Source organism: Rhamphochromis longiceps, linkage group LG17, assembly GCF_057381845.1.
Source record: "Rhamphochromis longiceps isolate RC_006_pf linkage group LG17, R_longiceps_female_GT1.1, whole genome shotgun sequence".
Lineage (NCBI taxonomy): Eukaryota > Metazoa > Chordata > Actinopteri > Cichliformes > Cichlidae > Rhamphochromis > Rhamphochromis longiceps.
The window spans coordinates 29,547,601-29,691,779 of NC_140573.1; the positions used below are offsets into that span (position 1 = coordinate 29,547,601).

At 39.2% G+C, this 144,179-nt stretch overlaps 6 protein-coding genes across 12 annotated transcripts; 2 read left to right on the forward strand and 4 right to left on the reverse strand.

The window, feature by feature from the left end:
* Nucleotides 1-12,063: 12,063 nt before the first annotated feature.
* Nucleotides 12,064-20,386, reverse strand: fam3c (FAM3 metabolism regulating signaling molecule C). 2 transcript variants are annotated; one of them, XM_085386942.1, is made up of 11 exons: nt 20,251-20,386; nt 19,793-19,848; nt 19,567-19,671; nt 18,163-18,189; nt 17,682-17,805; nt 17,423-17,481; nt 17,278-17,328; nt 17,093-17,177; nt 16,872-16,998; nt 12,802-12,899; nt 12,064-12,645 (listed from the first exon to the last, which is right to left on the reverse strand). In XM_085386942.1, the coding sequence occupies exons 2-10, from the start codon at nt 19,806-19,808 to the stop codon at nt 12,810-12,812; spliced, it is 684 nt and encodes a 227-aa protein (XP_085243068.1). In that variant the 5' UTR covers nt 19,809-19,848; nt 20,251-20,386; the 3' UTR covers nt 12,064-12,645; nt 12,802-12,809. The 2 variants fall into 2 exon arrangements, with proteins under 2 accessions (XP_085243068.1, XP_085243067.1); XM_085386941.1 differs by having other exon boundaries at nt 12,064-12,899; nt 20,251-20,378.
* Nucleotides 20,387-21,457: 1,071 nt separating this feature from the next.
* On the reverse strand, nt 21,458-37,029 carry LOC146649932 (sortilin). 2 transcript variants are annotated; one of them, XM_085386410.1, is made up of 21 exons: nt 36,698-37,029; nt 36,338-36,400; nt 35,715-35,791; nt 35,545-35,641; nt 34,962-35,129; nt 34,733-34,806; nt 34,438-34,484; nt 33,509-33,645; nt 33,337-33,420; nt 31,075-31,135; nt 29,966-30,118; nt 29,163-29,260; nt 28,983-29,082; nt 28,711-28,885; nt 28,423-28,616; nt 27,685-27,877; nt 24,341-24,457; nt 24,117-24,258; nt 23,917-24,023; nt 22,057-22,137; nt 21,458-21,835 (listed from the first exon to the last, which is right to left on the reverse strand). In XM_085386410.1, exons 1-21 carry the CDS (start codon nt 36,956-36,958, stop codon nt 21,766-21,768), a joined length of 2,499 nt encoding a protein of 832 aa, XP_085242536.1. In that variant the 5' UTR covers nt 36,959-37,029; the 3' UTR covers nt 21,458-21,765. The 2 variants fall into 2 exon arrangements, with proteins under 2 accessions (XP_085242536.1, XP_085242537.1); XM_085386411.1 differs by having other exon boundaries at nt 21,459-21,835; nt 22,057-22,174.
* Nucleotides 37,030-55,753: 18,724 nt separating this feature from the next.
* On the forward strand, nt 55,754-70,530 carry impdh1b (IMP (inosine 5'-monophosphate) dehydrogenase 1b). Of its 5 annotated transcripts, none has more exons than XM_085385765.1 (16): nt 55,754-56,008; nt 57,964-58,062; nt 58,243-58,320; nt 61,138-61,186; nt 62,373-62,474; nt 62,597-62,671; nt 64,164-64,370; nt 64,462-64,549; nt 64,639-64,838; nt 66,632-66,722; nt 66,862-66,957; nt 67,273-67,416; nt 67,538-67,682; nt 67,770-67,913; nt 67,997-68,080; nt 68,421-70,530. In XM_085385765.1, exons 1-16 carry the CDS (start codon nt 56,004-56,006, stop codon nt 68,440-68,442), a joined length of 1,629 nt encoding a protein of 542 aa, XP_085241891.1. In that variant the 5' UTR covers nt 55,754-56,003; the 3' UTR covers nt 68,443-70,530. The 5 variants fall into 5 exon arrangements, with proteins under 5 accessions (XP_085241891.1, XP_085241892.1, XP_085241893.1 ...); XM_085385766.1 differs by having other exon boundaries at nt 55,755-55,913; XM_085385767.1 differs by lacking the exon at nt 58,243-58,320 and having other exon boundaries at nt 55,755-56,008.
* A 249-nt stretch (nt 70,531-70,779) lies between these two features.
* On the reverse strand, nt 70,780-92,637 carry prrt4b (proline rich transmembrane protein 4b). Its single transcript, XM_085385764.1, has 4 exons — nt 92,536-92,637; nt 85,415-86,555; nt 79,726-79,848; nt 70,780-73,265 (listed from the first exon to the last, which is right to left on the reverse strand). The coding sequence occupies exons 2-4, from the start codon at nt 86,460-86,462 to the stop codon at nt 71,233-71,235; spliced, it is 3,204 nt and encodes a 1,067-aa protein (XP_085241890.1). The 5' UTR covers nt 86,463-86,555; nt 92,536-92,637; the 3' UTR covers nt 70,780-71,232.
* Nucleotides 92,638-103,835: 11,198 nt separating this feature from the next.
* LOC146649935 (transmembrane protein 53-like) lies at nt 103,836-111,659 on the forward strand. Its single transcript, XM_085386990.1, has 4 exons — nt 103,836-103,889; nt 104,020-104,310; nt 105,738-106,369; nt 107,182-111,659. Exons 2-4 carry the CDS (start codon nt 104,285-104,287, stop codon nt 107,541-107,543), a joined length of 1,020 nt encoding a protein of 339 aa, XP_085243116.1. The 5' UTR covers nt 103,836-103,889; nt 104,020-104,284; the 3' UTR covers nt 107,544-111,659.
* A 9-nt stretch (nt 111,660-111,668) lies between these two features.
* Nucleotides 111,669-114,433, reverse strand: lepb (leptin b). Its single transcript, XM_085386991.1, has 2 exons — nt 112,705-114,433; nt 111,669-112,558 (listed from the first exon to the last, which is right to left on the reverse strand). The coding sequence occupies exons 1-2, from the start codon at nt 113,140-113,142 to the stop codon at nt 112,247-112,249; spliced, it is 750 nt and encodes a 249-aa protein (XP_085243117.1). The 5' UTR covers nt 113,143-114,433; the 3' UTR covers nt 111,669-112,246.
* Nucleotides 114,434-144,179: the final 29,746 nt, after the last annotated feature.

The following is a 144,179-nucleotide window of genomic DNA, read 5'->3' on the forward strand; positions in this document are numbered from 1 at the left end:
ACAGAAAAGAGCCTAGAAAGGGTCTTTACAAGGGCCTCAGTTATATAAGCTGAGAGACTGGTTGGCAACCGCCTGCCCACCTCCAGTCGCTAGGCAAAAATGTGCAAAAAAAGAAGATCCCAAAAACCAAAACTAAAAACCTCCTTGTGATTGCTTTGGTTGCTATCAAATTGCTGTTGTCACGTCAGTCATACTTGGTGTGCAAGAAACTGACTTGTCTGCAAACACTTGCAAACTACTAGCAGAACAGCAGTGAAGCTGGAAAATGTGCAGCACATAGGGTTAAAGCAAGCTGTGCCTTTAAAAGCAGACGTTCTCCATTTCTATCTTGCTTCGCAGTCTTTCAAGTTTCACTACCACTTGGCAAATTGTTGGCAAGTATTTGCAGATAAATTAGCGTCTTCCACTCAAACTGAACAACTATAGCAGTGCGCTAGTAAACAAAGCAATCTCAAAGACGGTTTTCCCCTTGCAATCAGCAGTTGCCAAATGATCACCTTTAGGTCTTTATGGCTGAAGCCTAAGCAAGGCCCTTAACTCTAAATTGCTCATGGAACAATTAACTGATAGCAGCGCATAAAAGCTGAATAAGTGATCTAATGTCCATCTCAGACTATGACATATGAGGCCTAGGCTATTTCTTGGAATCCGTGCCATTGTAGACCAGTGGGTTGGTTCATATTTTTTCCTTCAAGTTTCCCTGAAGTCCTTTAAATTAATATGATAGAGCTTAACAATCTTACACCTTTTCGTAAACCATTTAATTTCACAACATCAATATCGTTCAATGTTTCCATAAAAAAATAGTTTCCAACCTGACTGGGACAACAGCGGAGGGAGGTCACAAATTTAGCGACAAATCAGGTCGTCCATAAATCTTAGCAGATCGTGTAGCATTCGAATACCAAAAAGATACTCAAAAAGTCACGTACAGGGCAAAAATGTTAAGTGGAATTTACAAAGTTCAGCTCATAGCCACAAAAGGCATTGAAAGGTGAAATTTAAGTGCTTTGGTAGTATGATGGGAGCTGACAAGATGCAATATTAGCAAAATATGATAGGAAACATAGACCGTAATAGATGCTTTAATGCATATTTTACCCCAAGTGGTGATTTCTACTTGTCGTCTGTTTTATTTGAATCTTGCAGAGACTAAATGGGTTTTCAAGAGGCCAAAGCTGCGATGTTCAGGTCACTGAGGGATGTTTGGTCAGCAGACTCACAGAACAGAGGTCAAGGGAAGGTACAGTACTGGACTGAAATGAGTGTATGAGCATGTGCATCTACAGAAAATACCAATGCAAGCATGTTAGAGTCTCATAACTAGGTCAGGAAGAGATGCGTGTTAATCACAAGGTTCATGTTAAATAGAAGACGGTTGTTTCGAAGCTTGTTTTGATGCAATGAGAAGCTCGGGGTGTTTCGGTCAAAAGGCTAAAGGGCGGAGGTCAGGGGTCACAATCTGAAAATTTAGTGCTTCTGAGGTTCTTTCAGAGGCAACCACCTTTGTGTGGTGGACAGATTTGTTTTAAAAACACACACACAAGAAGGGAATCTCAAACAGGGTTTTGTTCTACGCGCTAAAAAACAGTAATAGTCCTCTTGTGTTCATATAGTTTAGCACTCATGCTCGCACTAGACGTTTCTGTGTTCATATGTAACACGAACATGACGAAACATGACGCCCTGGAGAGGTTCGGCCCACGGGAGCACTGGCTAGCCTACCCTTCTGAAGGCATCATGCAGATACATCTTTAACTGCTTCAAGAAAAACGGTAACATACTACGTCCTAACATAGCAGGCAACAATGTCACGCACAAATTACTACATATGGAACAGTTGGTAAACAAATGTTGCCCTTTAAAAAACACACGTGCATATAAATTACAACGGGGATGTGGGATGTATGTGTGCTGCGCAGATGACATCAAAGAAAATACCCCACTGTGATTCTTCCACTACTGGGAGAGCTTTTATGTTGAGAGGAGATGAGGAGGTCACTTCAGTGGCAGAAGGTGTAAAACAAAAAAAGTGACTAATTAAAGAACTGTTGGCTTGCTGCCATGGTGCAGAGCATGCAGATAGTAAATATGCTTTGAGGAGGGAGACCGAAAGATTTTCCACTATAATGTGACGCTGACACGAAGAGAAAGCCCCAGGAGAGGTTAGGCAACTCAATTTTCACACCCTCAATAGACATGCAAGCAGGTACAGCATTTTCTATCACTTTTTCATGTATTAGGTTAATTATTCAAGAGGAAGAAATTGCATATTTAGTTGAAAGTAGGCCAAACTTCATCATTAATGGGATATTTACAGCAGTGCTGATGGAATCTGCTACACAGACGTGATTGTACGAGAAAGGCCTCGGATCTTTCATTGGAAGGAGCAAAGCCACTCACGGACACTTACCCTACCGTACAGCTGAAGCAAAACAACATGCAAAGATGGAAGTCACTACAAAACATATGGCCTGCCGCCTGAAAAAAAATAAGGCAATAGCGCTCCCTACAGGTCACTACAAAGAGTGTTTCTTTAACCAGTTGTTACATTTTTAAAGACTGAAAGGGCAATATGGTACAGGTGTGCTGATTTACTGTAAATATGACTCTAAACACAATGATCTAGTAATTACACCGCTATACTTTAACTCAACACAATGACAAGGAATGTCCCGTGAGCAAAATAAATCTCAATGCAGCTAAATCTTGCCAATCAAAACAGTTAAAAGTTTATAGATAATTTGTTTATATACTCACTGACCACTTTATTTAGTTCAGCTACTTATTAGCACAAATATCTCATCAGCCAATCATATGACAGCAACTCAATGTATTTAAGCATCTAGACATGGTTAAAATGGCCTGCTGAAGTCCAAACTGAGCATCAGAATGGGGAAGAAACGTGATTTAATTGACTTTGACTGTTGGTGCCAGACAGGCTGGTCTGAGTATCATTGAAACTGCTCATCTACAGGGATTTTCCCACATAGCCATCTCATCTCGGGTGCACAGGGAATAGTGTGCAAAAGGAAAAACATCCAGAGAGCAGCAGAAACACCTTGTTGATACCAGACATCAGAGCAGAATGACCAAACATCTTTGAGCTGATAAACCTTTGCAGCAGGTGGGCTACAGCAGCACGAAGACCACACAGCTAAGAACGGGTAACCGAGGCTAAAATTTGCAATGAAATTTGGACAATAGAAGACTGGAAGAACGTTGCCTGGTCTGATGAGTCTTGATTGCTGTTGGCACATTCTGATGGTAGGGTCAGAATATGGTGTAAGCAATGTGAAAACATGGATCCATCCTGCCTTGTATCAACGGTTAAGGCTTGTGGGGGATATTTTTCTTTTTGGCCCGCTTTCGATCGTAACTAAACATTGTAGAAACACAGCAGCTTAACTGATGAACCTAGCTTGTGTTAATGTGCCATAAAGCTCAAATCATGTCAAACTGCAGTACCTGTGTGATGCCATAATGTCAACATGGACTGTTAGGAGTGGCCAGTGAGTGTAAAGTCCCTTCACTGACTGCTTTCAAAACAAAAGGTTTAAAAAAAAAAAAAATACAATCTTATGACAGCATTAGAGACTTAAGAGTTAGAAGTTGTTTTGCACTTGGAGATAAGTTATGTCAAGTGAAAAGTGAAGTTGATCAGTTCTTTATTTTGTTACTTCAACAGAAAAAAGAAAGAAAAATGTGCAACTTTTAAACAGTGTTGCGCAAACGTTTTCGAAACGATCTTGTGTGTGGGAGGAAAGGAAACCGCACAGTGTGATCTGAAGTTGTTTAAAAGGTGAACGCAAATAGAAATGTAGTGCGTGAATACGTTGTAAAAACTATGATCGCATGGGCTAAGGATTCGTTCTGAGAGCCGGTGTTTCCTTATGTTAAAAAAGGCTTATTTTGTTGTTGTGTTTTTTTTGTTTTTGTTTTTTTTACAGCCTTAAAGAGTTTGGAAAAAACGTTCAACAACTCAGTGACTGTATTCTTCTACAGCACCTCTAACATAGCTGTACAACAATAGTGCAAAATGACTCCTTTTTTTGGTAGCTACTCTAAAAAGTTCCCCTTTTTATTCAAAAACAAGTGGAAATATTCATGAACTAGTTCAGTGTTATACTAAAGCCACCAACGATTTTTAAACCTTACCCCAAATAGAAGCTAAGCTGAAGAGAAGACAGAATGTCACACCTAGCCAGTGTGAAACAGCAAACGCTCTATTATCTTGTTTGAAAGTGATAAAATGGTGAGCAAACAGAAATCCAATCCATCTACACCTAATGTTTAAATAACAAGGTCTGTTTCAAGGGAACAAGAAAAACCACATAGCAGTGCAACTGCTGTGGACACACTGAAAAAGCTACGTGCTGCACTATGCTGCTAAAAAAAGAAAAAATTGATATTTGCAAAATTCTGCCTAAATATGTATTTTACCTGGTTAATGCGTGCGGCGGGGCGTGGTCTGCAGCGCCGCTGCAGGGGGGGCCGGACGCACCTGAGCAGCACCCGCAATCACGCCTCGCGGCCTTAACGTCTGTGCTATCTATGCTGTTGTTGGTATGTGTCGGGCTATGAGCTGAAAAGCTACAGCTGGCTGTATGCGTACAGCAACCGTGTGTAAAAAGTGGTCAATAAAGAGATACTAAAAAGCAGCGAGTCTGCCGTGGTATGTTTACAATGGGACTCTGCTCCCGAACCTCTGTGCACAGCGTCTGCAAATCGGGGCTGTACGAAGTCACTTTCATCTTTACGCAGGACTGTAAGCTGTCATCTGTGAGGCGTGAGTGGTGTTTGTTTTTAACATAGTTCACGGTGGAGAACAGCTGCTGACATAATGTGGATCCATAATTGGCCTACCTGGGGTTGAAAGTCTCGATAAATGCATGGCGTTTCGGCGGGTACACCGGCTTCCGCGAGTGTGACGCTTATTTTGATTGATGAAAAAAATAATAGAATATAATTTTATTTTTATATTTCAAGATCACAATAATCTTCCAATTTAGAACTACAAGGTAAAAAAGAACTAACATAAATAAAATACACTTCAGCTAAATACTTCTAATTTATTTTCCCAAACCACGCGGAGCAGCACTATACGGACTAAAGAGACGCATGTGGCTCCGGAGCCGCAGGTTGCCGACCCCTGGCATAGATGAGTCATTGTTCATCATCCATGGATAACACCGCGGCAACTCCTGCTCAGCAGGCAAAACTTGATTTTACTTCAGCAGCACAGAAAGCGTCTGAAGGTGAGCTTAAAAAAATGATTGCAGGCTACATTGTGGAAGAGATGCGACCGCTGCGTACTGAGTCGCCGTCTTTAAAAAAAATATATTTATTATTTAAAGAGTTTAATCTCTATTGTTTGCCCACTCAAGGTTTATAGGGATTGTAAGAAGTATTTAGTTAAATTACTTATTTAGTAATTAAGTTACTTTTCTGACACAGTAATTAGATGAGTATTTTAAATACAATATTGACTAAGTAATTAGTAATTAATTACTTTTTTAAAGTAACTTACGCAACACTGGTGGTGATACACTAGCAAACAAAGGAGCTGCTGAAAGTACCTTCTCATTTTGTTCTTTGTCTAATGTGCTGTAGCTTTGCTGGCAGTTTACATTTAAAGAGTATAAAGAGTAGGGCTGCAATAATTGATCTTTTATTAATCAGGAATTCTACTGATTATTCCATTGATTAGTTGAGTAGTAGGATAAGAAGTACTTTTGTCTTAATAATGAGCAATTCTAAATATTCAAAAGAGAAAAACAGATGTTTTAAAATAAACTGCTCACACAAACACAAATCCATTTCCTAATGAGGGCTTGGGTCAGCATTCATTCAGTTTAAACATCACTCTTGTGGCTAGCTTAGCGTTAGTATGCTATCTGTACAGGTGCGCACAAAGAGTTGAAGTGCTCACAGCATAATCCAGTTGTTTTTTTTGTCCTGGATGTAGTTTGCACTTCACCATTGTGCTCTCACCCTTTTTAAATAAAAGTAATACTTATATCCACGCTGTAGACTGCGTCACTATGTTCCCTCTCTGACTCACAAACGGAAATTAGCGGACGATTTTAGATATCTGGATCTCGATTTCCATTCCTACATACAATCTAAACTAAGGCATAAAACAAAATTGTTACTTCTTGTTGTGCTTTCTGACACTAGTGTGAGGGGAAAAAGGGTTCTGATGTTGGAGCTCCTGAATGAATGTGTTTTTGTGTGTCTGTATGCTTAAGTGTGCTAGTGAAGGAGTGGGTGTAAGCCTTTAAAGCCTTTATGGAGAAAAGCAAGTGTATCAGCATTCTTTGTGGTTTGCCTTGTGGTTTGATCTGAATGTTTGAAGAAAACACACATTAAGATGGTGTAGATGGTAATAAGGTCACTAATAATCTAGTTTCCAGCTTTTGTTAACTATGGGATTTTGTGCATCATCTTACCTGCTCAAATGGACTCTTGGTCTTGATGCCTTTCCCTCCCACAAAGATCCAGTTATCTCGAAAGCCCAGATTATTAATAGCTGAGCTGCCAAGATCAGCAATTAACTTCCTGGCTTCATCATTGAGTCTATATAACAAAGAAGACATATTATTTCATGACCATCCCCGCAACTAGAAACAGCAAACATATTTATTGATCATGCGAGCTGAAATGCTCTTGGACATATTCCCGTCTCTTCACTTTTCTGAAACAAGCAGACATGAATATTACAGTAATATGTAAGCTATGTCCTGGAGAGAAACAACTATCGGCTGCTGTTAATAGCACGAGTAATCTACTGAAGCACCAGACACGAGACCGTAGCCCAGGGGTCAGCAACCTTTAACACCTAAAGAGCCATTTGGACCTGGTTTCCACGCAAAAGAAAACACTGGGAGCCGCAAATACTTTTTGACATCAAAATGAGAATAACACTATTGTTTTTTTACCTTTATGCTTTGTTTGAACAACTAAAGTGTGTTGCTTATGAAATCCATGAAGTGCTACAGAGAAAATTACATTTTATTTATGTAATTAACACATTTTGAACTCTTTAAGAAATAGAACAAAAGGAAAGCTGAACTAAAAAGATCCATGTAGCAAACAAAAACTGTTATATCACCTTTGGGCTTTTGGAGCCTTGACCTGACTTTAAAAAAAAAAAAAAAAAAAAAAGCACTATGCTGCTAAAAAAAGAAAAAATAGATATTTGCAAAATTCTGCCTAAATATGTATTTTACCTGGTTAATGCGTGCGGCGGGGCGTGGTCTGCAGCGCCGCTGCAGGGGGGGCCGGACGCACCTGAGCAGCACCCGCAATCACGCCTCGCGGCCTTAACGTCTGTGCTATCTATGCTGTTGTTGGTATGTGTCGGGCTATGAGCTGAAAAGCTCAATTAGTTTCACGTGGTTTCAGGTCTTTTATAATTAAACAGAGTGTTCATTTTAGAAATGATGTTCCCATTTAGGACAAAATAGACAATAAAACAGAGGATGCTTTAGGGCATGACTGCCATTCAAGCAGACTATCAAACTACCAAAATGTCAAACTCGAGACTTCAAAACAGAAAAGGGCCTAGAAAGGGTCTTTACAAGGGCCTCAGTTATATAAGCTGAGAGACTGGTTGGCAACCGCCTGCCCACCTCCAGTCGCTAGGCAAAAATGTGCAAAAAAAGAAGATCCCAAAAACTAAAACTAAAAACCTCCTTGTGATTGCTTTGGTTGCTATCAAATTGCTGTTGTCACGTCAGTCATACTTGGTGTGGAAGAAACTGACTTGTCTGCAAACACTTGCAAACTACTAGCAGAACAGCAGTGAAGCTGGAAAATGTGCAGCACATAGGGTTAAAGCAAGCTGTGCCTTTAAAAGCAGACGTTCTCCATTTCTATCTTGCTTCGCAGTCTTTCAAGTTTCACTACCACTTGGCAAATTGTTGGCAAGTATTTGCAGATAAATTAGCGTCTTCCACTCAAACTGTGAACAACTATAGCAGTGCGCTAGCAAACAAAGCAATCTCAAAGACGGTTTTCCCCTTGCAATCAGCAGTTGCCAAATGATCACCTTTAGGTCTTTATGGCTGAAGCCTAAGCAAGGCCCTTAACTCTAAATTGCTCATGGAACAATTAACTGATAGCAGCGCATAAAAGCTGAATAAGTGATTTAATGTCCATCTCAGACTATGACATATGAGGCCTAGGCTATTTCTTGGAATCCGTGCCATTGTAGACCAGTGGGTTGGTTCATATTTTTTCCTTCAAGTTTCCCTGAAGTCCTTTAAATTAATATGATAGAGCTTAACAATCTTACACCTTTTCGGAAACTATTTAATTTCACAACATCAATATCGTTCAATGTTTCCATAAAAAAATAGTTTCCAACCTGACTGGGACAACAGCGGAGGGAGGTCACAAATTTAGCGACAAATAAGGTCGTCCATAAATCTTAGCAGATCATGTAGCATTCGAATACCAAAAAGATACTCAAAAAGTCACGTACAGGGCAAAAATGTTAAGTGGAATTTACAAAGTTCAGCTCATAGCCACAAAAAGCATTGAAAGGTGAAATTTAAGTGCTTTGGTAGTATGATGGGAGCTGACAAGATGCAATATTAGCAAAATATGATAGGAAACATAGACCGTAATAGATGCTTTAATGCATATTTTACCCCAAGTGGTGATTTCTACTTGTCGTCTGTTTTATTTGAATCTTGCAGAGACTAAATGGGTTTTCAAGAGGCCAAAGCTGCGATGTTCAGGTCACTGAGGGATGTTTGGTCAGCAGACTCACAGAACAGAGGTCAAGGGAAGGTACAGTACTGGACTGAAATGAGTGTATGAGCATGTGCATCTACAGAAAATACCAATGCAAGCATGTTAGAGTCTCATAACTAGGTCAGGAAGAGATGCGTGTTAATCACAAGGTTCATGTTAAATAGAAGACGGTTGTTTCGAAGCTTGTTTTGATGCAATGAGAAGCTCGGGGTGTTTCGGTCAAAAGGCTAAAGGGCGGAGGTCAGGGGTCACAATCTGAAAATTTAGTGCTTCTGAGGTTCTTTCAGAGGCAACCACCTTTGTGTGGTGGACAGATTTGTTTTAAAAACACACACACAAGAAGGGAATCTCAAACAGGGTTTTGTTCTACGCGCTAAAAAACAGTAATAGTCCTCTTGTGTTCATATAGTTTAGCACTCATGCTCGCACTAGACGTTTCTGTGTTCATATGTAACACGAACATGACGAAACATGACGCCCTGGAGAGGTTCGGCCCACGGGAGCACTGGCTAGCCTACCCTTCTGAAGGCATCATGCAGATACATCTTTAACTGCTTCAAGAAAAACGGTAACATACTACGTCCTAACATAGCAGGCAACAATGTCACGCACAAATTACTACATATGGAACAGTTGGTAAACAAATGTTGCCCTTTAAAAAACACACGTGCATATAAATTACAACGGGGATGTGGGATGTATGTGTGCTGCGCAGATGACATCAAAGAAAATACCCCACTGTGATTCTTCCACTACTGGGAGAGCTTTTATGTTGAGAGGAGATGAGGAGGTCACTTCAGTGGCAGAAGGTGTAAAACAAAAAAAGTGACTAATTAAAGAACTGTTGGCTTGCTGCCATGGTGCAGAGCATGCAGATAGTAAATATGCTTTGAGGAGGGAGACCGAAAGATTTTCCACTATAATGTGACGCTGACACGAAGAGAAAGCCCCAGGAGAGGTTAGGCAACTCAATTTTCACACCCTCAATAGACATGCAAGCAGGTACAGCATTTTCTATCACTTTTTCATGTATTAGGTTAATTATTCAAGAGGAAGAAATTGCATATTTAGTTGAAAGTAGGCCAAACTTCATCATTAATGGGATATTTACAGCAGTGCTGATGGAATCTGCTACACAGACGTGATTGTACGAGAAAGGCCTCGGATCTTTCATTGGAAGGAGCAAAGCCACTCACGGACACTTACCCTACCGTACAGCTGAAGTAAAACAACATGCAAAGATGGAAGTCACTACAAAACATATGGCCTGCCGCCTGAAAAAAAATAAGGCAATAGCGCTCCCTACAGGTCACTACAAAGAGTGTTTCTTTAACCAGTTGTTACATTTTTAAAGACTGAAAGGGCAATATGGTACAGGTGTGCTGATTTACTGTAAATATGACTCTAAACACAATGATCTAGTAATTACACCGCTATACTTTAACTCAACACAATGACAAGGAATGTCCCGTGAGCAAAATAAATCTCAATGCAGCTAAATCTTGCCAATCAAAACAGTTAAAAGTTTATAGATAATTTGTTTATATACTCACTGACCACTTTATTTAGTTCAGCTACTTATTAGCACAAATATCTCATCAGCCAATCATATGACAGCAACTCAATGTATTTAAGCATCTAGACATGGTTAAAATGGCCTGCTGAAGTCCAAACTGAGCATCAGAATGGGGAAGAAACGTGATTTAATTGACTTTGACTGTTGGTGCCAGACAGGCTGGTCTGAGTATCATTGAAACTGCTCATCTACAGGGATTTTCCCACATAGCCATCTCATCTCGGGTGCACAGGGAATAGTGTGCAAAAGGAAAAACATCCAGAGAGCAGCAGAAACACCTTGTTGATACCAGACATCAGAGCAGAATGACCAAACATCTTTGAGCTGATAAACCTTTGCAGCAGGTGGGCTACAGCAGCACGAAGACCACACAGCTAAGAACGGGTAACCGAGGCTAAAATTTGCAATGAAATTTGGACAATAGAAGACTGGAAGAACGTTGCCTGGTCTGATGAGTCTCGATTGCTGTTGGCACATTCTGATGGTAGGGTCAGAATATGGTGTAAGCAATGTGAAAACATGGATCCATCCTGCCTTGTATCAACGGTTAAGGCTTGTGGGGGATATTTTTCTTTTTGGCCCGCTTTCGATCGTAACTAAACATTGTAGAAACACAGCAGCTTAACTGATGAACCTAGCTTGTGTTAATGTGCCATAAAGCTCAAATCATGTCAAACTGCAGTACCTGTGTGATGCCATAATGTCAACATGGACTGTTAGGAATATTTCCAGCATCTTGTTGAATCTGTAGAGAACTAAGGCAGCTCTGAAGGCAAACATTGGTCCAAACTGGTACTAGCGAAGTGTATCTAAAAAAGTGGCCAGTGAGTGTAAAGTCCCTTCACTGACTGCTTTCAAAACAAAAGGTTTAATAAAAAAAAAAAAAAATACAATCTTATGACAGCATTAGAGACTTAAGAGTTAGAAGTTGTTTTGCACTTGGAGATAAGTTATGTCAAGTGAAAAGTGAAGTTGATCAGTTCTTTATTTTGTTACTTCAACAGAAAAAAGAAAGAAAAATGTGCAACTTTTAAACAGTGTTGCGCAAACGTTTTCGAAACGATCTTGTATGTGGGAGGAAAGGAAACCGCACAGTGTGATCTGAAGTTGTTTAAAAGGTGAACGCAAATAGAAATGTAGTGCGTGAATACGTTGTAAAAACTATGATCGCATGGGCTAAGGATTCGTTCTGAGAGCCGGTGTTTCCTTATGTTAAAAAAGGCTTATTTTGTTGTTGTGTTTTTTGTTTTTTTTACAGCCTTAAAGAGTTTGGAAAAAACGTTCAACAACTCAGTGACTGTATTCTTCTACAGCACCTCTAACATAGCTGTACAACAATAGTGCAAAATGACTCCTTTTTTTGGTAGCTACTCTAAAAAGTTCCCCTTTTTATTCAAAAACAAGTGGAAATATTCATGAACTAGTTCAGTGTTATACTAAAGCCACCAACGATTTTTAAACCTTACCCCAAATAGAAGCTAAGCTGAAGAGAAGACAGAATGTCACACCTAGCCAGTGTGAAACAGCAAACGCTCTATTATCTTGTTTGAAAGTGATAAAATGGTGAGCAAACAGAAATCCAATCCATCTACACCTAATGTTTAAATAACAAGGTCTGTTTCAAGGGAACAAGAAAAACCACATAGCAGTGCAACTGCTGTGGACACACTGAAAAAGCTACGTCTGCACTTCAAGAGGCTACAAAACACTTAATCAACCACAAACATTGTCAACAAGATCATTTATTTTAAGAAATTATATTAGTATTCAAATACTCATTAAATTAATCCCTTTCAAAACTGCTTCTGTCTCTAAACAAATATATACAAAACATCACAGTGAATTTGGTACATTTGGTTATAAAATCTTCAAATCTAATTAAAAAAATAATAATAATAATAATAATAATTCACATTTTTAACAACAAACATGGAACAAACAAACAAGCAGATCTAAAAATGGTTATTTAAGGCAGGGTACAGGTTATCAAAAAATTAGCCGCCCCTCCCCCAAAAATCTGATCTACTACGTCCTTTTTGGTCACCATTGCCATTATGCAACACTATCACAACCAAGTCCCAAGAGAATCTAAAGATAGAAAGTGTGATTGAGAGCAAATGATTAAAGCCTTTTGATCAGTGCAGTCTACTCGTAAACCAGCTTTAGCATCTATTTAATAGCATCCAAACAGAAGGAGAAGTGCAATAGGGACCAAGTTTCCTTTCCCACATTGCTTCCTGCTCTGATTGAAGCATCATCACAGCAGCTCCTTCTTCCTGCTAATGTCTTCTTTAGTGAGATTGTTGCTGTGGTGGACAGATAAAAGGCTTCTGGGTAAGAGGTGTACAATGGCCTTTCTGAGCACAAAAAGTGCAACAACTGTAAAGTCTCATCAAGATAGGAACATCAGCACAGGTGAGAACACATGGGTAGACAAGAGTGAACGCAAAGGTGGGCAGCACCTTAAAGGTCAGTCCTGCCTCTGCGGTATGCAGCCTTCCATCTCCAACACTTCAGGCCAGCCTTCAAATTTGTTTGTTTCTGCGCTGTTCTTTATATGCTGAGAAAACAAAAATAAGACACATGTTAAAGGTTAAAGTCATAAAAGTCTCTCTTGTTAACAGCTAATGACATAAAAATAGTAAAATGTTATGATAAGAACAGACAAGGACCAGCAACCAACAAAACTGGTTTGTGGTTAAAGATGACAAACAGGCTGTAGAGTGAATATCTGACTACAAAATATGAATCCCTGAATGACTGATTGTGTGCACTAGGCATTCTTAGTAATAAAAAGCCTACTGATGTTCTTTTAGCAGTGATTCCACAAGTAAAATTAACTTAGCTGCAAATTACGACCGAGCATAAAAACATATTAGTGTGACTCACACAGTTTGCACTGCTGTAACGTTACAGCAGGGTTTCATTTGGTTGTGTCAGCAAGGAACATTTCAGAAGGTTGTATACAACAGATTCCTCAAGTGGAAACTCAACTTCACGGAGCATACCATAAGTGATTTTAAATGAAGATTCTGAACAAAACATGCTGCAGAACTATGTTAACTGAACCAGGAAAAGAACCTCTGGGGATTTAAAGATTTACCATCTTACTTGTACTAAATGTTGATGTATACATAAAATAGGGCAACTACTCTTGTGCCACCATCCACACGAGTTTTAGACTTTGCAGAGCCCTCCAGTGGGCTTGAGTGAACCCTTAGGCAGATAAGTTCTAGTCTGCAGTTCACGTGTTTCACAAAGCTGTTCCCGACTCTACAGGTCTACTTAACAATGTAAGTTGACCTGTAGATCCGGTGCGCACGCACAAATGTCCACCAAGATCAAAGAAAACAACCACAGGATGTAATCTCCCAAGAGATTTTGACATTTCAGCAGAATCATTTTCTCAAGATTATTTCTATTAGGCTACTAAGACAAAGTGTCAAGCTGTTTCATCCTCATATTTTGCTCTATGGCTCTGTGGTGTATGGATTTTTCATCTGATGTGCGAATGATCCCTGGTTCAAGGCTGAGAGGGGACACGATCTAAGCCCCATGTGTCACAAGCCCCGAGTTCCCGTTCCAAGACTGGATAAACAGAGTTTGTTTCCAAAAGTGTCTTTGTCATAGACAGATAAAGTTTGTTGTTACTAAGTAACGCGTTACTGTAATTAAATTACTTTTCCACTGAAAGAGTAACTAATTACTAATAACTAATTACATTTTTAGGTATTTTAATTACAGTTACTTATAATGTACTTGTGTTAAATAATTAAACTCGCTGAATATCATTATTTAATTTCAATAATTTATCTTCTAAACGTAGAAGTAAACTCTGCCGGTTTAACATCGCTGTAGTGCAGCTGCACGTCATTTCGCGCCAGTTTGCTGCATAGTCGTATTCTAAAGCAGAAGATGTCGGACTCGGCTGAAGCCTGTGGCTGTTTTATGAAATGGACATATTCCCGTCTCTTCACTTTTCTGAAACAAGCAGACATGAATATTACAGTAATATGTAAGCTATGTCCTGGAGAGAAACAACTATCGGCTGCTGTTAATAGCACGAGTAATCTACTGAAGCACCAGACACGAGACCATAGCCCAGGGGTCAGCAACCTTTAACACCTAAAGAGCCATTTGGACCTGGTTTCCACTCAAAAGAAAACACTGGGAGCCGCAAATACTTTTTGACATCAAAATGAGAATAACACTATTGTTTTTTTACCTTTATGCTTTGTTTGAACAACTAAAGTGTGTTGCTTATGAAATCCATGAAGTGCTACAGAGAAAATTACATTTTATTTATGTAATTAACACATTTTGAACTCTTTAAGAAATAGAACAAAAGGAAAGCTGAACTAAAAAGATCCATGTAGCAAACAAAAACTGTTATATCACCTTTGGGCTTTTGGAGCCTTGACCTGACTTTTTAAAAAAAAAAAAAAAAAAAAAAAAAAAGCACTATGCTGCTAAAAAAAGAAAAAATTGATATTTGCAAAATTCTGCCTAAATATGTATTTTACCTGGTTAATGCGTGCGGCGGGGCGTGGTCTGCAGCGCCGCTGCAGGGGGGGCCGGACGCACCTGAGCAGCACCCGCAATCACGCCTCGCGGCCTTAACGTCTGTGCTATCTATGCTGTTGTTGGTATGTGTCGGGCTATGAGCTGAAAAGCTACAGCTGGCTGTATGCGTACAGCAACCGTGTGTAAAAAGTGGTCAATAAAGAGATACTAAAAAGCAGCGAGTCTGCCGTGGTATGTTTACAATGGGACTCTGCTCCCGAACCTCTGTGCACAGCGTCTGCAAATCGGGGCTGTACGAAGTCACTTTCATCTTTACGCAGGACTGTAAGCTGTCATCTGTGAGGCGTGAGTGGTGTTTGTTTTTAACATAGTTCACGGTGGAGAACAGCTGCTGACATAATGTGGATCCATAATTGGCCTACCTGGGGTTGAAAGTCTCGATAAATGCATGGCGTTTCGGCGGGTACACCGGCTTCCGCGAGTGTGACGCTTATTTTGATTGATGAAAAAAATAATAGAATATAATTTTATTTTTATATTTCAAGATCACAATAATCTTCCAATTTAGAACTACAAGGTAAAAAAGAACTAACATAAATAAAATACACTTCAGCTAAATACTTCTAATTTATTTTCCCAAACCACGCGGAGCAGCACTATACGGACTAAAGAGACGCATGTGGCTCCGGAGCCGCAGGTTGCCGACCCCTGGCATAGATGAGTCATTGTTCATCATCCATGGATAACACCGCGGCAACTCCTGCTCAGCAGGCAAAACTTGATTTTACTTCAGCAGCACAGAAAGCGTCTGAAGGTGAGCTTAAAAAAATGATTGCAGGCTACATTGTGGAAGAGATGCGACCGCTGCGTACTGAGTCGCCGTCTTTAAAAAAAATATATTTATTATTTAAAGAGTTTAATCTCTATTGTTTGCCCACTCAAGGTTTATAGGGATTGTAAGAAGTATTTAGTTAAATTACTTATTTAGTAATTAAGTTACTTTTCTGACACAGTAATTAGATGAGTATTTTAAATACAATATTGACTAAGTAATTAGTAATTAATTACTTTTTTAAAGTAACTTACGCAACACTGGTGGTGATACACTAGCAAACAAAGGAGCTGCTGAAAGTACCTTCTCATTTTGTTCTTTGTCTAATGTGCTGTAGCTTTGCTGGCAGTTTACATTTAAAGAGTATAAAGAGTAGGGCTGCAATAATTGATCTTTTATTAATCAGGAATTCTACTGATTATTCCATTGATTAGTTGAGTAGTAGGATAAGAAGTACTTTTGTCTTAATAATGAGCAATTCTAAATATTCAAAAGAGAAAAACAGATGTTTTAAAATAAACTGCTCACACAAACACAAATCCATTTCCTAATGAGGGCTTGGGTCAGCATTCATTCAGTTTAAACATCACTCTTGTGGCTAGCTTAGCGTTAGTATGCTATCTGTACAGGTGCGCACAAAGAGTTGAAGTGCTCACAGCATAATCCAGTTGTTTTTTTTGTCCTGGATGTAGTTTGCACTTCACCATTGTGCTCTCACCCTTTTTAAATAAAAGTAATACTTATATCCACGCTGTAGACTGCGTCACTATGTTCCCTCTCTGACTCACAAACGGAAATTAGCGGACAATTTTAGATATCTGGATCTCGATTTCCATTCCTACATACAATCTAAACTAAGGCATAAAACAAAATTGTTACTTCTTGTTGTGCTTTCTGACACTAGTGTGAGGGGAAAAAGGGTTCTGATGTTGGAGCTCCTGAATGAATGTGTTTTTGTGTGTCTGTATGCTTAAGTGTGCTAGTGAAGGAGTGGGTGTAAGCCTTTAAAGCCTTTATGGAGAAAAGCAAGTGTATCAGCATTCTTTGTGGTTTGCCTTGTGGTTTGATCTGAATGTTTGAAGAAAACACACATTAAGATGGTGTAGATGGTAATAAGGTCACTAATAATCTAGTTTCCAGCTTTTGTTAACTATGGGATTTTGTGCATCATCTTACCTGCTCAAATGGACTCTTGGTCTTGATGCCTTTCCCTCCCACAAAGATCCAGTTATCTCGAAAGCCCAGATTATTAATAGCTGAGCTGCCAAGATCAGCAATTAACTTCCTGGCTTCATCATTGAGTCTATATAACAAAGAAGACATATTATTTCATGACCATCCCCGCAACTAGAAACAGCAAACATATTTATTGATCATGCGAGCTGAAATGCTCTTACTTTGTTGCGGAATCATCAAATGAAGCCATCATCACAACGGTCCCATCTTCAATTTCATTCAGGAATTTAATCAAGGGAGCCACGTCTATGCAAAGTGACACACGGTTAACAAACTGTATGAACTGGATTTGTAAATGTCTACAAAAAAAAAAAAAAAAAAAAAAAAGGTTCTCAAGTATACTCACCTCCAGCCCACATATCAAAATATTCTGTTTTGACAACTTCCCCTGTCCTCCCTATGGAAAAACAAACAAACAAAAATACAGTTTTTCAGAATTAGGTTTGTAACTCTTGGAATTAAAAGTGGGGTACTCGAGTGGATAATGTCACCATTAACCAGGGCGATGTTGATTCCTCTTCCCACGTTGTTCTTCACGCCGCTCATTACTCTACAACCAATAATATGAAAGGGGGAGAACATATGGATACATTTAAATATAAAAGCATATAAACTTAAGGAAATGGGTGATTTATAGAAGGATGGCACTTCATAACATGTTTAACATACTATAATGTAGATTTCCAGACAGCCCAGAATAATCAGACAACACTTTCTTTCTTATAACACACTGTCTCACATCCTACTTACACTTTGTCTTCCAGGCAGATTCTGGGCCCGACCACACTGGCTGCACCACTTGCCATCTTGAAGGCAAAATGTCCAGCTGAACATGCCTTGGACAGCCCACATTTATACCTGACAGGCTTCGTTGCTGAGAACACAAAATTTGCCCAAACAGCACAGTATCAGGTCACAGGCAGTCCAATTACATTGTTTAAGGCTTTTCACAAACAGGCACAAATACGGGTGATCAAGGAATTGTACAGCTTGAACTCATCTAAAGGGGTCTATTTGCACACTAATGCAATAGCTAAGCTTAAAACACACAGTTAAACTCAATATCTAGATGTTTTCAAAAGGATTTAGCTACATTACAATCTGAGACAAGCTCCTTATTACCATTTTTGTTCTGTCTGTTACAGAGATAGATAAAAAAAGACAGAGGCATATCAAAACACATGAGTAATAGAGAATAAAAAGAAAAAAGTAAACAATTGAGAACACTTACAAAGGACACCTGCTGGCACAGATCTTGCTGAAAAGCAAAAAAGGAGATGTAGATGTAAGTAGACTTTATAATATCTAATATATTTATTATTAGGAATATAAATAAGATTTTTATTATATTTTTATAAAAGTTTATCCAAGTAGCAACAATTAATACAGATAAGTAATAAGTGTGCAACATTTCTTTATGTCAAGATAAACTAGAGGCATAAAAAAAAAAATTACAACCATCAGTTATAGGAGTGCAGAGGATACTTTCAATGTGGAGGAATAGCAGCTCTACTCTGAGCTCCTCCTGGATGGCCAAACTCGTCACCCCATCTCTAAGGGAGAGGCCAGCCACCCGTCGGAGAAAGCTCATTTCTGCGGCTTGAATTCACAAGCTTGTTCATTTGGTTACTACCCAAAGCTCATGAACTTAAGTGAGGTAAGGACGTAGATCGGCTATTAAATCGAGAGCTTCGCATATACGCTCAGCTCTCTCTTCACCGCAACAGACTGGTACAGCACCAGTCTGTCTATTGATCTCCCGCTCTCCTCTCACTTGTAAACAAGGGCACTCCACCCTTTTCCAGCTCAGGACCATGGCCTCAGATTTTCCACCTAGAAATTCTGTCCATAAAAATCATGAACAGAATCTGTGACTTAGGGCAGCCCTGGCAGCCACCGGGAACAAGTCCAACTTTTTGCTGGCTTAGTGGACCAAGCTCTTGCAGCGGTTGTATACGGATCAAATGGCCCGTAGCAATGGGCCAGACAACCCATGCTCCCAAAGCATCTCTCACAGGATACTCCAAGAAACATGGTCGAATCCCTTCTCCAAGTCAACAAAACATATGTAGACTTGTTGGGCAAACTCCAACGCACACCCTTAAGTAACCTCGAGAGGGTAAAAAGCTGCATTCTTTAAAAATTTCTACACTTTCAAAACATGATAATGAACTCTAAGTTCACAAAAGAAATGAATGTTTCATCTTCTTCTAAAACTGTGCCAGACAGGCAGATAACCCTCCTGGAGGCAGGAAAGAAGAGAAGGCCCTATGAGATAAAATACTGGCTGGCGGCTCACAACTGACTTTAATCGATTAAAATGAATAATTTATTAATAATATATGTAGCAAACAATACATATATATTGCATTACAACCCATTATATCATGAACTGAAACCTGTGACTGACATTTTTTGTCTTTTTCCTGTATATAAATAAAGATTATTTAAAAGCCATAAAGTGATGACGCAATAAATAAAGAAATAAATTAACCAAGATGCAGGACATGCCTGACTTAAAATGTCCCTGCAGACAGAAAGTAAACAAAGTAAATGACTGTCTTGTTTCCTTTACCGATGATTATCTCCCACCTACACTGCTGTTCAATCCAGTTTTACAGGAAAGGTTACTCACAAATCACATCAGCCAGTTTAAAATCCGTATTAATCTCGAATAGCTGAAAAGCCAGGAAGACAGCCAGTAGGAATGCAATAACCAACACTGTCAACTTGATAATTCCTGCGAAGAGAGGGAAAAACGGAGAGGTGCGGTTAATCAGCCATCCGAATCACTGATGCGAAATGGTTTTAGATAGCAAACATGTTTGTTTAAATATTTATAGTAAATATATCTGACTTACCAGTAGCCCTAATCATCTTTGCGACTCTCCAGAATATTTTACAAACAGCCGACAACCTGTAATATCAAATAAAAGTGTAGGTGTCTGTATGTGCACATCGGTGACTGTTTTCTACAGTCAATGGTGTATATCTGCGTGCCTTTATAGGGTGGTCTAAAGGGGGAAGTTAGCTTGTGCTGTGCGTTATTTATAGGAGTGTCTAACGCCGAAACACAGTGACCTTGCTCTTTTTCTAATAACTAGTTATTGCGACCGAATTAACGAACAATGTAACGTATGTAAGCACGTAATGCATTTTTAAAGCTATATTTTGAAAAGCTAACTAGCTTTTAACCCCGTGGATAACTTCTTCGTCTTTGACAGGTTTTACTCACTGACACTGGAATGACTGCATCTCAGCCTCTACAAAAGACAAATACGTAGTTGAGCTTTGAGATAAATGTTCACGACTTTCTCACCTGTTTACGTAGCAAAATACCAGTGGACTCTCCGGTGTGGTTCTTTTAGGACAGGCTGACTAACTTATGATGATGGCGCTGATACGCGTCATGACAGCTGGACTGTGGAGAAGGAGCAAACCGTGAAAAAGAGGCGCCACTCCGCCGGAAAAAGGAAAGACGAACCGGAAATAAAGGGCCTGGACAGTACAAAAAGGAGCAGCTTCCGTAATTAATAAGGTAATTATATATAATAATTACGATATATATATATTTTTTTTAATTTATTTAAAAAAATTAAAAAAAAAATTAAAAAAAATTTTTTTTAATTAATTAATTTATTTTTTTTACTTTTTACTTTTTAACTTTTTTTTAATGATTCAAATGGGAATATAACCTACTGGATTTGGAAAGAGTAGGGAAATAACTGAACATGGGCTATTTCAAACAACAATATAACAAGCAAAAATATACATGTACCTCAAAAATATCTACAGGAGATGCACAGCATGGGAAAGTCATGTCCTTAAAAAATAGGAAGAAATCCAGGAAAGACCTGACACATGGTCTAAGAGAGGAATCATCAGAAATGTGCAAAAGTACTGTTTGTCTATCATGGTATGCGTTTAGTGCACTGACAGTGTGTTAGCCAATCAGATCATTTCCAATTGCATCATTTCCTATAGCAACTGTTGACGAAATGTGCAAAACATGCTTCACTAAAGCCTCAGTGAAAAAGTCTCAGTGAAAGGGGGGTTCTGAAGAAGCCGATATTAAGGAAGGGAAACGTGGGAAAGTGCTGAGGTGTGCCAAATTACACAAGAACTGGACTGAAAATCAGTGGCAAAAGTTCTTATGGAGTCATGAATCTAGTTTTGAAATTTCTTACTCAAATTGTCCGCAATATGTACAGAGGTAGTCAACAGAATGAATCGTCAGACATCTGTAATACAGAGGCTCTGTTTGGGGTTGCATTTCAACCAGTAGTCCTGGAGAGCTTGTACCATCAGAGATTAGTCCGCCAGCAAAAACATGCTGTCAGTGATTGGCCAAGAGAGTTTATGTTCTGAAGAATAAAAGTGGTCACACTAACTACTGACTTTTAAGTTTGTTAGAAACGGTTTACCGTCCCATGTCTCTTTGTAGTTTTTTTTAGTAGTGAGTCATCTGTCAAAAACAAAATCTTCACCATGTCACACCAACTTCCTGTTGCATCTTCTTCTTCAGTCATTTTAAAAGTACATGGGAGCGATAAAAGCGTCAACACCGCCATCAAATGGACAGGTTTTAAGCAGAAATTTATTGGAGTATAATTTAACCTGTAACATTTTGATGAACACTCCATAATATGCAGAATTTGTTTCATGTTAAATGCACATTCTGTTTTTGGTTTTATTTTTATGTTGTACAGAAGTACAATGTGTTAAACATGTAAATCAAGAAAACATACATATGTACAAAGAGTGAAAAAAGCAAAGTCAGCTCAATAAATTAAGACATTCAAACATTTGGGGAGCTTCAATAAAAAAGAGAAAATCAAGGCAACATGCAGTCCATTTCAGTGCAGCTGGTGTCAATCATGTCTGCTGTGTCATTCAATGAGATCCTAGAAAAAAGAGAACACAAAATGTATGTGTGAGAAAAATTACACCATCTGGAAAACATTATAAAACAGTGCTAAATAACATCTCGATGCATGCTCAATCATGCTGGTAAGGAAATCCCAAAAAGTTGATTCTGTTCATCCGAATGCAGCGTTTTCAGTAGGAGTCTGAAGAAGAGACGAAGAGATCAATCAACCCTTTGGGAGTGCTAAATAACACTTACATCATCTGAGTCCTGTTGGCAGGCTGTGCTATTGCTGCTCGTGCCGCTTTCATGATCAGCTGCAGTGGAGTTTTCGTCGTCCTGGAGTCGAAGGTTGGAGAAACGATATATCGGTGTCCTGTATTTGGTTTATTTGAAGAGTTTCAGTCAGGTTTCAGAGCTCATCACAGCACAGAAACAGCTTTAGTGAAGGTTACAAATGATCTTCTTATGGCCTCTGACAGTGGACTCATCTCTGTGCTTGTCCTGCTACACCTTAGTGCAGCATTCGATACTGTTGACCATAATATCCTATTAGAACGATTAGAACATGCTGTAGGTATTACAGGTACTGCACTGCAGTGGTTTGTATCATATCTATCTAATAGACTCCAATTTGTGCATGTAAATGGAGAGTCCTCTTCACACACTGAGGTTAATTATGGAGTTCCACAGGGTTCAGTGCTAGGACCAATTCTGTTTACATTATACATGCTTCCCTTAGGCAGCATCATTAGAAGACATAGCATACATTTTCACTGCTATGCTGATGACACCCAGCTCTATCTGTCCATGAAGCCAGATAACACACACCAATTAGTTAAACTGCAGGAATGTCTTAAAGACATAAAGACCTGGATGGCCGCTAACTTTCTGCTTCTTAATTCAGATAAAACTGAGGTTATTGTACTCGGCCCTGAAAATCTTAGAAATATGGTATCTAACCAGATTCTTACTCTGGATGGCATTACCTTGGCCTCCAGTAACGCTGTGAGGAACTTTGGAGTCATTTTTGACCAGGATATGTCCTTCAACGCACATATTAAACAAATATGTAAGACTGCTTTCTTCCATTTGCGCAACATCTCTAAAATTAGAAATATCCTGTCTCAGAGTGACGCTGAAAAACTAGTTCATGCATTTATTACTTCCAGGCTGGACTACTGTAATTCATTATTATCAGGATGTCCAAAAAACTCACTGAAAAGCCTTCAGCTAATCCAAAATGCTGCAGCAAGAGTCCTGACAGGGACTAGAAAGAGAGAACATATTTCTCCTGTTTTGGCTTCCCTTCATTGGCTTCCTGTTAAGTCCAGAATTGAATTCAAAATCCTGCTCCTCACATACAAGGTCTTAAATAATCAGGCCCCATCTTATCTTAATGACCTTGTAGTACCATATCACCCTATTAGAGCACTTCGCTCTCGCTCTGCAGGCCTACTTGTTGTTCCTAGAGTATTTAAAAGTAGAATGGGAGGCAGAGCCTTCAGTTTTCAGGCCCCTCTTCTGTGGAACCAGCTTCCAGTTTGGCTTCGGGAGACAGACACTATCTCTACTTTCAAGATTAGGCTTAAAACTTTCCTTTTTGCTAAAGCATATAGTTAGGGCTGGACCAGGTGACCCTGAATCCTCCCTTAGTTATGCTGCAATAGACGTAGGCTGCCGGGGGATCCTTTTCAGTCACCTTTCTCACTCACTATGTATTAACAGACTTCTCTGCATCGAATCATATCTGTTATTAATCTCTGTCTCTCTTCCACAGCATGTCTTTATCCTGTCTTCCTTCTCGCACCCCAACCGGTCGCAGCAGATGGCCGCCCCTCCCTGAGCCTGGTTCTGCCGGAGGTTCCTTCCTGTTAAAAGGGAGTTTTTCCTTCCCACTGTCGCCAAAGTGCTTGCTCATAGGGGGTCATATGATTGTTGGGTTTTTCTCTGTATCTATGAAGCGTCTTGAGGCGACTTTTGTTGTGATTTGGCGCTATATAAATAAAATTGAATTGAATTGAATTGAACTGTAGCAGACAGCAGGAGACCACCACGGTCAGAGCTTTCAGTGTGCTTAAATTTGAACATGCAGCAGATACCGTATGCGTGACTCACCTGTTTCTATAAATCACTCTCTTGACAACAATCACAGCAGAAACAATAGCTATGAGGACGATGATGACTGCTCCTGCACACACCAGGATCAACACCAGCTTTTCTCGCTGGAAAATACACGAAAAGGTTGATATTTATCCAAACAAAGACAATTTTATAAAATGAAGCAAAGACTGAAAGAGCACAATCAACCTACTGACCGGTGTGTCAAAGTGTGTGACTGAAGATGTGGACATTGCAGGAGGAGCAGGACTAGGTTTAATACCACAGGCTTTGACTGTCTGCTTTATGAGCTGAGGACTGAACCCACCCTCACACCTATCACTCGGGACCTTGCGGTACCTACAAAGACAAAAGGGAATAGAGTGAGATTTGCATGTGTGCATAAAGGTGGTGTTTCTCTTTGCTTTATGAAGGCAATTACCCTTCTGTCAGAAGCTCATCCTCCTCTCCATTCAAACAGAGCTCATAGGTTTTATTTGCAGCGTTTGGCTGTCTCACACACTCTGAGGTGTTAATGTGTCGATAGTAACCAAAGTCGCTGTAGTAAAGGAGAAAAAAAGAGTTTTAGTGCAACCACAAAATGCTTTTCTCTTCTTAAACTCTATATTTTGCAAGAAAATGGGTGCAGCAAATTTTTAAAAAATGTGCAAAGTCACATGAAAATGCAGTACATAAGGAAAAAAAAACACAGTAATGCTGGGTTTTGGGCTGAAGCTATGTCTTTGGCTAAGAATGCAATTAAAATGTTTTAATTTTGTTTTAATTTTGTTGTCTGTTATGTGCAGACACAGCATCCCTTGAGTTAGCTGCCTTTTTTGTGCTTGAGTGATTCACACGTTTCCCAGACAGCAGCATTATGCTTTACACACCGTAAGAACACTGGTCTCTCTTGGTCGCTTGCTGCAAAAAGAAGTTCATGATCGTCTGCTTTCTCATCCTTGGCAAGGAAAGCACTCAGGTCACACTTGCCATTGCTACACTCTCATTTAAAAGCCACAGCCATTAACTAGAGGCCAAAAGCAGAACAATGCCGCCTTTCTTCATTAAAAAGGAAAACAAGCAAACAAACAGAAAAAGTAAATGCAAAACAAAAAGCTGATCTTGAACTTCTGAGATGTAAGCAAAGGCCTCAGAATTTCGAATCATTGTACAGCTAAGATAAAGTAATATATTATTATTTATTGTGCAAAAGTCTTGACTAAGCTCTTGTTTATTTTTATTTTTTTTAGAAAAATGGGAAATAGAGTTTGTACACTCTGGCGAGGTTGAAAGTCAGTATTTAGTAAGACCAGTGATGGGACTAATGGCGTTACTTTTTTCAGTAACGAGTAATCTAGCTAATTACTATTTCTATCGTTACAACGCTGTTACTGTTACTAACAAGAAAATGTGATGCGGTCGTGTTACTATTTTTCAACAAACAGACGGCTGAAGCTGTGTTCAGCTTACTCCACCTTATATCAGTTGCATTGAAGAAGCTGACTATGCGCTACAGCTTTCAGCAGCTGCACTCGGCAATCACTTTCTGGCAGACAATCACTTTTTGGCACAACACCTGGAGCTAAGGGGGCAAAACAATCGCATGAGTGCTGCTGTTTGACTGAGGAGGAATAAAGTAGTCGTGCTGAGCCAATCACATGACCAATTTAAGATGACAAAGCAACAAGGTGATATATACCAGTTTTCAAATTGTGTTTATAGACCACGTAAAACCAGAGTCATGATAAACAACATATACTCGGTGTTTTTTCCTGAATACTTTTGTCACGTTTACTGTCTAAGGACAGCGCTAGCAAGCACTCTCTGCTTATGACCACAAAATAAAAAAACAAAACAAAAAACAACAGCAAAAACCAGCCCGTTCATGTTGGTGGAAAAATGCACCATGTCGACCAATCAAAAAATGATATGGACAACATGACATGTGGTTGTTTAGGAAGACGGGATAGTTTTAGGAGTGAGAGAGAGAGAAAGAGAGAGAGAGAAAGACAGTAGAAAAAGAGAGAGCGCGAGTTTTGAGATGTGAGACGTTTAGCATGTTTGGAGTGTGTAGTTAATGTGTTGTCTTGTGTAGTTAGTGTGTAGTGTTGTGGGTAGTTTTGTGTTGTGTGTCAGAACAATGAGATGACTGCTGTCTCCAGGTAAAAAACAGGAGCAGTGATACACCTGCTGCTGTCAGAGCTGCAGGTATCAGGCTGTGATGTTCTCCTTTATAGTGGACAGGAATAATTGTTTTGGAGTGGCACAAATAATTTGCGTGGCATCTTATTGAATGCAGAAAAGCTGATTGTTATGTAAATAGTTTAAAATGTTTTTTTTAAGGTAAAAGGTAAAATTGACAATTTATATTTGCATTTAAAGTTATGAAATATGATTCAATAAACATGTCTGTGGTTGTTACAGTAAAAAAATATAACTTTTTCTACTCGGATTTTATGTTTTTTTGTCTGATTTTAGATCAGTTGTGTTAATACAGTATGTCAAAATGAAAACATAACTGTAAATTCAGACACGTAAGGTTGTGCTGAAAAGGATGATACCAAACAAGGCAAAGTAAATAGTTTTTAAAGGTGAAATGTAGAGGGAAAATCAAAAGTAGTTAACAATGGCCAATTATACCCTGGACCCCAGAGGGTTAAACATTTTTTTTTTAAGTAACGCAATAGTTACTTTTCAAGTAATTAATTACTTTTAATATCTTGCAACTCAGTTACTAACTCTGTTACTTTTTTGAAGAAGTAACAAGTAACTATAATTAATTACTTTTTCAAAGTAACTTGCCCAACACTGAGTAAAACCATCTATAGTCTTCAACAGAGCCTGTACTCTCTTCAGCAAGCCTTCTTCTAATTCCTTTAAGTTGTTTTCAGGAATAAATCTCCAGGCTCCTTGAAAGACATTCAAAGCTCTTTGGATGTTTCTGCCTTTTGTTCCATTCTCCTTTAAGATTATCCTACACTGCTCCAATAATACTGAGGTCTGGGCTCTGGGAAGACCAATCCATGACTGATAGTGTTCCATTGTGTGTTCTTCCATCCTGGTATGCTTTTACTGCATTCACTGTGTGCTTTGGATCACTGACATGGTGAATATTTAAGCCACTGGCAATCAAATACTTTCCTCACCCTAAACCATGACAGAGCATCCACTGTGCTTTACAGATGGCTTTAGACAATCACTGTTGTACCTTTCCTGATCTCATCCATACATACTGATGACATCTTGAACCAATAATTTCAAATTAAGACTCATCACTCCATAAGACCTGGTACCACTGATTTTCAGTTCAGTTCTTGTGTAACTTAGCGTACTTCAGCCACACTTCCACTGAGCCCATTTCTGGCCACGCCAAACAGTGAGTCTGTTTTTAAATACTCAGTCCCAGAGTCCAATATAATGTACCTGAGAGATACTTCTTAAGAACATGATGTTCATATACTGTCCATCTATACTGTAGATAGTATTTTTTTTTAAGTTTTTCCATGACTTCTTTTGAAACCTGCCCACTTTCATCACATCATTAAGTGGCTTAAAAAATGGTCAAATAGTGACGGGAAATGAGTGGAAAAGTGGCCAGTGTGCAAAGACAAACTTTAGAAGACCTTCAGAAAGCCTTGAGAACTATTGCTCAAGGTCATTAAAAACAAAGAGGGAAAAAAGAAAAGAGTCTGGCTCACTGGAAGCAAAATGTAATGAAATGAAAGGTTTTTACAATAATATGCAGTACGTTACAGGACCATTTAAAAACAAAACAATCCAACATACCACAAGAAATCTTCTCTGGTGCACAGACAAGGGCTTTGCTTTTTCATCACCACAAAGCTTCGCCCATTTCGGCATAGAGATTGCTTCTTTAACCTCCTGTAGGTCTCCTTAACACCCAGGACACATCCATTTCTTTCCGAGTCCCCTCCTTCTGTTGAATGAGCCAACCACTCTTCATAGTCGTTGTCATTACCTGATGAAGGCAGTGATGACCTATTTAACTGTCACTAACAATCCTTTTAAAAAATGCAGGTTTAACAAAACCAAACCTAGAATAAAGCAGTTTTAGGCAATGTTAGTCAAACTAGTGACGCATAAGTCTGTCCCAACACTTACGTCACTTACATAAGATTACTAATGCAAGTGCAAAACAGCATCTGCAATACAACTAGGCAAAATGCCACAGGGGAAATATCGAAAGTCCCGGGAAAGTATCTATCTTTTCACCACCAGATAAAAGGGTGTGGTTTAATTACAGCATCTCACACAAATTGTAGAGGAGAAAACAAAAAAAAAATGCAAACAGGTCTGTTTTCTTCTTCAAATCTGCGTCATAAACAGAGGTAAAACAAGCGGGATGTGTTTTTACAGGTTTTTAGAGGTTGTGGAAAATCCCTGCTTCTGCAGTCGGAAAACAGCTAATACAACTCACATGAACCTACCACCAGGTGGCAACATGCCATAGAAACCAGTGAAGAGCAAAGAGTGCACAGTAATCGTAGATGTTATTAGACTTACATTCTCTGGTAATGAGACTCTGGAAATCAATGGTGACTGCTACCCACATGGGCTGGCCGTCTTCCTCGGGCCGGAAGCCCCACACACTGACGGTCATGGCGTTGGTCCCCGGCTCAGATGCCAAGCCTGCAAAGAAGAAGGGCTGATCCGTAAAGTTATACAGCTTCCAGCACTGACCCTCATCCGTGGAGAATCTGGTGGTGAAAAACAGTAGAAAAAGAGAAAACTTTAAATATAAGAAAACACTTCCTGTCACTTCCCTGTGGTCTTTAAATGAGAATAAAGTACTTGATAGTCTTGACTTGTCCTTCACGATGGGCCTCCACAGCCACAATTAGACCCCCAGAGTCCAATATAGTGTAGTGATGAGGACCCCTCAGCGTCCCCCTCCAGTTATAACCTCCATCTGAGGAAACAAACACGTCGGGGTTCTGCGATGATGACAGAGAATCACCCACGCTGCCTGTTAAAAACAGGAAATCATCTATAAGTGTGCATTTTACACAGTATTTGGACAATGGTTTGGACTGAAGCACTGAAAGTAATTACAAATTAATTACCATGCGCAATAACCAGACCAACAGCAGCCGGCTCAGACAGGGTCACCATGGGAACTATATGGTTATTACGACTGTGTTCCCCATGTATATGGAGATTGCACTGGCAAAAGAAAAAAAAAGATCAAAATGAAAACACATACATACAGACAGATAAATTAATTTTTTTTCTATGTAACATACACTCTTGATCTTGTCTCCACAATTTATGTTCTCGGGTTTTTTAAGCGGTCTCCACGTCCCTCCTCTGTTGAATGAAATGACAGATTTTATACGGCCATCTGAAAGAAAAACGAAGTATTCCGGTCAATATTCAGTAAGTTCAATCAGGATTTTAGATATAACTCTCATTATGCAACTCATGGCTGTTTATTGAAAAATCAAATGATTTGCTTTTAGGCTACTCTAAAAAAAAACAAAAGAAAAGACTGAGCTTCTGTTCCTATGGGATGATTTTAGAAGTCTCACAGCCTGGCTTTTGTGCTCTGCTCAACAATGCTGAGGCCATGCATGTGCCATGACAACCTCTCTGTAAAGTTTATTAAGTTTTCCTACTAATTTCTTTCTTTCTTTCTTTTGTAGCTTTTATGAGCAGGGTGGAGTCCACCTGCTCCGGGTGTTACAAACCGGGATCTTTGTCTTTGTTTTTTCTTCACGTCAGCAATCAGCTCCTTAGTTTCGTTAATGTTGGGTAATATTTTGTTCTCTTAACACCGCACTGCAGTATTGCTGATGACAGTCGTGTTCTCTTCTGTCAGACAATGATGTTATTGGTTGAGCACTAAATTGAAAGCGGCATGACAGCCTGTCCAATCTCCTCAATTCAAACACTTATAACTCATAAAGTGTCACAAAACAGACAACTGGGGGCTACATTTTGGGGGTTGGAATCAAAAGCTTTTGGCTTAAAGCCATTTTTTACAGGAGTCATGTACGAAAAGCTACGAGACAGAAGATGCATACAATACCTGTATGGAGAATCTTACCAACGTCTAGCTTATTAGTGAGGTACACTCCTCTCAGTGAAGTAATGTTGGTGAAGTCACTCTTTCGATGTCCATCAAACAGGTGGCGCTCTAGAGATTTGGAGAACAAGATCCCACGGTCGTCTGAGGTGTACATGGTCCCAAAGAAGGTGTCTGAAATAAAACGGAAAGCACGAATGTATCTCGCAAAATTACAACACATTTTAACCTCTCCTATGTAAAGAGTTGAATTTTTGCAGAAGTCTCAAGCCACTACTCATGTCTTTATATTTTGCTAGAAAAATAGTAAATCAGTGCAGTTACTTATTGAAACAAAAAAAAAAACCCAAAAAACAAGTTCTAGCACATTTGAAAGCCAATACTGCAATAATGTTGTTGTCTGGACTCTAAGGAGGTTAAACCAAGGCTGATAGTGTTAAAAGCATTGATTAATACCTTGAGTTAGGTGCTATTCTTGTGCCTGAATGATTCATAGGCCAGTGTTAAGTGACTTAACAAAATAAATTATAATAATAATAAAACATTTCTCCATCACCTGAGGGAGGTGATGGGGACATGTTAAGCTTTTGAATGTGTGTCCTCGTGTGTGCATGTGTATTTGTGTTACACCCCGATGCCAAGATATGCTTATCAGCTTTTGCAGTGAAACCTAAGTCTTCCTCGTTTCAGCCAGCAAAAGACAAAGTCACCCCACACCACCCATGCACCACTGTCTCAAGCAGGTGTGAGCCAAAAATTGTATTATACTAAAAAGAGAATAAAATTCCTTCCAATTGAATGAGGAAGGAAAAGAAAGGGCACGAGTTGGAGAGGGAGATAAAAACAGAGATGGAAAGGAACAAAGCCATGAGATCTAGACTTGCATGGACAAACACACACTCAGTATTATGGACTGATTTGTCAGCAAGTCCAAGAACTTGTTAAACCAGTCTTGTCTTTTCAGTTGAAGTTTTCCATTTCAACAGAAAAAAAAACTGATATGCTGTGAGGACACGTTCGCAAATATGTGTCAGTCATAGGGTTAATTTTTATAGATGTGGCTTTTTGAATGGAAAACATTTTCAAAGATATTAAAAGGTCCCATTTGCGGGTTTATGTATGTCTGATACCTCCCGGGTTGTCCACGTGCAGGAAGAGCATATCCTCATCTCCATCCAGGATGGAATAAAACTGCAAACAGAGACACATATGAAAATCGAGAGCAGACGTGAAAAAACACGCACACACAAAAGAGATGACTCGTTCAATTTTTTGCTATAAATCTTGTCTAATCTTCTTGAGACAGAATGTGTGTTTGTGCTGTCAACAAGATGTGTGGGTGTTTCATCAGAGCAGGTGTGTGTTCAGCTGGTGTTGAAAGGGAAAATGTTGCCACCGATGTTTTTTCTGCATATCAACCAACTTCCTTAGTATGAATGAAGTATCTGCATTTATCTTTAATGTTCCCCACCCATAAACCTGACACAAAGACAAACGGAGCGGTGCGATAAACATCTCAATTATCATTTAAAGAAAATTTGTTATAAGTGCCGATTCAATTCAATTTAAAGCTACTGTGTTGTGCTGGGAGGGAAAGGGTAGAACCACATCTTGCTTATTAATAACTTACTAAGAACTAAGAGCAGTAAAAATACTATATCTTTGAAGGGTCAGTGATATGTGCTGATAAAAAAAGCAGACAAATGGCTCTGCACTGTAGTGGAAGGTTAAATTTCGGTGTTGACTAGACAATCTGTTTTTATATACTTAGTGCAGGAGGGGATTAATAATGAGGGCAAAAACTGATGATGTGTGGAGTTCACACATCATCAGCTTTTGCCCTCAGGCAATCCTGATGAATTTACCTACAGTAGATCTAATTGTACAGTACCTACAGTACAATTAGATCTGAAAAAATTCCTGAATCTACCTACAGCAAATTCACCAGACTTGCCTGAGGGAACACATCATCAGCTTTTGCCCTCAGACAAATGTGATGAATCTACTGGAGATTCATCAGAAAGCGAAAACGTTGCTGTACATTCATCAGATTTGCCTGAGGGCAAAAGCTGATGGTGTGTGAAGTCGAGTGACTCCAAAAATCATCAGCCATACTTTTGATTTCATTTTCGGCCTGTTACTGCACTACCGTGTTGGGTGACCCTTGAGAAACTGCCCTAATTTTGGTAATATTTTTTGGTACCAACACCAAAACATTATTAACATATTAGACTGTTTTCATTAAGAGAGTGCTATAATATGCTTTGCATTACCTCAAAATCTTCCAGTTTGATTAGTTTAAAGTAACTCTTTAGTACTTGAAGACACTAATAAGCTCTACTACCACTTCCACAGTGTTCACTGTGATTCTAATGAGGTCTCATACTGTTTGTAGCCTCCCAAGAGGTTTTTTGGCTACATTGTACATAATGCTGCTGTTATCAAAACAATTTATGAGTTCTGTCCCACAGTTGCTTTTTTTAAGTACTCTCAGCCGCCCACGTGATTCCCACATACAGCAAATGGATCCACATGTGTGGTTTGGCACAGATTCCACTTTTATCCAGAGTCTGGATCAGATCTAGGAATACACTACTTGTGAGGCTGAGCTTGTTTCTTCTCCCAGAACTGAACAAGTTAATTTTACCGTGTAAGGTGAATGTGTTAACCTCTACACTACAGAGGTGCATCTGTATTGTATTTAATATAGACATGAAATTATATACAGAGGGTGGAGTATAGAAATGTTAACAACACTAAAGCCAAGGAAATCTGCACAGGCTCTTGGATTTTACTTCATGCTATGCTGGCCTAAAGAGAGAGACCACTGGGAATCTGCACAAAGATAAATATTAAATACTTTTGACTTTGAATCAAACAAAGCTGCTCTAGTAGAGCCCAAGATTAAAAATGGAGCTGAATTCTTGCAGAACAGATCCTCTTTTAGTTTGAATGATAAGTAAGCACAATCTATCTGTGTACATCCCTGGTCGTCTCGGTCATGGTAATCTTAAGCACTTAAAATAAAGTAAACTTGACTTCTTCTTGTTTGTGAAAACGTTTTGCCGCTCATCCAAGAGACTTCTTTAATTCTAAAAACTGATGAGTTAGATCATCGCCTTGGAGGTTGTCCCAAGAGTTACTGACTGGCTGCATGAGGGTATGAGGGTCACGTGAGGTAAGGAGTGAAGCTAGGCTGTCAGAAGAAGTCAAGTTTACTTTATTTTAAGCGCTTAAGAAGTAATCAAGATCATACATTTGACTGCCTCGTGCTACAGTTACATTTTGAATACTACCAAACATAATTGGTTCAATTCCCAGACCTACCTGTAGAATATTAGATGTTGTTGCTAACACACTCAACAGAAATGATGGTTGATATTTTCTCTCACCTGCTCAGTGGATGCAGAAGGCAGGAGTGCTTGACTGAAAGTATCTCCTTGGTCTGATGAGAAATACATCACACGAGGAGATCTCTAGGAGAAAAATAATGCATGACTATATAGATGGAATATATACTACTCGATAGACCGAAGTGTATAAAAAATGATCCAGCCATCTTACCGGGTCTTCCATAACAGAGAAGAAGAGAAACGCTCCTATGTAACCAAAACTGTAGATGTCCTCATGGATTATGGTGAAGGTCTTCCCCAGGTCCTTTGTTCTTTTCAGGATTAAATCTCCCCTCTCCTCTGCCTCAACTGTATCGGCAAATGACAATAATAACACGAATAAGTTCAATAAGAAATGTGCACTTGCCTTAAACACATTTAAGCTCATTGCTCATCCGCATAAAGCATGCACCCTCACAAGCAATAAATGTTTTGAGTGAAAAAAAGTACTTATATTTATTTCGAGCTTGTGAAATTAGGCTCTGATGTACACAAGAGTAGTGATCTGACGGATAAGTGAAAGTTGTCTGGTTTGATCCTGGAAGGAGATGTAGATCCTTTTGGGGTTGTGTCAAGAAGGACTTTCAGTGTAAAAATCCACCAAATCAAAAGCTGTGGAGGGTAAGGCAATAGTGTTTTCTCATGTAGCTGTCTAAGAATAAGCGCTGCTCTACTAATGGATTTAGTCATCTTAGCAATTATAAATCAAACTTAATCTCAATACACTATACTCTACCCCTCAGTTCCTCACACAACTTGGTAATTTATTTAGTTGTTTTGCAATGTGCTTATAGCATGTCAGTTTTGAGCTTCTTCTGCTGCTTTATTGTTTTATTGTACTTTAATAGCTTTTATGCCGCCCCGTAATCAAAGGATTTTTCCTGTGAGATAATAAAGATTTTAACTTGGCTGCAAAAGCCATAAAGATGCAGATTAGATTAAACATTAAAAGCAGAATTCTTATGACTATGCAAACCCTGTTACACACAAAATAAAAACATATATACACACTAGAATACAGACAAGCCTGTATTACAAAGTGTCTGATCTTTAAATTGCACCAGTTTTACAAAACCCTTTAACAGCTTTACAGGTTCTTACCTGCATCTACTTGACTGCAGCTGAAGAACAAATTTATGCCAGCTCCCCTGATGGAAAGTGGAAGGAAAAAAATTACAAACACCTCAAAATGTCACAATTTTAATAGGTCATGTTTCTTTTTAAACAAGCATTTATTGCTTCATAAAAACCTTGCTCGTATCATCTCAGTTTATTCAAAGTCCCACATGTTACTACGCATGTCATTATGCATTTTCCAGTGCTGTTACTATATTTGTGCCACAGAGCTATCACTGTTTGATATATTGAATAACTCTTTTTCCTTCTTTATTCTCACCATGAGAAAGAATGCACTCCATCGTGAACTTTTGTCCACCAGGCCCCAAAGTCCAGAGAAAGCCAAAGACCGCCCTGAAAGTCAGGAAACAGAGCAATGTTTACACATTAAGGAGTGTTCCTGATGTGTGTTTGTGTGGATGATAAACATGTGTGTCTGTGTGATAGCCAGGAATATTAAACAAAGCAACGGAAACCATTAAGGGACTTTAAAAGTTCAACAGACTCACATCAATGCTGAGGGCCACAAGATAGTCAGGGTTGAGGAAGTGGTACACGATTGGCTGCGCCAGGTGAAAGGGCAGTTGGATGAACTTGAAGGTTGCACCAGCATCCGTGGAGGTGAAGATAATCCCACCTGGATTGTTAAGCACCGGTGTGTCGGCTGTTAAAATCACCTGTCAGTAAAAATCAATGGAAAACTGCTCAGAGATGGAAATTTGAGAAAGAATTTTAGCTTCGTCAATAACTTTTTGTAGTTTCGTGCAGAATTGTCTGCTTAAAATTCAGTGCATGCAAGCTCTGTACTAGTGATTTCAAGAAAGAAAGAAGAAAACCATCCACTTTCTCAGCTAAAGATTCTGCTTGCATAGCTCCGTGCAATATAATCAGTCTGTGAACAAAACTGTAAGAACACTAGTGGGTAAGACTCAAGCTGATTAGATGTCAGCATACATGATATTTTCACACCTTCATGTCAAAACATCACAAGGTCCACAGCCAAACATGCAATGCAGTTTACCATCACTAACTGCTCTTTCATTGCACACCCACAGAAAAGTGTTAGTAAGAGTGTAAAATAGTGCTACTTACAGAGATCCCAGGTCCAACACTGACTCCAAATTCCTCCTTAATAAAGGTGTGGTTGATGCTCTGAGAAATGTCATGAAAAGATTTGCCATAATCCGTGCTGATGAGAGAGGAAAGATGGTTACATTTTGATTGAGGTGCCCACGGTAGCTGCTGATCAGATTCTAACTCACCTTCTGTAAAGTCGTGAGGAGCCTCCTTCATTTAAAGGATGAACTGGACCACTGATTGTTGACAGCACCAAGACCACCTATCAAATGAAGAAATATAGTTACAACTTTAAACACTGGGTTAAAAAGTCACAGATAGATTAAGATGATCCACTCTAGCACACCTTAATTTGGCTTTTATTTTAAACCAGCATGTTGTCTAACATGTCTCTTAAAGCGCAAAAACCTGGTCAAATCTGTGCTTTCATTCTACAAACAAATCCTTAAAGTACAAGATGGAAAGCTCAGAGATTGTGACCACTGTCAGAGCTAATGAAATGTAGGTTTTTCTTATTTTTTCCTTAACACTTCATTACTATATTCCAGTTGTCACTGACAGAACTAGTAAGATAAGGATAAAACCAGGGGTATTGTGAAATGACATACCCACGGATATTAAAGAATGAGGAGAATTTGCTGTGTTTAAAATCAGCCTCAATTATATTTAATTCATTATCGTATATTGATGCATATTTGTGTGTTGTGGCACTTTTTTTCCTTTACAAACTCTACATTGAATTCTATTGTGCCCCTGTGACATGTAAGAGGCTATATGCAATAAACCTTCTGTATAAGAAGCTACTCACCCCTGTATCATCACCAACCCATGTGAGAATTACGTAGGAACCATCATCACCATTAAAACCTGTCTAAAGAGAGAGGAGAAAAACTCACACATCACAAAAACAGGCCTAACAAGCTAAATTAGATCTCTTCTCACAATTTCCTGTAATTTTCCCAATAATACTCTTTGCCAAATGAGTATACGGGCTTACATTACTATACGTGTTTATATTACTTTCACTTGGTTGAGAAACCCTGTTAAGCATTGCAAAACACAAATAAAAACGGGTACCAACTTCAAAGTCCTGGAATCTCCTCCTTTACATTAAATAAAAGGCACGACGGACATTGCACCTGCCTATATTGACCAAGCTGCAGCTCACCTCGTGTGTGTTATCATCCAGAACCTCGTGTTCGGCGGGGGTGAGAAGGAGCCGACAAGAGGTGAAGGGAGGACCATGTGAAGGCTTGGAAAGGCCTGGGGAGCTGCTGGCATCCCTCCTGGGGCGACGGCGCATTTGGTCCTGGCTCTCACTATGCTGAGTCCGGCGGAAAGTCAGCGTCTTTCCCTCCTTGATTCTGCATTCAACTCTCATAAGAAGAACGACGGACACCCCCAAAAGCATCAAATGTCTCCAGATCATGTCGACAGTGATGTGACTGCAATGGAAAAAAAAAAGTCCCACTGACCGATATCCCTGGCAATAATGACTCACTTTTGTTGTACTCTAAAGGTAAGTGGGTGTGGGAAGTGCTTGGACGGGTCATTAACATAAAAAGTGCTGCGCTAAGTGGCACTTCCACCACCAGCAGGTGCTTCTGCCCGCATCCTGGTGACCTAACTGCAGGGAGAAAAAAGTTTGTCTTAAAACAACAGATTAATTCGTGATTCGTTCACTTATCGTCAATATATTAACAAATGAATTAGCAACAACAAAAAACAACTGGAATTCACATTTACAGAAGTTAAGGACATTTTAAGGACAGCTTCAAAAGAAAAGTTCTGGCAAGCTTTGAAAGAAATAAGAGACGTTAATGTGACATAAAATCGCAGTAGTATGGGCAGGTTAACGCAAGAGGTCGACATGTATTCACTTGTGTTGCTTTCAGATGTGTAGAATAGAATAGAATAATCCTTTAATTGTCCCACAAGGGGAAATTTGGTTGAAACAGCAGTCAGAAAGACACATATACAAACAAACAGTACACAGGACACATAACAGAAACATACACAATTCTTTCTTACATATTTACATGTATGAACATGATAGGCTATGCTGGCAAAATACCTCAGGGAATTATGGCTATGATTAGTTAAGTTGTTACGACCTCATAGTCATGTCCTGAACAAGTCAGATCTAAGGAATCAGAGGGCTGGGTTTTTTTTGGCCGGGGGGCGGTGCCACAGAATTACACAGGTGCTTTCACCGCGGGGTGAAAGCAGCTGTAACAGGCTTTCCCTTTGGAATACCTTTTTATTTCCAAGACACCATGTGAACTATTACAGGAACTTTCATCTTAACAGATACAGAAAGTGAATTAATACATAGTTTCAATTAGGATTAAAGGTAAAGAAAATTAATTATAATGGTGCTGTATGCATTTAAGGGTAGGAAACCGAAACCACTGAAGTGGTAAAACAAGATATCTAATAATTTGTGAGAACTGAAGTGTGGCACATTAGTTAAAAACACAAAACATAATCTTATGATGAGTCACCTCTAATGACTTGGTTTTAGGTACAACTACAACCCTTATAATGAAAAAGCACTCGAGATATTGGAAAACTGACAGCAATAAGTATGGGCGCCACCAATGGGTGGTCAGTGGGGGGCTCTGGCCACCCACCCAAAATTTGCTTTGTGGGAGAGTGAATCTTAATCTGCTTCAGCCTAGCTCTGCCGAAAATCTAAAGCGATGGCTGGACTTCCAGTCAATCAATCAATTAAAACTGATTATTATGGATTTCAAAATCTTCTTCGCTTTTCATATGTGCCTATTTTCAGTGATATCAACTTTAATAGCGGGGAATTAACTAAGCTTATGATTTTTTTTCTTTCTCTCATTTTTGCCATTTTCAAGTAACGTATATTTGATATCAGCATAATAAAACTGGAAATTCAGTTTTTGGTGTGCCACCCCAATAACATTAGAGAACCATCCCACTGCTGATATGATGAATGAGCTTCTTAAGACACTTGGCAAGGAACTTATCTCTGCAGGGGGACTATTGTAATTCGTTGTTATCAGCTCGCTCTAAAAGCTCCCAGTTCAGATTCAGGCGATAGAAACTCTCTACTTTACAATAAGGCTTAATATTTTTTTTAATGTTAAAGCCTATAGTTAAGGCTTGATCAGATGTTCCTGAATGCTGCCTTAATTATTGCTATAGTAGGTTTGGATTGCTGAGGGCTTCCCAATGATGCACTAAGTGTTTGCACTTCAGTCTTATCTCTTCTTTCTATGCATGTTTATACAACACAATATTTAATCATTAGCAATTATTTCACACTGCCTCTCTTTCCTGTAGTGTGTCTTTTGTCCTCCCTCTCTTGTCTTTACGGAAGGTGGATTCCTCTCCCTGAGCCTGCTTTTCCTGAAGATTTCTTCCTGATAATAGGGATAAAACATTTTCATTCCTACTGTCGCCAAATGCTTGCTGAAATGGAGTTTTGTGATTGCTGGAGTTTCTTTCTAATATTGTAGCTTAATGTACCTTACAATATAATGTGCCTTTAGGAAAAAGTTGTTATGAATTAGCGCTATGTAAATAAAATTGAATTGAACTGAGTGGCATGTTCCACCTGAAGGAGGTCCCGGGGCAGACGCATGGCATGCTGGAGAGATTATATCTCTCTGCTGGCCTGGGAAGGCCTCAGTTTTCCTCTGAGAGAGGTGTGGGCTTTGCTGCTTAGGCTGCTGCTCTCGTGGCCTGTCCCATGAAAAGTGGAAGAAAATGGTTGGATGAATGAACTGAATTCTATAATAGGTAGAATAATACATGGTTCCAATTAGGTTTAAAGGTAAAGTGTCTTAAATGTATTATCCCATATCCTATTAGGGTACAGAAGCAGAAACCACAGAAGTGAACTTAAGGGTGTGTAGAAACACAAAAAACTTCTTTGTAATGACTTGTCTCTGACTTGGTTTTATTTGTGCTTGGGTTTGCTTCCCAAAAACACTTTAAAAGCCCTTGGGATAATCAAAGACTGAGAGCCAAGTCTTTTGTGCAGTGAAACCATTCAAGCTTCAATGGTTATTTTGTCCACTTGAAAGAACTAGAGATCATAAAGTGGTAAACCACAAAACTCTTATATAATTCACGTTAAAATTCCCCCAAAATGCTGTTTCTTTGATTAATATGATTTCCTTTTTAGATTTTTTTTTTCTGTGACCAGAGGTTTTCTGATTTAGCTCCCAACAGTGATTCACTGTTCACTTTCTATTTTCTGATTTTGTCTCCTGAAAAGCCTGAGATGGTATCTGCGCTTGATAAGAAGAACAAATGTTATTTACAACATTTTACCTTTATTCACGTTGAAATCCTGCACAGAGTCGTGCTTTTCAGCTTTTACAGATCATTTCCCAGCTTTGTCGCGCAACACATATTTGATTCACAAAACCTTACTCACAACAAAAAGGCAGACAGATCTTTACACAGTGGAGAGCTTGTTGCGCAATTTTTGCTGGAAGTCTGAAAGTTTTTTTCTTTTTTTCATTTTCTAGAGAAGGCATGTTTTGTTAAGACCTGTTAGTTTTATGGCAGCCTGCTTTTCTCTTTTTGACTCCAAGTTCAGTTGCTGGATCACTACCAAACTGAAACGCACACCTTGTACTCTGACTTCTACATGCTGCAATAAACTTACACACATCAAAGACATTCATCAAAAATCCCCCAATGTTTTCATTCACTTTGCTTAGAAAATTATATACAAAATGTGTACTTTTAACACAAGGAATGTGTTCTGTGTTCAGTAGTGGTTTTACACAATAGCTGCTACAAGACATGACAGCAGACAATGGGCTACAAAAAAGTGCCCAAACAGAAAGAACCATTTGGACCATAAATCCACATAAGTGAACATCCCATGTCCTTCCAGACAGTTGCAGAACATGTCCAAAAACTACAACATGAAGATCTTCTCATGAGCCAATGTTTTTAGTCACGGGCCGCCCTCTCCAGTTGTTTGAAGAAATGTCCCTCTCTGTCTGTTGGTTCAGCTCCTGTAAGTAGTGATGGTCCTGCACGTGCATGAGACCACCAACGGAGTCCGCAATTTCATAAAGGACTGCAAGGACGGAAAGTGCTGTTCCAAAGAAATACATTTTCAGGATGGCTGCCACCATGGTTTCTGTGAGGAAGAGCTGCCTGCAAAAGGAGAAGTAAATATTCAGATTTTGATGACAGACAAACATTAATTCTACAGCAGGGGGGCCATATTTAGATTTCCAAAAAAAAAAAAAAAAGAGGACACTTGGACCAGTCATGAAGAACTTTAATACTGTTTGCTTAAAGAAAACTTTAACATATTTAAACGAAGCCTTCTCTGTGCGGTTAATGAATGGTGAAATTAAAAAAAAAAAAAATGTCATATAGGCTTTTATAAGTCTATAAGTGCAAAAAAGGACAGTTGGTAATCCTATTCTACAGCAGATTTTTAAAAAAAGGGGAAAAAAATCAGGTAAAAGATTTGTAAGAAAAGCTGAGGCAAAAAAACCTAAACAAAAACATGCATTGATCTATGCATGTTTGACAGACAGCTTGTCACCAGCCTACAGATTTTTGAAGCCAAGCAGGTAGCTGAATTTTGAAACAGTTCATGTGCATTTTGATCACTGTTTATATCTCGATGACCGCAGTACAAAATTCACCACAAGACACAGTAAACGAGTAAAAGCCTTCTGTTTTAGAAAGAAATGATCTAGGAAGGAAGCTTGAATCACCGGCATACATCAACAGGAAGATAATTCGTGCTGCGTTTGCAAACTTCTGGAAGAATCAACTTTACCCTGAGGAATAATCTAAAGTCCTTACGTCTCTACACATTTTCGACGATGCAGCTGTTACTTTCAATGCGGATGTAATAGTTTCACTTATTCACTGTGCTCAAATTTACTTAAAAGAAGTGAAAAATAAAAGAGTAAGGGACGACTCAAGGCAACAGTCAGAAAGCGAAAGACGCATGGCTTTCAATGCGATAAAACAGACATTAAATGCAGCTTGTCGGTACTTTAACCGAAAGGCTCTTAAAGACTGGGACATGGTTTCTAATGGCACGATAACATACCGGAATATCCACCGATCTGTAAACCGTTGTTCTCTCTCGTTTCTCGAAGCTGTGCAGGCTCTGTTTCTCCAGCGGGCACGACACGGCACGGCACAGATCATCAAAGAAACCAGTTAAGTTGTTTGGTTATTTTGTCCGTCTGTTAATTCACACAGTGTTTCTTCGTGCGAGGTGAGGAACTCTTCGTCCAACCCGCTGCTGTGCCCGCACGGTCTGACTCCCCCTCTCACTCTCTGCTGTGGTATGATAGACGACGTCACGAAGAGGAGAGTTCTGGGTTTTCCAGGCTGTTGATTAATTTCCTGTTTTAACAGCACTCAAATCACTTTCGGCCTAATTGTTGTGTCGATAGTCAGTTCACGACTGACACATTATCTGATAAGGATATGGGAAATTTGTAAACGATTTCTAGTGGGGAAAAAAATGACAGTTAAGTGTGTGGACTGTGGTTAATTTCCTTAAAGCTAAATTCTTTTTTTTTAATGACCAGCAATTGTTAATTATTCTTGACTACATTCAGGTTTTGCAAAAATGTGCCATTTTGGAATCGTGACACTCGGGCTTAGAGACCAGGCAAACCAGTTGTGAGGGAAAATGAAGATTCCCCAACTAATTTCCAGTAGTTGCTGGGAGAGTGATTGATAAAGAGTCACGCAGCCCTACTGTCAGTGACACCCTGTCGCTAGAGAAACTGGCATCCAAATGTAATTGCGTTGGTCTTTAGCATATTGTTGACCAAATTAAACTTGTCTACAACATCTGTCTAGCTGTTCTCCAAGGTGTAGTTTCTGCTCTGCATCACACTTAGTTTGATAAAGATAGTAAGTTTCAAACATGAAAAACTACAGGCAGCCATGCAATCAATAAAATGTTTTTGGTTGTATCATATCTAATATTTGAACATCAGTTGAGCAATGTGTGCATAATGTCAAGTGAGAAACCTTAAAAAGGTTTTAGCTTGCTGGGGAAGCCACCAGCTGCTGGGGAAAAACATGCATTCCCAGATTTGTTGGCAGTGGTTCTTGGAGGTTGCTGGCTGTTGCTGGTCGGTTGCAAAGAGTGTGCAGCACCAAAAACCTCATGATTGCTTTGGTTGCTGCTCTCTTTGTAGCAACTCTCTTTTTTTACTTTCTCTTTTAGTGGACTACCTGACAAGCAGTAGTAAAGGTTGGTAAAGTGCGTGCCAACTTGCCAATGTTAGGAAATATACATTTTCCCCAAAAAACCAATCGTTGTGGACCAGTGTCTAGGCCTGTGTGACAGGGACCAAATTCACTTGACCCTACAGTTCCACTATGATCATTCAAAATTGCTTACAAGTTCACATCATGTGTTTAGAAGCCACACAACTGGAAAACCTCTCATTATTACTACACTTCTGTATGGCTCTAAGTACTGGCTCCTTCTAAATGAGGGCATGGACAAGCTCGAATCTCACAGATAAGGTGCCTGTGCCAAATCCTGGGTGTCAGTCTGGTCAGCCGCCTTAAGAACACCTGCATCCATCAGTGCTGTTCCACCAAACCAGCCACTCCAACCACAATTCATCAAAATGAACTAAGGTTATGTGGCAGGTCTACAAAATTGAGGCTGGTTGCTATGCCAAGAATTTGCTGCTTGAAACCCAACATGCCAGATCCTGCCTGTCTTCATGGCTAAGAAGTGGCAATATCAGATTTTAGCTTTCAGTTTTGCTGCTCTAAAATCTTACAAATGCTTCGTATGCCCTGCACCAGCACCAACAGCTGAAACATGTTCACACATCAGTTGACGAAGTGTGTGAAATGGCAAAAGGTTGAATGCAATGGAAGCAAATTTGCTGTGAACTCCTTCTTGCTGTGGCACGGCAGGACGCTATGTCAAGTTATTGCAGTAATGAAATAATGAATGGAGGAATCAGCCACTAGCTCAGTTTCTGTGTCAAATTAGTAAAGGCCTTCATGTGACTCTATTGGCTCAGTTAGTTTTAGGTCATAGTGGATAACACATGTCCGTAAAGCGAGGTAATTTTGTAATTCAGCATCATTATTAAAGGCAGAAAGGAGGACTGACCAAGGTGGGTAATGACTTGTCAACCAAGTCATTCGCCAGTAAATGTGTGGTGTGCTTGGCTTTTGAGTTAGATCCAACCCTGGCTTATCACATGCCAAAACAAGCATTATTTTACAATAAAAACAAAAAGAGGTTAATTTGATCTTTGTTTGACCGAACCTTTAAATGCTTACTTTTAGAGTAACAATAGAGCACTGTACATTTTTAAAAAAAAATGTCATTATTACACATGTTCAGTTACAATATTTTGATACTTTATAAATTGCTCAGATTTTACCATGTGTACATTTTTTTATGACATGAAACCATTCCTCCCGATTCAGTATCTCTAGGATGCCTTGATCAACGAGCACACAGTGCCACAGCACTATTGTTGATTTACCCTGTGTGCTTTAAGTTATTGTCTTGCTGGGCGGATCGATCCAAACATCGATTGTATCTGTACCAAGTCGGTAACGGTATCAGATCGATACTAGCCCGGTGAGATCGATTCTTTACTTTAAGTTCCGCTCTTGTTTCCAATGCTTTGGTTTCGCCAAAGACGAAACAGCCAGGTCGCCGGAGTAGCCGCTCCTGTGTCAGCGCAGAGCGGGCACACTTTGCTCCCCCTCTCGTGTTTAGATGTTGCGCCGTCACGTGATGTGACTTAGACGCTTTGGGGGTTGTTAAGTTGTTTACATATTATTTATATTTTCACCAGTTGTTGTTTTTGTTCTTGAGAAATTTAATTGTAATTTTTGTATTATAGTTTCTCAACATTTCTTGTTTGTTTTAATGTGTTTACTGGTTTGCGTGCACTTTTTATTTACGATTTTTCTGGAAAAAAAAGATAATAAAGCACTTTCTCTTTAATTACAAACTTTGTCCTAATTATGTCCTGGGTTTTAACTATTTAATAATAAAAAAGGAAACATCACAAAAAACACTTAAGGTCATGAAAATTAATTGAGATTTAGCGATTCAATTACGCATCCCCCTTATTTATTGAAAAGTATCGGTATCAGTATCAGCAATACTGGACCGTATTTACCAGTTCACAGCTTTTATTTTGGTATCGGATCGATACCAAAATATGCTGAATCGCACACCGCTACTTGCTAGATCACCTCCTCATTTTTGTCTGTCTATCCAGGGTAACTTGGTTGCTGGGGCCTATCTCAGTCATAGGGAGAGAGCCAGGGTGCTGCCCCAACAGACTGGATTCTAACCAAGGATCTTCTTACTAGGAGGCATCAGTACTACCACCTTTTTCAGTAGAAAGGACTAGATGTTACAGTCCCTGATTCTGCATTGCTTTAGATGGAGAGACTCTTGAGGGACGGCTGTTATGAGGAAAGGCAGCCCAGAAACTTTGCCAGCAGCACACATCGTTGTGTGTCGCAACTTTCGGTCTTTTACCCAGGCTAATCTGCCATTTTCCTTCCTTTGTTAGGTTTAGGGATTAGAGATCTGATCTATATTATCATTTTAAATTTGGGACACATCGTCAGTAGTGGACCTTGGATTCATCGGGTGTTCCGGCCATTATCACTAGACACCCTCATCCAAGGAGGCCCGAGTGGATCAGGCCCTGGAGCGTGTCACTGGTTTATGTTAAATTGTTATTTCTCTTCTTCTTTCTTCTGTTTAGTTTCCTACAGTTTATTTTCTATCTATTCACTGCAACTGAGAAATAATACTTACCTCTTTAGGTAACACATTAACGTGTGTTATCCAACCTGTCCTACTCTTTAGGACTTGGTGTTCTTTGTGCACCAAACTCTAAATACCTTTTGTTCCTTCAAATGGAGAAAACGTTCTTATCGAGAAATTAAACATCCTAGCAAACATCACTGAGAGAGCAGTCTTTTTCTCATTGTGCAGAAGCTAATGAATTTTAACTCTGATTCAGTAACCACAAGATTTTCTTTACATGTCATGGGGGAAAAACACCTCTATTCGATGAAAGTACTTTGAATTCACTGTCTGGTTTTTCTTTTTTCTTTCTTTTCTTTTCTTTTTTTTAGCTTGCTGGATAAAAATGGGTTCCTTATACAAGCAAGTACGAAGATAAATGTCAAAACTATTTAGTGAGCTTTACTCTTCAACTCCTTAAGCAGCTGTCTCCATTATAGAACAAAACCTTTTTTTTAATTTGCCGGTTTGTGTTTCTCAGAGAGCTTTCACCTTGTCAGGACATGCTTGGCTTTTGTTGCTGTAATGCTCAGGTCTCAGTTTGACTGCCAAAATGTTTTCAATATTTATTGAATTATTAGTACATCTGGAACTTTCTTAGCCTGGATAACAGCATTGTTAACAGCAGTAAAACCATAACTAACAACTTCTTTCAAAGGGAAAAAAATTAAAGCATTTTTAAATAAGCTTGTATCTTAAAAAAATAAAAGAAAAAAAGATTTGATTGGTGACTTTATACATGCAAATTTTATATCAAGAAGGAACACTGAATAAATGGGTATTTATATAACGCAAAATAAGTGCCCAAAAAGTGTCCAGCGGCATTGTTCTGACAAGGACTTCCTTTATGACTACAGTGTACCCAACTTCTAATATGTCAATTTTCTTAACATGACTATGAGTACACTGTAATCATATGGAAGTACAGCCAACAACTGTGACACTATCATATTAATATGGACAAAATCTTTCCAGCTGAATATACTGTTGAATATGAAGAATTAAGGCAAAAGGCGGTTCAACCCAGTATTAGCAAGGTGGACCTAATAAAGTGGCCAGTGAGCGTATATTTGCTTAATAAACATAGCCATTTATACTTGTGACATTTTCTAGTCTCTTTCCAAGTATAACAAGATACTACAATTAGGGTTACAATAAAAATGAGTTTGTTAACCTCCCAAAGCCAAGTCATCATGTCGGTGTAAGGACAGAACTTGTGTGGCTGTTAACAGTAGTGCTAACTACTGTAACTTAAATGCTAAAGTTATCTGGCTAATGCTGATGTTTGGAAAGCCTAATGTGTACTTTCCAACATCTTGTAGGATGGTTAAAGAATGGTGTGTTAGCATGCTGACATTTGGCAATTAGCTGACCCTTAAAGTGATTGTGTATGGACTGCACACAAGTTCCTTGTACTCTTGTCCAGCACATTCAGACATCCATTTTGACTGGCTCTGTTTTACAAAAGTGAAAGCTGTGTCTCAAAAAATTCAGGAATGTGACAAAACCTAAAATGTCCATTTTGTGCTCTTTTATAAAGAAAATAAATCTAGGCCTTTCATACTGACATTTTCTTAGTGTATTAATTATAACATTTTCTTGATGTAGCCTACGGTATACTCAACACTCAACTTTCTTATTGTTATGTGTTTAATTAGTTATGTATTTATTTATTTATTCATTTATTAGGATACTAAACTTCTTCGTAAACAGCAAACATATGTTTTCATTTCTTCATTTAGGGCTCCTATAGACGGTGAGGCTTTATGTCTTAGATCAATGTGGAAATGTAAGGGAAATCATTGCTCAATCTATTTACTACATGCTCACTGAGTCACAAGCTGAGAAATTATAAAGGACTTGAGTAATAACCACTTTAAAAATGGTTATTACACAACCACTTTGATGGACGAGTTTAGACCAGTTTATCAGGAGGTTTTTCACTTTGCTCATGTTAAAACTGAGATGAGATACCAGAAAAATATGTAGAGCAACATATATCGAGGTCACTTCATACTTTTCACTATCTTAGCTCAGAACTTTGTATGGTCTAAGCTTTCAGTTGTACTCTTTTTCTATTCATTCGAGTATGTTAACCAGCAACATATCACAGTAACTAAAACAAATATGTACTTTCACAAATAACATTGAAAATAGTTTTCCCTGTGAGCTGATCTCATTATGATATCTGTTCATTGAATCCAGTCGTATGATTTCCTAAAGTTGAAAAAAAGGTTTGGAGTTGTCTAAGCAGCTTGTAGATGCTTGGGCATGCAAAGAACTGAGGTAAAAAGGGATCTTCTATGTTGTAACAGTTGGTAAAGAGAGCACTGACTTGGAACTATATTAATAGAAACCGATTGTTAGTTTAAAAAGAATGACAATAGATAATGACCGGTTTAGACTCTCAGATTTTTAGTGTGTGGCACTACATGTACTCCATATATTTTTCACATGTTTAGTATTCTCTCTTACTTCTTGGCAAAAGTAGAAAGGTTCAGGCTGCTCATACATGCAGTTAATAAATAATTCTGGCTTCCTTTTTAAAGCCTAGACTTTTATCTCTCAGTTTAATACAGTTTTATTTCTTTAGAGGTCAGTACGGTTTTCTTGCTAATGCTTCTCAAACTTTTTCTGTCATGCTTCATTTGAGAAGCCATAAAAAGTTTATACCTCACTTCACATAACCTTAATCAATCATTAAAAAGTTAAAACAAAGGGCAACAAAGTCCATAACTGATTGGTTGTTTCCTTCATAGCTTAACTACATAAGTAGTTTTTTTCTCTCTTTTCTTTTTTTGCACAATGCTAAATAAATTGTGGCTCTGTGACTCACTGGTGAGTTTACTCTAAATGCTGAAAGGCTATCTGGTAAAAGCAATGAAACAATGGGAGGAAAAGAACCAGACGAGACTGTGAATCAGAAGCTATTCGTTGTTTTACGCAGAATTCATCCAATTTTATTTGGGTCATCATAAAAATTGAGGAAGTAACTATGTTGGTTAACAACATCTTACAGCTGACTCACTTTATAACCATCATCTTTAGGATTTATGGACTGGAAGAAGATTTTGATTTCCCCACTGCAAGAATATCATTGAATCAACAGAAACAGACCTGTAAGAAAACACATGAAACACAGGAAGACAAACCTTGCTAAGGAAATGATGGCATCTGAAATAATTGCACATTGGATTCACTAGATGGCAGCACTTTACAGTTAACAAAGCAATATTGAACGGCCTGAAGACTTAGGCACTGAATATCAGTGAGAAATGTAATACAACACTGTATCAACAGTGTTGTATTACATAATAATAAGGATCTTTACAGTAAACTTCCCATAGAGGGAAAAACAGGGTTGTTACTAATAACATTAACAATATATCCATTCTATCCAGATGTAAAACAGTATGTTATTGCAGTTAGTGCGTATTTATAGTACCAAGGCATCTTACTGAAGCAGCTAAATATAATTCAGCTATTATTCATTTTATTGTTTAAATTTGTGCTTTTACTGTTATGATACTGTAATAGGGCTACCACACTTTAGTATGTCTATTTTTTAATATAATTTATTATATTGTAACATAATAGAGATATCAGCATGTCAGTACAGGAAAAGGTGAAGGTATGCAGTTATTAACATTGGCACCACATTTCATTTAGTCAAGTCGAGGTTCTGCATTTGTTTGAGTTTGCTGAAGTTTGCATATTAACCCTCCCTTAGGTTTGCTTTTACTTACATGTACTCATATTTTTGATTATTGATTTTACATTTCAGCTTTTTTCTTCTTTTTAAAGATGACTTGATACATTTTTTTCAGAGTTTTTGTATTTAAATGTATTTGCCAACCCCTGGTGTCTGGTGAAAGCACAGTATCTTCCCCCATTTACCTTTCCATTTGTCTTTATTATCACTTCTGTTTTGTACATTTTAGTATTTTTATTTTCTTCTTTTAGTCAGTTATTGTAACTGCTTTGTTCTTTTTCCTACTGGACAAAATAAAAGTCCGCTTTTATGTCTTATTGCTTGATTCCTAACACCTGGATAAAATAAGATAAGTTAAAATAACATTTTGATGGACATTATATTTATCTTTTCAGAACATTAATTTTAGTTTCTTCTAACTGAAATGAATTCAGATCATCTGAAGGAATATGTCATCCGCAGAGACTCAAACATACAAACTTAGCCTTACAAGGAGCGCTCTTTTGTTACTCACGTGTTAAATCTTATGACTCTGATTTATCACAGCTAGTCAATGACTACCCACACTGTTCACATGATGTCCATTACAATAAATGTAATCAAATTATGAGGGACAAATTAAGGGCATGCACATGTGAAATTAAGAGTGTGATCCTTCTAGTTCTCCTGCATGTGACACTAACCGTTTAATACCAGATTAGATAACTTTCAGGCACTACAGAAGCAATGAGCTCTCAGAGAGGGAAGCGGGATCAATGCACAAATTCATTCAGATTAGAAACCAGTTTATATTTAACTTATATTATAAAAGGCCATTTGTTGAACTGGTACATGTCATTTTGGGGGTAGCATGCAGCAGAACAATGATCTAAGCACCGTAGACAGCCTACAACAGAATAACTAAAAAATAGAAGAATCATCATGTTGCAAGCAATGTCCAGATCTCAACCTGACTGAAATGCTGTGGCAGGACCTCAAGAAAGCTGTGTGTATATGAATGCCAACAAACCCCAATCAACTGAAGCAACATGGGCTAAATAGAATCCTGTGAAAATGCTTTTTATCGCCATCTGTGACACATTTATCCACCTATTTTAGGGGGTTTGAGTTTAGCATTAGAAGACCACCTAAGATAAAAACCACACAGTTTAAAGTGGTCATGTCAGGATAAGGTTATGCCTAGGAAAGAAGTGGCTATTTTAATGTTATTGGTATTTTTTCCTTGAAGTCAATAATAAAAAAGCTTTATAAAAGTCTCACTGAATGCACAACAACATTTAGATTGGACTGACTGTTATGATGCTAAATGTATTTGAGATTTGCCCTTTGCTTTGCAATAAACAACCAATTTGACATGACAAGACAAACATAATGGACTTGCACCCATGTAGGATTATGACTTGAAAGTGAAATTCAGAGCAATTATGTAACACTTAAACTTTTGCAATCAATGCTCTGCAGTGTTAAAGTAGAAATACAAGTTGTTTCAAATTGCTGGTCTGACCTCGGCCTTTGAGTAGTAAGGAGAATGATTACACCCGAGTTGTTTTTATACAGACTGATATCTCTGGAATGCAAACTACTACCTTCTGTGAGGTCGTCACAAAGCTGGAGAAGCTGTAAAATCATACCCTTCCAGCACGAAGAAATGCAAGTTTAAGCTGCCTTTGCCAAATATTTCCATAAATGTTGCTTTGTGTTTGTGGTTTTTGCAGAAATGTGGATTGCACAACACTTGACATTATATTTCTTCATTTCCATTTAATACTTGTACAGCTGCTGTTATTGTATATATATTTATTTATATTTCTTCATACATTCTTATATATTTCTATACTGTGTATTTGTGTATTGTGTATTTTGTTGTACAGTTATTTTATTTTCAGCTTTAATTTATATATTTTATCTTATTCTTTCCCAGTTAAATTTACCCTTTTTAATTTTCATATTTATTTCCTATCTTATTCATAGCCTTTTTTTTTCTTTAGGCCACGAGCAGTTGTGTAAGCATTTCACTGCATATCGTACTGTGTATGACTGTGTATGTGGCAAATAAAATTTGAATTTGATTTGAATATGTTGCTCTCTTTGCAGAGCACGTTCACTCTAGCTGGTCCGACTAATTCTGAAATCCTCTTTGTGAACATGACGTGCTGATAGAAAGCAGGATTAACCCGTGCATAGAGAGCGGGCAAGACATAAAGAGAGCTCCATGAAGCACTCAGCAGGACAGTGCCACTCACTCACTCAACCTGTATTCAACGCTCAGGGCAATGACTGCTTTATCCCAGACATAAGTACAATATGGGGCTGTTACCGTGCTCTTCCATCATTTTTCCACTGCCCTCCTCTCTCATGACTGAAAACCTCCACTAAGATTTCGAAGACATGAGCACAACAGCCTCACCAAAACAAAGTGCAGTTCCTGGCATTTCCACAGCAACACCCTCTCACTGGGAGAATCTCCAAGGTGACGCCCTCTATTGACACGCCTAGAGGTGGCTGGAGCCTTTTTTGTAAGCAGGTGCATCCTGTTCACAGACAGATGGTGTAGACTGAGAAGGGTTTTTCTGTTATCTCTGTGGGAATACCTATGTGTAGCTTCATAACCTGACTGGAGAGCAGCATCAGGGTAAACAGAGTAGACAAAATGGAATTCAGATTAGATTATCAAGAAACAAATGAAGAATTTGCATTTGGAAGTCACTAACTTTTACGGAACTTGGGTGAAGACATTTATATAAATCGAGGGGTTTAAAGAAAGCAATCTTCTCTGTTTTGGCCTGCATGTTGCTTTCAGCTCTTGGATATCTTCTCTGATATTATTAAGTTGAATTTCAATGCAAGGATCTGTTATTCCAAGTCTGATCTTGGACAAACAATGGAGGGGTTTGGGCATGAGCACTTTCGAGAAGGAGAGAATGAGAGCCAGCAAGCGGACTATCGAAGATTTGTAGGGGACACTCAGCGCTCATGTAACAATGTTTCATCCCGGGAATTAAAACGTTACGTCCGGCAAAGCTCACACGGTCATGAAACTGCAGCTCAGCGATACAATGCCACACGGATCCAGGCTGGTTTAGGCCCAGAGAGGTAGGTGACTGGGATTAAAAAAAAAACACCTTCAGGTATCAAACTAGACAGTATTTTGATTCAAGTACAGCCGCAATTTCTCAGCTGCAAGAGAAAATTTATGTCTTGCTGTTAGTTACCACTCTTGGTGATGTACGTTCAGCTCACTCTTACCAGCTGCAGCTTTGCAAGGTTACTTCATGTAAATTATCTTTGTGTACCTGGATCAATTTACATGTCCACACACACACTTTGCAAATGTGCTTGAGGTTAAATCATGCTTTCAATGTGCTGCATTCTTAGTAGTTTGGAGGCCATGCAGACAACAACACTGAGTTTATGGGCAGGCGCTAATACAATAAAAATGGCTTGTCATAGGTTGTCAAGTGCTATTTTTAACCTGGTCCTTCTGCCCCTTGTACCCACCCACACACTCACAACTCTTTGATGCACCGTCAAGGCAGGAGTGAGCAACATGCTGCAGGGAGGATAAACAAAGCTAAAGCAAGCGCTTAGAATAGCTACAGTGCATAAAGGAACCACTGACCCATATCTGCAACGACCCACATTTAATTTGACACACAACACAGAGAAGGAAAAGGATCCCCCCTGAGTCACCTTTGCAAACATATCTAGCAACTCTCGCCTTGGATTAACACAGAACAAAGAAGGACTGTCGATTTAAGGGCATAAAATGTGATTCTGAATATTGTCTGGTGATAATATCAGTCTCAAATATTTTGTGGATCAGAAACAACATCTATACAGTGGTGCTTTAAATTTTGTCAACCCTTTTCTCTAATTCTGCAAAAGTACACTCATCACAAAGGGAATGGTTTTGCAGAAAGTGGCCAAAGACTGTGCCCATCCTTCATGGTTGATATTTCTCAATAACTTATTTTTGTTAGTGTCATTGTCACTGCTGGTAGTAGTACTAGACACCCCTTTAGGCAACACAGGTCCTTCAGGATGGCACATCTATGCGTTCTGTTACAAGAAGGTTTGATTTGTCTCTCAGCACACTCTCAAGAGCGTGAAAGAGATACTGGGAGATGGGCTGTTTCACAAGAAGGGCTGGAAAGGGCCATCTGGTTCTTTGTGTGATCAAGAACAGAAAGAGCACTATCAGAGCTGCACAGTGCTGGGCTGTGAGCACAGGTGCCACTAAAGGACATCAGGACCTTATGGCATGCTTATATATGTCTGTTTCTGACAGTTTGGTCAGAAAAATGTATGAGTAGCTTTCTGGAGGTTCTTGCTTAGTTCCTCTTCAAACAAAGCAGCAGATAGAGTTTAAGCCATTCTGCAGCCCAGTCCAGTTCTCCTTGTGTGATGGCTCAACTCCTTGCAAGGAAAACATTCTTGTGACAATATGTAGAGGCTCCACTTACCACTTCATGCTATTAGTGCTGACAGAGATATGGGTAAAAAGCAAAACTAAAAAAAAACAAAACTCAGGAGGGATAAGCAGAGAGCAATGGTGTGTGGAAATCACCTGCAAAACCACTCTGTTTTGGAGGGTTGTCTTGTTGTTGCCTCTCCAGTGTACCTGCAACATTCACTTGCACCAAAGCAGATGAAATTCACAGTGGTTTATGCTGATCTCCAGAATCTCAACTAACTTTGTGTTATAGTGTGAAATCAATAATGCAAATCTAGAGTAAAGTGTTCTCAGTCAATATGATAATATGGTGTGATGGATCAGAATGGGAAGAGTCCACCATCAGGACAGCACTGAACAACAATAGTGTGCATGAGAGGGCTTCAAAGAGAAAGTAACTGCCCCCTAAAACAAACACCGCAGTTTGCTAAAGATAAAATGGACAAGCCAGATAGCTATCAGAGTAATGCTGTGTGAATGGATGAGCTCTGCATGTTGTCATAGAAGGAACAAAGAATGTAGAGGCATCTGGACTGAATCTCCAACCCGGTGTTCTAAAAAGTCCCCCACTCAGATAAGAAAGAAGGTCATTTTTTGGAACAGGCACGCCAAAATCCCTATCTCGAGTCAACAGAAATGCTTAGGGTGGTACCTAAAGCGAGCTGGTTAAGGCAACACCAAACATCTGGGAGCTGAAGCTATTCTGTACAGAGCTATGGGGAGAAATTCATTTAATTCACGTGCAGACTAATCAACAGTTAGTTGCAAACATTTGGTTGTAGCTATTGTTTCACAAGCAAGTCACGTGTAAGAAATTTTCTTTTAGCGCTCATTAGGCTTTTTTCATCTAGTTTGATGAAGGTTTAGGTCATATTTGCAAAGCAATAAAGACCTTTTAACAAGCTTCACAAAATATGTAAGAAATGCTGTTAGCAAACATGCTGTTATGTTTGGCTGTGAGGTGCATGAATGAACAACTCAGCCTGTTTCCTGAAAGTCTGGAATATATCTAATAATAAACTGGAACATACTTGACGTTGGCGAAGTCATCCATGTGAAAAACCTTTTTTGACTGTGCCAGACCTGGTTTGGGTTATTGTTAAAGAGCCTAATTCTTTCCTTCCAGAGAATACAAGACACCCACCATCATATATATAATTGGATGAAAGTAATGCCATGCAAAACATTTATGCTCCTGGCAATACACTGTCAAATTGTCAAGAAGTGTATGGATGCATACACTGACTGTATGGAGTAGTTTGATGTTCCTTATAATTTCAGTTCAGTATAAGTGGGTGTGTACTGAACAGTTTTAGGAACTATTTGGCATCCTTAAAATAGACATCCCTACTTCCGTTGTAGTTGAACTTGCTTGATTTGTTAGAAATCAAAACACCTATAGATATGTTTTCTACTAGTAAGCTGTTTTCTATGTTTACTTTTAATGACTATGTCACATAGAGTAAGGTATTTTTTTCAGTGGTAGAATTTTGCATTCTTAATAAAAAAAATTGTAAGTAAATAACAAAAGATCACAACATTTGTTCAATAAAGGTCCTTTCCTTAAGTCAGCATAGCCAGCCTGAGTTACAGTGTGTTAAAGTATTCAAATGTTCAAATGTTATCATGTGAATGAAATGTGGTTAGTGCTGGCCTTTCATTGCACTTAATCCTGTTAAGAACCTTTGCATGTGACCAAAATTTAAATTCAAGGCAATGTTTCACTAGGTTAAGGATATTAAGCCTTAAAAGTCTCATCTGTATTTCAACCTGATATGATGAAAGAACTGTCTATGGTCACCTGATTTCCACTTTCACTTTGTTAAAGTTCATGCTCACGCACTATGTAGGATCAATCACCATTCAGGCTTCTGCCTTATTCTACCAAGCTTGTATTTACACCAATATCCTATATTTAGTAGTAACACATGAGGATGACTTACACATAGACTATAGTTTGCTAATTACACACAATTAGAGATTTTACCAACAATACAAAAAAGGGGCTATTTTTAAGCGAAAGAAAAACTGCCAGTGTTTAAAGCTGAATATAAAGATTGCCTGGTTATTACTGTGATTTGTCACTATGCTGTGGGCAGGCTGACAAAATGTTAGTGATAAAACTAGTCTGGCTGCACATCCGTGTAGTAAACGTTTCACCTGAGCCCGTGTTGCTACTTTGATTCCAGATATTGTTCCTGATTTCAGGGTCACAGGAAGCACAGGGTTAAACTTGCCTGAAGGGGAGAGGGGATGTGACGCTGCTGCTAATATATAACACCAACACGCACTGTCTGAAGACAGCGATAGGCAATCACTTCTTGACTGGCTTCATCGCTGACGTTTACATCTTGGAGCCACAAAAGACTGCTGTTTTTCTTTTATTTTTTTGGCTAAAAAAATCCAGTTTGTCTTTCGAGGTAACGGGAACAAACTGCTTTCTGTTTTAATTGCTCTCAGTCTACAGCTGGAAAGTTACCTCCTTTTTGGCCAGCGTGGGCATCCGCTCAATGAGGTAGCTAGCTAACCGTAATCTGCAAAAGATGTTGAGTTTACCATAGCAGAAAAGATGCGTAGTTTAAATTGCTTTCGCTTACCGGTTTTAAAGATATAAGAAGCTTGTTTTAGAGTGTCGGGAGCCTTGTTTTTTTTCTCCCACAAGCGAAGCTAAAATAAGAGAATAGCTAATGCTAAATGCTAATGGTTTCTCCCACATGTCTGCACGTATAGTTCAGCATATAACCAGGATGCAGTGCGTGAAAACTTTGGGATGTGTGTTTTCGTTTTCGTTTTTATAAAATAACTGTTTTATTGTGAGCAGGATGTTTATTTTATTCGTGCAGGCATTACTCTTAAGGGGGCAATATGAATATTCACGAGAGTATCTAAAACTGAATCTGACGCTATTGGGGAAAACATTATTTGTGTTAAACATTAACGACTGATTGACTTGGCCAGCTTATCAGTTAATTTATTACTTATAATTACTGCTTAGTGTTTAGTACAAGTACAAGGTGGTTGTTAAAACACTCGTGGTGATAAGGCTTTCAGTCCTACGTATACTGGTAATGGTTTACTATTACTTTAGGTTAATAGCTTGACTCGACAGACTGACTTCATTGAGTGATTATGTATTTTTGAACAGCTAAATTATAACGGTGTTACTCACATAATTTTAATATTATTAGACGCAATGAACTTGGTTCAAGTAGAAGTAAACAAACTAAACTTTACGTTTCTGGAAATGCTAGATAAGGTCTTGCAACCTTTATGCAACCACATGCTTTAGGAAAATGCAACATATGCCACTGAACGCAGCACCAAACTCGCTCAAAAAGTCTTCTGAAATATCACCGATCGCCTGATATACCAGAGGGTTTATTCAATATAGAAATAGACCAAAATATTTACCAAGTATTAGAATGCGTTTTTTTCCCGACGTGGTTTAAATACTCAAACGCCAACCTTGGGAGCAAGGTTCACCTGTTAGCTAACGTTTGCTAAGCCTAAATGAGTAGTGATTTGAAACCCAAGGTAATTCATAAGCATGTGAGCTAAGTGTTGCTAAAATGTAATAATCCGTTATAGCTTCTGGAAAATGAGCGATGTGGAGGGTCCTCGATAGCATGGATAAGGTTACACGGATGATGCATAGTCGCATCTCTGTATAAACAAAGGCAGGTCTGACTGCCATGTTTTTGCTAACTCCCGGCGTGCAGCGCAAGCAGCTAATGTTTGCTAGCTGATAATGCAATGTGGGTCACTAGGGGAGTAAACGTTATCGTGCAAATGTAGATGACACGGCGTTTTGAGGTTACCGTGTTCTTCTGACATTTAATCCAAATCTTTTAACTCTACTGTTTTGCATTTCATTCCTTGAAAATCGAAAGCATGCATGATTGGCTAATATGGAATGGTGCAGTTATATGTTAGTGGGTCACCCGGCCATGGTTTCCTTCACACGCGATGGTGTGGAGAGTAGTGCACCGTTATCTGCCTCGTGTGCGGTTTGTTTGGCATTAGATTAGTTATTAAATAATAACGTGTTTAATGTTTTTATTACACATCTCCCTTCAGCAGAGACTCGATTTTTATTTTAGTTTAGTGAGTTGTGGCTAAGCTGTGGTATTTACCCGTAGAAGTGTTGTGGGTTTCTGAGTGTCCCCTGTTTTGGGTTTAAAAGGTGATCTCATCTTAAGTACCACCAGCAAGGTTGCAAGTTTAGTACAGGATTATTTATGGGGGAAGCACCTGTCACGCAGGCGCACTGACCCCAGGCTGGCTGGGGATGTTGATGTTGCCATGGTTATACCTTCCTGTGAGAAGGTCACCCACCAAAGCTCTGCCTGCACAGTGGCTGTGCAGTCTTCCTGCAGAGCGTCATTACACTGTCTGTAGATGAACATCCTAATGTTGAGTGTTGGCGTTAAAACAGCTGATTGAAGTGGCTTTGTTTTGGTCATTTGACAGCATGGCAGATTACCTAATAAGTGGTGGCACAGGCTACATTCCCGATGATGGGCTCTCGGCACAGCAGCTCTTCTCCACTGGAGGTGGTCTAACATACAAGTAAGTTTCCCTTCATTGCAAAGTTTTTGTTTCGTTTGTTTTTCTTGAAAATGTTTTCATTAATTTCAAAGTAAGGTTTCCTCATTTAAAAAAAGGAAAAAAAACCAACCTTTTTGCGAAGTTGTGGGTGGAGTGTAAGCACCAGTGCTTTGTAATGGCCAACACGTTTTGAACCGGCAGATCTGACCAACAGTGTGTTGTCTCCGATGGTCAAACGGCTGAAGAGCTATGCTCTAAAGGAGATGGGTTGACTTACAAGTGAGTAAAAGAAAAAAAAACAGTCACCTTCAAACTGAAAATCCTTGATCTATCTAAATAGTGAATTCATAGAGGAGAAGCAAATAATTGTTCTTCTACAGCAACTTTATTTTGACTGCAACAAACTATATCAAAAATCCCATGAACCGCGGCGCATGAAGGCAGATGGTAGATATAAGGCTTTGTGAAATTCTTAACTTGATTTGGGTCATGGGAATGAAAATTGCTTTCACGGGACATCGCTGTTTTATTAACTTCAACTAATCATCAAAGTATGTGACCTCTCCTGTAAATGCAGAAAGCATGATGGAGCAGCTTGTGCTCTTTAGCATGAATACTTTTGATAAAAGCACTCATTTCTGACCTCTTGCAATTCTTGCACTCCTCTGCTTGACATTCTGATGACATGCTGTATAGACACGCACATGCTGGATTTTGTGTAGACTTATTTTCCTTCATTAACTCTTGTAAATAGCCTTTTATTTTCATAACCATAAATGAACAAAGCAAGCTAAGTTGTAGTGGTTGTTTGGCACTAAACAACCAATTTAATCTTGCCTGCATTCATAAGTTCCCTATAGTGCGTCACGTGTGGAGGGAAAGGTTGCAAACGTGACTGCCTGAATTGATATCATGTGAATTTCAGGGGTAATTGATAAGAATGAAATTCAGATCAGTTTCTCGACCTCCTAATTAACGCAATGCAGATAGCTGACTCAGCATATATAGTCCACCTAAAAATTATTTTTTTATTATATGAATGAAAAAAATATTTGATTACAAACTTTTTTTTTTCTTGGAGGAAATAGTCAAACAGGGAAACTGATACACAGTTGCAGGAAGATAGAATCAGATTTCTGTGAGTGGCAGCTTCCTGCTATACCAGATGCAGCAACCTTGTTCTGAATGCGACGTGTCAACATTTTGCTCCAATCAAGTCTACTTTCACACCTTTTCTTCCTGTAATGGCCCTCAAAGTATCAGTGCACGACTGCCTGTATACCGACTGTCTGTTCAAGGCAGTGTTAAGAGCACACAAATGAGTTTTAGATGCCGACACTGTTCAGTACATCTACAGGTTCCTTCCTGTACATGTCTCTGTTCTAATGCAGCTTTCTGACACAAACAGGGTATTTACTGTGGTTGCATATGAGGTCACTGCCATCCACACAAAGCTACAGGCTTTAATTAACCCGTTTAATTCAAGCTATATAAATAAATGTGTGAACTTTTGAGACTTGGAGCCGAGTGTACACTTTCAAAATCATTTTAAATGTTAAAGCTGGTAAGGAGAACTTGCATGGCAGCATTCTCCTAGACTGGGGTGGGGTCACACTTAGCCAAAGTTACCTCAGGCTAAGGATGGAATATTTTAAGCATGACATTATGATCTTTAGGTAGTAATGAAATGTTTCTTTGGTAGTCAGTTTTAATAAAGGGAGGTGACTCGGATACAGAGATCTAACCTGTACCAATTAACTTTAATAATAGGATTGTAGGGTGTGGGCACATAGTGCTGTACAAACCTTGATACCTTCAGAGCTTCGTTTCTGTGCTTTGTCTTTCAAAATCAGTGTCAGTTTTACCCTCAACCAAGCTCTGAAATCTAACTAAAACCAAAATAATATTAATAATAATAATACAGTGCGGCTAAAACCTGTGATAATACACACAACTATACAACTTCAGTGCCAGGGAAAAAGCTGACAGGTGAAGGCCTGTTGTGGCCTTTGGTTTTACTTTGAAACCATTAGCATGGTAGATTTGTCTACATTTAACGTTCAAATGCAACCTGTGCGATATGGCCGAGCCAGTGTTTTCTTTAGGAGTCAAAGCCAACACGGCAATCAGGTTACTGCTGACTTGGGGTCAGCAGTAAGCAGACAGTATAGTCTGTGTGCTGCAGCTGCGGTTTGTGGCTTCTGCTAAATGACAGCAGATGTTCCCTGGACATTTTGCTTGTCCCGTTTTGCGCTTTAAAGTGAGGGTAGGCAAAGCCTTCTACCAGATTTCTCTACTCCTGTTCTCAGTTAGACCCGCTTTATGTTTGTGTACTGTTACCTCATAGTTTCCTCCAACATTCACTAGATGTATAAAGCTTCACTTATTCCTCCTTATTTCCATTTGTCCCCTGCTTTTCCCCCCCCCCTCTCTCTCTTACATAAACATCTCAAAAAACCCACAAAATACATACAGACTCGAGCTGAAAAATAAACACATCATTCCCACGTCTGGCGCTCGCTGCTTCACTCATCTTTCTGCCTCTTATTGTGTTTATACAGGCCAGGAGCTGAAAAGAGGTCAACTGTAGCTTTTTACCAAGTAGAGGGCGCACCCAGCTGCACTTAGTGTCTGTACTCAGCCGCAATGCCATTTTGTAATTTTCTGGGAACCACGATGTGGTGCAAGAGCGTCCAAAAATGGGTTGTTGTCCTTGGTTAAAATATTACACAGAAGGAGAGGAGTGACTCTGTAGGAAAGTGACTTAAAAAAATTATTACAAGGCCTTGATTACAATCAGAAGTCTATTCACATTCTTTGATAATCTAAATAGTTCTGTTATCACTACAGATCAAAAACTGTAGTACTTTTATTAGTTTGTTCAGTACACCCCATTTGCTTTGAGATACTCCTCAAAGTTGTGAAATCCTTTAATTCATCTGGTTTTCTTAGGCATGCCATTACAAGCTTTCACTGAAACATATAGAACACCATCTCCTGGAATATTTCTGAGGTGTTGTTGGAGTTTTAGACCTCACAATACTGCTAAACTGCTGCTATTAGCCCCTTACTTTGCACTTTGCTTATGTCTTTCAGCGATTTCCTGATTTTACCTGGCTTCATCGACTTTACCTCTGACGAAGTGGTGAGTAGCGTACACATGTGAACAAGGAATCTGAGTCATATTTTTGCCCTTTTAAAACAGTCTGCATCTTTTGGTCTCTTTCTGCTTTGCTATTTTTTTTTTTTTTTTTTTTTTTTTTTTTCCCCCCCCAATGTGGTCACCCACTGGCTGCTCCCTCACCCTTGTGGTCACATTTGTGTCCGGTTAGTTACTCATCTTGCAGCAGGCAAAAAGGGGGGTTAATCTCAGGGCTTTACGGGAAATCCCTCTCCTCTGCTTCGTCTATCTGAAGGTTTAATTTAGTTTTAATCTCTTTCTGTTTCCTTACGAGTTAGAGTGCTTTCTTTACTATGGGACATATTTGCCTGGCTGCCATATTATGTTCTAGTTGTTTTCTCCACAGTCTTGGTCTGCCCTAGTTTTTCTCAGGATAGTGAACCTATTCATGCTTAAATAACACAAATGCTTGCACAACCTTGAATAGTGAATAAGTCTAAATACTTTGAGGCATAGAAGCATGAAGTAGTGCTGTGTGTTGAGGGTGGTGGTGTTTTGGGACATTGTTTGCAGTCATGGTCTTCCTCACATTCTTTAATACCTCACAGTAGAATTTAGCAGGTTGGTGCAGTTGTGTGCTCTGGCAAAGTGGCGTTAGGCATTTTCTCTGGCCTTCACCATAAACCTCTAAAGAAAACGCTGCAAGCACCCACTATAGTTTATGTCTACATCAGATACTGTTGAGCCACTTCCCTGGTTTCCCATGTTAGTGGAATGTTATTATTTTCACTCTGCCAGTGGATTGAAACGAAATGTGCTGGTTGTTTTGGGAATCGGCGATAAGTAAAAGTAAACCTGGTCGTTGGACACTGTAGTGTGGCTCATCCCTATTTTTTTCCAGACAGTGTCATGTTTCTTTCCCTGGTAGGAACAACAGTTGCAGTATGTTACGTCAGTGTCTTTTAATTTGGAGGCATTTCATATCTAATATGAACTAAATCTAAAGCTTAAAATATTTTTTTTAAGCTTAAAATTGGCTCCATTGTTTTCCCGTTTTTATAAAAGTTTGCTTGTATTAACCTTGTTGTGTCCTTCTGGTGTCTGATCTGAAGGATATTTACAGTGAAGTCCTTCATGGCTATCTAGTTCATTCTGCCCCCTGGTGGACCACATGCAAAATATTCAATCCCCTATTTTTTTTGTCTTTCAGGACCTGACATCAGCACTGACTAGGAAGATTACATTGAAAACCCCTCTCATTTCCTCCCCCATGGACACTGTGACAGAGTCGGCCATGGCAATAGCTATGGCGGTAAGAAACTAGCATCTTAAGGACACAGTTTTTTATTTTTTTATTTTTTCTGTAACTGTTTAATCAAAAAGCACACATCTCATTCTTTCTTTCTTTCTTTTTTCTTTTAAAAAATTTGGTAGCTAATGGGAGGCATTGGCATTATTCACCACAACTGCACACCAGAATTCCAAGCCAACGAGGTCCGCAAGGTCAAGGTAAACTGTGACTGCATACAAATATTTATACACATTAAAGGGTGCTAACTAGAGCAGGGCAATATGGCCAAAAATATTTATCACGATATATATATTTGAAAATTTGCGATAACGATATAACTGACGCGAGACAAAATACAACTCCACAACTTCACTAGCGCAAAAAAAACTCGATCCATTTATTTTCACTTAAACAAGCAGCTGTTTTTTTTTATTTTTTTTTTTATGTGCATTAAAGCTATATAAAAATTATCCACTGAAGTTAAAAAGAGGTGCTTTGCAACATTAAACTGCAGTGTGCCAAATATAAAGTCAAATACGTATTTTTCGGACCATAAGGTGCACGGGATTATAAGGCACATTAAGCGAAACAAAGCAGTCGGATAAATCAAACTTTATTCAACTCATACTTCTTGCTTCCTCCACTTCTGTACCATTGATTCATTAATGCTGTATTCTATCACAGCTGCTCTATTCCTGTGTTGTTGCAGTATATTAATGACTATTAGTTTCCTGTCTTCATTTATTTTACAAGTGATAGCAGAGCTGTACGTTTGAATGTTTTCAGAAATCTCTGTCAGAACATGCTATATCATGCTTAGGTAACTAGCAAAACTAGCGAGCTAACTTCCGCTAACGTCCTGCTAACTTCTAACTCCGTTAAGTGTAATAAATTCTGTTCTCATGGATGCCTGGATGTTAAACTTAATAGACATTCATACACCTGGTAAAGCAGCAATGCTGATAGTTTTATTAAAGATGAAAGAATTTAGACCGTTTTTAACTCTCAGTGATGCTGCAGTGTTCGTTTGACTTTGGGACCTGAATCGGACGGAGTTTAGGACCCAGATTACTCCCAGATTTACGAGCGCCTTAGTCCGACAAATAATAAAGACGGCTGCTTGCATGTTCTACAACAAAATGTGCTTTGTTGTGTATCTGACGGACAAACGCCAAACCAGTTCCACATCACTGAAGTGGCACCACTTTTACAAACTAATTCTGGTTCATCCGTTTCACTCAACAATCCGCTTTCTCCTTTCTCATTCTTCGTTACCGCCATGCTTTTTCGGCCATGTGCGTATGAAAACAAAGGCACTGCGCATGCGCGCGTTACCCATAATATATCGCGATATTTTAATTTCTTATCGTTGCCTAACATTGTACCGGTATTACTGTGAACGGTATAATATGGCCCAGCCCTAGTGCTAACCTTTACCTCAACCAACATAATTCAGCTGTTGTGTGATTCATGCTCTTGACTTTTCTTGTTATGGTGTCCCATCTTGTCCCTATATAGGCTATGGTAATGGCGTCACATGTGTGTTATATTTGTGTGTGTGTGTGTTACTTACTGTTTTTCTGCTGCTTCTGCTCACGATTTTTTTTTTTTTTTTTGTGTAGTGTGTTTTGGCTTTTGCTGTTTTTTTTTTTTTGCCACATTACCGATGTACAGTGGAAAATAATTGTTTTGGTTTCTGTTGGCTTCCAGAGGTTCGAACAGGGTTTTATTACAGACCCAGTTGTTATGAGTCCACGCCACACAGTCGGGGATGTGTTTGAGGCCAAAGTTAGACATGGTTTCTCTGGTATTCCTGTCACAGAGACAGGAAAAATGGGCAGCAAACTGGTGGGTATTGTCACCTCCAGAGATATCGACTTCCTCTCTGAGAAAGACCGTGGCAAGCCTTTGGAGGAGGTGTGTGTTCTTGTTGCTTTTAAGAAACTCTGTCATTTATAAAAACTTGGCTTTACCCGATTATTTTTACACTGACCCCGTCTTCTCTCAGGCTATGACTAAGAGGGAGGAGTTGGTAGTGGCTCCTGCTGGTGTTACACTAAAAGAAGCCAATGATATTCTGCAGCGCAGCAAAAAAGGTGAATTTAAAGAAAAAGTATTTGTGTAATAGATGTTGGACTTCTTTTTGGTTATTGTATTTTAATAGCCCGACTTTCTGTGTAACCAGGCAAGCTTCCCATTGTAAATGATAACGATGAACTGGTGGCCATTATTGCCAGAACGGATCTAAAGAAGAACCGGGAGTACCCCCTCGCCTCCAAAGACTCACGCAAACAGCTTCTCTGTGGTGCTGCTATCGGAACCAGGGAGGACGACAAATACAGACTGGACCTGCTGGTGCAAGCTGGAGTTGATGTCGTTGTACTGGTTGGTGCTTTTTAAAAAGTTAGATTGTGGTCGGTGCTTTAATAATGATCGGTCACATCACAGATACTTGGATGTATTGTAGAGAAGATAAATCTTTATTGTCATTACACAGTCATAAAAACTGTCCCCCATCGGCACTACTTAGAAGATTCATTTCAAATTTTAGAGCAGCTTGTAGCTAAATGGCAGCCACTGTCAGTCACATGGCTAATTTCTATAATTTTCTCATTAAGAAGTATTTCAGATTATATTTTAATAGTTTTGGAAATTATTTTAAGGTTTGTTTGTTTTTGTTTTTCTTACATTATTGTATAGCTAAAACATATTTTAGAATTCATAAAAAAACAGTACTATAAACAGCGCAATAAGACATCTAAATAATTAGCCTTGAAAAGAAAAAAAAACTACTGTAGTAAACTTAAAAAAACTGATTTTTAATTGGAGGTACTAACGTTAAGAAAGTATTAAAACAGGGCACTTACATTGAAAGGGATTGAACTGGTCATTGACTGCATTTTAAAACTGACACTACAGAGTGCTACACAGAAATTGAGATGCAATATGAGATTATGGGGTTTTATTTTAACATTGACATCATTTTTAAAATGCTAAGGGGTCTGTCGGTGATTCTAGTGTTAAATGGCGACAGGATGTGAAACCTGTGTCATGTTTTGGTTTCACTGAAGAGCCTAGCAGTGTGGCTGTTGTTAATATTGGCCATATAATGGCAGGTCTGAAGCGCCTTGAGGCGACTTTTGTTGTGATTTGGCGCAATATAAATAAAATTTGATTGAATAGATCTCGAAAAAGAGTACAGGCACTATTCATGCATGATGAGAAACTGTCAGACTCCGTGTAGAACACTCTACTGTAACTAAACACAACTAAATGGAATGGGTACCACCTTGTGGTGCGATTCAGTATTGCAGGTAAATTACAAACTGATGTTATAGCCCAAATCATACTTCCTGTTGCTGTGTTTTGTTTTAAAATTGTAGCTTAAATGTTAATTATTACAGAGTAAAATTCTCAAGGAGATATGTGACTAAGTCCACAAATAAATCCATGGATCCGTGGGGTCTGCCCCCTAGGGGTGCAGAGCCATTGTAATGGGGGGGCGGTATGAAAAGGGGGGGGAACAACAACACTTGGACACTGCTAGCACGGGGCACCTACACAAACGCAAAGCAGGAGATGAAGCATAGCTGAATATGTTTCCAAACCAACTTCATTCTAAGCCAAAGACTAGAAAATATGGTGAAGCATATCTTCCCTTTGGCTTCACCTGCACAAGTGCCAAGGTAGGTCTCCCTTGCATAGTTGGTTTTCCCTTCATCGGGAGCAGGCGTTGGGCTCTTCAAATCACACAGTATCCCACATTCTTGATTTTTAGTTCACAAACACTTGTTGTAATGACTAACTACTCCTGACATTTTGGAGATGATAGCTCTTTATTCAGTAAAGTTACAGCGGGATACAAATAACATCAGGCTGATCCTGCCGCAATTTGTTCCCCCTGTCTAAATCACGGACAAACAGTATCCCACAGTTGTTTATATTTTTAAACCCATTTTTTTTGAAAAATGTATTGATAGCAATGTTGAATATTATTAAACAGGAAAAAAACAACCACATGTAAAAAAACACACGGCGACGCCATTCAAATGTCTGTTTTGACTTATTAGGTGTTACTGTATTTTATGGTCTAAACTTATTATGTTTAAACCATAAATATTTTTTTATATATATTTTCTTTTTTTTCTTTTTTTCTTTTTTTTTTTTTTTTTTTTTAGGACTCCTCGCAAGGCAACTCGGTGTATCAGATCAACATGATAAACTATATTAAGCAGAAGTATCAAGAATTACAAGTGGTGGGAGGAAATGGTGAGTCTGTTGGTGTGGGGAGTGAGTATTATGTGGCTGTCCCTTTATGAAAAGTAACATAAATGACAACAAAATAAACAGATATATAATTTTTTGCACACATTTCTTGACAGTTTTCACTTTTCCACCTTTCCTACAGTGGTCACAGCAGCCCAGGCCAAAAATCTGATTGATGCCGGCGTGGATGCTCTGAGAGTCGGCATGGGCTGCGGCTCCATCTGCATCACACAAGAAGGTATTCAGTGTGGAAACCGTGATATGATGATAGAACTTAAGTGTAGTGATAAGTATTTATAAAAAATTATGCCGATCCTTTTTCCGGCAATGAGCTTTGCTAAGATGAAAAGGCCATCAGTTGCTAGTGGAAACTAATACCCTGAGACCACTCCTAGTTGTCATGGTGATTTGCCGAGGCCTCTGTTCTGTGTTGCCATGGGGACCGGTCTCATGTTCAGACTAGGTCATGTTTATACTAAAACAAACAAACGAACAAAAACAGTGTTTTTAAAACAACATGGCAGTCACGTTTGATGTGTTTTCTACTTTCTAGTCATGGCATGTGGACGACCCCAGGGGACCTCTGTGTACAAGGTGGCAGAGTATGCTAGGCGTTTCGGTGTGCCAGTCATCGCTGACGGTGGCATTCAAACTGTGGGCCATGTGGTGAAGGCTTTAGCTCTCGGTGCATCAACTGGTGAGGTTTAAGAGATGGCGACGTGCAGTTTGTTCAAGCTAATATTTCATATAGGTCTTTAGAAATGTCTGATTTCTATACAGTGGAGCGGTCTTTCACAAGAAATTTGCTCTCACTCCAGTTATGATGGGCTCCTTGCTAGCAGCCACAACTGAGGCTCCTGGAGAGTACTTCTTTGCAGACGGTGTGCGACTGAAAAAGTATCGTGGTATGGGCTCCCTGGATGCAATGGAGAAAAGCACAAGCAGTCAGAAACGCTATTTTAGGTATGTGTGAGGTTATTAAAAGCTACAGCTATTGTAATATTGTGAACCACTGGGATGTATATGAATTTGGTGATATGTTGTCCACAGTGAGGGTGACAAAGTGAAAGTAGCCCAGGGTGTGTCGGGCTCAGTCCAGGACAAGGGTTCCATTCACAAGTTTGTACCATACCTGATAGCAGGAATCCAACATGGGTGCCAAGATATTGGGGCAAAGAGTCTTTCCGTCCTTCGGTGAGTTGTGTGTGTGTGTTTTTTAAGGTTATGAGATGCTTTTATAAGCAGTATGTATGATGGTGCTTGTATGTTTTATACAGTTCCATGATGTACTCTGGAGAGTTGAAGTTTGAGAAGCGCACCTTATCTGCACAGGTGGAGGGTGGTGTTCATGGTCTCCACTCGTAAGTGCAAAAACCCACAAAAGAATGTCTTTTCTTTTAGTCATATTTTAGCTACTTGATATAAACAGTGTAGAGTGTAGACTGTATATAAAAGATGGGCAGCCGTTTCTTAATCTTTCTGGTTTCTAAAGAGCAGCAAACAGAAAAAAATCAGAGTAGAAGTCGATAAGAAACTGCTGCTGCTGCCTGCCTGATGTTACCTCAGAAAAGATGAGTTTCATTTTGTAATATGTGAGCCCACTGAGAGAAATGGAGGGTAAAGCATGATACGCGGTAGCACAGACAGTGCCCATGCATCCTTTCATGAACTAGCTGATTTGGTGTTTCTTTGCCTCCACAGATTTGAGAAGAGGCTTTACTGAACAGGGGTGTGACATGTGGATCACCCAGTGCACAGGACCTTCCCAATCTTACAGTGACCAAATGTTATATCGCTACTTCTGCTAGAACACATGCCGCCAACTACACCCCCTCTGCAGCATCATATTCACTGTTGCTCTTTCTGATCTTACCCGGCTGGTCTAGAGGGAGGGGGGAAAAGAAGGGGGAGGAGGGGCATCGCAGCGAAGTGTGAATTTTCAAACTGACACCTAACTCTCTGAACACCTTGGATTTTGCACTTAAGAAGCAGAGCATCAGGGTCTTTGGAAAAACACACACACCTGTATCACAGCTATACAGCCCGATCCCAGTTATATGTGCGTGTCGATGGCAGTGAGAGAACAAAGGGGTTGAATTAAGAATAGTGTGCTTGAATGTGTGATATAGTTTTGTGTATGTGTGTGTGTGGGGACAGACAAAGTGAAGGTGCGCTATGTTTATTTGTCCTGTTTCTGTTAGTGAGCTGACAACAGTCATTGTGCGCCGGTCCCATCAGCATCCTTTTTTTTGTCTTTATTTCTTAATTTCCCCCTGATGTTTACCTGCGAGTTGCCTCAAACATCCCATTTTGGAACCAGAATAATACACACATGCAAACAACAAGAGAAACACTTCTGCTCTATTTGTGCAGCGTGGCAGTCGATCACGGCAAACATCATTACAGGTATGCGCTGCACGAAGAGTAGCCGCTTATAGTTGAGCATTCATTCACTCGGTGTATCGTGCAGTCAGAAATACACGGCCATGGTAGTCATCTGGTCAAGTTTGTCTCCTCCAGTGTCAACAGATGGAGGTCAGACCTGCAACCTTTTTATCTTCGTGAATATTCATTTACCCCTTAGACATACTGAGCCGAATAACCAGTGTCCCATCTCGATGTGTAGTGTTCATGTGTTGAGCAAGGAGAGGACCAAAATCCGAAGATCAGGTATATTTAAAGGAGAAAAAAAACAATAAAAATGTGTCAATCAAAAATAGTTGAGTTTTTTTGCCCGTACTTTGAATACTTTTAGATATATTAAAAACAACAAAAGCTTTATATTAAACCTGTATAGTCTCGGGGAGGGGGGCTTTGAAATGAGCATGAAGGGTTTTTGATATGCATGTTTTTTTTTCACTAAGCCAACCGTGGCTGTATTTATATTCTGCGTTAATTGCATACATACTGCCAAGTGTATTTACACTTCGTTTGACACTTCTTTTATAAGTTAAAAACCAAAATTGGTGCAACAAGTTGCTTCTCACTTGTTTGTTCCTGCTCTTTTCACGTCGTGGCATAGTTTCTCGGAGTCTTAAAGTGTCTTTTCACTGGAGACATGCCTTGAAACGGGGGTGGGTAACAGCTGTAAGACGGCTATGTGAAAATGCATTGAAATGCATAATGTTACAGACCTTCTTGACTCCATTTCTTGCTTTGAAACAGTCTCATTGTTTGTTTTTATCGTTAAGCTTATGTAGGAGTAGGTTTATTTTCTAACATTTTCATACAAAGTTATGTTTTTTTTTTTTGTGGCCCAGAGTGTAAGCAAGAATTGTTTTCCTAACTGGCTAATGTATTACACCCTGCGCAGGGTTCACTTGACTAACATGATCTTGCAGCTGGGCTGAATTGCAAAAAGTACATTAAAATATATGGAGACTTGTATACCTGTAGTTGGAAATGACTGCTGCTTGTTTTCAGTTTCCCCACCTAAAGTTGTAATTCAGGTTTTTAAAACGTCTTAAGTTGTCAAGTACAGAGTCCTGTTGGTCCATCTAAAAAGGCACAAATACAGTTATTTGAAGTAGTTTTTTTTTTTTTTTTTGCCTTATCAGCCTCACAAGCGTTGCCAAAACACAGCGGTTGCTTATGCAACTTGCAATCTAAATGACAAGATAACTGCAATTTAATTTTTAATTTTTTTTAATTTTTATTTTTTTAGATGGACTAAAAAGACTTTGTATGTAGTAAATCGTTTAGGGGAATTTGAGGACTGTTGTGTCAGAACATGTTTACAGTAAAACACTCGACAGAGGAACGTTGCTTTTGCTGTTCATCAAAGTAAAAAGAATAAATGAATAAAACCATGTATGGGCTGTTGTCTTTTTGTATGAACCAAGTTATTTGTTTCAAGATATAAAAGAAGCAAACTTACTATAAAAACAAATCTTTATTAAACAATATGTTGACAAAGTTATAGATAAACATAAATAAGTTAGTAAGCTGGTCATTAATATGCTGTCTGGATTGTTTATATAGAAGCATGTGACAAATAGCTTGTGCTTAATACCGGTAGAGGGCACTGCTGCATCATAACTGCAAATGCGTAGCTTAGTGGTATGTTTTTGTTTTTTAAGCTTGAAATACTTGACTAATTGATGATTTTGTAGAACTAGAAGGAGTCTGACTTCAGTAGTATTTAATAAGTGCTTACTTCACTCACAGTACTATCTATTGGAATGTTGGAATGCGATAAAATTATTTGTACAAATCAGTTCTTGTTAGATCACCACTCACTAAACGACTGTATCAAATGTCACTTGCTTTTATCAAACATGTAAAAGTTACAAATTACCATTTGGCTTTTGACATTCTTGGCACTTAGACCCTTTTATCTTTTTACCACATAACAAAGCCTTTCAAAAACTATATTTTGGCAGCTGTAGCTCTTCCATAGTGTATACACCGCTAACCATGCACTATCAATTTGTAAAATTCCTGGACAGTCAGCTTGCTGCACATAGTAGTCACCCTAAAGTCCTCAGTATAACCCTCATTTGACCAGACTACTTCATAAATCAATAGTCTCACTGCAGATGCTCAAAGCATCGATTTGTCTGCAAACACTGATGAATTCCTCCTGGACAGATCGGTCTGCCTCTGTCGACGTGTCTAGATCCAGGCTCTCTTGTGAGGCTGCTCCCAATGTGTGATAGTGCCTCTGCAGGTCTGCATGGCCCTGGTGGCCAGAGGATGCCACGTTACCCGTGCGGCCTTGTTGGAGAAGCTGTCGTGCATGTCTCTCTGGGCTTGCGCAGAGGACCAGCGAGCTTCCAAGAGAGGCTCGGTAGAGGGAAGAGGAGGAAGAGCTTCCCCTCCATCGTTCAGGTGATGAACAGCTGGAAGAAGAGCTCAGGGAGGGAGATGGCGGAGCACCTTCAACACCATTACCCTCAGATTCGGGTGGCTGGGGTTGAGAGGCTATCTCCATGCAGGAGGAGGTCCGATAAAGGCCAGCGTCGGCAGAGACGGGATCACAGAGTCCGTTGCTGGGAAGTGTCCAGTGCTTGTTTACTGATTGGTCACTGCACTGAAAAGGCCTAGCAGGGCTGAAGAGGCTCATGGGAAACAAGGCTTCACTGAAGAGCGCCTCATCTATGCTGCGACGTAGGTTGATGGGTGAAGGTGGACGTAGGTCTGCAGTGGAGTCACTGGTGAATGAAGATGCACCTGAAGGCTCTCTGCCACCTGTATCTTCAGGTTTTTCTGAACTCTGTAAATCCATGTCCAGGTCTCGGTAAGCCAAAGCCCGGTTACTGTGGTAGAGGAGGTCCAGGCCATTCAGACTGCTGCCAAGTCTTTCATCCACCAGAGTGTAAAGCGGGAGACTCTCAGTCTCTCCAAGTCCAATAGTGTCCACAATAGCTAGCTTCTCTTGCTGACTCAGGGTCCATTGGTAGCTCCCAGGCAGGATGGGTGACTTGGATGCCAACAGTTCGGTCCAACAACTTCCAGCAGCTGGAAGGTGGTCAGAACAATAAACTGGCTGTGCAACCACTAAGGCTAAGGTGAGACAAACCCCGAGCTCACAGAGTCTGCAGCTAAACTGGAACGCCCACCACGGCCAAGGATGGAAGACCTCCGCTCCACCCACAACACCCATTGCATTGAGCATTGCGTATAACTGAAGTCCTGCACACGCCAATGAAAACAATGCTGAAAGACACACCGTTGCAGCAGCACGATCCCACTCCCTGCTTTCAGCAAAAGGGCAGCGGTTGTAGCGCTCAGCAGGCGTTGGAGATGTGTTATTCAGGTGATAGATGTGCTTCGAGTCTGCCCGCACGTAGATATAGAACACAAAATAGGCAGCTGATAGAAAAGTTGCCAGTGCCACAAAGGTTCCCCGGGAGATGAGTGACAGAAAGAGGCACAGAGGAGGCTTTTGCTGGTAGAACTTCAGAAATGTAACTGGACCGAACGCAGCTGCAAAATGCAGGACAACCAGGCAGGCCAGGAAACAGGGTCTCTGAAAGGCCGAGTAGGAAAGCTGCATCCGTGAGCGCATGGACAGGAGAAGGAAAACCAGACCAAAAGCTGCAGTGAGGCAGGGAAACGGTGCTTCGTAGAGCATCAGTGAGGCCTCTGTGGAGGGTAGGCGGTCCTCGTGGCCATAGGCATCATACAGGAGTGAGAAGGACCTGGTACAACCAGCAGCTAATAGGAACAGGCTAACCAGAGCAAAGTAGCCACAACCAGTTGGGCATCGCAGTGGTAAGCAGAGCAGATTCAGTGCTGAGGCAATCGTCAGCATCGCAAAGACGCAACCAGCGCCGTAAATGTGGGCCTCCCAGGCCAGGCCCCACGTGGCCATAGCGCTGTTCCAGTCCGTGTACAAGGGCACCAACATCGGTGGAGCTGGGATCAGAAAGGGGCTACTTGACTGGTTGATGACAGTGGCGTTTTCTGTGGGCTTAATGTCCATGTAGGTTGTGGAATCCCACGTGGTGGTGGAGCGATTACAGCCTTCTTTAGCGACGTTGGTTGAGGTGGACATCCAGTCTTCAGTATACAGAAGTATATGGGGAGTTTCACGGGGAAGGTCTATAAAAAGAAAAAAGTAGAGATGATTCTGGAACATTAATAACTGAATGAGTTTTCATAAAAACAGAGAAAAAGAAAATGCATAAACTTTGAATTGACAGTAGCTGTAAACATGTACGGACACTTTTATATCACTTGAAAATGCACTAATGGAGTTCTAATGAGAATACACAGAAGCATTTAATAGTAAAACTATCAGAGTCAGAACACAAATGGGCTCGGGCCCAGGATGGGGAACGTTCTCCTAATGTGCTAATCCTGTGTAAAATCTTGTAAGCTGTTCAAACCGAGCGAGGCCCAAAAGCAGAGGTATGCATCAAGGTATCATCAAGGACTCCAGTCACCCCAGCCATAAACTGTTCAGACTGCTTCCATCAGGAAGGAGGTTCTGCAGCATCCGGTCCCGTACCAGCAGACTGAGAGACAGCTTTTTCCATCAGGCCATCAGACTGCTGAACACGTCATAGACACCTCAGCTTCACTACTGGAACTTCAACATTATGCACTCCACACTGTATATAAATGCCACTTGTTTTGCACATATTCAACTCTGTATATTTTATATATTTTATTATTATTATTATTATTATTATTTTATTTTATTTTTTTACTATTTAATTTGTAAAAATGTGTGTATACACACACACACACACACACACACACACACACACACACACACACACACGTAGGAAAATATTTAGTATACACATCCAGAAATGCATACACTATTATATATTGTACATATATTTATTAGTTTCAGGTTGGCCATTCTTGTATTTTGCTCGTTTGTGTTGTTGTGTTTGCACATCTCTGTTGCTTGTGGGGCTCGCACACAAGAATTTCACTCGCATGTGCTGTGCCAGTGTGCCTGCACATGTGATGTGACAATAAAAAGTGATTTGATTTGATTTGATTTGCATGTGTGGCTGAGTGTGTGATGTGAGTGTGTGTGAGTGAGATCAGCCCACTCCGAACCACAAGAGCTAGTTCTTGCGTTACGTAAGCCATCTGGAGTTTCCATGCAGCTATAGTTAATTGTGATTTTGTTAGACATGTTTTAGCACTGCAAAGGAAGTGGCTTGGCTTTGTAAATTAAGGAGTAGCCATGCATATGTGTGTTTGTACAAAATTTGCAGAGACGTCTGCAAAGCTCATCTACCCTGTACATGTTTATGCACTTCAATTACTCGAAAAGGATGTACATAAGGCACTTCACACAGCATAATGCCTCACAGATGGGCAATCAGACAAACATTTTTTCAGCCTTCTAGTCTCTGCATCACTGAGCTCCACAAACTGGTGCTTGTTCTTTTTCATAAAGCACAACCGATACTGCGTTCACCATGAAAAAAAGCAAAACAACAACAAAAAAAGAAGGACCCATGCTAACAATGGAAGCTTATAAAGAATATGTATTCAAATGCAGCTGAAGAGAAACAGCTTCTAACTGCATATCAGGGATTTGCACACACACACACAGGATCATTAGTCATTCTGCTGCAGGCTTATCAGAGACAATAACTCCACCATAAAAATTCAGGTGCTAAAAGAGACCACAGAGACAGGGACAAATGGGCAGGATAAACTGACAGCCTATTAAATCACACAGCATGCAGATTTAATGTAGTGCACACTCATAGATATATTTTGGAATCATTTACGTGTCAGAAAGTGATGTTTTTATTGATTCAAATATTGCCCAAGTGCAGATAAAAGGCACTCCCACTACTTTTGTCTGCAACAGTAATTGAAACCCATCTAGCGTTAACTGGAGAATCCATTATATCCGGTGGTAATGTTAAATGCCTGTTTAAGAACATGAATGTGTAGACTTCAGAACCGCAACCCCCCCAAATCTTTGCCTATAGGCCGAAGATGTCTAATTTGTTTCCTGAGTAAAAATAAAAGCGGAATTCATGTGGTTTTCTGAACTCTTTCTCACATGTCTTTTATGGGTTATATTCTTGCGTTTCCCATCCCACCCTGTCCTGGTCACCTAATTCATTCTTTTGTTTTTGATTTTCCTTCGACTCCCGCCTGCAAACAGGGAAACTCCCATAGGTGGGCTTGTTATTTCTGAACAGGGACAGTTTTCTTTACCAAATCCACTTTTCTCTTTGACAGCCCTGAGTTTTACAAGTCTCTTCCCATGCTTTATTTTTGTGCTTTTCCTGGTGTTTTTCCAAGTATATAGATTCAATGTATGGCAGCTGCAGTTTCTATTACGTTTAATATGTCAGCAGCTCCAGATGGAAATAGCAGTTTTTGGGTTTTTTTTTTTGCTCCAACGTGAAAACTCCTTTATTTTGTGCTTTCCATAAAACCTGTGTCTGTATATGCGTTCATTTTGGGGTGTGAATCCTTGCATTTACATGGATTTGTAAGCTACTTGTGAACAAAGCCATCATCAGATCCCTATGAGCAGAAAAGGACTTTCACAAGCGCTTTAGCAAAAGCACCTCTCTGCTGTTTGCCTGTGTTTGTTTTGTCATTATTCACATTTATCTCCTGACCTCAGTGCTGAGTCACAGCCCCAGGTACTGATGAAAACATTGAGCCTGAGGAAATACGAGCCCACCGCAGGCTCACTTCTGCATCTCTAAATGTGATGCAGCAGTTTTATTTCACACCCTGAGCTGATCCAGAGCAGCGGGCGGAAACGCAAGGATCGATTTTTGTGAGTGGCTTTGTTTTGTTTTGTTTTTTTCACTTAAGTCTTAATGAAGCTTTAATAGCAAGATGCATTCAACGTGGCTCTGTTACACATCTCTCTCTCTCTCCCTCTCTCTCTCTCATGATGATGCTGGATTATTAAGAGCAGGAAAGAGATTTATATGTGCAAGTCTGCAGTCAGCACTTTCACACCACATTCTGCTCTGCTAAGTACAAGCTGTGCAACCATTAAGTCTGCTAAGCAAAATAGAACTAAACATCCTGTTCCATGCTGACATTTAATTTGCCATAATTCAGAATGGCTGAATTATAAACACAAGCCCCGATGGGTGTGGAACAGCAACATGCTTTAAATTTGAAAGCGCTCCAAGGAAATCTTGATTATCTGCCTAAAAAAGGACAGAAATAAAACCACCTTTTTGACATATAACACGAAGTGGTCAAACATTTATTACTTTCATAACAGTCCCTGTTTTGTCTCATTATATTTACAGTACCCTTGACTTTTGGACTGCTAGTCTGACAAAACGGGAATGCTAAAGACATGCAATATTAGTTGTGCAGCACTCAGTGCTGCAAAAGTCAACCTCATGATGCCATTATAGGAAAAGTCAGCGCTCACTAGTGTCATTAGAAGTCATTGTCTGGGAATGTGTAATGTCTGTAACACGATATTCAAGTCCGGACAAATGTGGTGGGCTGACAAGCACTGGTGCAATGCAGCAAGCATAAATAAATATCTAAAGATTAATCAAGGTCAGCAGTAACCCTTTCTCCAGTGTAGTGAAATGATAATTGGTTAACTGGTTAATTCAAATTCCATGTTGCATCAGTGCAAAATGCAAAAAACAAGCAAACAAATCTTACACACTCATTATTATCAAATAAAAATAAGATAAAATTATGTTTAATCTTGTAAAAGTTATCGCACTAGCAGCATAGAAACAGTCTATGTACTCGCACTGACTCCAACTATGTCATCTTATCACAGAACACAGTCGCTGTGTGGGAAATGTGGTTCGAGTATTAAACAAACCCATGGCTGCAGACATTCTGAATGTGGCAGCCACTGATAAAGTAGGTGTGTTTTAGTATATGCATTATGTCAATGACCTGTGTGCCCACTTGTCTGCTTTCCAGGGCAATGACTTGGATTCCACTGAGGCAGGCCGAGTGGAAAACGTGATGGGTATTGAATGATCGCCCTGTTTTGTTTCCTCATGTCAATAAGAGTCCCATCTGAGCTGCTGGCCGACTGAGCGGCCTCAGGAGGGTTTGGTATGTGCCGGCGGCTGCTCACTCTTGCCTCTGGCACACTCTCGCCTCTTATGCTGGGAACCTTTTACACAGAAAGACTTCAAGAGGTCTTTTGTGGACTCTGAGGGGTTAGAACTATTAAAAAACAAAGTATAATCTTTTAATTACTTGAGAATTGTTCTGCTTGTTGGGATCACAGATGTAAAATGAGCAGCTCTGTGAGACATACGATGGTGCTTTGAGCTCGCCGTTAATGGTAGCACACTACTGTAAAATGCTTACAGTGGCAGTGCTCCCATACTTCACAATGTTCAGCATTTTTGTGTTAGCATGGCAACGTTCAGTAATAAAGCTGTGTCACCTCTGGAGCTCTGACAAAACCTCCGCACAAAGACAAGGCATCGAATCTGAATGAATGGATAATTTTCGCATCTTCTCCCGTTTATGTGACAGCTTATGTAACAATAATTATTTGCCTTCATTGCAGTAGCAACAACAGATTTCGAAAATGTGACAGCAGCAAGCTGCTTGTCGTTATAGTTAATTGGCAACAGTGCAGGTTACTTATGGTTGTCACAAGACAGTGCCGCAAGGGAGAAGAGATTTCCGATTTATTTGCCATTCTCTAACCAGAACTCTAGTGAGGGAGGTTTACACTCAGGATTTTATGCAACATAAGTATTTAAATCATCCAGTCGAGTTCCAAATCCACAGATGTGAACTTCTAGGTGGGGCTTGGGAAAAAAGTAGGGGAAAGTCACAAATGTTTAGAAGATTTCTACTTTTTAGACTAGTAGCATTTCATTCAGGAGTCGACCAATCCACCAACTGGCATTCCCGTAGCTAGGGCTGTTCGATATAACGATATATATCAGATGACGATATAAAAACGTCTATTGTTTCATTTTACGCTATCGTTTGTTTCGTGGTGTCCCAAAATAAACTGTTTACGGCAATATTTTTTCAAAGGTCTCACCTGAGGTGCCTCACATGTCTACCAGCTAAGATAATGAAGTAGAAGGGTTCTTCTGATGATACGTGGACTCCAGCTACCCCACGCCCATCTTTAACTCACAGCATGTTGATTCTGTATCACTAAACTAAGGGAACCATGTAGTTTTCTTCTGATCGCCTTCATCTTCAATTTGGCTCACTTCAGAAAAAGTAATTTCGTGGGAGCTCATGGAGAAATCCGATGCATACTAAGGAGGGGCCAGTTGTGCTGGGACCTGTACGACTGAGGTTTTATCTCTCACTTAAACAGTTCTACACAATGCAGCGGGCCTGATTTTACGATAACTTTATGCGGAGCAGACATTCTCATCAGCACATTTATTTTATTTTATTTTTCTTCCTTGTTTTTTTTTGTTTTGCTTTAGGGAGAACACTATTAAATAACAGATACGCACACTAGTAATATTATTGTTTCATTTACTTACTTGCGAGCCATATTCAGCAGGTGGCACATTTGAAGTCTATTTTTGAAAACCACTTGACAGTATTGGCTATTCTGGGTGAGGTAATGTGGGTTACAGCTGCTTCTGTGAAGTGGGCTGAAAGTGAATCTCTTCAACAGATATCTGATCAGAAATCAGCTGTATATGATTCACAAATAATTAGACTAATATGTGAATTTCACATTTATACTGTAACACATTCTTACAATTGATCTGATTTTTTTCTTTTTAATGTGAAGTGAGGCGATGAAAAGAGGTTTGATCCAGTTGTAGCGTGTTCTTTGTATAGCCTAGGCATTCTTATTGTTATTGCTGCTATTATTATTATTTATTAGCACCACAGTGACCTACAATGTTGGATTTCCTAGTGAGTACTATTCTATGTGTACTCGCTTGCCAAAATGCTTCCATCAGACTTTGCCTGTTTGAGCTGTAAAGATTCGTGCTATTAATAAAAACCAGTGACATGTGGAAATGTTTGAAGTAGATGCAAATGCTTCTAAATTACTTTTTTAAAAAACTGTTGACAGCATGGTTCCAGACAACTGTAGCATAAAAAAAAAAATCCACATCGACCAAGTAGAATTAATGCATTTATTTCTATTTTTTTCATTCTCTTTATTTAATTCAAAAGTGGATATTGCTTTGTTATAATGCAAAAAGATGACTAATGATGATAATCATTGGCCAGCAAGATTTGCACTACTGTGTGTTTTATTTTTGTAATAGAAACTGTTATCATTGGATCAATAATTGTGTATTTTAGAAGTAGTACCTAGAAGTCTGTTCAGTGGTTGGGCATTGCTCCCTATCTGTTGGATGAGCACTTTCCCCCCCTCCCATTGGAAGCAATTAGTAGCCTCAGGCAATGGATGCAGGTAATTGTTTCTCCCAGTCTTCTGACAGATTTACACATACGCAAACATTTAGAGGATGGCTTCTGAAAGTAACAGCATGCAGACTTTTGCTTGTCCTCCTAACAGTATGACAGTGCAAACACATGCTTCTAAAATGGATTCGATTTTTGAAGGAAGACAGTGTTTGTTTACATCTCGAGGGATGTGTTTGCTCACCTGTCTGTTGTTGCAGCTCATTGGACGGCGTGGAAATGCCTGCCAAACTTATGTCACCATCATTGTCTGCAGTCGACTGAACCACACCTTTCTCATCCTCCTTATCCTCTTTGCCTGGCAGATCTGGGGAGACACGTGCAGTTTAACCTAGGCGAGATCTCAAAGTGATCAATTTAATTAAAATAGCATTTTAAATAGCACTGGCATCTTTAAAGTAGTCTGAGTTAAAGAGATTAGCATACCCAAAAGAAAACTTAACCCTCTCTGTTCTCTGCTCAAAGCACATCTGAGGTTTAACACTGTAGCAAATGGAAGAACTATATTTCTTAACCCAGTTCTGTCAGGGATCGGCCTATCACCCACTTAGTTGTATTCAGTCATCCATAGCATAGCACAGTGGAATAGGCCTGTGTGGTCTAATTACATTGACATCCTTATGTGTATGTGCATGGGTGTGTACATCCTGGTCCACTGCAAATCCAGACTGTGTCTAGAGCTGCTGCGTTCCATAAAGGAGACAAAGAGGAAAAATGATGCAAGAAAGACGGCGAGAGAGTGCTAATGTTAATAACTACACAAAATGCCATGTGTAGTTATTACTACACATGGCATTATTCAACCCTTTAGCTCAGTATGGTTGAATCACAAAATATTTTCATAGTTAGCCACCCACGCAGGAATTGTGTGTTACAACAGTCACAAAGACAGAAGAAAAGATTTAGAGCGCTGAATAAACCTGTTGGGAAAACCGGATGAGCTGACTATGTAATGAAGCCAGGGATACCAGGTACAGTTTTAGGCTATAAGTTCAGAATTAATATTAATGAAAAAATAAATACCAAATAAAGTGGAAGATAATGAGTTGTGAAAAAAATCAGAACAGCTACAAGGCAATGCCTTCTATCTTAGAGACTAATCTAGGTCAAGCAGATAGTACCCGAGTCATCTGTTAGTTTAAAAAGTCCTACAATAAATCGGTTTCACACAGCGAGAGCTACAGTTCAGCCAAAAAGAGTAAGAAAAAAAAGAGAGACAATATAGCTCATGTACGCCCAGCAGTATCTCACACTACAAGTTTGTATTTTAAGTTTTAAGTGTCTTCTTTGCTTATGTTATTATATTGCGGTCTATCTGAACAAATGATTAGTAGGAAAAAATATTGTATTTGATGAGGACATGTTACACATTACCTTTTTATTTCATTACATACGCTTGCTATGCTTGTTAATGTTTAACATTATGAGGTTTTAAAATAATAGTATAAAACTCTGTGTATGTCCTGGGCTTTTTCTCTGGTCTAGCTCTGTTTGTGGAAGCCAGGCAAGGGACAGCAAATCAATTCAGTTAAGTTTTATTTATATGGTGCAAAATCATTGCAACAGTTTCCTCAAGATGCTTTAGATTTTAAGGTGAAGACACTGCAGTGATCCAGAGAAAACAGAGAAAACTCCATCAATTAGATGAACCCCTATGAGCAAGTACTTTGGCGACAGTGGAAAGGAAAAACTGTCTTTTAACAGGAAGAAACCAGGCACAACCAGGCTCAGGGACTGCATCAGTGACTCATCTAGGAGGTCACAAACATCTAAAGAACTGCAGGCCTCACTTTTCCTCATTTTCCTACACACTAACAAGTCCACCTCTGAATGCCTCATATAAACAAAATAAAGGTTTTGGAGTGGCTTACTCAAAGTCCAGGCTGATATCCGACTGAGGTGATTTGGCATGAGGTTCAACAACCTTCCAATGTGGCTGAATTAAAACAATTCTGCAGAGACGAGTGGTTCCAAAATTCCTCCACAGCGATGTGAAAGAGTCATTGCCAGTTGTCACAAATGCTTGATTGCAGTTTTTTTCTGCCAAAGGTGATGCAACCAGTTATTAGGTTTAGCGGGCAATTACTTTGTGTTGCCAGAAATGTAAGCAATATATTCTCACTGCAATTTTGTTATTATTCTGATTGTTGTAAAAATATTCACAGTTAAGTTCAACTCATAATTTTGATTTTTTAGGGAGCTAATACTATGTGTGTGTACGCCACATCTAAATCACTACAGATCTGCAGTGCAGGCAGCGAGTAAATAACAATGTCAAAACAAGATCTGCTAAAAACGAGGAAGAGAGAGTGACGAGAGAGTTCACTCATATCTGTAGCTCATCACAAACTGATGACCAGCTTTTTAAAGCGACTGCTGAAATTGCAAAATAAAACAGTAGACAGTTGACAGGGATGTATGAGCTAACTATGGATGTGCTAACTTTCCACTTTTCTTATTGAACAGCTCAACTTTCCACACCTCTGCTGACTTATCATGTATGCCTCTACCTAATTAGTACATCCATAATTTTCTTTGGTCTCCGTGACCTTAAAGTCTCATTCAGTTGCTTTTCAGTCACAGCAGAAAAGGAATGTCTCAGTGCCTTCCTCACCACAGGCTATAGCTTCATATAATTCAATTCATTTATGGCCACCCAAAATAAAAATAAACATAATTAGCGGCCGTGGCGAGTCTAAGTGTACCACAATAACACAGTGTATAGTGATGATGGAGCTTCCCTTTATCTTTAGCTACCAGAAATGATAAACAGGAGATGATGTTGCACTCCATTACTCTCTCCTTAGCTATAAAAGCCTTGTGTGACTTGATGAAACGAATGAATGCAATGGTTTGTAAGAAATGTACTAATAATTAGTTTCATAACAGTGGCGCAATAAAGTTTCTCATCTTGAATTTTGCTTCTAATGTGACTTACTTGCACAAAATTGCATCACGTTGTTGCTAATTTGGTTCATCTTTAAGGCAGCTACACAGGAACCCAGAGCATCTCTTACTTTAAAATCAGTCTGGGCTAGAGTAATAAATCACCCCCATTGCTTAATATGTGTTCCTCAGCCAGTTCTTTTCATGGAGTTTATTCAGCCTAAGAGTTGTGAGTCAAATCCTAAAAACAAACCAGGCTGGTAAAGCCTGAGAAGATTAGCATAATATGTAAGCCCCAGCAGTGTTCTCTATTTGCACTAAAGCCCATTTTCCATGTAAAATCTATAAAAGGCCATCAGATATTCATGTCACATGCTCTGTATCCATTTCCATAATCAATTACTCTGTCATTGGCCACGCTTTAGTAGTTGGGTACAGTGCTTGGATCACAGAGACAATATATCCTTGCAGGTATTAATGGAGTGTGCTAAGGGTCTAGACTCACCAATGACTGTTAGTGCGGTAATGGAAACAGGGATGAAGGGAAAGACAGCAGGGTAAAAGACAGATTTTTGGATGAAAATTAGCAGCAGTGGTTTGAGAAAACCAACACTTTCACCCCTCAGTTCTCTTTCCCCCACTTTCTCTTCTCATAATTGACCTTGCTATGGCTGTTTTCATTGCTGTTTTATTTTTACACCTGACAGCCTCCTCAAGGGCAACGCTCCCTCGATCAATGTAACTCCCCCCCCCCTGTTTTTTTTCCTTTTGTGGCGAAGGTGTCCAACACCTGAAACAATTCACCCCATGCAGCTTTCAAATAAATGACAGTACACAGATAGCATGCTCACATCAGGATAAAGTATGATAACACAGAGCTGCTATGCTGTTAGTTTCCTATTAATCTCCACTTGTGTCCTTTGGTAACGTGTAATAATTTAAACACTGCATGACTCCAGTCCACTAGCACATCAATTAGTCTTATGTTACTGGTTTACGTTTCTTTGTGAATGATCAGAAGCTTCTCAGCTTCTCGTCAGGGCATTTTCAACCTTTAAAGCAACAGCCGACATTTTTATCCATGAAACGAGGTGACAGGGGTTTGCGTCTGTACAGAGAGAATATACATGGCCACAAGAGAGGAGGGAGGAGACTAAATGGCAAGAAGCATGTTCAGCATCCATGAACAGCGACGGCGAGCGGATGGTCCCACAGGAGAGGCGGTGGTTTCGCTGAGCGTGCGCTTAGAATACTGATACATGAACACAGCAGCCCTCCCCACCCACCTTCTGTGCTGTATCCCACCACACCACGCACAGCTGAAAAACAAGTGCAGACAATACTGATCACAGCAGACAAAACATAATAACTGTCAGCCAAAGCAGACTGGGTGATATGGGATTGGGAATGGTTGCATTCCAACACTGCTGTTGTGGAAAAAAACATTCATGGAAGAACTGTAATCTCAAGATTTCAACATAACAACACTATAAACTGCAAGCATCTTGATGAAGCTCAAAAATCTATTCTCAAATCTGTAAACAGCACAAGGCAAAACAAATGCATTTCAAGGTCAAAGGCTGATCTTGAGCTTTTGAGCTTGAAGAACCAAAGTGCGCAGAAAATTACAAATGAAGACATTTACAATTTTGTGATAAACACACAAAATACAAAAACTGGAGGAAAACTACTCAAATGGCAAGTCTGATGTTTTTTTAATAGGTAAGTATAAACACCGCAGCATTTAAATATATTTGTAATTGGTGAGTATCTAAAGTTAAGTTTAAAATGTATGCAGTTAGTGATTTAAATTAACTAAATCCAAAAAATGACATTAGGACAGTGAATCTATAAGAACATCAAGTAACACAATTTCATCCCGATTAAGTTTTTTGCCGAATTGTACTTTATAAACAACTTAAAAATTATATTTGAAGTAAATTCCAACATTAACATATATCTGGTCTATTTGCAGAAACAGAAAATAGTTGTGTCCTACACAAGCTAGGACACTGTTGTGTGTACCCATCCACCAAACAACTGCTGAGAATAATCGACTCATCATTTTCAGGGCCGACCTTTGACCCCACATGATGAATGTGTCTGTACTTGGAGGAGGATCTCCCTCTGAGGGCTCGTTAAGTATTCACACCCCAGACTGCCACCAGTGGTTGGGGGATGGGCCAGGGATAAGAAAGTATTGCCTCGGTGTCGTGTCAGGGTCTCCTGCGACATAAAGGCTACCAGAAGCTATTTCAGATTAACATCTTTCGCTTTATACGCACGAGGAGAGCAACTCCTCTTCCCCCTTCCTCACACAGCAACCCCCACAACATTTAGACAAAATAACCTCCCTTTTCTGGTTTTAGCATAGACAATGTTGGAGTTGATCTGCTGATGAAAACACATTATAGGTGGTTAAAGAGATAGTTTCTTTTAGTAGGGTGGCCCAAATTACTCACTGGAAGCAATTGTGCAATGTGAAATTAACTTGGGGTATAGATTTAACCAGTAAACAACAACACAACACTTGAAATCTCATTTTAACCACCCACAACACTTTACTCAACACATTCTGATCATTTCTTCTCCCTTGATGCTTTGGAAATATAATGAAGACGTGTCATTTTGTCAATGGTTTCAACGTGTTTTTGATTGCTTTACTTATTAAGCAACTCTCACGTCTCAAAACCATCATCACGCTGGCAGTTAGATGCAATCCATTTATCAAATGCTGAATATCGTGTAATAATTTTAATGCTGATTCCCATCTCGTATTCAGTGACTGTTTACAAGGATTCATCTGGATCTGGGTTTTATGCAAATTTCTGACCTTTGACTTCTTGCCATGTCAAACATGTCATCGATCAAGCCAATCTGTCTGCAGCCTTTTTGACAGCCATTTATTGAACACTAAAGACCTGTCAACACATGATTGATCACATCTTTCAAGTCAATCCAGCTACTATTGATTTAACTTTGCTTACCTCCAATTGGTAAGTTAACCTTTTGGATCTGAGTTGTGCTTGTTGTGGATTCCAGGACTGGTTTATGATCGATCCCCGGGGCACTAGACATTACCCCTGGCTCCTCTGCCATGGCCCACGACCAGGCCTCAGTTCTGCTTTGAGTTGTGTGGACTTCTGATGTAGTGAAGTCTCCAGCTTGGAGGGTAATGCTAACAGATGCATCTTGTGGTTCTCTGCTAAATATTGTTTCTGGGGTAGCAGTGTGAGCAGCCGGCCCCAGATTGTGTCCCATGGTCAGTGCGGTCTCCACGAGTCCTGGGTTTGTTGTCGTGGTTTGAGCTACTGCCCATGTCAAGGCAGTGGGAACTGTGGTTTCTGGTGCTATTGTTGAAGGGATCTCTGGAGAAAAATCTTCATTTGCCAGAGGAACACTGTGTTTCTCTTGAAGGTGTTGTGCGGTGGCATTCGCGCTGGGCTCAGCTACCCATGTTGTGTCCCATGGTGGGTGGGTATGTGTTGCATTCTGTTCAGGAGCGTTAGTGCTGGTGGGACTGTTGGTGAACAGAGTGTTTCTGATAGAGACGCTTGTGGGAGAGTAGGAGTTGGAAACAAGAGTATCATTGTCGCTCAGAACTATGCTGCTGTGTGGAGAATCTGATGTTCCTGTGGGAGGTGATTCGCTTCTTATCTTAGTCACGCTGGTTAGGAGCCCCTGAGTCAAAGTGGTGGGTGACTGAGATGCTTCAAAAATGCTTTCGTCTCCAGATCCTGAGCCTTCTTGGGCTTGATCATTTGATTCTGTCAGCCCTTTGGCAGGTGTGGTCACTGCAGCTACCTCTTCTTTACTATCTGAACTCCCATAAAAGGGAATACCGAACTGCAGTTTGGGAAGGGAAGGGAGCTTCGACAGAGCCGGGGCCCACCAATACGAGCTGACTTTATCTTCAGGTGGCTTTTCACTTGATGCCGTCGATCCCCAGGGGGCCTCTTCGTCAGCCGCAGCCTCTCTGTGAAGTAACAAAAAATACCAAAAGAAGAATGCCAAGGTCCAGTGGAGGCGAAGCATGCTTTCGACAAGTGGTGTGCAGATCCGTCACATGTTGTTCTCCATTCTCCTGCTCCCTGAGATGGGTCCGGCTGGCTTGCCAGCAAATATGGCCTAGAAGACAAGAACACAGAGGACATCAGTGACACACTTTTCATCCACTCTTTGGCGGCTAAATTTGAGTTGATGAAAACTTGATAGAATTTGCATGTGTTCGCTTTTTGAAAGGCTGAGTTTTCTTAGAGCATGACCTGCTTTTGATCTGTTTTTCCAGACTGTAAAGCAAATTCTTGAAAAAAAAAAGTATAGAAACGATGCCACTCATTACAAACGACTGCTGAAGTTAGCAGGCTTAAAAAATACGTCAGCCGCCACAAATCACAACAAGAGCTTAAGTATTATGGACACCCCACAATTAGCGGTATTCTGTCAGATGCCGTGGTCAGTATTTATGTCATGCTGTTGCTCGCATGCTCACTGTGTCGCAGCAGTTGGGCTGTTACATGGACTGATGAATTCGAGAAGGAACTTCCTTTCATATACATCCTCCTCTATAAGGAGTGGTTGAGAAATAATGTATAAGAGTTGGGTTGGGGGGAGGTTAGACTCTGAGAAGAATAGAAAGACCACTTATTCTTTTGTGGAGCATTGAATAGTTCAAAGTCACTAGCCTGTTGCCTCAGTGAAAAGACTGGAGCACCCAAGGAATTTCCCCTGTGAGAACAACAACCTGTATGCATAGCCTTACTTAACTCCCTCCTCAATAACTCCCAGCTTTGGTCTTGCTCTCTTTCAATCTCAGATTTATTTGTTCTTTAAAGCAGTGGAGAAAGGTCTTTTTGTGTGGGAGTTTAAAAAAAAGCATCAATATTCACAGAAAACTGCTATCACAGTCAAGCTTCTCTACCGTGCTCTCGTTGTTTTTAATCAGGCATGTCACACTTCCTCTTCATTGTCAGCTTTTCTTTTCCGCTATGACAAGTTTATTTAAACCCCTCTTTTTTTTCAAAGCATTGCCTGTTAACTTTGATCTCTCAAGTGTTGCCATTTTCTTTAGCACGCATACAATTTAGATCAATAAGCCACTGCTTATCCCGATGTCTCTGGATTACTTCCACTGATCAGGAAAGCAGGGCTTTGTCCAGCCATCAACCCTTCTCTTCCCTGCCTGAAGGAATGAAATCAGCCAGAGCACACAGTCAGATGCTTAGATATGAAGACTGAGAACTGGAAGGGGGGGGGGGGGGGGGGGGGGGGGGCAAACATGAAGCTTCCCACACACTCCCCACTTTTAGCATTTTGACTGAACAGCAGGAAAATCCAATTCCAAGGAGGTGAGAATGTTTTTAGATGGCTGTGTGTTCGAGCTTGCCCCAGCCAACCTGCAGACAGTCGCATTTCATGCATGCAGTGATATGAGTGATACGATTGTAGATGAATATGGATCTGACTCTGCATGTTAGTACAACTTGTTCGCCTACATGTACTGTTCTGTAGTAGATCCACACACCCACGCTTGCACTCTCCTGAATTCTTCAAGACATTCTGACAGCAGTTTTTAAAGGCTTAGAGAAAGGGAAAAACATCTAGTTGAAGCATGGGGCAAATTATCTTTCATCCCTAGTTGCCCTTTTGTTGATTTGATGTATAAATCATCAATTATTTACACAGCGGGTTAGTATATATAATTTATTTTGGTTAACATTCTCACATTTCACTTCAGTATCACTTTCATTTAGTATCCTGCAGTGTGGTAAATGGGAAACTCATGTAGGCTCATGTCGAGTGTAAAATGATCGCTTTCCTTAGCGTAGCGATTGCACAGTTCTCGAATAATCATGATATTTACTATGATATCGTTTTTTCAGGCCATTCACCGGAAGCAGTTAAGCAATTCAAAGCATACTTTGCTAGATCTTGGATTAAACAACTAAGACATTTTTCATGCATATTCGTCAACATCAGGATTATTCTTGCATCTAACATACGAAAAATTTTAAAATTACCTTTCAAGTCATAATATCAGAGGATGTCCAGGAGATACACAGCAAATGTTGCATGCGTTTGAATGTGTGTTTCTAGCAACTGTGTTTCCTCATTTTTAACTATATTTCAAAATAAACATTTTCTTTCCAACAAAGTTTTAAAGTGCCTTAAAGTTTAAAGGACCAATGAGGCAGATGGGCTGCTCCATTCATCGGAAATTTGGTTTGTGGTGAGAAAATAGGTTTGTCAGAGCCAAAAAAAGAAAAGAAAAAAAGATGAGAGCGGTGATAATTAACAGCATAAAGCAGTTTACAGGTGAGGGTAACTTCAGTCATGTAGTATTTCTTTGCGGGTGACACATTTCATGTGCATGTTCTCACATGACCTTATAAAAACCGAAGCCAAACTGAAGCTTTAAAATGTAAACAAAGCAGCCTACAAGTAATGTTCAACCACAAATTGTCAGAGTCAAATTTAAACAATCTTATAATCTTACTACAAACCACCAATTATTCCAAAATCCTACTCAGCTTGAGCTTTAATGCCACTGCCTTTAACATTCCTGTTACCATTCTTCCCCACATCAAATACACGCCTGCTGTAGGCATTGTCTTGTTTGACAGGCAGTCGAGCAAGTGGAAAGGAGCTATAAAAAAGTGGCTGTGGGGAATATGCAAGTCCCTTCTCTTATTTTGCTGGCGTTTTGTCTCACTGCTCCTGACAAAGATGGTGGGGAGCCTGGCACTGTAGTGTGCTCAACGGAGCAGAGATAGAGAAAGATGGACCGAGAACAAGAGACAAGGGCAGGCGAGGAGAAGAACAACACCGTGTTGACATTCGATTGTGACATTGTTAGTCCAAGAGAGCGAACTCTGCGGCAGTCTCCTTGATGCTCATTTTAGTTTGCTGCCCAGAACCTCTTTTATTAACTCTGTCAACAGACTCCTGGCTTTCATTTTAGTCTCAGCGTGTCTGTGTTTACAAGAAAGCACATACCTCATATTTTCTCTGGGACCATTAGCTACCTGACACGCAGTCAGCTTTCAATGTGGTGCAGCACGTTTCTCCATGAAACATATGCTGTTTCTAAATTAATTGGAACTATCGCAGGACAACCCCTTCTGCTATCAGTGCACTCAAAATTTTGTTTAAGTTAATCAAACAAGAAATATAAACCTTGTAACTGAAGTGGAGGCTTGGGTCTTTCTAGAGTGATTGAAATGGCGAGGGCAGTCGCGAATAGAGATGAATTGACTGCAGCCAGCGTCATTACTATTTAACAAACCCTCTATGAGCGCGGGAAGGTCTGAGGATCAATGACATAGTCCAGGATAATGGAGTAATTTACCTCCCTGCAAATGGCTACTGTTGTGTGTGATCGTTGTTGTTTTCTGAGTCTGCTGTGTGGGTGTACATATTTACAAGCCTTAGTTTTCACTCTAGTATTATTTCCATGGTTATGTGTAGGTGCAATAGCATACAAGTGCACGTGCGTCCTCCCACGTGCCTTTGGGCCCTCTGTTTTTCAAATGTAACTCCATCTCCCATCTAAAGAGCAAACTTAAGTATTAAATTTGAAAGGATTTTTTTTTAAATCTTGGGAATTAGAAGGCTTTCCATATCAAGCAGGCACTGAACAACCAAGATGATTTGAATGTGTGACTATCAAAAATTTGTGTTATTGTGCTTTAGAGCCTCATATGCAAATATTCAGATACTTTACCCTCCTTTATTCTTTATTATCTTTCACAACTACTATATTGTCTTTGCTCATGGTGTGTAATAAGAATTCTGTGGCATTAAATGCCATAACAATACTGCAAACTAAAAAAAAAGGAAATCACTCAGTTAACTCAACTTGCAATTCTGCTTCCATAGTAGCGTTTCAACATCTTGTGTGTGGTTACGTCGCCATGATGCCATACAGTGTTTTTATTCAAATTAGCAGTGATTGGCTAATAACTGTGGCCAGGAAATAGTAACCTTTTAGGCAAAGCAAAGTTTCTGTCTTCACAGTAGCCTAGGTCAACCACCTGCTGACTGTAGTCATGTTTACAAAAGAGCACAAGCGAGAATTTTATTAAGATTCCCAGACAATTTTTAAAAGAACTGTCGTTAACTGCACAACCCTTTTGCCTTAAATTGCTATTTTCTGATTGCACAGAGCCTATAGAATAGTGACAAAACACCTGTGTTGTGACTAGTTGCCTCTAGGCTCCGGCAACCAGAGGAACTGTTGTTGGAGGAGACAAAGAAGTCAGACACAGTGGGAAGCAGCATTAAATCTGCATTATTTCTATTAGATCGGGAAGTAAGACAAATTTCCTTGTGATAAACCTAATATTATAAACAATCATTCAGTATTTGCAACAACACAGGGAGAGAAGTGATAAATCTATAAGCAAGCGCTTATGTGAGCTTCAGTATCTTCCTCAAGGACATACAGACTACAGGAGTTAGGGATCAAACCATCAAATCTCCTGAGCTACAGTTGCCCCTGTTTAATTTGAAGCTTTCTTCATTTGTCATCATCCATTTCCATTCACTTCCGCTTATCCTTTTCAGGGTCGCGGGGGGCGCTGGAGCCTATCCCAGCTGTCATAGGGCGAAAGGCGGGGTACACCCTGGACAGGTCGCCAGTCTGTCGCAGGGCTAACACATAGGGACAGACAACCATTCACACTCACATTCACACCTAGTGGCAATTTGTATTATCCAATTAACCTATCCCCACAAGCTGCATGTCTTTGGACGGTGGGAGGAAGCCGGAGTACCCGGAGAGAACCCACGCAAACACGGGGAGAACATGCAAACTCCACACAGAAAGACCCCGGCCTGATGGTGGAATTGAACTCAGGACCTTCTTGCTGTGCGGCAACAGTGCTAATCACCGTGCCACCGTGCTGCACATTTGTCATCATTTTAAAAATAATTTCTCCATCTGTTGTCCTAGACTGTAACTAATGTGTTCGCAGCAACATGTGCACAAATGGAATTGTGCAACCAGTCAATAGTGCCTGGACATTATTGACCATAATGAGAGCTGTTCTCATGTCTAAGAATAGCTAAACCCATCCACATGTGTCCAAATAGGCAGCATCATAAGCTGGACTCCCAACAGAGTCCCGTTGGCTTGACAACCAAACAACATCCTGAGTCACTGTATTTACAAACAAGATTAATTCCTTGCTATTTTCACCTGCAGGGCTTCCACTCCAGGGCATTATCTTTTGGTTCTGGCATTCTTTTTCTAATGTATTTTTCTAATGTATTTTTCTAATGTATTCTAAATACCACCTCTTTAAAAAAAAATCCCAGTTTGACCAGCCCTGAGATAGATCTCATCAATCTCTTGATTGAGAATGACATTGTAGTGGGTTAATGCTTGTGTTAGCTCTAGAGCTGATGAATGCAGTGAACCCGCTTATTATAGAGGACGCTTTCAAACACAGGCTTTCCACAGGCTGCCTTTGCCATGGTGACAGCTGAAGCCAAAGACGTCTTGTTAATCCCAGGAATTTGAACACCTTCTGGATTACGCTGTTTGGCTTCTTGGAGCGTGTTGCTCTCACATGTAAATGGGCAGTCTGACACACAAACACACACACTCAAAAAAAAAAACCCAATCGATTCTTGCAAGAGCATTTGCTGGTTTGCTAACTCCAAAGCGCACATACATACATTTGCACACCCTTCTAAAACAAAGTGAGTGAAAATAGATACAACTGCTAAACGAAATCACAAGAGTGAAAATTGCAGATGCCAACATCTTTATATGTCAGATTTATCCAGACGCCTCACTGACAGGAACACACATACACATATATTTAGCCATTACTCAGCTTTGAAATCCAGATGTTAGTAAGAATCTGCACACCAGCATCAACCACAACCCTTCATCTTATATATGTTTGATGAAATCCAGTATGTTTGTGTGTATCAGTGTGTAAAACTGCAGCTAGAGTGTGTATACCAGCATGCAACTGCCTGCATTATAGGAGTCATATCCACACACACCTTATTATTGGTCAAGACCACCTGATTAAAATACACATACAGAGAGAGACAGAGGGAGGAAAAGGACGGTGAAAACATGTCAGGTGCTTACCCGCAGATGTATGAAATAAGATCCACAGCCAGCGGTGTTCGAGTGTGAGTGCTGCAGGCGAGATCGTGTTTCTGAGCCTATGTAGGTTTGCCTGTGTGGAACAGAGTTCCAGTCTCCCACCCTCCCTCCCACTTGCTCTCGCTCCCTCTCTCTCCCTCTCTCTCTCTCTGTATTTTTCTATCTCTCTCACTCTTTGCATCTGTAGTCCACTGTGTGGCCACCATCACAATGCCTGTGGTCACACCTCACTGGGCAAATTGTTCAGCGGAGATGACCCGCAGCCACAGACAAACACACATGCTTAAAAATGACAGACACAGCCTTTAACATGAATGCGCACACACGGGCAAAAAGCTGCTGGTATCCAGTTGCAGCAGTTTTTAAGGCCAGAACTAATATCACTGATGGTGCTGATGAGGATGTTTTTTTCACAATCACAAGCACACAGACTCAAAGCACGTGTTCAGATTATGTTAAGTTCTTAGTGTCCTCAAGCTGTCCTCCAGTAAAACCCAAATGTGATCTGACGTCCTTGTAACTAAGGTGTGAGGAGGTTTAAGGTGTGAGCGGGATTACAGCAGTCTCCTTTGTAACAGCTTGACCCATTCATCTACTTTGACCTCCTCCTCCTCCTCTTTTGCTCTCTATTGACACTTTAATGTCAACGTGTGTATTTAATGATATTTTAGTATTATATCATTTCTTGGCAGGATAAACTAACTGGTTACACAATCACACTGCTTTAACAAAATACAACTTGTGCAGAAACACGAGAAAGGCGGATACAAATTGTAAACAAGTCAAACAGTTTACCACATTTTCCTCAAACGTTTTTGAAGTTGCCACTATTTTCTACCCGACATTTGTGAGCTGTAAATGCCAGCAGAACTCTCACATCTGTTCGTTTCCCTGCCTTTTTTCTCCCCCAGCATTGCCACATTTCCAGCCACATACCTCAGCAATTGATTTGGCTTGTAATCACATGTTTAGGTCCAAAGACTCTTTTAATATATGCACTTTGAAAGATTCTGTTTGTGTTAACTAAAAGAGTAAAACAGATGTTTACTGTTTTAATTAAATTTTGTTGCAGGTCTTTTTGGGAGTGCATGCTGTCATTGGACATCAGTCCTAAAGTACATCATTGTCTCATATTGATGCAACGCCCACAATTTGTAGACTGCCAAAAACAGATGTGTAGTGTTAGTGATATAAGTCAAGCTTAGCTCTCAGTCAGATTCTACACATCCTTTCAAAAATCTCAGATAGGGTCTGCTATTTTAGTTAGCTTTAGCATACCTACAATTGGTGCTAGCTCTACAAGCCCCTTTGCAAGCTACCTGCCTAGAGAGCACTAACCTGTGTTTTATGCTGTGTCCATTTTAATCAGTGTAGGGCTTCAGCACCCTCAGGTGATTTGACATTCAACTGATGAAGCTTTTATAAAAAGCTTAAGTGTGTGCAGTAGCTCCCTCGTAGCTCAGTCTTGGTTCATGCATCCTTACAAAAGTGTCTCAAGCTCTGCCTACCTGGTCCAAAAATTAAAGCTTACCACCTTACAAGCCGGGCAAGAATACCGACAGAGCAGCTCTTTAAACTTTAAAAAATTCCCATTCATACTCTGAGCAAGAACTAACATATCGATTGAGAATAACTAACACGCCAAACCTGGCTACTTGAAACCTATAAAACAGCTAATTAATTGCAGGCATTGCAGTAAATTTCTTTTTGTGGTTTTGTGTGTCTTTATCCATCTACAACTTCTTTAAAGTAAATAATAAGTGCAAATTTATGCTCTATGTATGAGTGTGGTAGGCTGGAAAAGAGTAGGGTGGTCCCAAAAACTCTGAATCACTAAATCTAAATTATATCAGCAATTCTGCATTAAAATCTAAGTTTTTATATATAATTTCTATCAATAACCATCACTTACATAAGGTAAGGGACAGCAGCCCTTTATTTTGTTTTGTTTTTTCAATTTTTGCATGCTTGCACTTTATTTAGTCCTCTGCTAATTGTCTGTTACATGTTATATGTAGCACCATGGTCTTGGAGGAATGTTGTCTCGCTTCATTGTGTACTGTACCACTACATATGGTTGAAATGACAATAAAGGCACTTGACTTGACGACTTGACTAGATTTGACCTTTAAGCCAGTTTAGCACATCATTTTGTGAAATGGTTCCACTTTTTTTTTAATCTCCATTGACATCTATGGTGTCCAAAGAGAGGATGCTACTCTTGTGCATTACCTTTGGTACAGCATTCCCCAGATCTTTGCCTCAGTGATCCCCAGGAAGTACCTAAAAATAGGAACAATCTGCCCAGTCCCAGAGCTAGGAAACATAATTTCCTGAACGGTTTCTGAGTAGACCTGCCTGAGATGAAGCCCCATCCCCAGTGTCACCCACCAGCATTGGCAAGAAAGCCTTAATAGCATATCTGACCTTGGCTCTCCTTGCTATTTTTAACCACCTTCACTTTACCCTGGTTTGATCAAAGACCAGTTTCCTTACAAGTACTTACTCTACTTAGAATTGCATTGTTCTATTTTTATATCAAATATCTTTTTCTGTACTCTGTTGTTCTGACCTCCTGACCATATACTTTTAGCCTACTGTACTGTGTGTATAATGAACTGACAAAGCAAATGCATCTTCCATGCTAAACCGGACTGAAGAAGAAGAAGCACACTGTATACTGAGTACTAATACACACTTTTGAGAAGGGTTCATGTCATACAATCTAATCATTTTGTAAACACTGTAGATGCTAGTGCTATGTAGTGTGCAGTTTAAGGTTTTGCTTCACAGAAATTGTCTGACATTTCTGTTGGACCTTTAAAAGTTGAGGTCAGCACGTTTGAAGTGAATAAGAAGCCAAAATGTTGAATGCATAAGTCCGATCTCTCCTTTAAGTTGATTTTTATACTCCGTCTGGGGCAACTTTAAAAAAGCTTGTATGTGCATTCTAACACATAGTTTTTCTTTTTTCAGCCTTTATTCATTCACATTTTTGTGTTGTTGTGTTATCTCCTTTAAATTCTCTTACATCATGCAAATAAACAGCTTTGAGCTCAAAGCAAGACAATAATAACAAAAAAAAAAACAAACAAAAAAAAAGAAACTCATTGCAATCAAGGTTTGCAGAAACCATCCTATTTTGGCAAACTGTCCAACAGTTTATGCACATTTCTGCTGTCACACAATAATTCCAACATAAATTTAAGTATGCAGGACGGTTTGCCACTTAACTTTACCCATCAGAGTATACTTCTAGCTCATATTAATGAAGGCAGGATGGTTTTCCACTTAGTTTTACCCCTCAAAGTATACTTGGAGCTCATACTCACAAAGATAGGACGGTTTGCCACCTAATTTTGTGTTGTGCGCATACACAGCACATGCGCAGAAACAACTGGTAGGATGGTTTGTGAGGTAGGATCACATTAAACCTCGAAGCAGATGAATTACATCAGCAGAAGACCACACCTGCACCAGTCCTGTCAGCGAAGAACAGTAAGTTGTGTAGCAATGGTTTAAATTGGTTGTGGTAATGTAAGGGCAGGGAGAATATTTTCTTGGCTCACTTTGGGCCCCTTAGAAACAACCGAGCATTATTTAAATGACACAGTCTGCCACAGCCTCCCAGACACTGTTCAGAGAGGTGTACTGTTTTCCCTCCTTGTAAATCTCACATTTGATGATGGACCACAGGTTCTCAATGGGGTTCAGATCAGGTGAACAAGGTGGCCATGTCATTAGTTTTTCTTCTTTTATACCCTTTCTTGCCAGCCACGCTGTGGAGTACTTGGACGCGTGTGATGGAGCATTGTCCTGCATGAAAATCATGTTTTTCTTGAAGGATGCAGACTTCTTCCTGTACCACTGCTTGAAGAAGGTGTCTTCCAGAAACTGGCAGTAGGACTGGGAGTTGAGCTTGACTCCATCCTCAACCCGAAAAGGCCCCACAAGCTCATCTTTGATGATACCAGCCCAAACCAGTACTCCACCTCCACCTTGCTGGCGTCTGAGTCGGACTGGAGCTCTCTGCCCTTTACCAATCCAGCCACGGGCCCATCCATCTGGCCCATCAAGACTCACTCTCATTTCATCAGTCCATAAAACCTTAGAAAAATCAGTCTTGAGATATTTCTTGGCCCAGTCTTGATGTTTCAGCTTGTGCGTCTTGTTCAGTGGTGGTCGTCTTTCAGCCTTTCTTACCTTGGCCATGTCTCTGAGTATTGCACACCTTGTGCTTTTGGGCACTCCAGTGATGTTGCAGCTCTGAAATATGGCCAAACTGGTGGCAAGTTGCATCTTGGCAGCTGCACGCTTGACTTTTCTCAGTTCATGGGCAGTTATTTTGCGCCTTGGTTTTTCCACACGCTTCTTGTGACCCTGTTGACTATTTTGAATGAAACACTTGATTGTTCGATGATCACGCTTCAGAAGCTTTGCAATTTTGAGACTGCTGCATCCCTCTGCAAGATATTTCACTATTTTTGACTTTTCTGAGCCTGTCAAGTCCTTCTTTTGACCCATTTTGCCAAAGGAAAGGACGTTGCCTAATAATTATGCACACCTGATATAGGGTGTTGATGTCATTAGACCACACCCCTTCTCATTACAGAGATGCACATCACCTAATATGCTTAATTGGTAGTAGGCTTTCGAGCCTATACAGCTTGGAGTAAGACAACATGCATGAAGAGGATGATGTGGACAAAATACTCATTTGCCTAATAATTCTGCACTCCCTGTATATATGACAAAGAATTATAGCAAGCAAAGGCAAAAGGAGGTCCAACACAAAATTAATATGACCGTAAACCATATTTTGTATAAGACGTGAAGATGTTTCTCTGGCTGCCTGGAAATTTTAAGAGGAATTCTTAACCATACTCTACAATTTTGCTTCTAGTTAACTGTAATCAGAAAATTTGTTGTTAAAAGAAATTAATAACAATAAAAATTGTGTAAGCTCAGATTATTTATTCCTACTTTGTCCATTGTTGTTACATCTTTAAGCGTCTGTCAGTATCCTGTTGTGATACCGAAATACTCTTCCTTTTCCAATTTAAGATAACCTCTCAGCATCATGTACTTTTACACATATTCCTGTGCTAATGATAGTGACCTTTAGTGTGTTAAAGGGACTGGTTTGTCTCTTTCCAAGCCTAGCTTGTGTCTTAAAAACACCCTATAATTCAGCGTGTTATACATGTAACTGCAAACCGAGGTCCTCTCCTTGACCAGTCTGCTGGCTCCAGCAGACGGAAAGTGCCGGACAATAGCTATTTGTGAGAGTCAAAGAAAGTTTCTTTGTCTCGTAAAAAAAGAAAACAATTGACACTCTGAGTAGTTTAGAGGCTCTGCCATCTGCACGGACCCAGCCCAGGTTCCTCGGTGTGTTTACACGCCAAGATCAAGATCTTAAAGCTCCCTAAACTTTTAGTCACATAAACAATTACTAAATTTAGATTTTTGAACTTGTGCTTATTTTGCTAAAAGAATGTTTTATGTGTATTTTGTTAGCTTGTTTTTACCCCGTCTTTGATAATAATGCTTCACATTTTTCTTACTGTGATCTGCAATTCGCTGAAATAAAAAAAAAAGACAATGTGGGGAACAGCGGGAGTCTTGATGAAGTACAACTTTTGAAATAATCCATAAAGACAATCTGACTGAGGGAAAAGTCCAATATAAAGATGCCCAATATGCAATACAACCTATAATCAAGCTCTCTGTGTGGGTGTGGGTGTGTGTACAATCCTCATGTGTGTTCTTATGATGTTCACAGTTTTTGCTCCAGATTTGATATGGCTGATTAGAGCTGTTAGATGAGCATCGGAGATGACCTTGGTGGACAAATCAACACTCTTTGCTACAAGCCTGTGGGGTAAATAATGTGTTATCTTCACTTTCACTGGAGCGCTCACAGAGTTATAATGTATGCCCTTGGCAAAGCATTTGGGACAATCAGAAGAACATCAACAATTTAAAGATCGCTTAAAGTGAAGCAAATGAAAAACGTATTTATTGTAAACAAATTGGTTGGGACAGACTAGTTAGCAATCAATTTGTGCCAGTGTGATACCTCAATCACATAGATATCTGCAAAAGACTAATGTAGTCGAAGGATTGGAGGTGAAACCAGTGTAATCAGGTTGACTGGATAGAAGTTTGAAAATACCCCAAGTGCTCATTGCATATATTGCTAAAATCATTATTTTCTTTCTTTTTATTAAAGCCGGTGGCAGCGGGCACGCTCCATTTTGCGTTACTATTTTTAAATCCCGGTAGCACTGCAACCACATAAGCTAGCGCAATAATTTGTTTTGCATATGAAACCGGAGGAGTTGTACTTACATCTTATGCCATCAGTTTGTCCTCGGTCACGGTTTCCTTCCACATATAGCTTTGCAAAAACTGCATAAAATGCACTTGAAGCAACAAAAAAATAATATTCCAGAAACAGGCTTTACCGATCTGAGCAGCTGTTTGTAACACTTCCTACGTCCATCAGCACGAACTATCGCATGTCCGCCATGACCTGCCCGAAACCGGAAGTGACGTCAATTTGCGGAAATGTAGTTTTTTACCATCAGGGCCTTTTGAGCCCTGATGGCCTTTTGAGTTTTTAAGTTATGTTTGACTTTATGACTTTCTGTGTCGTTTCTGGGATGCTTAGGACTCATATTGCACTGCTGGAAATAGTTTATTTTGATGCATATGCTGTTTTCTTTGCAAATTTGCATTATAATATTTATTTTTCGTTTTTCCTGCAGTATATAAAAATTGGTGTATTTCAAAAATAAAACTATGAAGACACTTAAAATAAATTTCCTGTGGTGGGAAACTATTTTGTGCAACTTTTTTGTATTTACAGTTTTGAGGGTTAAGCCTCTTAAATTCCTCTAACTAGAAATATATGTTTAAAAAAACAAAAACTATTTTCAATTGTTTTGTAGTTTATTGCACTTTTTTTGCAATTTATGTAATTATTATGCACTTAATGCATACATATTATTAGAATTTGGACTATAATGGTTGTATTGATGTATATCAACTTGAAATGCTCCCAAAAATGGCACAACAACATGTAAAAATATAATATAAGCTCTGGCGGACTTGGTTCTATGGTAGGTCTTAAAGGGTTGATAAATGTTTAGTTTGTAACAAGTAAAATAGATAATAATGCAGGCTATGTGTTACTGATTTGTCAGTCAGATTCAGCCTTGCTTGCTCTCTGCATGGTTACAGTTTTCCCATTAAGCAGGGTATGTTTCATTTTTACCAGCCTAAACTTGAATCCCTACTAACGCGACAGCTAGCTAAGCTATCTAGCTTGTGTTAGCATTAGCTAATCAGGTCTACTCTTTCATGCACCATCTGGTTTCAAAAGTGCAAGATGGAAGCAACCAAAGATGCTTACTGTATACTTGAAAACAGTAGTCGCTGTTATCATAGTTCTTTATATACAGTCTGTATTCAGGCTGTTTCCAGAACTTTTAATTCTCCCATTTTAGTGTCATTATCAACCAGACTACTTTTCCTCCTGGAGCCATATAGCTCCATGCACCATCTGTTCACAACTTTTAATCTTTTGGAATTCATATGCAGTTGCACCCATTCCAGAATTCAATTTACATTTAATGACAACTGATTTTATGGACACTTGAAGGCACTGCAACAAAGCAAATGTTAGCAAACACTTAACAACCTGTCTGAAGATAAACAGAGTATGTTTTTAAAGTGGTGAAGTAATATAAAGTATAAGCAAACACAAACTGTTTCGGTGCAGCTTGTCTCACAGTATGCCTGCTAGGCAAACGTACAATGGCTGAAAGACAGGACAGGAGGGGAAAGTGAGAGATTACTTTTCAAAGGTAACGGCTGCTGATAGGGGTCAAGTTTAGCTTCATGTAACTCACTATCATTAGCAACTGCCTCACACTAGGTATTAGGTAGTATCAAGTATTTGGAAGATTTCCTGTTAATGTTTTGACTTTATAGTTTTTCAGCAGATAAATTAACAATATAGTCTACAGATTTAAAAAAGAAAACACACACACACACACACACAAGCAAAAACCTTTAAATGGATAATTTTTTTTTTTTTGCTGTACTCAGTGTTTGCTGGGTATCTGTAATCAGTGACTGTATGGTTGGAGATTTCACATGGTTTCCATACCAGTGAGGAAGACTGATCCCATCAAATGTCCTTGGTTCTTGGTATGTAATTGGTTAATAAGGACAGGTGTCTTACATCGTAACAGTAACCATAACATCCTTTGGGCATGGCGTGAATGCAAATCACAGTCTTCAAGAATCTTGAAAGCTGGAAAGGCCTGGGTGGGAGAGTGAGACTGATGGAAATTAAGGAATGGGAAATAAAGGTTCATATTGTTTAACACGGCTTTCTTGGCATAATTAATCATGGATTAAGTAACACAACTTGCACCACAAAAGTAGCAACAAATATGATCATTACACCAGTCCCCTCAGGCCTATAGAAAATTTTAGCATCTTTCAGCTCATTGGTTCTGTTGACCATAACTTTAATGTTTGTTTCACCCTTATTACTCATTGACTCATTACCTGCAGCGCGTGTGTGTGTGTGCGTGTGTGAAAAATACAGGTTTCCCTATAAGTATTCAGTTTGCTTAACTCTGCGTTGTTTTTCTATTGTGATTGTTTAGCTTTGAATGATGTTGCCACATGTTCATACCTACTACGAGTAAAAGTGCTCCTGGGTTATCCTCAGATAACGCTTTGCATTAAAATCTGGACGTTCCACAAAGCCAAAAACAACCCATGACAGCGATGACTGAGTGAGGGGACTAAAAGGAAAGGGCTTGGAGAGAAAGCAGGAAGCTGAAACGGAATTTCCACACCCTGATGTGGGTGGACGCCTCCAACCCAAAGAATAGAGAGGGCACATTTTCCCCTCTCTTCACTCTCTTTCTTCCTCCCAACTTTCTGTCTTTGCTCGGACAATAGAGCCCATGGTGAAACAATTCAGAAAGGGAAGGCCAGGAATCTGTATGGCTGCAATAGGGGGTGGTCCTTGCAAACCTCTTTTTATGTGTAGGGAGAGTTTTGGGGAGGGGGGGGGAGGGGGGGGTGTCCTAAGAGGATGTCATTAGATGGGAATGAGAGGTGTAGGGTAGATGGAGGCCAGCTAGTGATGAGAATACCACAGACACATGGCCTGGGGGGTGAGGGTTATGTTTTTGTGGGACTCAAACATTTTTCTGCCTGACTGAGCCTGAAAGTGATCGTGCTGAGGCAGGAAAAGCAATGCAGCCTTTTTCTGCTGCACACAAGTTTTCACAAACAGAGCAGAAATTAAAACTGCATTAATCAATATTTTTATATTAACTATTGAGTGCGAGTCATTTGAAGTCAGTGCAGTTAATTGAGTAGAGAATTATAAGTCCAATCTGTTGTTCCTGACGACTCCTGAAGGTAATTTCTTTCTTATATACTGGAATTTAAATATATATTTCAGCTCATTGACCTTTGGGGCCTACAGCTTCACTGTTTTGGTTTCAACTCCAGTTACAGCAGGCAGCTTTCGTTTCAACAAACAAACTCTAATGAAACCACGTGCTGCAGGAATAAAGAGTCTATTGGGAAAATTAGGGACTAGCTTCTGATCACAGGCATATATTTAGCAAAATGAAACTAATGTTGCTCCATGTTTGCCTTCTGTATAAGCAGACAACTGTTTGCTTACTTGTTTGCCAAAAACAAGAGAGCAGTCTGTAAAAGTGAACAAAAATCTTATGTATTATATTATTATTTTGCCATCAGATGAGAAACTCAGGTATTTAGTTGAGTGTGTTTATATTTTTGATATTGAATAGATTTCTGGTGTTTCTGCCATTCTGGAAGTTATTCCAGTCATTGAGGATGAATGAATTTGTTTTCTATTTACATGGACTATATTTACCACCCTGCACTGACTGGTTACAGTTATGTTAAGGCAACATTTTCTCACATTGTTTGTTACATGCCATTCATAGCCAGTTAGCTCAAAGGGACAATAATGATCGGAATATTGGAGTAATCCACAAGTAAACACACCCAAACCAGGGTTTCAAACATAAGCAGATATCCTGGAAAATTTTAAGGTGTTGTAGCGGTGTGTGTGTGTGTGTGACATTTTAAAATTACCTACATATAAAGCACTGTCAGAGGACAGCCATGGCTCACTTTCTCTGGAATCCCCATTGAGACGATCTCAAATGTAAACTTAAAGTTAAGAACATAGACTCAGATTCTTGAACTCTACATAATTTTGAATTCAGGTATTTATGCCTGAGTTTGGTATATCTGTTATATTTTGTGTAGATAAAACATATTTAATACTGTCTTACTGTGCAGGATGTAACAATTTTAATCTGGAAGCTTCTTAAAGGATGAATTACATCAACATGTTGCTGGCATAGCTTTCTAGATTCTGGAATTCCCCACTGTCTAAAATAACTCTACAAAATTAGATTTTGCTGTAAGAACAATTTGTCGTAAAGAAAGGCAAAGACGACAACACATAATAAACATATATAGCAGGTTATTCTGAGAGACATGGAGGAAGAGGATGGAAATGCAGGGCACACAGAGAACAGAGTTAAAGTTTAACGTCGAAATAATTATAATTAAAAAAACAAAAACAAAAAGCAGGCAAAGGTTATACATGGGGAATCATATAATGTAGCAAACAATCAAAATGATGAGCAGGCAAAAGCTAAAGTCCCTGACATAGTCCAGAGTTCACACTCAAACACAAATTAACACACGGGAGGGGACTTTCCACAGTAAACAAATTAAAACTGGGAGTACATTTATTCCCAAGTGAGCAATCAGCTGATAGGGAACAGGTGAGGGAGACTAAACTCAGGTGACAGGTATTGAGGACAAACGATCAGAAAAGGGGGAAAGAACAACAAATACAGGAAGCAAAACTGGCAAGCGTGTAAACGGACTAAGAATTGCAAAATTAAACAGGGAAATCCCGAACAGGAAACTAACACCATGACACACACATACAACTAACTGTGCACAACATGAAGCTACCGGGAATATTTAATATACTATAATACAACCTTTTTGCCGTGTCAGTGCCACCCACTGCATCAGCACAAAGTTGTTTCTCTGAAATCTATGTGGCTCTCTGGCTCCATCTCGTGGCCCATCAGACGTTTTGGAGTTAACTGGTTGGTATGTCAGAACAAATAACCTTGTGGATTTCTGTGCTTCCCTATTTAGCCACATGCTTCATGTGGCTAAATAGGGAAGCACAGAAGCACACTGACCCGACAGGCATGCGTTATCGCCACGGGATCCAGGTGCACTGAGCCCTTGACGCTATAAATACCTTCGTGTTCCGATGTTAAAGGGTCAAACAAGAATTTTTATTGAACACCTCGTCTTATATTATTCATCACTAATAGTTGTTGCTTTCACATTGTGTCTTAGGCGATCTTTTATGCGCTTTGTTTCCGCTCGTTTGATGGGACCGAGCAGACGTACTGCAGCACGCGGACAAGAAACCGTTCACGGAGGACTGCGGGAGTTAAAGGGGCGGCAAGAGCCGGTGGAAGAGAGGCGGACTCTTGACTGTCAGTCAAACATCCGGGGTTATCCGTTGCTACGTTATAACGCCTTAGCAGATCTAAACGACTCTCAGAAGTAATTTTTTTCAGAATACCAGGAGGAGACGGACACACCTAAGTCTCTCAGAATGGGAAACCTGCTGTTCTCCACAGGGTAAAATATAAATATATACATATGTGTTTATCTATATATATGTAGACAGATACATCATGTTGTTTTGGCATTACTTGTGCATGCCCTGCTTACTGCTCTTTGCACGAATATCCACTGAAACAAAGGTAGTCAAAAGATGTGACGTGTCCTCGCGTGACCCAGTAATGCTCTGAAATTATCCCCCAGGATTCACTTCACTCAGTGCACGCGTTGGTAAAAGCAGCAGAGGTATAAAGCAAGCTGTAATGCTATGTGTGGATCATTTTCCTAAAGTCTGTTAATCACATGTTCAAACAATACGGTAATCAGTGGATCGGCGTGGAGCTTTAGGTGTGCGTCAAGAACGCAGTAAAAAATATTAACAACCAAGGTCACGCATTCGTTTTGCCAGCGTGTCGCTATAGAGCACCACCAGTAAAGAGCCAAGAAAGATGGTGCAAAATTGACTTAAACTACGGTTTATAAAAGTCTAAGGTGTTAAAAAAGTACAATTACAAGGAGGTGACACAATAAAGCCAAATATATAGCTAAATGCCATGCGTGAAGTTTTTGTGATCACGGAAATGGATCCATCGATGAAATGAAGGGGTGAATGTGTCACTTTAATCAGGTGTTTTCTGTGTAGGTCAAATTAACAACCTGGTAAAGTTACACTCATTCAGGTGAGGCAAGAAGATGGTTTACAGCTGACTTTTCCTTTCCGTCATCCATAGTAGCGAACAACCTCCAATTAGTTATTTGATTTCTTGTATTATTTCCTTTAAAACGACATAATTTTACACATAAAATGGGCCAGACTCAAATGGGAAGTGCACACTGACATGCAAAAACCTTGGCCTGCTATGCATCTCAGTTGCATGTAGTCCACTAATGATGATTACATGGCTTCAACATCATCATCTAGAAATAAAACTTAACACAGTAAACATGTTTCCAATATAAATTAAGTCTTTTAAAAACGCATGTAAATAAACAGTCTGTTGAGTCTAATGCATGGAAAATTGATCATGTGAACCACTGCACTCACAGGCTATGTAAAAATAATGTCATTAAAATGGAAATGATGGCATTAAATAAGGTAAAATGATTTTACATTGAAGTTAAACAAATGGCCATCTGGCACAATAAATAAACTTCCTTCCTTTAAAACCATACTGATGACTTTATTATAGTCATTTTGTTTGTCCATAATTTCAGTCCTACGATGGGAATTAAAGTTAATTTAACCTCAAAGAATTCTCCATGAATTACTGTTTGTGGTGACAGTCACAACAGATAATGACAATAATCAGTCTTTGAGTTCTCTGGGTCCTCTGAGGATATGTTTGCAAATCCTTAGCCAAGTGAATGTTATAGTCTGTTGTTCTGTGATGTTTCTCTGGTGAACTGTGGAAAGTATTCATGTTTCAATCTGGCCTCTTTTTCAGCCTCATAAGGACTGATGCAACCAAGTCGGATAAAGTTAACAGACGACATTTAATAGCCAAAACGATCTGCAATGGCATAACCTATTATTACACTCCACTCACTGGTACAGGTTGCGAAACAGAATGTCTTGCCAAAAATTTTCAAGATTCTGCAGCTCTTTGCCCCACGTTCCCTGTTTCACCATCTGCAGAAGCCTCCTCTACACTCCTCTCAGATTCACCGTCAAACACATCTGTCTCCTACCAAAAACAATCATATTCTTCGTCCACTTCTCGTCCACTTCTGGTTTTCTTCTCCTGGCTTGGAGCCCAACCAGGGGGAATGGCTAAGTACCGGGACCTTTATCTGGACCGTGGCATGGATGTCCTCCTGGTTCAGAGCAGTGTGATGCATTTCCTGTGGCCTCGATGGGGGCTTGAGTATGGATTGGAGGTTCTGAAAATTCTGGAGAACCCTCCCTTCGCAGGGAGGGTGATGCTGGTTCATGCTTCTTCCATCGGTGGCTACACTTTCACTCAAATCCTCACCCACATTGTCCAAGAACCAAAAAAACATGGAGGCCTGGCACAGAGGATGATGGGACACATCTATGACAGCTTAGTGGTCGGCACACTGGACCACATGGCGATAGGTGAGTGAGAGTGATCTAGTATATTCGGTTGCAGTTCACTTTTGTGTTGGATACGTGTGTCAGATCTTTACATAATTTATTAGCCGATCGACCCACTGCTCCAGTTTGTCAGGAGTTCTCTCTAGCTGCTTGTTTTAATCGGCTTTAGGGCTGTGTCTGCAAGCAGTTTATCCATTTAACATTTGGGATTTTTATCAGGTTCTATCTAAGCCGCTAGTTCTGTCTAGTTTTCTAAAAAAAATTAACTGGCATTCACACTGTGTAGTTACTGTACTACCATCTAAAACCTCATTTATTTAAATTAAAATAAATTCAAACATGTGCACCCAATTCTCTTTTGTTTTTTGAAGTCCTTAAAGATTCCAAAGAGGAAAAAGAACATTTTGAAGAAATCAAAAGTCTGTTAGAAGTGCAAAATTTCCATCAAATTCATGCCCATGATGCATGTAAACTTCTGACAACATGGACGCAAAGCACCTGGTAATTAGAGTTACGTTAGGTTACAAAGAAAAAGGCTAGAATTGCAATCAGAAGAACTGGAGCACAGACTTGTTGGTGTGTTTGACTACAGGGTAAGCCATGACATTACTTGTCAGGTATTGGATTGGATCATCAACACAACAAAAGCACTAAAAAGGAGGTAATAATATTTGATTTTGCCCTACAGCTGGCCATTTTAGGACTTAGCTATATAGGTCTAGGTTATTTTTGATACACGGCCTACATAAGAGTAAAGCTTTAAAACTCTAAACTATTTACTCTCTTGTGTTTTTTTTTTAAATTTGTTTTTTTTTTTTACATTTTTTATTCAGGCATTGGTAGAACTCTGGTGCCACGTTTTGAGAGCTTTGTCAAAAACACTGCCATGCTTTACTTCTGGCTTTTCAAAACCCACACGGCAGACTTCTATGAGACCAGCATCCAAGTGTTCCACAACAGCCCAGTTACCGCTCCCGCTCTCTTCTTCTTCAGTGAAAACGATGCAATGTGCAACACTGCAGTGATGGAAAAGCTGATTGACGTCTGGAGACAGAGAGGAGTGGACGTGCACAGCAGAAAGTGGAAGAAGTCGATACATGCGGCCCACTTGCGCTGCCACCCAGATGATTACCTCTCCACCCTGCAACACTTTTTGAACTCGCTGCCCATTTCCTCCTGTAAAAAAACAATCTAAGAGGGGAGGTAAAAATACACCACCACCAAATATTAAAAAACAAAATAAGTTTTATGATTTAAAAAAGAATGCACTTTGATTTTTTTTCCTTTAGCTTTGTTATTAATTAAAATGAGAAGTATTTTTTCTCTCTTTGTTACGACCCCCCTCTGCTAGGCGACAGGTGGGGAGAAACATACACAAGCCCACTCACGAAGTCAGAGTAAATAAGGGGTTTTATTGCAAACGTTAAACTAAAAACCGACGGGGCTGTTCAACAGACCACCGGGCAAATAATTAATACACAAAGAAAAGAACAGGCAAGAATAAAAACTAAGGGTTAACTAAGCTGAGCCAGCAAACACAAGACTCTAACAAAACTAAGGTCAGCTGTATCTCAGAGTTTACAAACGGAGTTCAAATGCTAGGCAGACGAGGAGGACACTGCATGTTCACGTCAGCACAGCAGTTCCCCTCAGTGTGAATCTTCAGCGTTTTTATACTCCCAGGTGCAGACAATCAGCCAGTCAGTTGGTCTTGGAGTGTCATTGGATCTCCAGGCAGCCAATCGTCCACGCAGTCTGGCACACTTTGATCTGCATAAAAGAAGGCTGGCACAGGACTCCCAGCAGCCAGTCATCCACGAGTCCTGGCACACTTAGATTTGCATAAACAAAAGGGCAGTCTCACTTCCTCCAAGGCCCAGGGCCGTAACACTCTTTTGCATATTCATTGTTTGAATTTTTGTTGCTTGCTGTTAAGTAAAGTTGTATTTTAAGTTATTTTAAAAAAACTGATGTTATTTACCTGTGTGCTTATGTTATGGATTATTTTGCACTTTAAACAATTCAAAAGCTTTGATAAACTGTTGGTACTCTTACCAGAGATGTGGTTGCTGCACATTGAGTGAAATAAAATATTTCAATTGCGCTGCTTGGAACAGGACTTTTACTTGTGAGTTTTTTCCATATAAAAAATTGCCAACATGGTCTCACTTCTACTAAGAACTTCTTGAAAGTCGGCGCTGGTTTAGCTCAGTGCGTTGAGCGAGCGACCACATGCCATACGGCTGAGAACGGCCGGCCTGGGTTTGAGTAGCACCCGCGGCCCTTTGCCGCATGCCTTCTCCTCTCTCTCTGCCCCCACCTCCCTGTTGTCTATACTGTGTCCATCTAATAAACTTAAAAAAGGCCAAAAAAATAATTACTTGGAAGTCTTGTAACTGGTTTATCATTTAAGTCATTTTAATTACTTTTATACACATATATATTTGTTTATTTTATTATTATTATTATGATATTTAGTCTATCTGATATTTCTTTTCCAAATTTTTCTTTTTAATGATGAAATCGGGTACTTCATAATGTGGAAAAAGGATAGTTTTCTTTGAATGTGAATGGGTGGACCTGGAAGTTAGTGGGAAATTTATTCCAAGTTGAAAAAAATACAATATATAAATGGGTTTATAATGTGTGTATAAGTGCAACCAAAGGCTTACTGTTAGTCTTTAACTAAAGGAGAGTAGCAAAGTTAAATCTAATACTAAAGAAATGCTGAAAATATATGTGCTAAAGCAAAAATATTTTTCTTACCCCAAGCATATCATCTTAGCTAGTTTAGCTTATCTACACATGTTTATTCCAACCATATCTTTTAATCTATTTTAGCAATTTGGACTTACAATAACGTTTGCTTAGAATTAGACCTGTTTTCTAGTCTTTTCTGTTTTATTTTCAGTGTAATTCAAACATTCACATGAACTCATGTTATGAAAGCACAATCACTCTTGGTAAGTAAAACATAAACTCCATAAAACCTATGTCATTTAACTTCTTTCCAACCATCTTTGAAGTCGGTATGTCTGTTTTCAACCCTTGCTGTTTATTTTAGGAAAACACAAAGATAAACATTTTGAAAACTTTAATATTTTTAGTTGAATTTCTTTTTAAAAATTTCAGTCTGCAACCCTCTCTGTGTGAAAAGGAGCTTATGATGGTGTTTTGAGGTCTCTTCATCCACTTCTGTGTGAGTTACATTTGAGGAATGATATGTACTGCAGTTACTCAGAGTTGTTCATATATATTAGGACCACTCTCACAAGAAGTGAACCAGAAGTGCTTGATTATTGATTATTTCCTGGCATTGTTCATAAAACTATGTTCTACATCATCCCAGATGTTCTGTGATAAAAAGCCATACTGTTATTCACTCTTATTGTAGTATGATCTTAACAGCTTACAGTTGTTGCCATTGTTGTGTAGCAAAGGCACATTAGACCAGATAAGAAACTTCAATGTAATGTTAAGAATGCCTAATAATTCTAAGCACTAAAAAACAGGTCCACAGAAGTATATATGTCTTTTCAGTACAGCTGTTAGTAGTAACCCACTGTTTCCTCCCTGCCACTGTTATCTAACACAAAAATAACCCTGCATTTCCTCTCTAATTACAGAAGCTTCTCTCACGCCAGGAAATAACAATTAAACGCTCTGTTAGCACGGGCTAATGTATGATTCAAAAAAGAGAATTTTACTAAGTAATCAATGGAAATTTAATAAATAAGTTAATAGAATAAACATGCTTTCAAACTGCTCTCAAACAGCTCCATATCACACAGATATTTCTGGCAGTCATTCGTCTTTCAGAGGAAGGCCAAGTGTAGATAACTGTAAAGGCAAGGAACACCAATAAGTCTATATTTAAAAAAAAAAACTTAATCCTATAGTGTTATCGTTAGACTTTCTTTGGAATCTCATGAAACTCAGCTGGAATACACAAAAAGCAGACTTACCATAAAGTGCTTACAAGCACCACCTCTTGTGTGTTTAGTCCCTTTAGGTATGTAGTAATTTTTTATTGCATGTCTGAGTAGTATGAAGAACTGACTCCCTACTGTATATTACTGTATACTACTATTCTTATTGTATATATTGTATATCTTATTCATCTGTTCCTCTGTCTCTCCTGCTGCTTTGAGCATGTACGTGACAAAAGAATTTCCCTCGGGATAAATAAAGGTCTTCTTATTCTTATTCTTAGAATGTAAAAGAGTGGATCTGTAAGAATTTACTGTTGATTTACCTTGTAAAACCTTATCAAGGTTCTTGAATTTCAACTCTGTTTACTTTTTTATGTTAGCGTTTCACACACACATGCACTCGTGCTGTGATTATTCATCATCGATTTGTGGTGACTTGTGTTACATTTCCCTTATAAGGTACAGAGTTTTTAACATTTTCAAAACGTGTAGCATACTCTGCTTAGTGTTGTTTAATGGCCGTAAAATTAGAGGGTTAGATTTTGTTTTTCTGTTTGTTTCTTCGAAAGTGGCTTTTGGATGAGAAGTAAAAAATCTTCAAAAGCCTAAAAGAAGTCCTGCTGACTTCAACTCACACACTTCAGACAGTCGTACTAAGAGGCTGCTCTGTAGTTCCTCATTGCTGAACAGCTGCATGTTATTAAAGTGTCTTCTTGCTCTTTTGTAGTTCACGGGTAATCAGTAATGAGTAAGTTAGTTTCTGTTTTTGTGCCGTTTGGTGTTTAGATTGGAATGTGTCTCATGAAGAAAGTGAATCATTAGATTGAAATATGGGTAATTGTGAACTAATTATTGCCTAATGATATCTGTTTTGTTTTTTAAATTCAATTTAGTAGAAATTCTTATATAAGAATAATAATTTTTTCTTTAAAGTTTAAGCAAAGGATTGTTGTTGTTGTTGTTGTTTTTTTGTAAATATATTATTATCATCTGAGTAGTCAGCTTGATGTGATAAAATAAAATAAAATAAAGCCATGATAGCTGAAAACTACATTTTATAATAAAAAACAAACTTAATTCTTTATGCTGGTTAAAATGCTGCTCCCAGCATATGATATACATTAATGCCATTATTGTAGATTATTATATATGAAATTTTAATTTATTATATCTATTGGCTTGTTTTATTTTATAAAACTGTATCATTGTACCATTAAGTTTAGCTGTATTTTATGTCATACATAATATTTTAATAAAGATTTTTTATCAAAGTAACACAAGTGAAAAAAGTCTTAAATGCATGACTTAAATCTTTTAAATTTTAGAAGAGCATCAGTCATGACAGAATTTGTTATTGCAAACTTTATTACAAAAAAATAACACATTTCATTTTTAAACACAACCTAATAACCTTTCGCTTAATGGTTCTGCTCAATAGACCACTGAGACAAGCATCCACTAAAAAACAGTTAAGATTGCACAGTCATCAAAAGGTCTTATATGCTTTCTCTGGCAATAGTTTCATAGCACCATGCAATTCTTTGCATTAGTTTTATTTACTGGCAGAAATGACCACAATCATGCTTATTCACACAACCTCCAAGTACTATGTAGTGTCTCATTTTTCCCATCCTGACCCTCAAAACACACACCATGTCAAACGTGTGTAAAACAGTTTGCCATAAAGTATTAAAAAATGTATTTTGTTAAAAAATATATGAGTATTTTAATCTATCTGTAAAACCCTATAAAACATTTGTTGTATGAAATAAAAGATGCCCTTTATAGTTTTTTTCATTATATTACAAATCGCTGAATTATTGGAATTAATTGCATGCTTTTAACGACTGACAGTTGTCCACGTAGTAATTATATGTATAGAAAATATGCATCACAAAGACAAATTAACCTTTGCCTACACTGGGTCAAGTCCTGGCTTACTATATATGCATCAAGCTTAAATTTGTTAGCAGAGCTTGAGTTTGCCCTTGTTGAGAAGAAGTTCCTCTAGGTAGTGCTGCACCTTTGTCACTGTCATGTAAAGGTGGCTTTCTGGGAACACACTCTCATTCATCTGTACTGCTGGTTTGGGCTTAAGGGGACACTCCATTGAGAAGGCGAGGGAGCGCACCCTTCCTTCCAAGCTGGAGACATCAGCCTGAATCTGGATGAGGAAAGGGTGCTGCTGCAGTTCAATATCCAAAACTCCAAGCTCATGGCTTATATTACTTAGTCCTACAATGGAAGGAGGGGGAACACCTATCGGTGAAGCCAGCAACTAAGAATAAAAAAAAATAATACATAAGCTTAGTTTAATATTGAATAAAAACATTCCTCAATGAGAAAATTTAGGCAGAAAACAGTATACGCAATGAAAATAAACAGCAAATCGCATTAACATAAAAATAATCAATATATTGGTACCTTTAGTTTCTTAATGTGGACAAGGGTTATCTGAGCAATGTTTACAATGTTGTGTATGGTGTTTCTGATGGATTCTCCCTTTGTGAGAAGACTAGTGCTCTGATGAGCTGCCATAAGAAAGACGCAGAGAAGGGCCAGAATGTTACGCATCCTAAAAAGGAAAAACGAATTCATTAAATATACAAAAAGAAAAAAGCCATATAAACAAAGACATAATAAAAACATGCAAAAAAAAAAAAAGTATAACCTTAATAACGTCTTCCTCTGGATATTTTTTGCATTTACTGTGGGGAAAAAAAAATCTAATCTCTTACCTGGATTTCTTGAAATGTGCTCCTCTAACTGGCTTCTTTGCAGGTTTCCAACATTTAAATAGTCTGCCCTGCACTTCAGTCTTGCCTCGGTCTGTTCTCCTCCTCTATCCCCCCCACGATACATCTTAAACGTAAGCCTGACCCTTGTAGGTCAACTTCTTAACATGCACTGATTAAAAAGGAAATTCCCATTAAATATCAATAAGAAAACAGATCACTCTGACTCAGACACACATGTTCTTATTTTTTTTCCCCCCTAAGATGATCATTAACAATGTTAGTATAAGCCAGTTGTTAATGTAACACTTTAATCTTAACTTTGAGTTACTGGAAAATGTGTAGGCAGACTGACACAGTGCAGAGTGCATGCAGTACAGCTGTTTAAAAGAAAATGTGTATGTAGTGCTATTTGAACTCTTCTTGTTTAGTATAAGTGAGTCATCCTATCAGCTCTTGTTCTAATATTTCTGATAAACAGTTGTGAGTTGCAAAATGTCTGCTGGAAAAAAATTTGATGCAGTATGGAAACAAATAACGTTATATCGGTATGATTTTGAATTTTGAATGTTGTCTTGGTGTTACTGTGACTCATCTGCGTGTGTGAAAGGGAGTATATTCTGTTCATTCTTTTCATTTTACCATTATTTGTCTTCAGTCAGAGCTTCACTTCATTGAGAGTTCACTAGCCGTGATCAGGAATGGAATCAGTAATAAAACCAGTGACGGCATGAGAGTTAAGTGGAACAGTGTGGAAGATCCTTGAACACTGAAACCTTTGAATCTGCCGATGACTGGAAAACCACTAAAATCTTGGACTTCAAACCTTTACAGGGTACCGTCGAGGTAAATAGACCGTTTTATCTGATTGCTTCCGTGTTTGTTTTCTTTTTTGATAGCTAGTTTACATGTTGACAAGCTATTTTCTGGGTTGTCTGTTTAGGTTCTCAGTTAAGTTCTCAGGTCATGGCAGAACGTCTTTTTGTAAGGCAGGGATAGCATGTCTGTAACTAATTTAATTCACTATGAATCGTGTTCTCTATACATGTAAATATACCTATACTTCTTTTTATGTACCACACAACAGAAGCTTAAAACCGAAAAAGCAAGAAAATGCAAGAGAACACACTTTTTGTAAGTCAGATGCGTCATTGCAGGGATAGCATGTCTGTAACTAATTTAATTCACAATGAATCATTTTCTCTGTACCTGTAAACAATCTTCATAACATACATATGACTTATTCCTAATGCACTGAAAACTTCTTTGGCTGACCAGTAAATTTGTGTACGGGGGTATAAAAAAAGGACTGAGCAATAGAGTGTTTCAGATATTTTTTTAAAAAGCATTTGATATCTGCTTTAGTCTAAATATTTAAGTTGCGAGTTGAACTTCCCGGGTTTGCAGGTTTAGGAAAATGTGGGTAATAACAATATCTATATAATAACAATATATATATATATATATATATATATATATATATATATCTTCAAATTAAATGTATGTATATATATATATATATATATATATATATATACATACATACGTGTGTATATTTATATGGAATATGTTTGTGAAGAAGGTAATCAGTCCTTAAGCTGATCATGTTGACAGCTTATAATAATAATTATACTATAGTAATTATGTTTATTATAATAATAACAACCACAATTAATCTGAGCTGGTCTTCAAATTAAAGAGACTGAGTTCTTTGGAAAGATGACAGTCACAGATAATGAAAGTTGAAAATAAAAAGAAAACACAATGCTCCATAATTAAGCTGTATTTATGCAACTTTCTGTCTTACTATCTAACAAACTTGTGGTATATAAAGGCAATTTTCCCCATCTTTTCCTGATAGAAAAGTGGATAATTATATGACATATTCCACTAAACAGATTCTTCTTTTTTGCTTTGTTCACTTTTCTTTTCTTTTCACAAGCACAGCTTGGCTGGATTTGTCATCATGCATCAATCTCCCCTTAAACTCAGAGGTCATACCAAGCCGATCCTATAGTTGCTGATGCCCATAATTTTAATCGTTGTTGGTAATATATTGAGATGGTACGTATCATAATATGTACTCCACGTTACTCCTTTGTATTACAGAAATAACATAGTGCAGATGGAAATACTTTGTTTTTAAAGTAGATGATACATTGAGGCAAAAATGGGCAAGTGGGAGGAGAAAACTGGAAAGTGTATTCAGGTCACTTCCAGTAAGTTAACATGACGGAGCACCAAGTGAATTTGACCTTTACCACCCATACTTGGCTTTTTGAAACCAAGTGACTCGTCTACAAAGGAAATAGTTGTGGTTTAACACACATGACTAAAGCATTATTGCATGATTGCAGAGGATTTAAACCTCCCAAAAGATTAGTCATCGCAGACAGGATTCACAGGACTGACCTTTAAAAAGAAATCAGCTATTAAAATGAAATGTTCTGGCCTCCTTTTGACAGATTTATATGTGATATCACTTACCTCACTTAGCTCACTTTCAACCTGCTCTTTCCCCACAGTTTTATATACATTTAATATCATGGTCCTGGGTCTTTGACCCAGCGTTTTGAGTTTTGGGATGTTTTGAGTTTTGTTGCGATCTTGTGATTATTTCTTCTGCATTAAAAGATGATTCAAGTTTATACTTTGTACTCTTTAGTTAGTTCTTCATAAGTGTCTCTGAGTTTGTTATCTAGATTCCTTTATCATAGTTTCTTGTGTTATAATGTTAGTTTTGTGTCTCAGCTTTGTCTCTGTGTCTTGTCCTCTGCGTCTGCTATGGAACATTACCTCTCTGTCTAACCAGTCGTGTCCCTATTTGGTTTCTTAGTCCTTGTCTCAGTGTTTGTTACTTCCTGTTTTATTTTGATAGGCTCTTGTCTTGTATGAATTCTTAGTTTTGCTTCCCTCGTGGTGTTAGTCAGATTCCGTTCATCTATGTTCCCCGCTGTTTCCCATCTCCCTAATTACCTGGTGTTTACATATAGTCTTACTCTCCATTTGTTCTTTGCTGTGTTGTCCCTCTTACTTGTGTCTCTCCGTGTTTTGTGTTTTTAATCAAGTATTATTGTTTTGTGTTTTGTTAGGGCTTACAATAAAGCTGTTTTTGAGTTTTACGCCTCGACTTCCAAGTCTTGCAGTTGGAAAGCAAATGTTAGTTCCATCAGCCTCAGCTATGCTTTGTGTTGGTTCCAACACCATGTAGTAGTCAATGTTAGCATGCTAAACATCATCACATGTTAGCATATTAGCATACTAAACATCATCACATGAGTGCAGTGCAACTGCTGTGGTTACTAAAGCCTCCTTTAGTATGAGTTCCTGCAACATACTAAAATTAACTTCAATTTGTTTTAAAAAGCTAAAGCTTCACTTAACTTTACCTCTATTAATAGATAAAAATAAATGATCAAAGATCAGTAGGAAAAATTGGCCTTGTCATTTAAATTTGAATATTTCTCTGAAGTATAGAGACATGAGAAAGTACCCCCACTTTCAATTGTAATGTTTTATGTGTTAGGACATAATAAAGATAACCTAGTCCTTAGAAGGTCATGTAATTAGTGAAATACAATCTCAGATTGTGCTCTATAAAAGCACAAGTTTTGCTAGCTTGGTCAGTAGCATTCAGGTGTATGGTAGCACAATGCCAATGAGGAAAGACACCAGTAAAGATCTTAGAGAAGCAATTGTTGCTACAGTAAGAAAGAATATTCATGAGTGGAACACATTCAAGACAGTTGGCAATCTGCCCAGGAGTAGAAATCCCTGCAAATTCGGCCTTGACTCAAGGTCAGCTTGTCCAATGCTCAGAAAAACTGCAAAAAACCCAAGAGCTAAATCATAGACCCTACAGGCCTCTGTTAGCATGTTAATGTTAAAGTTCATGACAATAACATTAGAAGGTTTGGAAGCGTTGCCAGAAGAGAACCCTCTCCTTTAAAAAGAATATGGCAGCACAGGTTAAGTTTGCAAAGCTGCCTTCGACCAAACCACAGGACTTATGGAGCAATGTCCTTTGGACTGATGAGACCAAAGTGGAGATATTTGGCCAGAACACACCACACCACATTTGCAGAAAATCGAACACAGCACGGGTCATCATAAGGACACTGATTTCAAAACAGCAAATCATACAAAAGAATAAGTGAAAAAGACAATATTTAAGATGTCTCAATGGCCCAGTCAAAGTCCAAATCTTAACCAGATTGAATGAAAGAATAAATGAATGACTGCAAACCTCAATGAATGGAAGCAACATAGTAAAGAAGAGTGGGACAAAATTGCTCCACAATGATGTGAGCTACTGATGAAGTCATTACTTCAAGTTATTGTTGTTCAGGGTGCCTCTACTTCCTATTGTATCATGCAATCCCTTTAGTTTTTCACACATTTCTGCATTCTTCATTCTTAGATACGTTTTTGTTGACTACATTATGACAGAGTAATACATGATGTGATGTTGTTCATCTGAGGTTGTATTTACCTACTTTTAAGACCTGAAAGAAAACTGTATATGTAAATATTTTTTAATTTTGTTCTCCCATTTAGAACAAAAGAAATATCTCGTATTTTCGTACCTTGATAATATGTAGCTCTCAGTTTCAGATAGTATACCAAAGTTACAAAGTTGTGATCCACTGGCGTGTAATTTTCTTGTCTGAAAATAAGATCACACCTGTGTACTCTATGCATACATTTCTTCCTAACTCGACCTGTGGTATGTGTGATGGTCCCTGTGCCTCCCTGGCCAGCCCAGTGTGGCCACAAGTGTTTGTTGTTTTTCTCTCTCTCCTACCTGTCTGCCTGGGTGGAGCTCTGATTGGGCTCCCGCCCTTGACCCACGCACCTGCAGCTGATCTCGAGTGAATTGCAGTTGATCTCTGGCTCTTCTTATGGCTGGGGCTCTGAGCTATTCGTCGCTGGAATATTGAGTAACCCTCGTCAGTATTGCCTGGCTTCATTGTGAATCAGTTGTTCCCGTGCTTGCTGCCTACTTACCCTCGTCTATGTTTATAGATTTATCTGGACCCGCCCGTTTCGACTCCTGGACCCCGTGAGTGTGAGTGGGTTGCTCGTGTGAGGAGTGTTTGGACAAGGAGCGGAGCAAGTGTGAAAAAGTGTGTTTCCCCGGCCTATTGATCCCCGGGACCCTGGTGTCCCCCCCCCCCCCCCCTTCACGTGTACATAGCACACCGGAGTGATTAATAAAGTCTGTGCCTGAGTCCGCCCATCACCGTGACAGTATGCACATTTTAATTACATTTCATGTAACTACATTTGTGTGTTCTGATTTCAGAAATCCTAAACTACAGAAAGATAATGATTAAACTGCTAAAGACAACTAACAGATGTGCATGATTCTTTCTTTTGCGTCATTTCCAGAGGTTGGAATAACAATAATTTTTCCACTCCTGCCAGCAGCACAAATACATGGATTTCTTTTCTGCTGAGCCAACTCACAATAAATGAATAGTACTTGGCAAGATTGAGAATAAAAACACAGACATGATCTTTGAAAGTATGTTTTGGTAAATTAAACAAGGCATGAAAGTGTTCACATTTACAGCCTTTTACCGTAATCTTGTGTTGAATACCTCATAGGGAGGAGACTGCCAGTATGCATTTGGACATACTGAGTAAGGTTTCTATCAACCCTTAATCCTTGTGAAAACATTTCAGGAAGAAACTTTACTGTTAAGAATTATTCTGTGCTTTTTAAAATTCTTCCGTTAGTCTTTGTAACAGAGATCCATGTCTTGCAGTTCTCAATCCATCCTCTGGATGGCTATACTCACCCAGAGATGAGCGGTTTCCCCGTTTGTTTTGACTCTCGGCACAGTGTAAAATTCTTCCCCTGTTATGAATTTTCTTTCGAGCTTTAAATCTTCTATGAAACATAACATCGCAGCATTTAAGTCCTTGAATTTTTAAAGGGTCTTATTTGTGAATTACAATAAACTACATTTCAAACAACTGTGTGGTGTTTTCCAGGTATTTACTGTAGTTAGTTTGAATGTATTTCACTTTAACCTGCTATTGGGATTTTTTACCTTTTATGCACACTATTCTTATGTTATGCTATAAAATAAATCAATTATCTCTGCAAGAGGATATACATTTTAAACAAAAAAACATAGCAACTATGTAACAACCTAGCAATTTACTATTCCTAGATAAATCTCACTTTTTATACTTATCAGGTCCAACTAATCCCAGCTACATAGGATACATTTTATCCCAAACCAGAGTTCATGTGTCACCAGGTTAACTTTTCTATGGCACTCGTTTCTTTTTCTAAACATCTGTGTTAACATCTTTTTGTAATTGTGCAAGTTTAGGAACTAATTTCAGTGTCTAATGTATTGAAATTTAAATCTTTACATGTGACTTTTAGTCTTTATTGAAGGCAAGAGTAAAATGACTTTATGGTTCACTATTGTAAAGACAAGAATAATGCCACACATTTACTTTCCAGGCATTTTCTTCTGTATATGATTATCCAAAGCTACTGATATAAAGAAAAATGTGTAATACCAGACAATAAATAAATAAATAAATAAATAAATCCCTATCTACCATCTCTTGCCTGTGGTTACCAATTCAATTTACTCCATTACAACTGAAAGGAGCCAAAGTGCATCCACCAACCTACATCCCTATCATGGATGAGGCACTGCTCTATTTCCCAAGGCTATGCGTGACACACAAATTTAACTGTGAATCTCTAGCTCCAATCAGAAGGTCAGTCAGAGACTTGTTTGGTCATTTAGTAGTTGCAGAGGCCCTTGTGCAAAAGCACATCACTCCTATTAGTCTTTTTGATACTGTAACAACCCACAAGGCAGGACGAGTGGATGACTTCATCTGGAATTTGCTGGCGTTGTTCTTTCAGGCTTAAAAATAGAAATAAAATTAAATTCTTGATATTTTTAGGAGCTGGATTCTTAAACGCCACTGATACACCTTGTGAAACAAGAGTTAGAAATCACAACCCATTCATTCATCAATCACCAACAGAGAAACAAGTGTAGTTTAATATCCTGCACATATGAATATGTTGCTGAAATAACTAATCAAAACTACGCAATGCTTACAGTTTGGACACTGGATTGACAAAAACACAACACAATACTCCATCAAAATTTTATTTCAGCTATATTTAACAAGGCACAACATTTAACAGGGAACATTCACGTTACTACAAGGAAGCTTCTAGAGGTTTTGAAAGGAAAAGAAATAGAAAAGTGTCAAAGGAGTAGAAGGGTGCAAAAAGTTGATCACTGCCATAACCATAAGGGACAAGCTCATCAGCATAACATCACTTAACATGTGCTCCTAATTATAATTGCTCATGATACCGTAAAGAATGCCTCGTGCACCCTCGTGTGCTATATGCAGGCATAAAAACGCTCCCCAAGCGATGAAGTCACATGGCCAGTGAAGTGCACAGAAAGTGCCTCGGGTTTTGATGTATAAAAAGTACATTGTGAAGGCTTGTGGCATTGGCAGGATAAATAATCATGTTTATGTAACACATAGAACGTCAAAGCCTTGGAGCTACACAACAATTTCCTCTTAGCTTATTTAGTCACTATTTACATCCTGTTAATGCAGTTTCTGGGGTTACATTTTAAAATGTATGTCTCAATGAGAAAATGCCATCCTATTAGTTCCTTCTACAATAGTACACCACTGTACGGTAGCATGAAAATATGAGGAAGGCATAGATGCACTTGGAATACACTGAAAGTGTACAAAGGATCAGACAGTCATAAATGCCTTACCCAATCATGTTGTATTTCTCTATGCACTTTCATAAACAACTGACTGGGCAGAGACGATAAAAAATCATTGAACGTGTACAACACAGTCTACAAGGAATGTATGAAGACAGCATCTGTTGTAAGATTCTTCTAGTAACATATATAAGTGCCAACATATGTAAAAGAAATAATGCATTTTTGGATTGCATGACAAAGAAAAAGCAAAAGTGTTCCACATTAATGAGATATGACAGATCTAAGTGAGAATTTTTTGGGTTTTTTTGTCAAATCTGACAAAGTAAGACAAGTTGCTACGTGGATTACACTGCCTGGTGTGTCTAAACTGGCACACTATAAGATTTTTCCCAGAAAGAAATTTGATATTAAAGCTCACTTTGGAAAGTGGAGCTTTACCAGACTGATGAATAAAGCTGGTGTCTCTTTCTTGCTGTTTCTTACTGTAATAAGATTCTTTCCGATCTGATTTTTCTCAGGTTGCAGACATGTGTTGTGCCACATCCTGCATTAAGCTTCTAAAATTCTTCCAATTTAAAAAGGTAAGTTCTTCTGTTTCGAACCAATCAAAAGCCACACCTTGCTTAGGTTCTTAAAGCAACTCAATGCAATCAATATACAGTGTCCTCATTTCAAAACTCACAGGGAAGATATGCAATAATTTATCAGAAAGAAAAAAGGGCGATTTCTGCTTCAGATGCCAGAATCCAGTGCAGATACTTTTTGGGGTAAGGGCTTCCTGGCTACTGCCTTAGGAACAGCAAGCCCAGACCGCAAAAAGACCCACAAAGGACAGTTTTGATCCTTTGTTCCCTATGAGAATGTCCACAGCACCTAGAGAAAGACATAAAAACCCAAATATGAGAGAAGACACATCTCCCTCAAAAAGTGCAGTTTCCGCATAGTAACCAAAAAATCTTTCTAATTGTTCTTTTAATTGTCTTGGAATATTGTGCAGAAAGCAGAACAACTGTGGGTTTGTGTCCACTAACAATAAACTGTGAATTGTTGATTTTAGACTTGCATTTCAGAAATGACTTTAACACTCCACGGTGTGGATAAGCAAACAGCAGTTAGCAGTTTCAGTCATCATGGTCGGGAAGACCACTGCTCGCACGCTCTCTGTTTAACAAGTCTTGGTCAAAATGCAGACTGACGAAGAAATGGTTTGGATGTCGTGAATTTATAAAACATGTGTTCGTGTTTTTAAAGGTGGTTGAAGTAAAAAGCCCTGAATGATGGAAAATGACAAAGAATATGACAAAATGTAGAGTCGATGTCTTCCACATTAGTAAAGCATACAGGGAGATAGAGCTGAAATAAGCCATTCTAGTCTAGCTCTACATTTCTGTATCAGCTTGATCAAATGTTAAACTACTAGCTGAATTTGCCTATTGGTCAGTTCTTAATCTAATCTCTTCTGCTTTGGTAGCAACACAGTGTACAACCAACACTAACATGACTACATTTAAGAGGGTAAGATTCAGTGTATAACTGGACATTTAATGTATGATTTCTTTTTAAATAGGTAGCTGGAGATCTTGATAGATGCAGAATCCTAAGCATGCAAAGGTTATGGATTTCCACTGTGGAAATTTTATACTGCCAGGTTTAGAGTTTAATAGAGTTTAATTTAAAGAAAATTAAGTAGCTATCTTTTTTTTAATTTTAACATAAACCAGGGGGCCAAGGCGCTCTGGTAAAAAAAATACAAGTTCTATATAGGGATGCACCGATACCGATACTGGTATCGGGTATCGGGGCCAATACTGTAAAATGTGTGTGTACTCATACTTGTAAAAGTTAACCAATACCATGAACCGATACTAACTTATTTCATTAATCAGAGGGTGACTTGTCATTTTTGTTGTAGTTTTTTAGATTGGCCACTAGGGGGACATCCCGCGCTAAACAGGCACAGGGTTAGACGAGTCAGACTGGCAGCTCCAGATAAAAAAAGAGAAACTGGAGGCTGCTGTAGCTAGGCTAAACAAAATGTCAGCAGTGTGGACCGGAACAGCCAACTTTAACTCAGGTTTTGGAAAAGCGATGAAAAATGTCAAGAGAAAATCCACGGGCAGTTAAAATAACAGAGGCTCTGACTCATTTTATCACTCTGGATGACCAGCCAATGCCAGTCGTGGAAAACATAGGATTCTTCTCAGCATACTCGAGCTGCGATATGAAATTCCCAGCCGCCCACACATCAGGGAGATAATGGTGCCAAAACTTTCTAAAGAGGTAAAGACAAGCAGTGTGTGCGCGATGTCAGTCTTTGGTTTAACGGCACAGTGGACTGATGATCCACGGACAGATGGGGAGTTCGTTCGTCAATGCCAAATACTTTCGTTATTTTTTTTGTTTGTTTACAATATGGACACTCTGCAACAATTTAAACGTTTATTTTATTCTCAAACCTAATTTGTATTTAGTTTATTCCAAACAGAAGTGTTTATTTATTATTCCAAAAGCTCGAGACAGTGCCAATAGTTCAGTGATATTTTGTTAAATTACAATGTGGAGACTGCAATAATTTAACAGAAGTGCTTATTTTTCACTTGAAATCTTTTTGTGGTCATTTTTATTAAGATATTATTTATTATCGGCAGAGAATAAAATAAAACCTGTCTTCCAATTCATTGCGTGTGTGTGTGTGTGCGTGTGTGTGTGTGTGTGTGTGTGTGGGTGGTAGAAGTATCGGTTTTCGTACTCTGTATCGGCAAGTACTCAGATCCAAGTATCGGTATCGTATCGGTTTGAAAAAATTGGTATCGTTGCATCCCTAGTTCTATATATATCCTCCTCAATAGATAGATAGATAGATAGATAGATAGATAGATAGATAGATAGATAGATAGATAGATAGATACACACACACACATACGTTAAAACTATATGTATGTATTTATGTACAACCAGAAGCTTTATATGGCTTTAGGAATGAAACAAAAGGGTTGATCACAAGATCTTCTTCTAATAACACACAGTCTCTCCCTTATTCTATCAGCAAAAGATCAAAAAGAAGTAGCTGTAATTTTTCCTCAGATGGAGATGACAGATGGAGAAAGGTTCAATATTATGCAAACTTTAAGTTGAGAATTCCTGATGGCACTGCAAGAGACGAAAAATTAAATGAGCTTTTGACACCACCCCTTCACTTCAGTGCAAGCAGGCCAACGTGGCACCCCAGTGGCTGAAAATTAGGTTGTCATTCACACAGATGTCGCAAGGGACAGGAACTGTAATTGTGGACCTGGCGTGGTCTTTGATGTTCTTGGTGCATTTTCAAAGAGCAACATTGTCACCGCTTAGTGATGATGAAACTGGTGTGCAACCATCTTGTACTCCACTAATTCTTTAGCCCTCTGGCCAAAAAGGACACGGGTCGGCATATTTGCTTGGTTCTTTCACCTGATAAGTCAAGTCTTCATTGTTGGCCTTCAGCGCCACATAACTTTTGACTAATCTCAGCTGGACACTAGTGAGCTTACATAGTCCCGTCCTTCAGGGAACAATGGGATCTCTTTTTCCTCAAACTAATCCCACTATCTCCACATTCAAGATCTTCAGCTTTCGATAATCCTGCACATGCCTTTCCAGAAAATGAAAACATTCACGTTTTCCTTATATTTAGAGCAAAAAGTTCAGTGAACATCGCTTTCTTTTGAGTTTGGTTTCTCAAAACGAACGTCAGCGTTTATATAGCCGCCCACTGAGAGAATGTCTGAAGTGAACATTGTTATGTAGCCTGATCATAACGACTACAGTCTAGTTTTGAGAAAAGTTTATTGTTTAACATTACATTTCTGTCACACGCAGAAACAATAATAGCTCTTTTCTATCCCATGTGACTCACAGAAAAATGACCATCACTAATAAATCTCTGATTCAGCTTCAATCAGCTGCAAATGTGTCAAACCTCTCAGACCAAACTACCTTAACAAACTATCAAAAAGCTCTAAAAGGCTAAATTAGACACATAAACCTCAGAGATATAAAAAACCTATATGAAATATAATACAGCAGCCACCATATTATATCAGTATGCCTTACTATGTGAAGGCGACAGTGGTAAAAGTAATAATTTAGCTGCATTTTTTTGTACAGTGGTATTCAGGTACACAGGTAGCTGATTTAAATATGCCACACCCTTTTTGAAACTAAACAACTACCTGCATAGCCACCACCTGCTGAAACTCATAACTGCTCCTGCTGAAGGCTACAGATAACGTGGTGCAACAGGGCTAATCGCATAAACTTTTTATATACAGTCTCTTGGTCAACGTTTGGTTTGATCCTCTGGTTTTCAACATTTACTAACAACAAAATACAATGAAATGCTGTTTCACACCGTTTTTGTTTAACACTAGTCTTGAAAAAAAAGCTTCATGCTGTAGTCAATTTCATTACCTATAAACACAGTGAGACTTTAGTTTAAAAAAGTAAGAAATAATATAAACACAATATGAACAATTCACACAGCTCAAATCATGCAGACAGCATTGCCAGTTTCATGAATGTAGCAACAATAATAAGACTAATAATAATAATAATATAATAATAATAATAATAATAATAATAATAATAATAATAATGATGATGATGACGATGATGATGATGATGATAATAGTAGTAGTAATAATAATAGTCATAATAATGCATATTCATCAAAGACTATGGGAAATATTTTGAAGATGTGCATGCAATGATCGGTACAGGAAATATTCTTGGATGTGCAGCATGAAAAAATGATCTGAAATAAATATCCACCTCAAATCTAGAAAAAACAAAGAGAAAGTCTAGTGAGACAGTCCACACAAATGGTAAATGGTAAATGGTAAATGGCCTGTATTTGTATAGCGCTTTTCTAGTCCCTAAGGACAAGTTAAACTATGAGTCTAACTCCATAGACCATAAAATTTCACGCTCCAGTAAAGAACAAGTTCATAAAAAGGGGGTGGGGGTGCTTTAAAAACGGCTTTTGTGGTGTGTACTGAGAAGGCACGAACAGCACACGACCACATCTGGACGACAGGGCCTTTGCCTATGGGTGTTACATCAAGCCCAGGGCGGATAGGGACCAGCACACTGGACCATCTGCACACGTAGGCATCTGCCACACTTACCTCACCACATGCGTCATATGTGAGGGGGGGGGGGGGGGGGGGGGGGGAAGTTTCACAGTTTCTGCTCTTCTCTAAATATATCTTACTTTCTCCCAACTAATCTCATATACGATTGAAAGCGATGGAAGATAGGGGGTTCTGATCGTTTACTTACTTAATGAATGCAACGATGATGGCTTCACTGGGCTCCATTCATCTCATTTTCGTAGTGTCGGTTGCGCAGGCCCTCAGCCACTTTAGGATCGCCTTCTTAACAAAAGTTGCAGAGGCAAGCCGACCTTTACAGCAAAGAATGACTAGTCCAGTGTTCACAGAAACAACAACAAAACCCCACAGCGCCTAAAAACGATGGGTGAAAGAAGAGCGCTCTCCATGGTCCTGAAATGTACAAGTGATCTATCCATGGTGCTGAAACCAGCTCTTCCCCGCGTGGTGAACGCCCTGCACCGGAGCTCAATTTGTGGAAAGACTGGAAAGTGGAATTGGTTAAAAACGAGGCTGAAAAAAACCCCCACACACCAAGGATCAAAACTAAAAAAAAAAAAGAAAAAGAAAAAGAAAGAGAGAAAGAAAAAAGAAAGAAAGAAGAAAAGAAAAAGAAATTTAAAAAGGCAGGCAAACAAGAGCCAACGTGTCGATTTGTAATCTGCGGGACGAACTGATCGTGCATGAACTGGCACTTGTTGCCATAACGCATTTGAAAGCCGGCAAAGTGGGCAATATTTGTATGCGTGCGCGAGCGCGTGCATCGGCGGAAAGGGAATCTTTGCTATTCCGAGCCAAAAAAAGAAGTAACGTTACTTATTCTAGGTTCCACGCGCACGACTGCCCCCCTTCCCCCCACCTACACACACACACGCGCGCGGCTATGAAAAGTAGCCTCTTGGTAAACGACGATCAGCCAGCTCAATTTCTATAGATAGCTCGATCTTAATGAAATTCGCCGGAATCGTTTACATTCACTCTCCAAAACTGATGCAAGATGTTGGGTGACTGGCATTGCAATTAGACCGCTTGCAAGTATCGCATTGATCCTTTTAATGGTGTTTCCAGTGTTTGAAAGATTACGGCCAGTCGTCGGAATTGTAATTATAGATAGTAAAATGTATTTCCTCCCGGTGCACGCTCTCTGTCAGCGGTGAATATGTGCAGAATTGCTGTTGCATCGGAATAGCAGGACTGTAGACAGAGCACGTCCACCGTTGCGGTTAATGATAAAGAATTGCAATCAACTCGGTGGAAGTCAACACGAAGACACTTTTAGTTTAATATCTTTTCCACCACCCCCCAAGCCAACCCCCCACCTCTCGCTCCTATCATCACACATCAACACGTCTCCCCTCCGGAGGAAGCACCGGCCACTCACGCTTCACCATCAAACTCTAGGGAGGGGGTGGTGGTGGTGTAAATTTCTCAATGGCTCTGTACACAGCAACACAGTCGATAACCACGAAAACAGAACGGCAGGTTGTTGTTTTACTTACTTCAACAATAAGCAAAGAGGATATAATAAAATATAATAAAAATAGAATGGGCTCACCCAGTCATCACCGATCCGAGGAAGCGTGCATCATTTTTCTCTCGCCCTCCCGCCCCCCTTCTTTTTCCCCTCCAATAATCCCTGGGAATTTGAACGGCACCCATTGATATGCAGCAGTAGCCCCCCCCCCCTCCCTCCATCCCCTCCCTCCATCCTTCCTCCTTCTCCTCCTCCCTCCACCCCCCTCTCACCCTCCCTCCGTCATTTCTCTCGCCAGACGTCAGTCGCATTGCCTCCCATTCATTTTCGCTCTACATTTATTTTTATTTCTGTGCTTTTCTTAATCTTAATCCATTTTGGTCCTCCTCCCTCCTCTCCGGAAAATGCTGCAAAACCTCTAATGGAAGCCACTCAATTCCTCCAGTCTGCTTCTTGCTGGTGACCTGCATTGACGTCATTGCGTCATTAGGTTTCCCCTGGAAACACGGGAGAACCAAAAATAGAAGCACATTAATTCAGACCCCAAGCTGGGGGAGGGAGGAGGTTGGGGTAAGGGGTAGTTGGAAGGGGCTGTTTTCGACGACTATTTCGTTCAAATAATCCATATTCTGACCCTCGCTGGACACACACACACACACACACACACACACACACACACACACACACACACACACACACACACACACACACACACACACACCCTTCTCTTGGCTTTCTTGTGGAGTCCCAAGATAAGAAATTAAGAATTTTTTTTAAAAATGTTTTTGGTCAATGCCCACCTTTTGGAAGCAACGCACTGTTTGCAGCTTTTGTCGCATTTCCAGGACACAATGCGATACACTGGGGTTATTTTCCTTTTTGATACAACCTCTGTTTTTTCTGTATAATCTTCTGCAGTGAACCTGAGAAGCTACAATAAGTAAATAAAAGAGGTCTTTACATCTACATAACGTTAAAAATCGTGTTTGTTTTATATATTTGAGGATTATTTATTTACTTAAATTCTCTCTCTCTCTCTCTCTCTCTCTCTCTCTCTATATATATATATATATATATATATATATATATATATATATATATATATATATTAAATATATATATATATATATATATATATGTACATATAAACACCCAGCACGCCCCTGCGGGCGGTTTATCCTTCAAGCTTGGGTCCTCTACCAGAGGCCTGGGAGCTTGAGGGTCCTGCGCAGTATCTTAGCTGTTCCCAGGACTGCGCTCTTCTGGACAGAGATCTCCGATGTTGTTCCCGGGATTTGCTGGAGCCACTCGCCTAGCTTGGGAGTCACCGCACCTAGTGCTCCGATTACCACGGGGACCACCGTTACCTTCACCTTCCACATCCTCTCGAGCTCTTCTCTGAGCCCTTGGTATTTCTCCAGCTTCTCGTGTTCCTTATATATATATATATGTGTGTGTAATTGAAATTAATATTTTTCATATTTCTGTTTTTGTATTCTACCGGTTTAAATATATTCATATGCTACATTTGTTTTAATTTGTCTGTTTTTTCCAACTGGTATTTCAATGAGAGATTCCACAAATATTGCTTGAGTGACAATAACAATTATTATGAACATAAAGATTGTATGTTTGTGTTTCAGTCACATTTACATCACATGGGTGGATGCCCATATCACAGCAAAAATGGTCAAAATTTAATCTAAAGCTCTGGTGTCAGATCCCTCTAAACGTTCGCTTTATATGGTTTATTCTGCTCTTGGCTCTGTATGATGTCATTGAGAGGGAATATCCCATAAATGACCATTTCGGACACATAGCTCTAGCTGTGAGCACAGCGGCCCCACCCATAAGGGGCAGAAGAAAGAGGGCCTAAAGGGAGGGTGGCCTTAAAGGGGGCTTTTTATGCTGATTTCCAGCTCTGTCTTTTTATTCTTAGGTTGTACTAGAGTAGCTGTGAACAGTTTATCAGTTTATCCGCTTTATGAAACAATTCATTTTATCTCCAAACCAGTGTTGTTCTAATTCAATGAGCCTCACAAATAGAAGGCAGGTGGGGCTTGTGTACTCAAAGTCAGCTGAAATGATTATATTAAAAACACCCCCTCCCATCCCTTGGCTCTTTATGGGATCATAAAGAGCAAAAGACAGAAAAAAAAACCTCCTCTGAAATTGAGCTGAACTTTGGTTTGCAGGGGTTGCTTGTAAGACCCACTGACATAACCCCAACCTTATGTTTTGGTGAGAGCCAACACCAGAAAAGGGAGACCTAAATGTACAGTATATGCAAACCATACATTCACTGGCCACTTTATTAAGTACAGCTTGCTGAATGAACCCGCCTTCATTCTTAATAACATATATTCAACAATGTACTGGAAATATCTTTGTCCATACTGACATGATAGCATCACACAGTTGCTGCAGATTTGCGGCTGCACATCCATGACAAGAAGCGCTTGTTGCACCACATCCCAAAGGTGCTCTATTAGACTGGAATCAGGTGACTGTAGAGGCCATTTGAGTGCAGTGAGTTCATTACTATATTCAAGAAACTAGTATGAGATCATCTGAGCTTTGTGACATGCCATATTAATCAGTTGGAAGCTTTCATCAGCAGACACTCTATTTAGCAACAATCCTCAGGTAGGCTATGGTATTTAAATGATGCTTAATTTATAATAAGGGGTCCAAAGAAAATATTCTCCACACCATTACACCCCCAGCAGCTGTGTGGGGAAATCAGTGGATCAGTACTTTCTGAAATATTCAGGCCAGCCTGTATGGCACTAACAATGATTTCATGTTCAACATCACCTTTCTTCCACATTCTGATTCTCAGTTTGAACTTCACCACATCTACATGCCTAAATGCTTTGAGCTTTTGCCACGTGATTGGCTTTAGATATTTACCGTAATGGGCAGCTGATGAGCACATGCTCACATATCTAACAAAGTAGCTGGTGACTGTAGATGTACAGTAGGTGTGACAAAAAATTAGGAAAATCATAATAACTCAACTTAAATATTGGAGGAGCAAAAATGACTTGATTCAGTGCATGAACTGGACTCCAAACGACCTCTATTTTTTAAAAAAAAGAAAGACATAAAAAAAACACAGTCAGAAAGAAATGTGAATGAACAAATACTGGTCCCATTAACAATCACTTCTCCCACCATAAGAAAGAAATGGTTAAAGCCCCAAAACCAGAAATGCTTTAACAGTACGACACAAACTCACTAATCTCAAGTCAGGCTGTAAACCTTGAGGTCTGCAGGGATCTGGGTTTTGGTTAGTCATCAAAATTTTGGCGACTCCCTCTGTATGAATGATCCATACAGTAGATCATTTCTTTGACATCTTGTACTCTGAGCCCAGAGCGCTGCTGCTTTTAATTTAAACTTTATAATCAGGATTTTACTTTTAATGTCAGGGAGTCTGGGGGACTGCAAAAAGAACATTGAATATCTTCATATCAGTTTGAGGGTACTCTGTGCGTACTGGAAGATTTAGATTTATTAAAAAGGGAATAAAATTTTGTGATATTCATTCATTGTCCATTCATGCACTCAAGTTCCCTTCTTAATCCATTCACATATCCAGGGCAGCCACCTTGCCAGTGACGCAAGGCGCTCCTCTCATTTAATCGCTTTAGCTATATCTATCTGCTCTGATGTTCGAGATCAAGTGACATGCAGCGCTGCGTGCACCCATCCCCCCTTTTCAATGCGGACCCACCGTGCACCACCGCTCACATACAGGCACGTGTTCACGTGCACTCTCCAACCTCATGAGATCTGGCTGCTCCCATGCACACTGGCACATGGGTGGTGATGCTGCATTCATGTTATAGCTTTAATGAAAGAAAAAAAAATCACAAAGAAATAATTGAATGCACAAAACAAATTTGTTAAAACATACACTCTAAGACTACAAACAGTGCTAAATGTTTGTACTTTGGCCAAAATCCAAAGCAGTTACAGCCATTATTGCCAAACTCAATGCAACACCCCCTGGAAAAGAAGACAATGCTGTGTTAGTTACTGCTGTGATGCTCTAGCTAATCTTCTTATTTTACCATGTCAAATTAAATGTCTTGATGCGTGCTAAATAATCCAAGTAAAGCAATCCCAGAAATGTTGATTTTGTTCATATGGATGCAGTGTTTTCACTGTGTCATCACCAGTGTTGGTCAAGTTACTTGAAAAAAGTAATCAGTAATTAATTACTGATTACTCCCCCCAAAAAGTAATCCCGTTACTTTACTGATTACTTATTTTCAAAAGTAATTAATTACTTAGTTACTTAGTTACTTAGTTACTTTTTAAAAACACGATTTACAACCTGAAGAGGTGATAAAGTGATAGATTTTTCAGCCCAATTCTACTTTTTCTACATAATCCATCATACAAAATGTAATCAAATGGAAAAGTCTCTTTTTTTTAACTTGTTTTATCAGTTTTAATCTTTTAACTTTATGCATCAAGCAAAACATTTAATTATATGCAACATTCTCTGACTTGAATAAATTAGTTTAACATTTAAACCTATTTTCTACACATTCCAGCACATAAAATAAAATATTTTTTGTGTTTTCACTCACTCTTTCAAACAGATGCAAGTAAAACACAGCAGAAAATAAATAAAGTCAAAGACTCAGCGGTCCTTTTGCTCTATTTTCACCTGTAAAGCAGGAGCAGGGTAGGCGGAGGGTTACCTTGGTGTAGGTGTGCTGCGGTCAGTTGAAGAATCCGCGCGAGTGTCTCTGTGAGTTTCCCATTACGTCGTAGCTACTCGGTGCTTGCTTGGAAGTTTAGGGGTTTTTTTCGCTGTAAAAAGAAGTTTTCTTCCCACGCACGATGGACGCTAATGTTTTTGTCACTTTTTATGGAATCAAACTCAAAGTAAGGTCAGTACTTCCACGCTTTAAACGCTGCACGCTCATACTCTCTCCCGCACTCGATATATTATCCATTGTTGATCTGCACACAGCTGCTGTCACCAACGTCGCACTTGCTTACGTCACTGTCATGAGACATTCTCGCAAAAAAAATCACGGTTTTAGTAACGCAGTAACGCAGCGTTCCTACGGGAAAGTAACGGTAATCTAATTACCGATTTTGCAATAGTAATCCCTTACTTTACTCGTTACTTGAAAAAAGTAATCAGATTACAGTAACGCGTTACAAGTAACGCGTTACTGTAACGCGTTACTGCCCATCTCTGGTCATCACACATCCAAGTGACTTCTTGAGTCTCAGCTGACTGCAGGTTTTCCCGGCCTTATAAAGAAATCACTTGGATGAGTGATGAAATATATTTTCCCACTGGAAACGCTGCACCCACAGACAAACAAAATCTACTTTCTGGGATCCCAAATTAAACTTTATTCACACTTGAAGGGGTGTACACAAACCCGGCAAGTCATCATCGTAACCCTAAAATGACAAATTTCCCTCAGAACAATTTGGCTGCTGTTATTTAAGCTCATTTGTCCAGTTTTGTCATTCCCAATGCAAAACTGTCATTGTTTGAGATGTGTTTGTCATGTGATTACATAACTTGTCACAAAATTAGACAGAAGACCTAATGATCAAACCTTTACTATTTAGCACTGCCTGATCTCATATGTGGTCAGCAATGTTCCCTCTAATTTTTCATGTGTCTGAGCGAACACACAAACTCCCTGAGCGACCCCTTGGTCTACTGTGAGCAACAGCAGACGTGTGCACTGTGGTCACACCAGCATCGAACCCATCCAGGTTACATGGTTTATTAAAATAATCAAATTACAGCATTTACATTTATGTTAGACTACTTTTAATTAACTGTTCATGACCTGTGTAGTATGTTAACACTATTAGAAGTAAAAAATAATTTGAACTTCAATTTTGAAAACACAACTTTCTTTCTTTTTCTTTTTCTTTTTTTTTTTTTTTTTATAAAGCTCTGACTTGTATTATCAGTCTGTGGTCTGGGAGAGAGTCCTGTAACTCTCTGTCTGCAAAATACAGTATATAATGACCAATGCTGGGCAATTAATTATATAGTTACTTCTTCAAAAAAGTAACTGAGTTATGCAAGCGACAAAGTTTTTTTGCAGCTGTTTATCTAAAAATGCAGCCAAGGTGTTTTTTTAAATAAACATTTCAAACTATTTACAGAACAATCAGCTGTTCCGCATCAAATTTGATGCCACACAAATTATTTGTGCCACTCCAAAAATAATTTCTGTCCACTATGAGATAAAGCAGAACGACAGTCTGATACCTGCAGGCCTGACAACAGGAGATGTATCACTGCTGTAACACCTGTAACATTCAGCAGTCGCCTCATTGTTCTGACACACACAACAAAATTATTGACTACACTACACACTAACTACACAAGAACGCCGCAAATCTCTCACATCTCAAAACACTGCCATCACTCCTAAAACTTCCCCCCTTCCTAAACAACTAAATACCATGTCGCCATATCATTTTTTGATTGGTCGACATGGTACATTTTTCGAAGAATAGGAAAGGGTGGGGTTTTTTGGTTTTGCTCACAGGTGGAGAGCATTCGAGCATTTTCCTTATAAAACGCCGTTTTTACCGTTTCTTCCCGCAGTAAATATAAACAACGATAGCACTCAGGAAGAAAACCAAACATTGCATATATTTTTATCATAACTCTGGTTTTACGTGGCCTATCAACACAATTTAAAAACTGGTATAAAGTCCACAGTTTTTCCGTTAATTGTTCCGTCTGTCCTGCTCACATCTCCAATGGTTGTGCACGTTGCCATTAACATGGCTTCACTCCACATCAGCCACTCCGCTTTGCTAGCTAAAACACCGGTGTCAGCACATAAGGACGCTGTCATAGCCTGTCAACGACTTTGATTAGCTGCGTATATACGAATGTGAATCGCATTATTGGCTGGACTACAGGATAAGGTGGCATCGTTCTAATCCCATACGGGAGCAGCCCAATTCAGGTTGGATTTTTTTTGTGCGCAACACAGATTTTCTGTGCGCAGAGACAGTGCCAGCAGTGCGCAATTGCGCACGCGCGCAGCTTAGAGGGAACATTGGTGGTCAGCTTTTTTTCATAAGATTTCAGCTTGACTTTTCCTTCAAATTAGTCATATAGCCTTTCAAGTCCTGGGTCTATATCTACCATGTGGCCAGACTCTTTCTGTGTAGAGTTTGCACATTCTCTTCATGTTTACTGGGTTTTCTCTGGGCACTCTAGCTTCATCCTGCAGTACAAAGACATATAGATAATGAGGTTAGGTTAACTGACGACTCTAAATTGGCTGTAGGTGTGAATGCGAGTGTGAATGGTTGTCTGTCTCTCTGTCCAGGATGTACTTCCCCTACAGCAGCTAAGATAGTCTCCAACGCCCTGCACCAGTGAATTAGATAAGCAAAAGAGGATGGATGACACCTTGGCTCATGTGATTAGGTAGAGGATCATCAGGGGGTCCTTTGTCCCTCTTTGGGTGGAAACTCCCACTTGGTTTAAATCTGGGACTCCCCACCATTTGACCTTAGAACTGAAGAAGCTTCTCGGATGAGAGGTGAAACGTCTTCAAGCAACTCAAAGAAGTCCAGACGCTTTTCTTTCCAAGCTCCTTAGTCATGGATGACTGAATTTCATTGCTTATAAATAAAGCTTTAACAAGCCCAAACCCTTCCTGTATTGTGTTTTTTATGAAAGCTTGTGTTCGTTTTCAGATACATTTACTTTTGTGTTTTCAAGGTAGGTACTACTCCCCTAGGGCACCTCTTTATTTTTTTTTTTATCTAATACAAGTGATTTCTACAAAGTTAATAATCATTACCACTTACAGATAAATTGATGCTTTGAACAGCATATCCGTATCCAATCTCTAGCAAGTCACCATTTTTGTCTTGGATTATTTTCCTTAACGGACGTGGACACACATTTGTTTCTTGCTTTGGTCAAATACATTGCTAAGACAGTGTTCAAGCTAATCTGCGTTTCTCAATGTCTCCATGTTTCAACCACCCTGTTTTAGCTGTTGTTAAAGCGCCTCCTCTGTACTTCCCTCAGACCATTTTGTGATGGACATCACAGCAATAGGCTTCTGAAACATTTAACCAATTTTATGAGTTAGTCATTCCACCAAGAAGACTGTGATTATTCCACCAGTCTACACTTTAAAGTCACTTCTAACTTTGACTGGCTTCAGATGTAGCGTACCTCTTTCTTTCTTTGATTAGTTTGCCAAACAGTTTCTCAAAGTTTGTTGTGGTATTCCTTTGATCCGGTTTCCTCCTATAAATCCTTCCTTTCTCAAGGTGACCTCCTTAGTGTCAATCCTACACTTGATGGGATTCACATGAACTCAAGCTCTTTCCTCTCAGCAGTGCTACAGTTTTCTCTTGACTGTTTCTAAAAGAGATGTGATTAGCTAGACTGTTGAAAAAACCCTAATAGACTGATGCATGATGTTCTCTACTGTGTGGTCATTTTTAATGAATTTGTCCCTGACTGAGGATGCGCCAGCGTGAGTAACACAAGATGTGCCCAAATGACTTGATGAAGAGTGATGCAGGTGTGGTGCATGCCTTTCAACACTGGAAACTACACCTGAGAAATATGTTAGTAAATAGATAAGTGGATCGGCAAGTGAGAGACTTTTTGTTTTTATTTATTTATTTTTACCCCTGAGTATCCATCCTGCATGGTTCACCTTAACCATGGGCATTGCATTGTAGTTAAAATTGTGATTTTTATAAGACTCATAGGCTGTTAAAACAAACTCTATTGGGATGCAATTAAAATAATTAAGGTAGTCATCACAGTGATGGTGGCACAGTCCTTTATTTAAACTAACTAAATACTAACCTTTTAAGTACAGAGAAAAGAGAAATAATAAAATAATGTTTTAATATTGTACATTAAATAATTCGCATTAAGTTTGAATTTCATTTTTTTTTTAACTAAAAGTGCGCTGGGAGTATGTAGTCTTGTAGCTTACGTTTTTAACGTGACCCGGATGTGTACGTTTCAAATGAAATTTGTTGTATGCGACTGAAAAACAGGCTCCTGCCAAACAGGCAGAATGACGATACATTTCACTCTGATTTTTAAGCCTTCACAATATATTTAAGTTTTATACATAACCATTAAATAATCTTGCTTCAGAAAATGTAAATAAGCATTGTCCACAACCTGACTGGATTCTAATTTAATTGCTTAATTGTGTGATGTACTACACCTGTTGTTTCTCCAGTTCCATTATCATAAAGTCTACGTAGTGAGCTACGTAGACTACGTAGCTTTTTTTTTTTTTTTTTTTTTAGCTCGCATTGGCTGATGTCAATGCACTAGCTATAAGCTAACGTCACTCCTACCAAAATAAAAGCTTGCTGTAGCTGCATGTTGTGTCATGGAACAATCATTCACTGCAAGTTAGAAATGTTTTGTACGTTTTCGCAGAACAGAGGTCAGTTCAGTATTATGTAAGCGATTGTCACGAATGTTTGCCACCTTGCAAACGTTTCCTTCCTAGTCAGGATATGTAAATTTCAGGTATGTTAACAGGCTTGGCAGTAAAGGGTCAGCATTATGGAAAACATAAAGGAAATGTACTATTTACTCTAGCCATACGTGCTACCTTTGTGATATTGTAAAGCTTTGCATTACTCAATGACTAGTATTATACTTTTTTTGTTTGTTTTTAGAACTATGGTATGTGGACTTTCAACATGCCTAAAATTGGTTTGCAGGTATGTTTTTCTACCCTAGGCTGGCCTCTGTAGTACATGGCAATTGAAAACCTCAATTCTGATGTTCATATTGAAACAACACAATGAATATATTTGCAGTTTTCATATAATCATTATGAAATGCATAGCTTTTTCCTCTTGAACTGTTTTGTCTTTCGAATTTCTTGAGTTTCCTGTATGTGAACAGGATAACCAGTTGGTGGTACATGTGTTAAGCAGGTGTTTTCCTAGCTCAGAATGAGCCTTTGGGGAGTGACTACCCATGTAAGCACAATTGGTTTGCATGTAGTTAAGACAAACACTCAGTGTTACTTTAACTAACACTGTTTTATTTATTTTTAATTTTTGGCCATTTGCTAAACAAAACTGAATTAAAGCCTGGGTAAATTAAAAGCCAAATTAGAAAAAAAAACAACCTAAAAATATCAAAGTCCTGGTAATTTTCCTTTCATGAAAGGACGAAACAATATTACATCAGCAGAACACTGATATGGGTTGATATCAACCTAGTTGACTGTGTTTGGCATATTATACGGCCGTTTATTGATAGCAGGGTCACATCAATTTTGCACTCGAAGTTAATGTGATGAGCTTTACAACTTTAAAATGGTTCAGTTGTTTTTATGATTTTCTTTGTGGAATAAACGACACATTGGTATTGTTACTGTAAACAACAGTTTTGGCTCAGAAATTGTGTTCCTGTGACTTAATAGTGTTTTCGATTCACTGGTGTTACTCGTGAATTCCCTTCATAACTGAACCCAGAATCATAGATTGAGCTTATTAAATATAAACATTTACATGTAAATCCCAAAGCCTATAATTAATCAAAGAAATGAGAGCTTGTCCTTAGTGCTCTGAAGAAACCCCAACAGATTGTGTTTAACCAACGTGGTGAATTAGGTGTTAAACCACCAGATTTATGCTTATAATGTTAAACCTCTATAAACCCATTTTATACGGTACTTGTAATTCTGTCACACGTAATATTTCCTAGTCTCCTAATTCCCACAGTGACACTCTATGTACATTAAATGGATATTAACAGATAAAAGTTTCTCACCCATTTAGACAGGCCATATTAGAGCTGCAAGATGAAAACACCAGTTGGCTAACTGCAATTTTTTTTCTCACCTCACCCCATTACCTCAGTCAATATCTAATCATCCTCTTCCTCCTCCTGATGTTTCTATTGATTCCCCAGACAAGTTTTACCATACTCCTTAGCATGTGTATTAATGATCTACTGCTTTCTTTCTTTGTCTGTTTCACATGAAAACATCTGCCGTGCTGCTGGGTCAAAGGCACTTTGAAAGGGGTAAGTATTCGTGTGTGTATGCCAGCGTGTGGGAGGGTGTACAGTTCAAAGGGGCTTAAATATCGAGCAGAATTTGGTGAAAACGTGAGAGGAGTGAGGCCAGCAGTGCAAAAGTGCTAGAAATTGTAGCGTATTCTACAAATCTAGACCCCCGGGTATCTGATCAAAATAAGGAAGCAAGCTATTTGCTGCAACCAGATTGCCAAATTGTAGTTGCTTCACTGCAGCCGCTGCCCAAAAGGACAGAAAACGGGGGTGGTTCTACTGCGCCACAGCACACTGCACTAACTGCTGATGCCATCTGCTGGCCAAAGAGATAAACTACAGATGCAGGGTTCAGTCACATTCATCAGATCAAACGCCTGTCTGCAGGCTTGTCTAGCTTTTCTGTGCAATTATAATCCGTTCCTTGTTAACTCTGCTTTTTGGAGCTCAAGAATCATCAATCAAATTTATGTGCTCACAACTTAAAGTGCACAGCCGTTTCTGCAGGATTAAACAAACAGATTTGTCTAACATGATGCTAATAAGACCTGGTGCGTCTGTGTAGTTCAGAATTGTACTTAATTATCTGTGCTAGTGGCAAATAAAACCACCGCAGTGAAGGCTGTATTCAAAGTCTAAAATGAGTGTTTAAAATATCCAGTAAATGAAATGCAATTCGCTTGAAGAGTATTATGAAATGATGTCTGCTCTTTCTGTAATTCCAGATCTAATCCCAGTAGCTGCATTTATGAATGAATGAGCTCTATCATGCCTCGGTATTTTTTGCCTCTTTGGAATTTAAATGTATGCAAAGATCAAAGCCACCCTTCGGGAGGCAGAGGTGGTGCAATAAGCAGAAACCCCTAGACTATTTTCGCAGAAGTCCCCCTTCTACTGTAACTCTCTTACAGCCTTCTTTACATAGTACAGCAAGATGCTACTGCAAACTGCCACCAGGGGGCAGAAGTGCTCAGGAATGTTTTTTCCTTCCTTCCGTCTTTTTCCTAATCACTCTCTCTTCAGTCTCTTCAGACTGCGCATGCATATGCATGTGCGTGCAGTTTTACTCTGATCACAAATCCACATTGAATGTAGCTCTAAAGTGACTTCACAAGGTCACGACCTCCCCAGTTCTCCCCCTACTGATGGCTCCGTTGCTGCGCTGCATTATCAAGGTTCAGCTACATCACCCATCTCTTCACAGCCGCACGTGTAACAACTTCCTATTTCTACCAGATTGTTAATGGCTGTTCTTATTAATTTCACAGGGAGGCGATCAAACAAAGTCTTATCTGGGTGGAGCAGCAGATGTCTGGTGTAACCTTTGCAATATTTTCAAATGGACACTTAGCAGGCATACTGCAACCTTGTTGTTGAGAGGGAGAGTGAACTCATGGGTGCGTAGGGTTGGGGTTTTATGCCAGCACAATCAAGCAAACAAGAAAAGAGTGTATTAGATGCAGAGAGAGTATAAAATTGAGTGAGAGAGGGTGGGCAGATATCAAAGAGGCCTTTGTTCCAGTCTCTCCCAGTAGCTGTATAAGGATCACAGCCAGAGAGCAGTGGACCTTGAGGACCTTGAGAGGGGGAATTGAATGCTTACGGTGCAGAACTCTATCTTCAAGGCTCTCTGCCCTCAACTTTTTCATTTTTTATCATTAATTATTTCTCGCTAATTGCCAGGATTAAAAAAAAGAGGGAGCAAGAAAGGGCATTCTGGGTCTCTGGAGCCTCACACTATGAGTCTGTGAGCGTGCCGGTGTGCGGCGTATACACCTCTGGCTCACATATAAAGAAAAAGAAGAAGAAGAAGAAGCACAAATTGGACATTCTTGGTCAGCAATGTAGTTACAGTTGATAGTGCTTCTTGACCTATGAAACTGTTTCCATTAAATTTAAGATGTTTGCCATGTCCTTGCACAGCATTTAACACTGAATGTGAGGTTATATTTTTCTTTGCTGGTTCTGTTATGTCCAGCAAACTTTAAAAGCATATAGTGAAGATTTGTCCTTTTCCATCTGATTTCATTTTACAGGTTAGTCAAGTTATTTACAGCCTCAGAGCTGAATGTTTACTTTCCCTCACATTTTTGCAGTTTCGCAACAGCTAAAATAGGAATGTGAAACTTTTCCTGTTGATCCCAAGATAACACCTTTATTTATGCTGCCGTAAAAAGGATAATTCAAATAAGTAACATTTTTTAAAAATTATTTTTATGACTATTTTCTCCTTTTAAAAACTGCTTTTAAAGGTTGTTAAATTGTATTTTCTTTGACCAAAAGTGTATTTAGGATTTTTATATCTGGCAGGAATAATTCCCTCTTCTTTTCAGTACAGTAGAAGGTCTCACTTGAAAACATATGCTTTGTCTATTCCATTACCGAGAATTTTAGTTTTTTTTCTTTTTTGTCCATGTTGGTAATGGCTTTAAAAATGCACTTTCTTTTGTTTGTTTGCTTGCTTTTACATGATAGTAAAAAATCTGAGGCACGTGTTTTTTGAGGTACAGCAGTAACATTTGCAAAACAGGTTCTCAGAAAGCTAGCAAACAAACATAAAGATGTGCAAATTGCACAGCACTGGAGGGTAAAACAGCTTCTACTGGTATTATTACTTTTGTTACAGACAGGATTTAAGGGATGCAAGTTCTCCTCCCCCTCCCCTTTTCTTTGGACAGAAGGCTGGGATGTATTTAGCTGAATCATGCTCGGCCTAATGAGTTCTTAATGTTCTTGGGCAAGAAAGACATTTTGTTGGATTTTGATGGACTTATGAGCAGAAAGCTGTTTGAAATGGCAGACAGATCGCACACTCATTGGCAAGATCAAAGCAAGCAGTAGATCTTTATTCGAAAAGCAATGTTTTTCCAGCTTCTATAAAATAACACGGCGGATAGGGTTTTTTTTTTCTGTCCAATCACCACACAGCAAGGGGAGTTTTCTGACACACATAGAAGGCAATAAATGTAAGATAATTCCTGAACCTTTGACTTCTGTAATGAGTGGATCTGGTATTGTTCCTGTGCCCCTTGTATCCTTAGAAGAAAGGCTTTGTTTCATGAATACAAAGTCAGTCTGAGTCACCATACCCTTTGAAGTATTTCTTCTCTAATATATAGATATATATCAACACTGATGATAATGTATAACAGTATGGAAATGAGGTGAATCTGATCTGACATGTATGCAGGACTTTAGCCCAACGTGTTTCAAAGAGCTCTGTACCGTTATCTTTAAAAATGAAGAAATATCCTTTGGAGGAAGGTGCATTGAAAGCCATCAATAACCTAATGGCTCACCAGCTTCTTTCCCAGTGTGAAATCATAGATTGCACTGTGCATCTTTGATAATCTACATTAAATTAGCTTACTCTGACCTATTACTGTGCCCTTCTGAGGGCCGAAGCACTCAGAGGCTGAACCTGCCACTTGCTAGCAACAGTCATTACTAGTATTGAGGAACTTTCTTAGGCTTAGCTGAAAATGCATTACATTACAGCCTTCATTTGTGCCCTTTTTCCTTGTAGCTGGACTTTAAGGAGTCTTTCTCCCTCCAACAAGGCCAGTGAAAATGGTAGCATTTATGTCAATTTCTTGGATCTTTTTGACATTGTAAATCATTTCTCCATACCACAAAGCTCAGCCCGGCATATCAGCTGTGCCAGCTGTGATGTAATGGAATGGAGCAAAAGAAATGTTTGAACATAGCTTGGCTTCAGACCAAGAATCCAGTTTGCCATTTTAATTTTGATCCCAGACTGGCCAAAAAAAGAAACAGCCCAACAGAGAATATCCTGTAGCACCAGTTTTTTGTTGTTGTTGTTGTTGTTAAACAGTACTTTATGCAAACGGGTTATAATGTCTTGGCCATGTTTCCTATCTTTGCTCTTAGCTTAACATTTTAACAGACAGAGTTGTAGTTGACAGCAATTTACATGGTTTGTATCGTCAAAAAAATAGTCTAACAGACAACCAGATCATGAATAAATCTTTGGCTGCACTGTAAAACCATTTTTAAGGCAGATTTTGATTTGTGGCCCAAGGATTTTTGAGTTAAGCTGAACTTACAGACACAGCATGCAGTCACATAGTATTTATTGGCTTAATTATTTGGGTCACACCTGTGTAAAAGGAGCACAGCACACCGGTGAAAAAACAGCAAGGCTTCACAAAGACGAATGAAACGAAACAATCAAATGTGATATCATCATTATTATTGTAAACGTAAAGCTATTTTTTAAAATTAAAATGTATTTGGGACCTAATAGGGATATTCCTGGCTCAATATGGGCCCTCGGGAGTGGCTACACACATAATTGTGATTATGGACAGTTGTGTGGTTAAAGCAGCAAGGCTGAACAGCAGTCTTTTTGTTTTTCTCTAGTATTATTTGTGGCCTTTTGATAAACGCTACGTCCAGATGAGCAGAATCAACTTTTTGGAGAGCCTTTTGATAATGTTGACATTTGCAGTAGCTTGTTGCATGTTGCAGCTCCTCACATTGGTGTGGTCATCCAATGCAGGAAGTTGCTTTTACTTCATAAACAAAGTTTATACTGTGCAAGAGATTTCAAGCAAAGAATGTGAAAACTCGCCTGCAATTTATGCTTATTGAACAGATGTATGGGAAACAATCTTAAAAATGGCTTTTCATCTGTGAAGGTGATGCGCATGTGTTTATTAGCTTGGTAAAACTCTATATTTTCTACTTCTTCACGACCTCTTGTACCTGTGTGTAAGAGGCTGTGTGTGTGTTTGTGTGTGCTCGGCCCTTCCTTTAGGCAAACGCTGACAAAGAGATCGCAGAAGAGAATGATAGAGAGGAGAAGCCCCTTGTGCAACGTCAATTACACCAAAATCAAGTTTTCCGCTCTACTAATCTCGCTCCCGTCTTCTCAAGTACAGATTAAAAAAAAGTCTTAAAACTTGAAAAAAGCCATGGTTCTTAATAATTTAGATGCATTTCCAAGTCCGTATCTGGTTTAGGGACCATCCCTGTATTAAACTCAGTTAGTTGCACTGGTGCACCCCAAAATTTTTTTCTCATTCCGATACCAGTTTTCAGTCGCGTATCCAAATAAAATGCTTCCACTCTGGAGCCCTGTCTATTTGAGCTGCCTCACTACACGGCATAAGGGTGCAAAGCCAATTTGAAACAGAACCTACTTTTTCATTAATGTAAAGCTTGTTCTCATGGTATCGCCATTTATCTTACTAAGATTGAGATCACCTTGCATAATATTCATCTTCCAGTAAGCTGGGCTTTATTTCTCATCAACTGGAAATAACAGCTCTTGTTGACAGCACGGCGCAGCACATCCATCTGCACTGGACCAGGTCCTGTGGCTTCTGTGTTTTTTGTAGTGATGGATGAACCTGCCTTGTTGCTTCTTGTTGTGCCGTACAGTTCACCTGATGCCTTCAATGTATGTTCCAGTTCAGTGACACCAATAAAACCGCTTGAGCTTGAGTAGCAGAAATGCTAATGTGATTTGACTGGCACCTGCTGACAGTCACTAATGTCACAGTTTGCCACCATAGTTAATTGATTACATTAGCTTTGGCCACTGACATACAGTAGCGTAAAACATCTTGCATACTTTGAGACAGAAAATAGTTGGAGCAGTTCACAAAGTAAAGTTGAGTTAATCTTACATTCACTGTGGGATATCTGGAGGGAGATTTGGAGTTTTTCTCTTTCATGGTTAATTTCTGCATTTTTAAGGTCAGTAGCTCTGCATAC

What these genes read in the sequence shown, in the direction of transcription:
- LOC146649932 (XM_085386410.1), bottom strand. Translation starts at nt 36,958, where the DNA reads ATGATCTGGAGACATTTGATGCTTTTGGGGGTGTCCGTCGTTCTTCTT. An exon ending in GCACGTGGACAACCCGGGAG is followed by an intron (nt 30,119 to 31,074) that starts GTATCAGACATA and finishes GTTTTATTTCAG; the next exon opens with ACACCTTCTTTGGGACCATG. An exon ending in CACTAATAAGCTAGACGTTG is followed by an intron (nt 29,261 to 29,965) that starts GTAAGATTCTCC and finishes TTTTTCTTTCAG; the next exon opens with ATGGCCGTATAAAATCTGTC.
- prrt4b (XM_085385764.1), bottom strand. Translation starts at nt 86,462, where the DNA reads ATGCTTCGCCTCCACTGGACCTTGGCATTCTTCTTTTGGTATTTTTTG. An exon ending in GGTTAACTTACCAATTGGAG is followed by an intron (nt 79,849 to 85,414) that starts GTAAGCAAAGTT and finishes GTGTCTCCCCAG; the next exon opens with ATCTGCCAGGCAAAGAGGAT. An exon ending in TGAGCTGCAACAACAGACAG is followed by an intron (nt 73,266 to 79,725) that starts GTGAGCAAACAC and finishes TTCTTTTTATAG; the next exon opens with ACCTTCCCCGTGAAACTCCC.
- LOC146649935 (XM_085386990.1), top strand. Translation starts at nt 104,285, where the DNA reads ATGGGAAACCTGCTGTTCTCCACAGG. An exon ending in AACCTGCTGTTCTCCACAGG is followed by an intron (nt 104,311 to 105,737) that starts GTAAAATATAAA and finishes CCTCTTTTTCAG; the next exon opens with CCTCATAAGGACTGATGCAA. An exon ending in ACTGGACCACATGGCGATAG is followed by an intron (nt 106,370 to 107,181) that starts GTGAGTGAGAGT and finishes TTTTTTATTCAG; the next exon opens with GCATTGGTAGAACTCTGGTG.
- fam3c (XM_085386942.1), bottom strand. An exon ending in TGTGCCAGCAGGTGTCCTTT is followed by an intron (nt 17,806 to 18,162) that starts GTAAGTGTTCTC and finishes TTGTGTTCTCAG; the next exon opens with CAACGAAGCCTGTCAGGTAT. An exon ending in CCAAGAGTCCATTTGAGCAG is followed by an intron (nt 12,900 to 16,871) that starts GTAAGATGATGC and finishes TTGTTTTCTCAG; the next exon opens with CATATAAAGAACAGCGCAGA.
- lepb (XM_085386991.1), bottom strand. Translation starts at nt 113,142, where the DNA reads ATGTATCGTGGGGGGGATAGAGGAGGAGAACAGACCGAGGCAAGACTG. An exon ending in TCCACATTAAGAAACTAAAG is followed by an intron (nt 112,559 to 112,704) that starts GTACCAATATAT and finishes TTTTATTCTTAG; the next exon opens with TTGCTGGCTTCACCGATAGG.
- impdh1b (XM_085385765.1), top strand. An exon ending in GGAGGTGGTCTAACATACAA is followed by an intron (nt 58,063 to 58,242) that starts GTAAGTTTCCCT and finishes TTGAACCGGCAG; the next exon opens with ATCTGACCAACAGTGTGTTG. An exon ending in TCTGCAGCGCAGCAAAAAAG is followed by an intron (nt 64,550 to 64,638) that starts GTGAATTTAAAG and finishes CTGTGTAACCAG; the next exon opens with GCAAGCTTCCCATTGTAAAT.